General features: G+C 39.4%; 10 protein-coding genes and 2 long non-coding RNA genes across 12 annotated transcripts; 8 read left to right on the forward strand and 4 right to left on the reverse strand.

Annotated features, from left to right (window-relative positions):
• The first annotated feature begins 6,808 nt into the window (after nt 1-6,808).
• Nucleotides 6,809-9,036, forward strand: LOC135937011 (protein yellow-like). The gene is made up of 4 exons (XM_065480066.1): nt 6,809-7,430; nt 7,614-8,189; nt 8,407-8,560; nt 8,730-9,036. Exons 1-4 carry the CDS (start codon nt 7,104-7,106, stop codon nt 8,936-8,938), a joined length of 1,266 nt encoding a protein of 421 aa, XP_065336138.1. The 5' UTR covers nt 6,809-7,103; the 3' UTR covers nt 8,939-9,036.
• Nucleotides 9,037-21,050: 12,014 nt separating this feature from the next.
• Nucleotides 21,051-22,470, forward strand: LOC135938077 (uncharacterized). The gene is made up of 3 exons (XM_065481586.1): nt 21,051-21,612; nt 21,829-21,982; nt 22,153-22,470. Exons 1-3 carry the CDS (start codon nt 21,211-21,213, stop codon nt 22,359-22,361), a joined length of 765 nt encoding a protein of 254 aa, XP_065337658.1. The 5' UTR covers nt 21,051-21,210; the 3' UTR covers nt 22,362-22,470.
• Nucleotides 22,471-41,683: 19,213 nt separating this feature from the next.
• On the reverse strand, nt 41,684-42,861 carry LOC135935611 (uncharacterized). Its single transcript, XR_010574239.1, has 3 exons — nt 42,704-42,861; nt 41,937-42,066; nt 41,684-41,796 (listed from the first exon to the last, which is right to left on the reverse strand). It is a non-coding gene; the product is annotated as an uncharacterized LOC135935611 (long non-coding RNA).
• A 2,121-nt stretch (nt 42,862-44,982) lies between these two features.
• Nucleotides 44,983-46,848, forward strand: LOC135935990 (major royal jelly protein 1-like). The gene is made up of 4 exons (XM_065478646.1): nt 44,983-45,297; nt 45,382-45,972; nt 46,203-46,359; nt 46,610-46,848. The coding sequence occupies exons 1-4, from the start codon at nt 44,983-44,985 to the stop codon at nt 46,846-46,848; spliced, it is 1,302 nt and encodes a 433-aa protein (XP_065334718.1).
• Nucleotides 46,849-49,360: 2,512 nt separating this feature from the next.
• On the reverse strand, nt 49,361-49,874 carry LOC135935362 (uncharacterized). Its single transcript, XR_010574208.1, has 3 exons — nt 49,671-49,874; nt 49,538-49,616; nt 49,361-49,483 (listed from the first exon to the last, which is right to left on the reverse strand). It is a non-coding gene; the product is annotated as an uncharacterized LOC135935362 (long non-coding RNA).
• Nucleotides 49,875-51,628: 1,754 nt separating this feature from the next.
• On the forward strand, nt 51,629-53,627 carry LOC135935913 (protein yellow-like). Its single transcript, XM_065478542.1, has 5 exons — nt 51,629-51,677; nt 51,961-52,288; nt 52,404-52,979; nt 53,118-53,238; nt 53,437-53,627. The coding sequence occupies exons 2-5, from the start codon at nt 51,968-51,970 to the stop codon at nt 53,460-53,462; spliced, it is 1,044 nt and encodes a 347-aa protein (XP_065334614.1). The 5' UTR covers nt 51,629-51,677; nt 51,961-51,967; the 3' UTR covers nt 53,463-53,627.
• Nucleotides 53,628-53,843: 216 nt separating this feature from the next.
• LOC135937289 (protein yellow-like) lies at nt 53,844-56,372 on the reverse strand. The gene is made up of 4 exons (XM_065480435.1): nt 56,041-56,372; nt 55,364-55,939; nt 54,734-54,881; nt 53,844-54,465 (listed from the first exon to the last, which is right to left on the reverse strand). The coding sequence occupies exons 1-4, from the start codon at nt 56,362-56,364 to the stop codon at nt 53,945-53,947; spliced, it is 1,569 nt and encodes a 522-aa protein (XP_065336507.1). The 5' UTR covers nt 56,365-56,372; the 3' UTR covers nt 53,844-53,944.
• Nucleotides 56,373-61,044: 4,672 nt separating this feature from the next.
• On the forward strand, nt 61,045-62,239 carry LOC135935998 (uncharacterized). The gene is made up of 8 exons (XM_065478661.1): nt 61,045-61,117; nt 61,172-61,335; nt 61,391-61,418; nt 61,476-61,496; nt 61,550-61,650; nt 61,715-61,835; nt 61,888-62,120; nt 62,174-62,239. The coding sequence occupies exons 1-8, from the start codon at nt 61,051-61,053 to the stop codon at nt 62,237-62,239; spliced, it is 801 nt and encodes a 266-aa protein (XP_065334733.1). The 5' UTR covers nt 61,045-61,050.
• Nucleotides 62,240-62,285: 46 nt separating this feature from the next.
• LOC135936452 (uncharacterized) lies at nt 62,286-66,547 on the forward strand. Its single transcript, XM_065479261.1, has 19 exons — nt 62,286-62,325; nt 62,374-62,438; nt 62,488-62,587; nt 63,594-63,850; nt 63,901-63,963; nt 64,017-64,056; nt 64,107-64,174; nt 64,225-64,324; nt 64,375-64,637; nt 64,693-64,765; nt 64,823-64,881; nt 64,940-64,975; nt 65,032-65,099; nt 65,150-65,343; nt 65,504-65,603; nt 65,670-65,760; nt 65,807-65,874; nt 65,929-66,028; nt 66,076-66,547. The coding sequence occupies exons 3-16, from the start codon at nt 62,509-62,511 to the stop codon at nt 65,680-65,682; spliced, it is 1,413 nt and encodes a 470-aa protein (XP_065335333.1). The 5' UTR covers nt 62,286-62,325; nt 62,374-62,438; nt 62,488-62,508; the 3' UTR covers nt 65,683-65,760; nt 65,807-65,874; nt 65,929-66,028; nt 66,076-66,547.
• A 1,826-nt stretch (nt 66,548-68,373) lies between these two features.
• LOC135936618 (prolyl endopeptidase-like) lies at nt 68,374-73,354 on the forward strand. The gene is made up of 11 exons (XM_065479498.1): nt 68,374-68,669; nt 68,818-69,005; nt 69,060-69,142; nt 70,484-70,626; nt 70,680-70,842; nt 71,076-71,276; nt 71,331-71,516; nt 71,569-71,831; nt 72,189-72,669; nt 72,961-73,029; nt 73,289-73,354. Exons 1-11 carry the CDS (start codon nt 68,380-68,382, stop codon nt 73,352-73,354), a joined length of 2,133 nt encoding a protein of 710 aa, XP_065335570.1. The 5' UTR covers nt 68,374-68,379.
• An 18,682-nt stretch (nt 73,355-92,036) lies between these two features.
• On the forward strand, nt 92,037-94,228 carry LOC135936005 (uncharacterized). The gene is made up of 6 exons (XM_065478669.1): nt 92,037-92,144; nt 92,464-92,620; nt 92,682-92,878; nt 92,932-93,432; nt 93,487-93,800; nt 93,854-94,228. The coding sequence occupies exons 1-6, from the start codon at nt 92,037-92,039 to the stop codon at nt 94,167-94,169; spliced, it is 1,593 nt and encodes a 530-aa protein (XP_065334741.1). The 3' UTR covers nt 94,170-94,228.
• A 1,468-nt stretch (nt 94,229-95,696) lies between these two features.
• LOC135937288 (uncharacterized) lies at nt 95,697-97,087 on the reverse strand. Its single transcript, XM_065480434.1, has 4 exons — nt 96,723-97,087; nt 96,526-96,665; nt 96,256-96,466; nt 95,697-96,191 (listed from the first exon to the last, which is right to left on the reverse strand). The coding sequence occupies exons 1-4, from the start codon at nt 96,831-96,833 to the stop codon at nt 96,168-96,170; spliced, it is 486 nt and encodes a 161-aa protein (XP_065336506.1). The 5' UTR covers nt 96,834-97,087; the 3' UTR covers nt 95,697-96,167.
• Nucleotides 97,088-115,584: the final 18,497 nt, after the last annotated feature.

Raw genomic sequence — 115,584 nt, forward strand, 5'->3', positions numbered from 1 at the left:
ATATATTTCCCAGCGACCAAGGCCAAACGAGACCAGAAAGGAACAACATTCGCCTTGCTTACGTGCAAGGTCTTAGATTCGCTTGAGAAGGACGAGAGTCTCATAAATGTCCTGACAACTATTCAATATGAAAGCCACGAAATTGCGGGCAAAGAGAAAAGTGGACAAACTCCCGAAGTAAAGATATTTTCTCAGGACAGAAGTTTTGTCTTCTCAAAGTGAGTTTTCATGATTGAACAGGCATGGCCTGGGTTTGAATAAAAATATGTGATGAATAATTGAATGTTTCAGAATTTCTACCAATGATTCATCTTCATCGACAATTGAAGCAATGAGTATTAAAAATAAAAGGGAACGCGAGTTTTACTCGTGGAAGTCAAGTTCAGGGGAAAACTTGCGCCACCGCCTTGCGTTCCTAATTTCCGCAAAGCCTAATGATCAGTTGAAAGAAATGAAATGGGCTTTGTCGCAAAACCTAGATTTTGAGACCCACGAAAGGATGCTGAGAGGAAATCCATGGGTGTCCATAAATGAAGGTTTAACGACTATTTGGAATCGATAAGCTGGAAATTATCAATTCATATTTTAGCCTCAAGGATCGACTCAGACATTGGCTGCATTTTCCTGATATTTTTTGGGCAAGTGAGTGAAAACAAGGTCACGAATGAGGTTTGCGTAGAAGTGGACAGTAAAGAAATTGCAGTATCTGAAATACTGCTCAAGTTTATTGGACCAAAAAACGAACAGTGGATTGGAAAACCCAAAATATTATTCCTTGTGAATCAGGAAATGAGCTCAACTGACGCCGTAAGTGCATTTTTTGTTATTTATTCGATCTCAAAAAATTTCAAATTGGTTAAGATATCGAAATAGAATCATATAAAATTATAAAACTCACTGTACTTTGTTTCTAAAGATGGGATCAACACAGACCAAGATGAAAATATCAGCAACAAACCACAGTGGCTGGTTAGTCCTAATTTTGCACAACAAAGGTAGATTTTGTAGATTTTCAAATAAACTGTGAATAAATAAAAAAACTTCCATTTATGTAGAAGAACTTCAAAAGCTGATCGAAATCTTCAAAGGGCAAGAGTTGAAAAAGGAGAAAAGTCTTCAAGAAGTGCTCGCAACTCTGCTCATTTCCGACTCAATCGTAAATAGGGATATGCTTAACTCGACGCTCCAATATCTTCTCAATTTTCCCGACTGGCCAAGGTCTTTTGTTGAATTTGACTTTTCAGTTACTAGGCCTGAAAAATCTCGACTAGAGCGAGTCAGCTTTAAAAGCCTGGTGGAGGAATTAGCAACAGAAAAACAAATCTGGCTCTTGAGTTCCGTCGCAGGATCAGGAAAAACGACAATTCTCAGGGAAATGGCTTTTCAACTCGGGAAACTAAATCCAGAATTAAGAATTTTACGTATATCACTCCCGAGAGTTTCGCTCACCTCTCTAAAGAAGAACGTGACTGAGATTGAATTTCTCGAGAATGTCACGCACAATTCACACGAGGAAATCATAAAAAGCATAGCAAGTAAGCAATGTGTTGTGCTTCTTGATGGGTTTGATGAAATCCTACGTCCTGTAAACCAAGAAAAAATTCTGAATGTTCTCGAAGCTCTACAAAAGAAGCAGATATCAGTTTGGATCGGAACGAGACCTCACGCAGCAGAAGCAATCCAAAAGCGGATTTCAAAAGCGGTTTCAGTAGAGATTAATCCCTTGAATAAAAAGCAACGAATCGAGTTAATGAAGCTAGAGACTGGAAAAAGTCAAGACGAATGTGAATTGTTCATTGAGAACTTTACATCAAATGACATCTTACAAAATCCTTTGCACCTTTCTCTGGTTGCAAAGTACGAGGTCGAAGGAAACTTGTACCAAATCTACGACCAGGTTGTGCGACGGAAAGTGGAAGACTCTCTGATCAATAAAGGATTTGATAAAAACAATGAAAACGTATTTCCCGGAAAACTAAACGAAGGTTTGGAACGTCTTCAAGAGGTAGCAAGTTGCCACATCAGAGGAGTTGAACTAATTGGTGGAAGTAGAAAAGAACTAGAAAAAATTAACTACTATGGCATTGCCACGTTTGAAAACAATGAAGTTATTTTCGTTCACCAGACTTTCACAGAATTTCTTGCAGCCCAGCATTTCCTATGTGAAATCGACGATGTTTGCGATTACGAATCACAGACCAGCATCGAAGATAGTGCAAGCTTATTTTACGAGAAATCGTCAATGTGGTGCCTAACGTTTGTCGATTTATTCTATTGCACTAACGAGGAAAAGATTGAAGAGCACAAAGCATCCTATATTCCAGTCATGAAGTTGAACCCAGATAGATTTTTGGAATCGACTGTTACCGCTGGTTGTATTAATATCTTCAAAATGATTTACCAAAATATCACCTTCAGTAAAAACCAAGAGGGTAATTGTATTTCCGTTGAAAAGGATAAGATTCTTTTGTTCAAAGCAATAAATCATGCGGAAGATATTGCAATCATGATGCTCGACACAGATTTGATCAACAGTGATGAAGATGAAGAGTTGCTAAGTATTTTACCCTCCCTGTTGGAGGCAGTAGCTAAATCAAACGCAACTCATTTGTTTGAGAAGCTGAGGGAAAAATTTCCTAGATTGGCAGAGATGATCCACTCGAGAAAATTGTTAATAGATGCTGGAGTGATTGCTGCAAGAAAGAATTGTGGAGAAATCCTTGAACTACTTCTTCAACTTGACATAGATTTTATGGAAAGTTGCGGACGACTTGGTAAACAATTCGAAATGGATAAAGAATATGGACACGCTCTTCATTGTGCTATTAGTTTTAAAGCTAGAAAATGCGTGGAAATTTTGCTTAAGCATGGCGCGAAGACGGCCATAGATAGTGATGGTTTCATATTGGACCCTTTGATGCTGGCTGTAAGAGAAAATAACCTAGACCTGGTCAAATTCGTTACGGAGGAAAATATCAGTGGATTGCAACGCAACAAAGATGCTTTCGAAATCAATGTGAAATCAGATTTGAATTCTTTGCATTTTGCTATTCAAGAGAGGGGCAAAAAAATTGCAAAATTTTTAGTAGATTCACGTATGGGAAACGTGGAAAATGACAATGAAGAAAATCCTCTAGAATTTTCCGCTACAAATAGATATTTTGAAATGTGTCAATGGCTTGTTGACGAAGCAGGGGTTGACGTGAACACTTTACGACCAAGTGGAGATCCAAGAGATTGGTCCTTGGATGACAAAGTATGCATGGACCATTTCTTAATTCTGCAGAAGAGTGACATTGACATGAAGGACGCAAGAGGGAAAACTGCTCTTCATTGTGCTGCGGAACATGGACATCTTGAACGTGTCCAAGAATTGATCAATGCTAAAGCAAATGTCCGAGCTGTAGACGAAGATGGATGGAACGCTTTTCATTTTGCTTGCAAAAGTAACAGTGGCCACAAAGAAAAGGTGATTCGACTGTTGCACGGCACTGACAGTCAGCTAGCCAAGGAGAAAACCGGAAATGGTCAAACAGGGCTGCATATTCATGTGGGATTCCACTACTGCCCCGTTGTCTCAGTTGACGTAGCGCGTTTTCTGGTCGAAGAGATTGGAGTTGACGCAAGAGCAGAGGACAACAAAGGTTGCACTGCGTTGCATATTGCATTTTACAAAGGATATGATGACTTGGTTGACTATTTGATGACAAAAGATATCAACCTGGAAGTTAAAATACGACGGGGCCAAACGTGCATTCATATCGCCGCTGAATTAGGTGATTTAAATGCTCTGCAAACTTGGATAGAACTTGGAGGAAACTTGGATGTGGCAGATGAAGATGGATCGACTGCGTTGCATTATGCCGCTAAAAAAGGACACCTGCAATTTGTGAAAATGCTTTTAGCCCACATGACCGAGGAAGCAAAAAATCCAGATATTGGTGAGGGCAGATTTATGAGATTGTTATTCTCACTTATAGGAGGTTCCTCACTGAGAGATAACCTGAAATTGAACAGGCGTGACAATAAAGGAAGGACAGCTCTGCACCTTGCTGCTAGCTCAGAAAACGTTGATTTGGTGAAATTAATGCTTGAAAACAACGCAGATTTAACTCAAACGGACCTGGAAGGAAAGAATGCATTGCATTACGCTATCAACGACAAAAAAATGTTACGATTCCTCAATGAGAAGAACGGAGATCTTGTGAAGCAGCGTACAAAAGATGGAAACACAGCTCTACATCTGTCAGTGAAAAATTATCATTATGATGATAATGGCTTTGCAGATTGGGGTACGCAAGAGGACGAACAAATCGCTCTGTGGATTATAGAACAAGTTGACGACAACGTTTTAAACGCGAAAAATGATATCGGCGATTCACCACTCTTAATGGCTTGCCGAAGAGGTTTCTTGGAGGTCGCCGAATTGCTGCTGACCAGAAATGTTGAGGTCAATGTCTCAGATTGGACGGGTAGAACTGCAATGCACTACGCCGCAGAAGAAGGAAACTTATGTTTAGTGAAGCTGATGCTTGAGAAAGGTGCGGATTTGACTCTAACAGATCGCGAGGGAAAGAATACTTTGCACAGCGCAATGCGTTGCTATGAGATATTTTTATTTATTCACGAGAAAAACCATGATTTGTTTAAGCAGCGCTTGAAAAACGGAGACACAACCCTCCATTTGGCCACAAGATCTTCCATTGAAGATGACATATTTCTTTGGTTCGTTGAGCAATTCAAAAATGATTTGAATGTATTAAACAACGCGGGTGAGACACCGCTTCTGCTGGCTTGCAAGGAAAAACAATGGACCACTGCTAAAATTTTGCTGGCGAAAACCGTTGATATAGACGTGAAAGATGGAAATGGAAGAACAGCCCTGCACTACGCCGTAGAATTGTATAAATTCAATTCGCTAAGTGATATATTTGCTTTTGAATTGGTGCAAGAGCTGTGCAATAGAGGCGCAGATTTGGCTTTGACTGACAACGACGGCATGAATGCTTTTCACCATGCGATAACAAACTATGACATGGCTTTACGCATTCATAAGTTAAATGGTGATTTGGTTCAACAGCGATTGAACAATGGAGATACAACTCTACATCTGGCAATCAAATCAGACGAACGCAAAAGGAATGATGAAATTCTTATTTGGCTTGTGGAGCAAGACGTCGTTGATTTAAACGCAAGAAATGATTTGAACGAAACCCCGCTGATTCTGGCTTGCAAGGAGAAGCTCTGGGATAAGAAATTTTTTGGAATACTATTGTCTAAAAATGTGAATGTAAACATAAGAGACATTGAGGGGAAATCTGCTCGTGACTACATTGACGAATCACGAATCTTGTCCAACTCATCTATTAAAAAGGTTTGATATGAAGTCGAAGTAATGCGTCACCCGACAAAAAGTGCGAACAAATTTAATTAGTAAATTTTGGTCACGCCCTTTTTGGTCCAAATTCAGGACATTTTTGCTTTTCTTGCTCCAACGCTTGATGAATTCAAGCATTGCCACCAACGCAGATGACGAGATGACTCTTAATTTAATTTTGAAAGTACCAGATGAGCTAATATCATTGATTTCCTGGCGTTTTCTGAGATAGTGACATGCTTGTAAAATTTAATTAAACATAAAATTGCTTTGTGTTTGTAACCATTTGATCAATTTCAAAGAATAACATTTTCGCATGGATTTGTCTATTATATAAGTAATTTGGGTATAATAAGTGTGAAATAGGCATAGTATCGATTTGTGAGTTAATTATTACAAACAATATGTTTAGTTTCTGTTCTTTAATCGCGGAAAGGAATATGCTGAAAGCGTTATACAATAAAATTTTTAACACAATTAAATGATTAATAGGTTTTATTTAAAAAAAGAAGAAGATTATATGTGTGATACGGATACTTGTGAATTATATAATCTGGCACTTGAAACTGGAATCCGGAAGGTGCAGAGATTAATTTCTGCGTCAATTTATGCTCACTTTACCACCTCTAAGAGCAATAGAAATAATTTAAAACACAAGTATTTGTTTTAAAATTTTTTTAACTTTTTATGCATAGAAGTCAAAATAAAAAATACGGGTTGTTTTTAAGAGGTGAACAATTGAATGAAAATTGGTATTAATTACGTGCTTCTTTCTGTTGCATTTTTTAGTCATCATCTTGTTTTATTTTACTTTCGCTTATTTAATAGTTAACAAATTAATGCAAGTACTGTCTTTTATTTAAAGGCTTCTACTGATTTTCAATTAATTTCGAGAAAATTTAAATCATTTTTTCAGGTTGACAAATTATTTTAAGGCAGTTCAAATCTCATTGCATATTTTCGTATAAAAACTCATCCAAAATGTGCTATTTTATGAGGTTTTTCAATCAAACCGTTCTCCTATTTTTGTAATGATTAAATTTATTTTTATTTCAACATAATATTAAGACTTTTTCCTTGTTATTAAGGCAATAAAATTATTGAAGTTATTTTTTTTAACAAATTTTGCACTTAAATGCAACCGAGCAATTTTAACAGTATCCAGGCTCCAACAGGATTTTAAGTGGGTCTTGGACAATGGGAACGACGTTTGTTTATAAAAAAAATGCACGATGTTTATCGTAATAATATTTGTTTATTCATTGTACATATTGTGCTCTTTGGAATGTAAATATTTTCTATCAGGCGACTAATATTACTATATAAGTATGAAATGAAAGCCCTCTGGAGTCAATTGAGAGTTCTCCTTTCACGCGTTAACATCGAGAACTCTACAGGACATCTTCACAATTTTGGCAGATCAATTGAGTGGTGAGAAACAACATTTCACTTATCTTATTTCTTTTCTTCTCTTATAAGTATTAATTTTAAAGAATGTGAAGAAGCAGCTTCGCTTCAAATTCATATATTTTATTATAACGACGGAATTTGAAACTCATCTTAATAAAAGCAAATTAAATATTAATAATAAATCTAATTTAAATAGCTTCTTTTGAATTTTTGGTTAAGCGTTTCTTTTGTCTATTCGTACAGAGTTTTCTCAAAATATCTGTTGCCTCTTTTTTATTCTTGAGCTTTTTGTCAACAGTTCAAAGTTGCCACAAGCATGTCTCCATTCTTAGTTGCCATTTTCTTGCTTGGCCTTTCATCGCTGGCCACCGCCGCCAACTTCACTCAGGTTTACGAATGGACTGAGGAATTTGACTACGAGTGGCCGTCGGAGGAAAGCAGGACGGAAGCCTTGGAAGATGGAACTTATGATCCAAAGGCGAGAATCAAACCTCTTTACATGGCTGCGTACGGAACAAGACTCTTCCTCGGCCTGTTAAATGGTGACGGCATTCCAGTGACTCTGGGGTGTTTACCGACGAGCAGCGCGTCCTCCGCACCTCCGAAGCTCACTCCATTTCCTTCGTGGGACATGCATCATCGTGTAAGTATCATAAAAGTATAATTATATGCAATCTGCTCTAGTACATTTTAATACATAGAGAAAATTGTTCTGAATCTTCAAAAAGAAGCATTTTTAACATTTCGCAGCTTATCAAGGTTTTGTAGTTTTGCTAAAAGCCACTGTTTGTCCACGTCGAAATTCAAAACAGTTCGTCTTTTTCAGAGAGAGGGAGACTGCAACAAAATTAAAGAAGTAAATGGGCTGGAAGTGGATTCCGCTGGAAGGCTGTGGGTGCTCGACAGAGGAAACTACTTTTGCAAATCAAAAATTTGGATAATCGATTTGAACAACAACAATTCCATCGAACTGATTCATCAGTTTTCTTTTCACGACTGGATGCACGACTTGGTACTCGACGAAACAAATGATGGAACCTATGCCTACATCTCGCGGTGGAAAGAACGAAACATTGTCGTGTTTAGTTTGGAAAGAAATGAATCTTGGATTGTGAAAACGCCAGGAATTGAGGTTTTCTCCATTGCCCTGTCCCCTAAGGATCACGAGCCGAGACAGCTCTACTTCGGCCACTACTACTCCTTTGATCTGTATTCAATTTCCGTCGCCGCACTTCGCAGTGGGACTGGAACTGCAAATCCGAAACTAATCGGAAAATGGACTGCGAAACCTTACAGGTTGATGATAGACAACCACGGGACCATGTATGCCGCATTTTTGTGGGAAAACTACATTCTCTCTTGGAACACTTCCGAGCCATTTCAGGAGAAGCGTTTTGATAAGGTAGGCCACCAATTTAAAATATCATTTGAGTCCAACGAGTTTGCAGATCCTCTCGTTGAATATATTTGCACACTTTACAATCTTTTGCGATCTGGCCGTTCAAGTGATTGTCTAAAATTGTCCTAGCACTAGCGAAATTAAAATATTCAACACCTCTTCCTAAAACTCTAGGAAATTCTTAATCATCGAGTCGGTGCTTTGCTTTGCTTGGTTTCAGGTCACAGGAATCTTTGCTAATAGACAATTTGCTTTTTCCTTGGATCAAAATGGAACTTTTTGGATGACGGAGACAGATGCAAAAAAAGAGCCAAGATACATGCTACGGCTTTTGAAGACTGCAGTTGGAGAAAAATCCTTCGAGGCTTTGCCAGGTAAGGTTCATTTATTTAATTTTATTCTATATTAGGAAGGGTAAAACCAAACTTTTAATTAGCCCTATTAATATTTAACTCTTTGTTTATTTATAATTCCTAAAATTTGTGGTTTAATCTCTTTTTATGCTAGAATACACGACATCATGTTGATTTATTCGTGTTTCAGTTGCGCAGGCCACCTCCCAGTTGCACAAGAGAAGCATCCAGACTGAAAAATCGCCTTTCAAAGTCATTCTTATCTGCTCCGTCGTATTTAACCTGATCCTATTGGGTTTGATCATCCTGAGAAAGAAGAGGATCACCTGCGAGAGCGATGAAATGACCGTTTTGTATGAAAACCACGGATACGTCAATTTGAGGCCCCGTTTCCCCTGATCTTCAAGCAGCCGAAAATTCCCAGGCAGCGACCGGCGAAGAAAAAGATAGCGATGCCTGCTAGAGCTGTGGAGCTTTGGAAAATTTTGACTGGCCTGTCTTGGTCTAAATCCAATATCCAATAATGTTGAATGATTTTAACATTCTTATATGTTTTTCATTGGCATTCGAAATAAATAGAGTATTTCATCCGAGTTATTCTATTTTAATCTAAACAATTTCACCTACTTTTCTCGTAAAAAAAGAAAGAAAAGCAGTATGTTGTATTATTCTGCATTTTGCAACAAATTTTTACAGAAAGTGATAAAAATAACAATCAGGAAAAAATAGGCAACAGCAGAATTGGAACTGCGGACACCGTTGGGTGGCTGAGTATCTTGGAAAATGCTAACGTTTTTTAATCCCTTTTATTGGAACTAACATCACCTCTTTGCTTCAGAATATTTTTCATTGCACAAGTAGTCTTTTTGGGTAACAATTCAATTTCTAAATTTAAAGCACTTACTTAATCCTTGACCAACTGGACTGCATTGTGAAAGGATGTTTTATTGTGAAAGTGTGGTGAAATATGGTTCACCCAATTACTCTGCAATGTATTCCATCCGGTGGAGCAATGCCCGCTTGAAGAAATAATCCACTTGTGAGTTCGTTTTCTACACGTTAACATCGGGCAAGTGTTGAGCTCCGCTGACTTATCTTAACAATTTTGGCAGAGTGCCTGGTGAGAATCTATAATATGTTTCACTTAGCTTATTTCTTCTCTTATAAGCTTTAGTTTTGATGAAGATGCAGTTACAACTCTTATGTACTCATTTTCTGACTCTTTTCAAAGTGTTTCAAAATTGTATTCATACAAAAATGTCTTTTCCCTTTCTGGTTGCACTTCTCTTTCGTCGCTCCGTTCAGAATTTTCTCAAAGTGACGTTTTTTTATTTTCGTGCCCTTTGAGAACAGTTGCAAGAGGCCAGAAGCATCTATGTCTCCGTTTTTGTGCGCCATTTTCTTGCTGGGCCTTTCATCCCAGGCAACCGTAGCCGACATCACTCAAGTCTTTCAGTGGGACGATGAACTGGATTACGAGTGGCCGTCGGAGGAAAGCAGGACACAGGCCTCGGAGGACGGAACTTTCATACCAAAGCGAATTTATCCTGATTACATGGCTGTCTACGGTTCAAGGCTCTTCCTCAGCCTTGCGGGTTTAGATGGCATTCCGGTTACTCTGGTGTCAATGCCGACGAGCAGCGAGTCCTTTACACTTCCAAAACTCACTCCGTTTCCTTCGTGGGAGATGAATGTAAGTATAAAAAATATATGTTCTTCTTTGTACATTTAATTGTTTGTTATTCATCTGCAAAGAGAAGAATTTATACGTATAATTATTGAAATTTCTTTAATATTCCTAATTAATTTTTTCTTCGTCCATTTTCCCATGCTTGACTCGCTTCTAAAGTTTTCAAAACAACCCATTTTTTCTGGAAATTATTGCCAGGGGTTGATTGCAATCGACTATCGATGAAAATATACTGAGAGCGTCATTCGTTAAACAGGACAAGAATAAAAATTTTTCATGCAGAAATTGGCAACATAAAAAATCTTCAGGTTGACTCTGTTTAAAAAAATCCAATCAATTAAACTTTTTGCAGGGAAAAAAAGCCTGCAAAAAAATTCAAGCAGCAGCAGGGCTCCAAGTGGATTCCGTTGGAAGACTCTGGGTGCTCGACAGCGGTAGCGACAAGTGCAAAGCAAAACTTTGGACGATCGACTTGGTCAACAACGATCAAACCAAACTTCTTCACCGGTTTTCATTTCACAAAGACATGCACGACTTGGTGCTCGACGAAACGGCCAACGGAACCTTTGCCTACATTTCACAATGGGGTAAACTACACCTTTTCGTGTTTAGTTTGGAAAGCAATGAATCTTGGAAGGTGAAAACGCTAAAAACACGTGTTGTTTCCATTGCCCTTTCCCCTAAGAAGGACCAGGAACCAAGACAGCTCTACCTTGGCAGATTGAACTCGACTGAACTGTATTCAATATCCGTTACCGATCTCCGCAATAGAACTCGAACTAAACAAAAACCAAAATTAATTGGAAAGTGGACTACACGTCGTTCATATAGAATGCTGATTGACAACTACGGGACTCTGTATTCCGCTTTTCTCTTCAATGACAACATACTATCTTGGAACACATCCCAGCAGCCATTTCAGGAGCAGAGTTTTCTTGAGGTAGGTCAACAATTTAAAATCACATTTCAGTAAAGACTTAATTGTTTTCGTTCCAATTTTCCTCGGGTCTTTTAAACGATTATTTGGCCTCCTCATTCCATTTTCTCACACTGCAATATATTCTGCGATTGACCAATCAAATGATTCGGTGATTTGCTTGGTTTTAGTTCGCATTTCTGGATTCAAGGTCTTTTTGGCCATTTACTTTTGCCTTGGACCAAAATGGAACTTTTTGGATGACAGTGTTTGATGACGCAAACATGCCAAGATTCAGGCTCTTGAAGGAAGCAGGCGGTGTGTAAAATCCTCCGAGGTCTCGCCAGGTAAGTTTCCTTTTGTATATTTTTTTTAATACGTATTAGGGAGGAAACAAATCAATAATCAGCCCTCTATTATTATTTACTTTGAAAGATATATATTTTTAACAAACTAGTCAGTACTTCTCTTTGGCTATGAGCTCACTCTATGGGTCCCAGAGGTGCCAATTGCGAGCATTAGGGGTCCTTCAACGAACAAACCTTGGCAGTTGGCAGCCAAGTATTAAATCCCAGAATTGCTAAAATCTCCGCACTCTTTTGGATTTATAATCAATACGGTGGTAGCAAAATATCGTGCAGCTCTCATTTTTTTTTAAGTTTGGCGACTTAACTTCGATTAAATGATAGTTGGAGTAGCTTTTGATGCAAGTAAAAGCAACATCATGTTGATTTATTTTGTTTCAGTTACGCCATATCTATTCGATCTCTAGGACTAGGATGACTACCATATCTCTAAAGACCAAACCAAATGCCTCTTCTAGCTCAGAGCGATCCATAGCATGACTTTATTTCGACGACAACAAAATAAATCTTCGGCATCTGCTTTCAGTTAACTGCCACAACGTTAACACAAATACAAACAAAAAACTTTAATAGCTCAAAAACGAAATTCCCAAAATTGAATCACACTACGCCTGTTAGCTCGTCCGTTTTCCATCTTGAACACAACCTTTGACGCCCGCCGCTGAAGAAATTTGCTCATTCTGAGAAAGAAGAGGAACAATTCCAATCCGCAAATCTGAACCCAACGAGTCCAAAAAATATCCGATTTACGTGACAACCACGATGACGTGAATGACGTCAGCCCCACGGATGAACTAAATATGACCAGGCCGCTGCCACGCCCCTTTCTCTAAATCACTCTGGGAGCAGCTGAAATGTCTCAGTCCGCGATCAGTGAAGAAAGTGAATTTTTCAATGCTGCAGTATACAAAAATTCTCTTTACTTGAAATCAATAATATTTATTTTAAAAATAATATCCAATCATTCTCAAATGTATTTCTTTGTGCTGGAAATAAATATGGTGTTTCGCCCTACTAATTCTATTTTCATTAAAACCATTTCACCTATTTTTCTTGTAAAACAGGGCATTTTGCAGAAAATATATTAATTAATCAGAAAAGTCTTCCCTTAAAGACATAGAGAGATAGAGGGACAGTTGTTCTAAAGTAAAAGAAAAGACGTAAGGACAAATTTTTCTATTATGTGCTGTAGCAAACGAGAAATTGTAGCAGCATCAGGATTGGTATCGGGTCTTGGAAAATGGGACAAAACTGTGCATACGATGGAACTTGTAAGAATATTTATTTATCCATTAAACATACGAGTATTAGTAACAACTTAAATATGCTCTCTGGAATGTAAATATTTTCTACCAGGCGATACTTTTCACTTTATCAGCATGAACTGAGAGCCCTGGAGTCAGTTGAGAGTTCTTCTTTCTCGCGTTAACAACGGCTAGTGTTGAACTCCGCAGGCCGCAGACTTATCTTCACAATTTTGGCAGATAGATTGAGTGGTGAGAAACATATTTTACTTAGCTTTTTTCTTTTCTTCTCTTATATAAGAACTAATTTTAAATAAAAGTCTATTTAAAATCTTGAACTCAGTTCCTATAGTTATTCTTTAATTAACTGAATAGCGTTCGCTTTCACGTGAGTCAATTCATTAGTTAAAATTAGTAACATAAAATACACATATTTTTTTTTAAATTTTGAATTTAAATTATATGTTAAAATCTAGTAGAAAAAACAAACTCTTTCATTCAACCTATTTAAGGTTGCGCTTCTCTTTCGTCGCTTCGTTAAGGATTTTCTCAAAATAACTGTAGTTTTTTCGGCCTTTTTTGAACAGTTGGAAGAGGTCAAAACCATGTCTCCATTCTCCGCTGCCATTCTCTTGCTCGGCCTCTCATCGCTGACCACCGCCGTAAACTTCACTCAGGTCTTCGACTGGAATGAATGGGACTACGAGTTGCTATCGTCGGGAAGCAGGATAATGGATTTATTTTTGGAACTAAAGGATATTCATTTTACCATTCATCGTTCCATGGCTGTCTATGGAGAAAGGATCTTCCTCAGCCTTTTTACACGTCATGGCCATTTTCAGGTTAGTCTGGTGTGTTTGCCGACGAGCAGCGCGTCCTCCTCACCCCCGAAGCTCAATCCATTCCCTTCGTGGGACATGCATGTAAGTTTTAAATAATGCTATTCGTTGTACATTTAAATAAGTAAAGTTGTTCTGAATCTGGAAAGAGAGTAAAACAGGACAAGAATTTATATTTTAGTTTCGAAAGAAGCCAATTTTTCACATCGTTAATCCAAGAACACGTCCTCTTATTTTTCAGAGATGGGGAGATTGCAACAAAATTGAAGAAGCAAATGGGCTGGATGTGGACTCCGTTGGCAGGCTGTGGGTTCTCGACATCGGTAGCTACATATGCAAGTCCAAAATATGGATTATCAATCTTACCAACAACGATCAAACCAGCCTAATTCATCGATTTTCTTTTCATGACTACATGAACGACTTGGTGCTCAACGAAACGCCAAACGGAACATTTGCTTATATCTCGCGACAGTTTGAAAAACAGATCGTCGTGTTTAATTTGGAAAAAAACCAAACATGGGTTGTGGAAACGCCAAGAATAGAGATTTATACCATAGCCCTGTCCCCCAAAGATCAGGAACCGAGACAGCTCTATCTCAGCAATATTCAAACCGACGAAATGTATCTGATCTCCGTTGCCGCTCTTCACAACAGTCAACGATCTGCAAATCTTAAACTAATCGGAAATTGGACTGCAAGCCCATATAGAATGCTGGTGGACTACCAAGGGACCATGTATGTCGCTTTAAGTCTTCAGAATGACATATTCTCCTGGAACACTTCTCTGGAATTTGAGGAGCAGCATTTTCAACGGGTAGGTCAACAATTTAAAATAAATTCTTCTTAGAATATCTTGACCATCGAGTCGATGCCTTGCTTGGTTTTAGGTCTCAGTAGGTCTGAATTCAAGTACTTTCTGCCCGTTTTCATTTGCCTTGGACCAAAATGGAATTTTTTGGATGACAGTGTTTGAAAGACTAAGAAAGCCAAGATACAAACTTTTCAAGGCTGCAGTAGGAGCGAAATCTTCCGAGCCCTTGCCAGGTAAGATTCCGTTGTTTAATTCTTTTTCAATATTAATAAGGAGGAAACTAAAATTGTAGTCAACCATTTTAATATTTACTTTAATAATATTATTAAATAAATAATATTATTTATAATTGCTAAAATTTGTTGATTTCTCTTTGATTAATACCTTTTGATGCTAGAATAAATGACACCATGTTGATTTCTTCTTGTTTCAGTTACGTCCGCAATTCCAACAACCAATAACATTTCCGAGTTGCAGGAGGGAAGCACCCAGACTGAAAAATCGCCTTTCAAACTCATTCTTATCTGCTCCGTCGTATTTATCCTGATCCTATTGGGTTTGGCCATTCTGAGAAAGAAGAGGATCAATTCCCTTTCGCAAAACACTGACGATTGTCATAAAATTACCTTTTTCCGTGATAACCACCATGACGACAATTCGAGGTACCCTTTCCCTGATCTCTTAGCAGCCGAAAATTCCCAACCAGCGACCGGCGAAGGAAATGAAAGTGATGCCTGTGAAGCTGCGGGGAGTTACCGAAAATTTTGACGGTCGCGTCTTGATCTAAATCTTCTATCAAATATTATGAAAATGATTTAATCATTCTTTTATGTATTTCATTGACAAAGGAAATACCCCATGTGCCATTCCACCGTTTTCGACAGTTGGTATTCCACTCTACAATTCGACAGAATTCGAGTTAGCTCCAAACGCCACTGATCCGCTTCTAAACTGTTGCAGATTGTTTAGTTAATACATAATTCCATAGTACTTACTCTAATTAACCTTTTTGCCAATGAGGGGCGCGAAAAAGTAGAGTGGAAAATTCTCCGATATTCGACTCTACGAGTAAACATATCGAATATTCCACCGTTTTCGACAGGCAGAGAACTCAGTGTAAATCTAAAGATATTGCAAAGATAGGGTCTATTATAAGTAAAATATGTGTTTTAGCCTTTAATTAGCATGCCTAATTGGTTCGGCGGCCGAAAAACTTCGGCTTATTAAATCGGTAATCTACGGCAGTGACGGTGGCAGCACCGGTAACCGGTATCGCACTTCACAGCTGGTGTGAGTGCGAACCGCGCCCACTCGAACAAAACACATCGTAGCCGGCTCGCGCATCGAGAATCGAGACAGCGGTAAAAGTTAAACGAGTCTCGAGCTGCTTTCACGCGCGATCGTGTGTCACTCTTTTAAACACAAACTCAAACTGAATCGAACATTTGGGTTAATTTGTATAAAAATAATAAGAAGCTACTAAGTGATTTATTATTTAACTATTTGGCTTGAAGATCATATTCTTGCACTGCGAGTGGCTATATTTCAATTCATGATGCACAAAGAGGGAATTTTCTGTTAAAAAGATTAAATTTTATGATTGAATAAAGGTAGGCAATCTGCACTGCAATCTAGTTTAGCCGGTAGCATAAATATATAGCTACCAGATTCAACATTTTACACGTTCTGATAATGATTTCTGATTAAGAATGATGAAAGCTTGGTCAAAAATTTGTTTAAACTGAATTTTAACAAAGAAACAGTTATTTCGCAACACTTTTTGCGTGGCCAGAGTAATTTTAAACAGAAAAGCGTTCAACCGGCCGGTTATGACTGCAGCGCAGGTTGCGTTTTCTTGTTGACAGGAGAAAATAGTTTCGTTTGAAAAGTGCCAAATGATTATGCAACCGGCGTCACTTTGTTTTAGCGCAGGTTGCATACATTTGCTCTTTAAATTCATGTTCCTGAAGGCTCTCTAACATACCGACTCCAGAAGCAACGACGTCCTGAGCTACACTGAAAAAATTTTATGTTCTATTACAAAACGCGGTTGTGTTTTTTGGGCGCCTGACGAGCTTAAACACAATCTTGTTGTGTTTTTTATTTGGGGTGAATTTTATTGTGTGATTTTACACAACGAATAGGACTTAAGAGCGGTTTTTTAATTCTCCCGCCCTGCTTGACTACTTTTTCTTCACCACCGCATCGAGGCGTCCAGCGTTTCCGCCCCCACAGCCCACATCATGGCATCATCCCCATGTACTGTGAAATATTTACGTCCTTAAATCCTCGTTTATCGATCGCATCAATGTCTCATAAGGTGAAATAATGTGAGAATTTGTTTCATTGACTATTAATAGTGCAGTGGTTAGTGAAAATTCCGAATGATCTATTTAGTTTTCCTCTTTAAGGTCAGTTAATGCGCGGTATGCTTGCTGTTAGATGGAAACCCTCTTCATCTCGGCACAAAGAAAGGATGTTGCTATGGGAATTGAGGTAGGAATATCTAAAATATGAATAGAGTGGACAGTGTGAAATTAAAAATTAATAACTCATTAATTAGGATTCTGAAGGAAATAAAACGGATCACAGCAAAATTTGCCCTAAAACTGCCATGGATGAACGTTTGAGAAGTACAGCTGAAATCGGTTCACCACGAGAACGGAAGCTCATATTATGAAGTCAGCCAAGCACCAGAAATACTCTACTGAGGAAGATGTGGATTGCGAGTCTTTGCTTAAAGATTTGTAAAAAATATTCCAGTTTGAATTTCCTCATAAAGGTAAATAAAAAATAAAATTCCAAAACATACGTCATATTTTAATATATTTTCTGAATTATAGAATGAAGATCAACTCTCCAAGCTAAATAAAATCGCAGAAAGGGAAAAAGGGGATGGTCAAAACGACGAAAAAGCCTCTGTAAGTCGCTCTCAATATTTTAATCCAAATTATCTAAAAGATATTTTTCCTTATATGTACTAGTTTGTTGTGGGAGGACAGAACATCAAACTGCGAAAAGGAGATGCTAATAACTGTTTGCTGCTTGCCCCTCACCATCGTCAGAAATCGAGCGTAGAGCTTGCGTATAGGAGAAATGCTTAGCTCAAATATATTGAACTTACAAAAGAGGTATGTGGGCTGCTTATCTGCCTCTTCACTTGTAAATTATTAATAAAATATTCTACAATTTAATTTGGCTGTGTAATTTTAAACATCACCCTGAATTGTAATTTTACACAACAAACGCGTGTTATTAGAAACACCCTATAGTGTGATTTTACACAACCAAAATGTGTTATTCTACAAAATGCAGTTATGCACCATAAACATAGATGGTTGTGTAAAATTACGCTATTGGTTGTGGCACCGAGATTTACACAACTACGTTTCGTAATAGAACACAAAATTTTTTTCAGTGTAGCAAAATTAAATGATTTATTCCCAACCACGTGCTGCATGATCAGCCACTGGAAACTGGAATCCGGAAGGTGCAGAGATTACTTTCTGTCTCAATTTATGCTCACTTTCCCATCTCTCTCAGAGATATAGATAAAATTTAAAACACCATTAATTGTTTTAAAATTTTAATGATGTTTTTGCGCATGAAAGTCCAAATAAAAAATATTTTTAAGAGGTGAAATTTGGTATTAATTGCGTGCCTCTTTTTAATTATTGCTACTCTTTGTTGCTTTTTTTATTCATCGTCTTGCTTTTTTAACTGTGTCATTTTTAAATATTTTTAAGTTAATGCAGGTAGAGTCTTTTATAGGGTTGGGAAACTTAGACGATCGACTATTTTTTTCTGTGCTCTATTTCTTTCCAAAAACATGAAATCTTCACGAATCATGAAAAATGATGACGATTGACACCCACTTAAGATCGTCTAAAACCGTCTAAATTGCCAAAAATCGTCTAAACCCGCCTGAAACAGTCTAAAACCGTCTAAAATCCCCCAAAATAGGCCGTTTGCTGGGAAAACTATCATATTTTATAACATAACAGAATACAACGTTGATTTGCTGCAATTATCTAGGCTCCCAGAGCCATCTCTGCACGGGTGGATTTTTTTCACCTGCACCCACCCACGAAATTTTAAATTTGAACCCGCACCCACAGTGACGTGTGTTCCAAAAACCCCGCAACCGCGGGTTTTTAAACCGGCAACTTCATATTATAAATTTTGCAATTCACCCTTAAGCGCTTAGTGTTCGAAGCCGCCAACCGTATCCTTTCGTAATAAATTTAATTTTAAGGCACTTCCGCTGCGATTCAGACTCAATCCTGCTGCTGTGAATTCTTCACTTAATTTGCTTTCTTTTGACGTGCTGAAAACCAAAATTAATCCAGCCATTTGCTGTAGAAACGTCGGAAAATATTTTAAATTTATAAAATTGATTTTCACGATTCTACGCCGATTAGCTTAACCGATGCAGGTTTTCAGCATGTTAAAAGAAAAAAATGTAAAGTGATGAATGCACGGTGGTAAGATTAAGTATGCAAGTGCCTTAAAATTGAAAGTTTACGGTGACGCCATCTGTTGGCAACGTCACAAAATATTTCGTGGTTTTAGTGCATAAACCCGAAACCGCCCCGCACCCACCAGAAATGACAAAAAATTAAACCAACCCGCCACGAGGTGCAGATAACCGCGGGTTTAAACCCGCACTCTTACACCCGTGCAGGGCTCTATTAGATATGTCGTCGGTGGTGTCATTTGTGTGACAAAAAAATAATAAAAATTAATCGTATAAGTACATTTTCCTGCTTTTTCCAAGAAACTTTAGTAATATTTAAGTGAATTATTTGGCCCATAATTTGAATAACTGAAAGAAAAACGGCAAAAATATTGAAAATGCATGAAATTGGCACCAGAAATCAGCCTTCTCAAAACAGTCTAAAACCGTCTAAATCGCCAAAAAACAGTCTAAAAAACAGTCTTTTTGAGGGCAAAAAGCGTCTAAAAATAGTCGACTATTTTGTACAAAAAAACAGTCTAAGTTTCCCAACCCTAGTCTTTTATTTAAAGGCGTCTACTGATTTTTCGTTAATTTCGCTGGAATCGAAATCAGTTTTTCATGTTGACAAAATATTTTAAGGCAGTTGCATATATTTTTGAATAGAAACTCATCCAAAATAATGCTATTTTATAAGGTTTTTCAATCCAATCATTCTCCTATTTGTTATGTTTCAATCTAATTTTCCTTACTTTATTTAAATACAATATTTGGTATTTTGTCCTTGTTGCCCAAACAATAAAATGATTGAAGATATATTTTTTAACAAATTTTCTAATTAAATGCAGCAGCAATCGAGCAATTTTAGCAGCATCCAGGCATCAACAGGATTTGAAGTGAGACTTGGACAATGAGAACGACGTTTGTTCGTAAAAACTGTGCACGATGTTTATTTATTCATTTACACACAAATATAGTGTTCACTCAAATGTGCTCTTTGGAATGTAAATATTTTCTATCAGGTGACTAATATTATTATATAAGAATGAACGGAAAGCCGTGGAGTCAGTTGAGAGTTCTCATCTTAATTCTTTCTCGCGTTAACACCGAGAGGAAGTGTTGAACTCCACAGACTTATCTTCACAATTTTGGCAGATCAATATTGAGTGGTGAGAAACAATATCTTTTACTTAGCTTATTTCTTTTCTTCTCTTATAAGAATAAATTTTAAAGAAAAGCCAACTTCAATTCTTGTACTCTGTTCTTCGCTACTCTATAATTAATTCGATAACGTTCGCTTTTACGTAAGTCAATGCATTAGTGAAAATGAGTAACATTATTTCGTATAATTTTGATATTAAATGTTAAGAGCAAGTGGAAAAAAACAATTTCTTTCATTCAGTCTATAGTTTTTATAGAATCAATGCAACTTGCGAAGAAGCAGCTCGCTAAATGTTCATATACAGTATATGTTGTATTAAAACGATAGAATTTGAAACTCATCTTAATAAGCAAATTAAATATTGAAAACAATTCTAATCAAAATAACTTCTTTCGACATTTTGGTTTAGCGTCTCTTTTGTCTCTCCGTACAGAGTTTTCTCAAAATATCTGTTGCCTCTTTTATATTCTTTTGCCTTTTGTGAACAGTTGGAAGTTGCCAGAAGCATGTCTCCATTCTTAGTCGCAATTTTCTTGCTTGGCCATTCATCGCTGGCCACCGCCGCCAACTTCACTCAGGTCTACGAATGGACTAAGGAATTTGACTACGAGTGGCCGTCGGAGGAAAGCAGGACGGAAGCCTTGGAAGATGGAACTTATGATCCCAAGGCGAGAATCAAACCTCTTTACATGGCAGCGTACGGAACAAGACTCTTCCTCGGCCTGTTAAATGGTGACGGCATTCCGGTGACTTTGGGGTCTTTACCGACAAACAGCGCGTCCTCCGCACCTCCGAAGCTCACTCCATTTCCTTCGTGGGACATGCATCATCGTGTAAGTATCATAAAAGTATAATTATGCAATCTGCTCTAGTACAATTTAATACATAGAGAAAATTGTTCTGAATCTTCAAAAAGAAGCATTTTTAACATTTCGCAGCTTATCAAGGTTTTATAGTTTTGCTAAATGCCACTGTTTGTCCACGTCGAAATTCAAAACAGTTCGTCTTTTTCAGAGAGAGGGAGATTGCAGCAAAATTAAAGAAGTAAATGGGCTGGAAAAGGATTCCGCTGGAAGGCTGTGGGTGCTGGACAGAGGAAACTACTTTTGCAAATCAAAAATTTGGATAATCGATTTGAACAACGATCGCATCGAACTGATTCATCAGTTTTCTTTTAACGACTGGATGCACGACTTGGTACTCGACGAAACAAAAGATGGAACCTTTGCCTACATCTCGCGGTGGGAGGAACGAAACATTGTCGTGTTTAGTTTGGCAAGAAATGAATCTTGGATTGTGAAAACGCCAGGAATTGAGGTTTTCTCCATTGCCCTGTCCCCTGAGGATCACGAGCCGAGACAGCTCTACTTCGGCCACTACTACTCCTTTGAACTGTTTTCAATTTCCGTCGCCGCACTTCGCAGTGGGACTGGAACTGCAAATCCGAAAATAATCGGAAAATGGACTGCGAAACCTTACAGGTTGATGATAGACAACCACGGGACCATGTATGCCGCATTTTTGTGGGAAAACTACATTCTCTCTTGGAACACTTCCGAGCCATTTCAGGAGAAGCGTTTTCATAAGGTAGGTCACCAATTTAAAATATCATTTGAGTCCAACGAGTTTGCAGATCCTCTCGTTGAATAAATATTTTTGCACACTTTACAATCTTTTGCGATCTATGGCCGTCCAAGTGATTGTCTAAAACGTTCCCTAGCTCTAGCGAAACTAAAATATTCAACACTTCTTCCTAAAATTCTATAAATATAATCATCGAGTTGGTGCTTTGCTTGGTTTCAGGTCACAGGAATCTTTGCTAATAGACAATTTGCTTTTTCCTTGGATCAAAATGGAACTTTTTGGATGACGGAGACAGATGCAAAAAAAGAGCCGAGATACATGCTAAGGCTTTTGAAGACTGCAGTCGGAGAAAAATCCTCCGAGGCTTTGCCAGGTAAGGTTCATTTATTTAATTTTATTCTATATTAGGGTGGGGTGAAACCAAACTTTTGATCAGCCCTATTAATATTTAACTCTTTGTTTATTTATAATTCCTAAAATTTGTGGATTCATCACTTTTTATACTAAAATACACGACATCATGTTGATTTATTCTTGTTTCAGTTGCGCAGGCCACCTCCCAGTTGCAGAAGAGAAGCATCCAGACTGAAAAATTGCCTTTCAAAGTCATTCTTATCTGCTCCGTCGTATTTAACCTGATCCTATTGGGTTTGATCATCCTGAGAAAGAAGAGGATCACCTGCGAGAGCGATGAAATGACCGTTTTGTATGAAAACCACGGATACGTCAATTTGAGGCCCCGTTTCCCCTGATCTTCAAGCAGCCGAAAATTCCCAGGCAGCGACCGGCGAAGAAAATGATAGTGATGCCTGCTAGAGCTGTGGAGCTTTGGAAAATTTTGACTGGCCTGTCTTGATCTAAATCCTGTATCAGATATTATAAATTGTATTTCATTGGCATTCGAAATAAATTGAGTATTTCTTCCGAGTTATTCTATTTTAATCTAAACCATTTCACCTACTTTCTCGTTAAGCTGCTTAACACTGCTGTAAAATAATTATAGAAATCCGGAAAGCTTGCCTAAAACAAGGAAGAGAAAGCGGTATGTTGTGTTATTCTGCATTTTGCAACAATTTTTTACAGAAAGTGATAAAAATAACAATCAGGAAAAAATAGGCAACAGCAGAATTGGAACTGCTGAGTGTCTTGGAAAATGGTAACGTTTTTTAATCCCGTTTATTGGAACTAACATCACCTCTTTGCTTCAGAATATTTTTCATTGCACAATTAGTCTTTTTGTGTAACAATTCAATTTCTAAATTTAAAGCACTTACTTAATCCTTGACCAACTGGACTGCATTGTGAAAGGATGTTTTATTGTGAAAGTGTGGTGAAATATGGTTCACCCAATTACTCTGCAATGTATTCCATCCGGTGAAGCAATGCCCGCTTGAAGAAATAATCCACTTGTGAGTTCGTTTTCTACACGTTAACATCGGGCAAGTGTTGAGCTCCGCTGACTTATCTTAAAAATTTTGGCAGAGTGCCTGGTGAGAATCTATAAGTTTCACTTATCTTATTTCTTCTCTTATAAACTTTAATTTTGATGAAGATGCAGTTACAATTCTTATGTACTCATTTTCTGACTCTTTTCAAAGTGTTTCAAAATTTTATTCATAAAAAAATGTCTTTTCCCTTTCTGGTTGCACGTCTTTTTTGCCGCCCCGTTCAGAATTTTCTCAAAGTAACGTTTTTATTTTCGTGCCTTTTGAGAACAGTTGCAAGAGGCCAGAAGCATCCATGTCTCCGTTTTTGTGCGCCATTTTCTTGCTCAGCATTTCATCCCAGGCAACCGTAGCCGACATCACTCAAGTCTTTCAGTGGAACGATGAACTGGATTACGAGTGGCCGTCGGAGGAAAGCAGGACAAAGGCCTTGAAGGACGGAACTTACATAGCAAAGCGAATTTATCCTGGTTACATGGCCGTCTACGGTTCAAGGTTCTTCCTCAGCCTTGCGGGTTTAGTTGGCATTCCGGTTACTCTGGTGTCAATGCCGACGAGCAGCGAGTCCTTTACACTTCCAAATCTCACTCCGTTTCCTTCGTGGGAGATGAATGTAAGTATAAAAAATATATGTTCTTCTTTGTACATTGAATTGTTTGTTATTCATCTGAATAGAGAAGAATTTATGCGTAATTATAGAAATTTCATTAATATTCCTTAATTACTTTTTTCTTCGTCCATTTTCCCATGCTTGACTCGTTTCTAAAGTTTTCGAATCATCCCATTTTTTCTGGAAATTATTTCCAGGGGTTGATTGCAATGAAAATGTACTGAGAGCGTCATTCGTTAAAGAGGAAAAAATAAAAATTTTTGTTGCAGTAAAGACGTTGGCAAAATTAAAAATCTTCAGGTTGACTCTGTTTAAAAATATCCAATCTATTAAAATTTTTGCAGGGAAAAAAAGCCTGCAAAAAAATTGAAGCAGCAGCAGGGCTCCAAGTGGATTCCGTTGGAAGACTCTGGGTGCTGGACAGCGGTAGCTCCAAATGCAAAGCAAAACTTTGGATGATCGACTTGATCAACAACGATCAAACCAAACTTCTTCACCGGTTTTCATTTCACAAAAACATGCACGACTTGGTGCTCGAAGAAACGGCCAGCGGAACCTTTGCCTACATTTCACAATGGGCAAAAAAACGCATTGTCGTGTATAGTTTGGAAAGCAATGAATCTTGGATTGTGAAAACAAAAAGAACAGAGGTCTTATCCATTGCCCTTTCCCCCAAGGACCAGGAACCAAGACAGCTCTACCTTGGCACATGGAACTCGACTGAACTATTTTCAATTTCCGTCACCGATCTCCGCAATAGAACTCGAACTAAACAAAATCCAAAATTAATTGGAAATTGGATTGCACGTTATTCATGTAGAATGCTGATTGACAACTACGGGACTCTGTATTCCGCTTTTCTCTACAGTAACAACATAAAATCTTGGAACACATCCCAGCAGCCATTTCAGGAGCAGAGTTTTCTTGAGGTAGGTCAACAATTTAAAATCAAATTTCAGTAAAGACTTAATTGTTTTCGTTCCAATTTTCCTCGGGTCTTTTAAACGATTATTTGGGCTCCTCATTCCATTTTTTCACACTGCAATATATTCTGCGATTGACCAATCAAATGATTCGGTGATTTGCTTGGTTTTAGTTCACATTTCTGGATTCAATGTCTTTTAGGCCATTTACTTTGGCCTTGGACCAAAATGGAACTTTTTGGATGACAGTGTTGAATGACGTAGACATGCCAAGATTCAGGCTCTTGAAGGAAGCAGTCGGTGTTTAAAATCCTCCGAGGTCTCGCCAGGTAAGTTTCCTTTTGTATATTTTATTTAATATTATAGGGAGGAAACAAATCAATAATCATCCCCATTATTATTTACTTTGAAAAATATGTATTTGCCAATCGCGAGCATTAGGGGTCCTTCAACGAACAAACCTTGGCAGTTGGCAGCCAAGTATTAAATCCCAGAATTGCTAAAATCTCTACCACCGCACTCTTTTAGATTTAATCAATACGGTGGTGGCAATATATCTTGCAGCTCTCAATTTTTTTAATTTTGGCGATTTAACTTCGATTAAATGATAGTTGGAGTAGCTTTTGATGCAAGTAAAAGCCAAATCATATGTTGATTTATTTTGTTTCAGTTACGCCATATCTATTCGATCTAGGACTACCATATCTCTAAAGACCAAACCAATTCCTCTACACTAGCTCAGGAGCGATCCATAGCATGACTTTATTTCGACGACAACAAAATAAATCTTCGGCATCTGCTTTCAGTTAACTGCCACAACGTTAACACAAATACAAACAAAAAACTTTAATAGCTCAAAAACGAAATTCCCAAAATTGAATCACACTACGCCTGTTAGCTCGTTAGTTTTACATCTTGAACACAATCTTTGACGCCTGCTGAAGATATTTGCTCATTCTGAGAATGAAGAGGAATAATTCCAATCCGCAAATCTCCCAACGAGTCCAAAAAATATCCGATTTACGTGACAACCACGATGACGTCAGCCCCACGGATGCACTAAATATGACCAGGCTACTGCCACGCCCCTTTCTCTAAATTTAGGAGCAGCTGAAATGTCTCAGTCCGCGATCAGTGAAGAAAGTGAATTTTTCAATGCAGCAGTGTATAAACAAATTCATATCTTCACTTGAAATCAATAATATGTATTTTAAAAATAATATCCAATCATTCTCAATTGTATTTCTTTTTACTGGAAATAAATATGGTGTTTCGCCCTACTAATTCTATTTTCATTAAAATCATTTCACCTATTTTTCTTGTAAAACTGGGCATTTTGCAGCAAAATATATTAAATAATCAGAAAAGTCTTCCCTAAAAGACATAGAGATATGTTCTCTATGTCTTTTCTTCTCTCTTAGAGAGAGGGAGAGTAGTTCTAAAGTAAAACGAGTAAAACATTATATTCAGGAGCCGACATGATCGAGTTTTTCAAGTTGACAATTTATTTTAAGGTAGTTCCAAATACTTGCTATGAAAATTCATCTTTATTTTTATGAGGATTTTTAATCAAATCGTTTTTTGTATTGTTATAATTCAATTTTTTAATTTAAATATAATTTTTGGACATTTCTTTGTTATTTATATGCCATATAATTATTAAAAAGACGTAAAGACAAATCTTCCTATTATGTGCTGTAGCAAGCGAGAAATTGTAGCAGCATCAGGATTGGTATCGGGTCTTGGAAAAAATTGTGCAAGGGTGGTACTTGTAAGAATATTTATTTATTCATTAAACATATAAGCATTAACTTAAATATGCTCTCTGGAATGTAAATATTTTCTATCAGGCGATACTTGTCACTTTATCAGGATGAACTGAGAGCCCTGGAGTCAGTTGAGAGTTCTTCTTTCTCGCGTTAACAACGGCTAGTGTTGAACTCCGCAGGCCGCAGACTTATCTTCACAATTTTGGGCAGATAGATTGAGTGGTGAGAAACATATTTCACTTAGCTTATTTCTTTTCTTCTCTTAAAAGAATTAATTTTATCGTAAAGTCAATTTAAAATCTTGAATTCAGTTTCTATAGTTATTCTTTAATTAACTCAATAGCGTTCGCTTTTCACGTGAGTCAATTCATTAGTTAAAATTAGTAACATAAAATACACATATATTTTTTTTAAATTTTGAATTTAAATTATATGTTAAAATCTAGTAGAAAAAAACTCTCTCATTCAACCTATTCTTGGTTGCGCTTCTCTTTCGTTGCTTCGTTAAGGATTTTCTCAAAATAACTGTAGTTTTTTTGGCCTTTTTTGAACAGTTGGAAGAGGTCAAAACCATGTCTCCATTCTCCGCTGCCATTCTCTTGCTCGGCCTCTCATCGCTGACCACCGCCGTAAACTTCACTCAGGTCTTCGAATGGAATGAATGGGACTACGAGTTGCCGTCGGAGGAAAGCAGGACGAAAGATGAAACTTTCAAACTGAAGGATATTGATTTTTCCACTCGTCATTCCATGGCTGTCTACGGAGAAAGGATCTTCCTCAGCCTTTTTACACGTCATGGCCATATTCCGGTTAGTCTGGTGTCTTTGCCGACGAGCAGCGCGTCCTCCTCACCCCCGAAGCTCAATCCATTCCCTTCGTGGGACATGCATGTAAGTTTTAAATAATGCTATTCGTTGTACATTTAAATAAGTAAAGTTGTTCTGAATCTGCAAAGAGAGAGTAAAACGGAACAAGAACTTAAATTTTAGTTTTGAAAAAAGCCAACTGTTTCACGTCGTAATCCAAGAACACGTCCTCTTATTTTTCAGAGATGGGGAGATTGCAACAAACTTGAAAGTGCAAGTGGTCTGGATGTGGACTCCGTTGGCAGGCTGTGGGTGCTCGACATCGGTAGCTACGGATGCGGGTCCAAAATAATGATTATCAATCTTACCAGCAACGATCAAACCAGCGAAATTCATCGATTAACCCATTTTCATGACTACATGCACGACTTGGTGCTCGACGAAACGGCAAACGGAACATTTGCTTATATCCCGAGACATTATGAAAAACTCATTTTCGTGTTTAGTTTGGAAAGAAACGAAACCTGGGATGTGTTTATAACGCCAAGAATAGGGGTTTATTCCATGGCCCTGTCCCCCAAAGATCAGGAACCGAGACAGCTCTATCTCTGCAATTTTGATACCGACGAAATGTACATGATTTCCGTTGCCGCTCTTCACAGCAGCAGACAACGATCTGCAAATCTTCAACTAATCGGAAATTGGACTACAAATCCATATAAAATGCTGGTGGACTACCAAGGGACCATGTTTGTCGCTTTAAGTTTTCAGAATTACATATTCTCCTGGAACACTTCTCTGAAATTTGAGGAGCAGCATATTCATCGGGTAGGTCAACAATTTAAAATAAATTCTTCTCAGAATATCTTGACCATTGAGTCGATGCCTTGCTTGATTTTTTAGGTCGCAGTAGGTCAGCATTCATTAACGTTTTGGCCGTTTTCTTTTGTCTTGGACCAAAATGGAATTTTTTGGATGACAGTGTTTGAAAGAGAAGGAAAGCCAAGATACAGGCTTCTCAAGGCTGCAGTCGGAGCAAAATCTTCCGAGCCCTTGCCAGGTAAGATTCCGTTGTTTAATTCTTTTTCAATATTAATAAGGGGGAAACCAAAATTGTAGTCAACCATTTTAATAATATAGAATTATTTATAATTGCTAAAATTTGTTGATTTCTCTTTGATTAATACTGTTTGATGTTAGAATAGATGACACCATGTTGATTTCTTCTTGTTTCAGTTACGCCCGCAATTCCAACAACCAATAACATTTCCCCAAAGAGCAAACCAACGTCTGTCACCAGCAAAGAATCCATTCTGACAACAACGAAATCTTTGACGCCTGCTGAGAAAACAACTGCCCCATCCGAGTTGCAGGAGGGAAGCATCCAGACTGAAAAATCGCCTTTCAAACTCATTCTTATCTGCTCCGCCGTATTTATCCTGATCCTATTCGGTGTCGGTGTGATCATATTCCTCAAAAAGAAGAGGAACCATTCCCTTTCGCAAAACACTGACGATAGTCATGAAATTACCTTTTTCCGTGATAACCACCATGACGAAAATTCGAGGTCCCCTTCCCCTGATCTCTTAGCAGCCGAAAATTCCCAGAGAGCGACCGGCGAAGGAAATGATAGCGATGCCTGCGAAGCTGTGGGGAGTTACCGAAAATTTTGACGGTCGCGTCTTGATCTAAATCTTCTATCAAATATTATAAAAATGATTTAATCATTCCAATATGTATTTCATTGGCAAAGGAAATAAATACAGTTTCACCTGACCTAATATATTTTATTAATCTAAACCCTTTCACCTATTTTTTTCATGTAAAGAAATCGCATAACAGATTTCCTAAAAAAGAGAGAAAGCTTTTTGTTGTGTAGTTCTGCAACAAATGTTCACCAAAAGCGAGATATATATATTACAATCAGGAGCCGACGTGAGTTTTTTATGAGGATTTTTCTATCAAATCGTTCTCCTATTTGTAAGAATACAAAATTTTTAATTCAAATTTCTGACTTTGTCCCTTTTGATTATTAATTTAAATTATTCAAAAGATTTTACGGCAATTTTCTTCCGATGATGCGCTCAGTCTCGAAAAATTTAATAATATTCGAATGACTCTGGTGTCTTTGTCGACGTGGAAACATATCCCTTGGCTCTTGTTCCCGCTGGTTATCACTACATTCCCTTCGCTGAAGAAGCATGTTGGTAGGATATATAAATGCCATTCGTTGTACATAAGTGGCAGGATTGGTTTTGGCGATTTGTGCACCAGGTGTCAAAGGTCGATTCGTTCGCAGGTGGGGACTCAACTCGTTCAGGTTCAGGTGCACAGGTCACCGAAACCAAGCCTGCCGAAGGTTCACAGCACTTAACTCCTCTGTCGCACTCGCCTCACAAAGGGGGCGTGCCGTTTGTGACGTCATTCACAACTGGGGGGCGTGCCCGACTTTCGGCGGCCGATTTAGGCCACTTCGGCTCCGAACATTTGGGTTTCATTAGTGCCAAAAAATCGGCAAAAAAATCTAGTTTATTTTGGTTTATTTATCTTGCTACCGATTTCGGCAAAAAACAAGTCCATATGCAAAAAGAAGCATGAATATTAGTGTTAGAATAAAACGAAACTCTTTCTACGTGTATGGAATCGGGATTTTTATTGAAAAATACATAAAAAATAAACTCGGGGATACATATAATCATGCAAGATTTGTTTTTGTTTTTTTAATTTTTTTCCTGCAATCAAGGAGAGAGGCAGCAAGAAGCCCATAATGCCATTTTATACGAGCAGTAGTAAAGGGCGATGATAAATGCGAAAATCAGGAACATGCCTAAAGCGGCTTCTGGCGTCAGGCTAGTCCAGCGGGAAGTTGAGGGGATTTTTGCGTCTTTTTCGTAGTTGGGCAGCGAGCATGTAGCGTTCGTCTGAACGGAGTTGCCCTGCTCGTCTTGCAGCCTGAAGACGAATTCACGGCCGTGTTCGCACGGAGAAAGGTCCCACCTGAGCGTCGGTTCAAACACCCTGATGTTTATAAGGGTCTTTTCACCCGTGGTCACCGTTATCCTCTCCCAGTGGCACAACTCCTCCAACTGATCCAGAGCATTTGGCCGCCAATTCGCCACTGCGGTTAATGGCGCCTCGAATTTCACCTCCACCGTGTTTTCATCTGTGAAAAAAGGATTTTTTACTGTTTTAAAGAATGATATTTGTTTATTAAGGTTTGGCTGGTTTAATACAGAATGGTTTCTGTATTTTTACGTGGTAAAAATTGGACACAAGTGCAAATTTAAAAACAATCAAAATATTTTTACCTATTGCGATGCAGAGGCTCGTCTGCTTCTCTATGGCTTCTCCCTGGATTGAGGGGTGGTTCGGCGAACTCCACTCAAAACGGATTAGGTAAGACGTTGCAGGCTTGAGCGAATTCACAGTGAGATATCTGCCCATAGATTTCTCGTAGGTCACGCTCTTCCACTTGCCAATGTTTTCCTAAAATATTGTTCTCAACCTACTCGTTCTATTTGCGAAATAAAATAAAATACCTTCTCAAGGAAATTGACTTGGATTTCTTCGTAACGGACGATTCCACTGAGACTCTGCTCCATATCCAGCTCGATTTTCCTGGCTCCAACTTTCCCAATGATCGGGAAAACTTGTCGAAAAGCTAAATTGAAAGATTAAGTTAATTAACTCCAAAACACTTATCTGAAAACTCACCCCTGTGCTCGAGTGTCCAGCACGCGTGTTTGACCGTTAACTTGTTTCCTTCCTGGTCAACCAGCGTGACGTCATAGGTGGAGCCAATGTTGCAATCTCCGAAATCTACTTCGGACCCGAAAGCGTCCACTTGCTTTGTGATATGGATTTTTCTAGACGCGACGCGTGAAATTCTCATTAATTTGGGCGCGCATACTTTTATTCTGTCCGTGTCGCTAGTGTTAGTGTCGATGAACACTTTAAATGGATCCTTGATGGTGATGTTAACCAACGACTCATCTAACCAAATTCTTTAAAATAAATAACACATTTTAAACGTTCAACTTACTGATCGGTCTGCATCGGTTAGGAACAAGGATATCTGCAAAAATAAAATAACAAAAAGATGTTTATTGTAAATTACTAACTCTGAGATTACTTGTGGGCGGTGATGAAACTTCTAAATGGTCTTCAGACGTGCAGTTGAGTCTGGCATTGACTTGGTTTTGGTTTACATCCAAGAGCGTCACGTCGTAGTAGGATCCGGATACGCAAGAATTCAATTTATGCTTGTAGTGCGTTTTGTTCACGATGGGTAACGTTTCCAGGAACTGTTCCCTTCTTATTTCAATATCAGTTTTAAGAAATATGTTTAAAGTGTCCAGCTGGCAGTAATCCTCTTCAATTGCAGCAGAAATCAGAGCTGCACCCGAGTCGTCAATTTGGATCTCGAGATTAGAGCCATCTAGGGAAATCCAATTAATATCAGAATCAACGCCATGTTTTGAAATTTGCAACTCACCAATCGGCCTGCAAGTTCTAACTGCGACAAATTCGCTAGGTATCAAATTTTGCAGGTACATTTCCCAATTATATTCATGCACAACACAAACGATCTCGTAGTCCGTGTTGGGTGTAAGATTATCAAGCGTAACAAATTCACCGTCCGTCTCTTTATAAACCTTGGTGTGCCAAAATAGTCCTCCATTAATCTACAAGAAGAGGTTTTATAAATATTCGAGCAATAGTTCCAAAAGGTTTTACTTCTTTGTACTGCACGGCGATGTGGTCATAACCAGTGAGCTGGCTACTGTCCGGCATCCTCAATTTAATGGCTGTTCTTGAAACGCTCGCAACAACAGGGGCAGCCTTTCTAATTGCTGCATTAAGGAAGAGTTTATTACTAAGAAGAAATAAGCTAAATTATAGAAATTCTCCTACGATTGGTGCAAAGAGGAAAGATAAACATCCCAGGTCCACAAGCAACATTGCACGATCCATCTTTTCCACTGAATTCGTCGTTGAAACATCGGCCAGCTGGGTAATTTTCAGCACAGTCCATTCCAAAACTATTTCCGGAACAGCCTGGCGAGGTAAATTGATAAAATATTGTTTTAAAAGGCGTTCATAATATTACGTCTCTCGCATTTTTCTCCTGTATAGCCTGCAAAGCAATGCCGTCCCGCTCTCAACTCTGAACAGTCTTTTTTGCCCAATCGTTCGCAAATTTTCCAACTTAGAGCAACTATAATTCAAAAATTATTTATTAGATGTAATTTGGTCCACTGACAATTTCTGAATCCATGCAACATTACAAAAAGTGAAGTTATGCATTTGGATAGAATTAATCTCCGGGATGTTTTCTTATTATGAACAAAATATTTTGTTAATACCTTTTTTAATGTCTTATCCATTCGTTTTTGGGGGTTGATCAGACAGTATCTGACAGTTAAATTGATCACTGATGTCCTTTGGAACAACCATCAAGTCTCCTGAATATAGAGAAAAATTAAAATATCGTGAGAAAAATATTAAAACAAACCTCCTGTGCAGAATTTTACTCCGCCAATTTCCAGGTCTTTCGATCCAACGCTCAACCTGATCGTCACCTTTCCCTTGAATCGGCGTTGCGGATTTTCAAACCTAGCGACTTGCCAGGTGGCAGCACCTTTCTCTGAAGCTTCGTTATGAGTGAAGTGCTCCGTTAGGCCGTTCTGCATCGTCAAAGTGACGTTCAAAGGGCTTTCCGGAGTGTTCAGTTGGTTTTTCATAAGGTATACAACATCAACGCAGAATGGACTTGCTTCCTTGATGTCTATTTCTCGCTCCATCCAAGTATTGGCAATTTCAGGCACGAGCACATTGTCTGGAATTAATGTTAATAAATTAATGCGAGGAACTTTATTTTTTGACAGGGTGGAAGACAATATTCCAAAGTGCCAATTCAATATGACGCGAAAAAAATTGTGGAAACGCAATTAATCGTTTTTTTAGCTGCCATGATCAGAACTTAGCAAGTATAGCGACAAGAATGCCGAGGACCAATCAGATGAAGGGAGCAGTTCTTTGATTGGCTCATTATGTTCTTTACAAATAGCGAAAATTGGGCAGTTGGACATTTGAAAATCTTACAAGCATGATGCTTCACTCGACCAGGTCTTGACAGCAAGATGGTTGGGATGAAAACATCCACCCACCTAAAGGAATATTTCATGTTCGATGAAATTACAAGTACATTGAAATCTTATTACTTACTGTGATGTACCAGCAATTGAATATCTTTTTAAGCCTTCCTCCTGAACGATTAATTCAAATTTTGCAGTGTCTGCCGAGTAATTAAGAGTCATGCTGTGCCACAGATATTGCTTGGGGGATTCCACAGATGTAAGAAACATTTTTACTGCGTAAATTATTCATACCTTTACGCGATAAAGATATTCGTGGAAAAATAAGTCTTGATATTTCGGAAAATCCCGAACGCTCCGAATATGAATTTCATTGGCCTCATCCTCGGGGATATTTTTTGTTAGGTTTGACAAACTCCAATTGCCAAACATCACTCGGTAGTCAAGACTAGTTAGAATTGAGTAATGAGAGCTGGTTGATATGTTCTGCCTTATTTCCTCCGTCAGCAGCAAAGTATTTTCATGTCCGGAATATACTGGTAGGTCTGTAAAATCCCTAATTATTTCCAATTATTTGGAAAAACTCATCAAAACGAACCGTGCCAACGAAAGTCAGTAACAGCCGGATAATTTCCATATTTGTTCGATTTCATTGAGAAATTTTGTGTCCGCCACTTGTCGCAGCCGCCTTTCTTCACCAAATTGCAGTCGAATTTTCCCAGTTCGTTGGAAGTTCCGTCCAGGCCAAAGATTTCCACATCGGTGTTGTTAACTTTTTATACATACAGGATTGTTGTTAAACAGAATAAAATGCCGAAATGTTATGTTGGACAAAAAAGCAGGAGGAAGCTTCGATTATGAAACAGCAATCTTACAGAATTAACGGTGAGGAAATATAATTTGTAAAACCAACTAAAAAGCAAATGTGCAACTGTACAACTACTAATTATGTCAAGCTTTTATGAAAATATGACGAAATAGCCTTTCATAATTTTCCCCATCATCTAAAAAGCAATAATTATTATGTCTAAATAATCGTCAAACATATGAAATATATATACCACGTTGGCTCCACAAATCGACGAAAGCTACCGCATGTTGGTGGTCATCAGTGATGCAGGCCTTGATTCTGCTGTTAGATTCAACTTTGACCAAGTATCCAAGAGCATACTCGAAGCCTGCTTCATGTTTGAATGGTTCAAAATTATTATTTTCTGTCGGAGTGATAATTACTCACCGAGAAGGAACAGGAAAAACGTCACGCACGTTGGGATTTTCAACAGCATGGCGATTTCTTAGAATAAAGAATCCTTCCTCTTGAGATGAAAAAATACAGTAGAGTTTTAATCGAGTAATTACGGGAATTATTAAAAAATCCAGAACGTAACAATGATACTGCGTGTGGCGCTAATATTTCAACAGTTTTTGCTCAAAAGAAATTAGACGCATCACTATGGAAAGCTAATTTATTTTGCACGGAAATCACATGCACAACATGAGCAGAGTGGCAAATCAAATTCCGCCGTAAATCACGAAAATAGAAAAATAAATCAAGAGTGCGAGCGACACGTCCGGTTTGCTCACTGTGCGAGGATTTCAACAGAGAACAGAATTTCGTAATGTTTTCGTTTTTGTTTCATTTGATCGAGGGAGAGTGTAGATTTTGAATGCAACCAAATTCATGCAAGTTCAGTCAGTAGCTGACCAATAATAAAGGATTTGATTGGCTCGCACGGAAAAGGGACAAAAGCGGGTCACACATTTCACCGTCTCTGGCTCACCGTGGAAAAAGCTAATAAATAATAAAAAAATAGGTATTTTCCATTTAAATATGAGCATGTTTGTACACGCAGTTGAAAATATAAATAAAAAATCGACTAAATTGATCCATAAGCCCGTTTAAATATAGTCTAATATTTTCCTGTATAAAACTCACGGCCTTAATTATAAAAGCAAATTGTACCTTTTTGTCGCTGATTATTAGAAGCTTCAATGATCGATCAACCTTCTTTATCCACGCACAGCAAAAGCACTACTATTTGCTCACTGAATAAAGTAATTAATTTCTTCTCCTCCTCACTTCCTGGCATGTGCTAACGATCGCGTTTGTTAACACTTGAGAAATAATCAGCTAGCAAATGATTGAAAGTAAATTTCATTAAGCAAAGAAAGGAATTACAAATTCGGAGGTAATTGTGAAATTATCATCGAACAAATTACTTCCTGGTTTGAATGTGTTTTTACGTAATCTTTAGCGGTAGAGGAAATTTGAATTTAATTCAAAATAAATTTATTTAATGCACGCGGACTGTAATTTACATGTGTTTCTTTGTAGTAATCTTTTCAAAATAAGACACTTGGTACCAGGATGGCATGCGATGCAAGGAGGAACTTTTGATACCTTCTATTTTCCCCTTCACGGATGCCAATGGCTTGATGAAGTAGGGTTTTAAAGGAGGATGGAAACCGGCAACGCATCCTTGAATCATATCGGTCGATACTGGGCGATATATATATATATATATATATATATATATATATATATATATATATATATATATATTTCCCTATCCTTTTACTTGGTACGGTATCGATGTATCACCCCCAGTATCGACCGATACTTTATTAAAAAATCGTACTGCAATGCGCCCCCTCCCCCTCAATCCCATTCAACATGGTGCGATTTCGATACATCGCCCAGGTATGAATGGCAACCAAAGTACCTCCTTGTATCGCGTGCCCTCCTGGTACAAAGTGCCTATATTGAAGAGAAAAAGCGCGCATGGCGCTGCATATAGCGTTAAAATGCCCCACTATCTTATCAGGTTAGCAGGCTAGAAGAGGAGGTGCGCAAAATACTCCTTTTGATACCTCCTACCGTCTCATGCTGACCGCGTACGAAAGCTCGATTATAGCAGTTTTAGCTTAGGGATTAGGGATGCAATTCAATTAAAAATCGAGCATGATGCATCCAGCCAGCAGGAGATCGTAGAAGGTGTTTTCACCTGCTTTTGCTGCATGCGTACCTCATAGAAAAAACAAGATTTTAATATAATATAGCCGTAAATTCTGATGCGAAAACCGCTGGTACCGCCACTGCTAGTTGGAGAGCTCTCTTTTCGAACAAATAAATCATTTTTGCATAATTGTATTTGTTTATTCATGAAAACGCTTAACAAAGTGAATTATTATTCAGTGATATTGCCAAAGTCAATTCAATACCATTTTCTGTCATTAAATGTGAATAATTCGCGATACAAAATTTATGTAATTGACCAGTTGCATAAACCCTTAGTTATCAAAGCCGCCAACAGATGGCGCAACCACAGAATTTCTTAAAAAATTTAGTTTTAAGCGGTTTTAAGGCATTTCCGCTGCGATTTCAGACTCAATCCAGCTATTTTGCTTTTTTTAATTAATTTGCTTTTTTTTGACGTGCTGAAAACCAAAATCGGTTCAGCCATTCGCCGTAGAAACGTTGGAAAAGATTTTTTTATTTCAAAAAAACGTTTTTCACGATTCTACGGCGATTGGCTGAACCGATTTTGGTTTTCAGCACGTCAAAAAATAGCAAATTAATTGAAGAATGCACATTAGCTACATTGAGTCTGAAATCGCAGCGGAAGTGCCTTAAAATCGAAAGTCTACGGTGGCGCCATCTGTTGGCGGCTTCGAACACCAACACTGTAACTAAATAATCTCAATTTGACATGGATAAAGCATGTCAACGACATTTGACAAGGTTTATCCTTGTCACGACAAGGATTAAACTAGTCAACGACCTGATGACAAGTTTTACCCTTGTCATGACAAGGATAAAACTAGTCAAAGTTCTGTGACATGTTTAAAACGTGTTGCGATGAGAGGTTTTAACCATGTCAAAGTTTCCTGGTCAAATTGACATGGTTAAAACGTGTCAAAAACGTGATGACAAGTTTAAAACGTGTTGCAATGAGAGGTTTTATCCATGTCAAGATTTCTTGCTCAAAATGACATGCATAAAACTTGTCAAAGGTCGTTGACATGTTTAAACAGTGTTGCGATGAGAGGTTTTAACCATGTCAAAATTTCCTGGTCAAATTGACAAGGTTAAAACTTGTCAAAAACACGATGACATGTTTGAAACGTGTTGCAACGAGAGGTTTTATCCATGTCAAATTATCCTACTCAAAATGACAAGTTTAAAACTTGTCAAAACGCGATGACATGGATAAGACTTGTTTCAACGACACGTTTTATCCATGTCAAAATTTCCTGCTCAAAATGACATGTATAAAACTTGTCAATGATATGACGCGGTTTAAACTTGTCAAAATGACATGTTCTCTATCCTGCTTCTAAAGCTTTTCTTTAATTAAAAATGATTAATTTAATTGATTGGATTGCTCAGAACTAATGAAGAAATTGGGGAAAGGAAATCAACTCTGTAACTACACATGACTCAACTTGTGGCACTATAGGGTTAGCGGGCTAGCAATCCAATTTAGAAAAGCATAGGATGAAAAGGAGGCAAAAGCATCAGTGGCGCTAGTATCGATATAGTAGGCGTAACATTGGAAGGGACAAAGTGAGGAAAACGGCAACCTCGCGTGAACTTCAAATCTCAGATGAAAGAGAAGCCCAACGGTCGACAGCGGAAAACCATGAAGAATTTGGCTGCGCGAGAATGTGCGGTGCTCGTTGTGAAAGCCGCGCGATGCTTGATTAAGATATAAGAGGTAGGACGTCAATGTTTCATAAATATGATTTATTTTGTAATTCGATATAATGCAAATAAATGTAATATTGTAATGTGGCTGCCAGCATGCACCATGGGCGATGGGTGGCGGGGCGGCCGCAGCGGTGTCGGCCACTAGCGGGGGCGGTGGGCCAGCGTTGGCGGCCAGCACTGGGTCGGGGGCTGCGAGCATTGGGGTGGCCGCAGCAGTGGCGGCCAGCGTGCGGCGGCCAGTACCGGGAGCGGTGGGGCAGCAGGCCGGCAAATGACGCTTCTCAATTTGACAAGTTTGTTCCTTGTCAAATTGACAAGTTTGTTCCTTGTCAAATTGACAATTTAAGTACAGGGAAGGCGGCCGCATTGGCAGCGGCCAGCGTGCAGCGGCGGCGGGTTGGCAGGCCAGTATGTATGTCGCGGAGGCCAGCGTGCGGCGGCCAGCGGCCAGCGTGCGGCGGCGAGCGACCAGCGCGCAGCGGCGGCGGGGCGGCTAGCAAGCAGTGACTAGGATAAAGCTTGTCAATTTGACAAGCTTTTTCCTAGAGTCTAATTTACCCATTTTAAATAGGGTTAATGCGGGCGCTATGGAAGCGTAGGTCGCAGCGGCCAGCGTGCGGTGGGGCGGCAGGTCAGCGTGCGGCGGCCAGCGTAGCAGTGACAAGGATAAAGCGTGTCAAATTGACAAGCCTAAGGCTGGTCAGCGACCATCTTTGACAAGGATAAAGCATGTCAAATTGACATTTACCGCTTGACATGCTTAAGGCATGTCAGCGACATGATGCTTTGACAAGCCTTAAGCTAGTCAAGAACTGTCGTTGACAAGTCTTAAGCTAGTCAAAAGCACAATGTCGCTGACAAGCCTTAAGCATGTCAAGCGGTAAATGTCAATTTGACATGCTTTATCCTTGTCAAATTGAGATTATTTAGTTACAGTGAAGGGTTTATGCAACTGGCGCCAGATTAAAATTGACGTTCAGAATAAAAATGAAAAATTCTTGAGCTCAAATATGTACTAAATGTAAACAATCAAACAACTTTGTATAAAATTTATTGTTGTGATTCTTAACGCTGATTTGTTGTAATTTTTCCAGTTCTAGTGTACGGAGTGAATTAACACCCTCTACTCAAACACGAGACGAACGTTTTTTGGACTCATTTACCTCCGCAAACCTTCAACACTGACCTTGGTCTAGGTGTCAACTCTATCAGTCGCCTGCGTGTAATTTGTCGTCGGCTCATTTCTTTTGATGACCTCGTGCCCTTGGAGGGCGTCTGCATCAGGGTAAGCGGCCATTCCCTCTATACAAACTGCGAACCGACTGCCTGCAGCGTCAGTCAGCGCACCCACTCGTCTTCTCATTCGCAGTTTTTTATGATAAATAAATTTCTTAATTTAACTGACCGACAAGAGGCTCCAATAATTGTTTTACACAAAAGAAAAAAAGGCTTTGAGTTGCTTAAAATTGTTTTTTTTTACAATCAATAAATTATCTCGGATGCTGGACTTTGTAAAGTGTAAAAATTTGCTCTTTTCTTTTAATGTAATCCAATTTCAGAACCTAGAGTGGAAATTTGAAGGATTAAGAACTCCTATTTTATGCCATCTTAAAAAAATATACAATTTATGAAATATTTTTCTTAAATTTCTCTACTTAATCTTTAATCTTAATCTTTTAAATTTAAATCCAGTAAAACGCACAATTTGCAAATCTAAGCAAAAAAAAAAAAAATGGCAACTTGCATATATTATGGTCCGATGTACCGACGGAAAGCTGACAATGAGATGACTCAAAAAGGGGCGGATAACGGCAACACAACCTTGGGAGAAAATGAAAACGCTGGGCATAGGGCAAGCATTAATAAAAGCAATTTTTATTTTCTTATTTTTTATTGAATAAGACAAAAACCATATACAAATAACATAGCATAATGGAAAAAAATAAAAATAAAATCGGAAAAGGCAAATTCCCGCTGCTGGAAAGTTACCAAGGAAATGAATTTAGGGAAAATTAAAAAAAAACCAGCAGGGTTTTTCAAGCGTACGCCACGGGCGCAGGCGAATTCCCGCTGCTGGAAAGTTACTGGGAAATGAATTTAGGAAAAATTAAAAAAAACAGCAGGGTTTTTCAAGCGTACGCCACAGGCGCAGGCGAATTCCCTCTGCTGGAAAGTTACTTGGAAATGAATTTAGGGAAAATTAAAAAAAGCAATAAGTACCCATTACTGGAAAGTTACTAGGAATTGAATTAAGGGAAAATTAAAAAAACAGCAGGGTTTTTCAAGCGTACGCCACAGGCGCAGGCGAATTCCCGCTGCTGGAAAGTTACTGGGAAATGAATATAGGGAAAATTAAAAAAAGCAATAAGTACCCATTACTGGAAAGTTACTAGGAATTGAATTAAGGGAAAATTAAAAAAACAGCAGGGTTTTTCAAGCGTACGCCACGGGCGCAGGCGAATTCCCTCTGCTGGAAAGTTACTTGGAAATGAATTTAGGGAAAATTAAAAAAAGCAACAAGTACCCATTACTGGAAAGTTACTAGGAATTGAATTAAGGGAAAATTAAAAAAAGCAATAAGTACCCATTACTGGAAAGTTACTAGGAAATGAATATAGGGAAAATTAAAAAAAGCAATAAGTACCCATTACTGGAAAGTTACTAGGAAATGAATTTAGGGAAAATTAAAAAAAGCAATAAGTACCCATTACTGGAAAGTTACTAGGAAATGAATTTAAGGAAAATTAAAAAAAAAACAGCAGGGGCTTTCAAGCGTACGCCACAGGCGCAGGCGAATTCCCGCTGCTGGAAAGTTACTTGGAAATGAATTAAGGGAAAATTAAAAAAAACAGCAGGGGCTTTCAAGCGTACGCCACAGGCGCAGGCGAATTCCCTCTGCTGGAAAGTTACTGGGAAATGAATTTAGGGAAAATTAAAAAAAGCAATAAGTACCCATTACTGGAAAGTTACTAGGAATTGAATTAAGGGAAAATTAAAAAAAACCAGCAGGGTTTTTCAAGCGTACGCCACAGGCGCAGGCGAATTCCCGCTGCTGGAAAGTTACTGGGAAATGAATATAGGGAAAATTAAAAAAAGCAATAAGTACCCATTACTGGAAAGTTACTAGGAAATGAATTTAGGGAAAAATAAAAAAAGCAATAAATACCCATTACTGGAAAGTTACTAGGAAATGAATATAGGGAAAATTAAAAAAAGCAATAAGTACCCATTACTGGAAAGTTACTAGGAAATGAATTTAGGGAAAATTAAAAAAAGCAATAAGTACCCATTACTGGAAAGTTACTAGGAATTGAATTAAGGGAAAATTAAAAAAAACCAGCAGGGTTTTTCAAGCGTACGCCACAGGCGCAGGCGAATTCCCGCTGCTGGAAAGTTACTTGGAAATGAATTTAGGGAAAATAAATAAAATACCAGCAGGGGTTTACCACCTGCGCAAGAGGCGCAGGCAGGATCTCACTGCTGGGAATTAAATGGAAAAAGCAACAAAAGGGAAAGGTAAAAAGGGAAAATAGAAAAAGCTGACATTAGAAATTCCCCACCACTTCCAGTGACATAGCATAATGCAAAGAGCAGGAATTTACAATTTACAATCCTATTTTACATTCATTTCTGAATTACTTTACAGGGTTTATCTTTATTTTTCCAATTACATATTTAAAATAACAATTTAAATAAAGATACATAAAGTTTGAAGAAGAGCATAATTGGGACTGGTTGGAGGGATGAAGGTTCCAAACGTAGTATCGTTGGTCGTTTCCAGGAAGCGAGGAACTGGTTGTCCGGATGGTACTCGAGGTCGCAAACCTGTGAATCAGAACATCTAGTTCAGAGAATGAGAGGAAAGAAGAACAAAAATAAAACAGGTTTAACTCTTGGCGCGCGAATTACCCTTTGATTTTAAGAGACGCCCCCAAAATATGAAATAATGTAATAATTGTACTCACCCGAAAATGTGAACGTCGGCCGCGGGTCAGCCGAGGTCCACGCTGTCCACGGTGGCCGTCTGGTGGTCGCTGGCCCCTCAGTCATCAAGCGCGGCTGCAGACCAGCACCACGCACGTCATCCTTCGCTGGCTGCCAGTTAAAGACTAATTTTAGGAGAGTAGGAGAAGCGATGCAGCAGTCAGAGTCAGCAAAAGAGGGGAAGCAGTGGGTCATTCACCCAGCAGCCAAGCGTCGTTTGTCCCCCCTCCTTCCCCTCTTTTGGCACTCTGGCTGCTTCTCCTTAAGTGCCACCGCTAGCTGCCAACCGCGCATGCGCACTTGTGCCATCTGGCCCCGCCCAATACTTTACAAGCATGCACGTCAGGTGTTTGGCCCGCAAAAATCAGCTTGCTTAAGGACGGTACAACTAGGACTGGCGGAAACCACCATTTTCCCGTCTGTAAGAGTGGTGGTGTCCGCCAGTCCTAGTTGTACCGTCCTTAAGCTTGCCTACATTCGCGATTCCAAGTCAAAATAATTGAAATTTAAAGTTGTTTTTTTTAAACAAAAATTTGGTTAAATTTTTTCGATTTCTGTTAAACTTTTATTTTCCTCTTTTACAAATTCTAATTATTAATATTTTTTAAATTTAAAGATTATTTACTGGCATGCGTAATTTTTATTAATATCAAGATTTATGCCGTCAAGTGGCTCGCGATAACATAACGAAAACGCGAAGTTTCTTAGCCCCCAAAATAGGAAATAATGTAATAATAATTGCACTCACCCGAAAATGTGGACGTCGGCCGCGGGTCAGCCGAGGTCCACGGAGGCCGTCTGGTGGTCGCTGGCCTCTCAGTCATCAAGCGCGGCTGCAGACCGGCACCGCGCACGTCCTCCTCCCGTCACTGCCAGTTAAAGACTGACGTCACTGACGAGAGTAGGAGAAGCGAAGCAGCAGACAGACATAAAAAGAGGGGAAGGAGTGGGGGCAATGATCGCTTGTTCGCTCCCCACTCCTTCCCCTCTTTTGCTGACTCTGGCTGCTTCTCCTTAAGTGCCACCACTAGCTGCCAACCGCGCATGCGCATTTGTGCCGTCTGGCTCCGCCTCCTTCTTCACACGCAGCACTAAGGACGATAATATGTAACTAGGACTGGTGGACACCGCCATTTTTACAATTATATTTCAAGTCCATTATTTCAATATAATTTTACAAGTTTTTAGGAGTGTCTGGGAGGTTTTATTCAGGATTAATGATTTTTCGCGCCTCGGCCACCCTTGACACACTTTGCGGGCGGCGGGGGTGGTTTTTTGGGGTGACAACCGTCGATAAAATTTAGGCGCAATAGCGAGTATATGGGAGGAGGGTTTTAATTGGGTTGTAACCGTTTTAAAGTGATCAATCTTGAAATTATGAATATGCTAGAAATAGAGAAGCAATTAATTTCCTTGTAAATGACCGGAAATAATTTTGAGCTGATTGTATTTTGGAAAATTTATTAAATTCTAATTTCAATTCGTAATTATTTCGATAAAGACTAAAAGAAAATTTTTTCTAGTCGAGAAATCCTGGAACTTTCCTTTTGAGTAATTATTTGAACTTATAAAATAATAGTATTCACAAAAATCGTATTTTTCGGGGCATGAATTTTGAGTTTTTTGTCATTTTAGCACAATGCACAAATCGATTATTTTCGTTTCTCTGTCGCATTAATGCGGGATCTGGGATGCTGTGTAGCGCGCGATCACACACTTTTTGCGAGCGCTTCAATCTCTCGTGATTCTCCCAGCAGCCACCTGATATTGCAGCGGCCAGCGCCAACACTTGCTGGCCCAAGTATTCCATGTAATGACGTCATTTTCACTACTGGCAGGTAGATGGCGCCAAATTCAGAAACGATTCGAAGATGCGATCAACGCTTAATTAATAAAATTCTTTCCAGCAAGTCCGTTTTATTGCAAGTTCAAATCTAGTTCTCTAGAGTGTTGAACCAATTTAGATTGTACGTGAACACCAGAGCAAATAAGCAGGTTGCGTTTTTTATTGTTTAGGCTTCACCGAGCGTTGAAATTCGGGATCTCTGCGGCATTACAGTGGGACGTAGAAAGGAAATTCTTTTACTTAAAGGCATCTACTAACTTTATATCTGCTATAAATAACTTTCTAAACACTAGATTTTTAGGAATACAAATTATTTTAAGGCAGTTCAATTGTCATTGCATATTTTTTTCGTTTAAAAAGGCTGAAATAGGATGCATGTGGGTCTTTTGGCCAATAGGAACGACGTTTGTCTTTGTAGTTTATTTGTTTTTTTTTTTTTTTTTTTAGAATTTTATTTATTTGAAAAAACATTACAAGTCCAGCCAATTCAAGACGAATTGACGGCTGGTGCTCGTTCAGCTGCTGCATCGCAGCAGCTATTTAACAAAAATAAGAGTGCAACAACATTTTTGTATTTACAAAGTAGTGTGCGAAAAGAAGAACAAAAAAAAAATTAGCCACACGATGACAACCAATCCTTCACTTTTTTTGTTCATTTTGTACGTTGTTCACTAAAATGACCTTTGAAATGTATGTTTTTTTGTCAGGCGACCACTACACTGGATTTATTTACTAAATATAAATATTTGAACTGATAGCCACCGGAGAAGCTTGACAGTCATTCTTGCTCAGGCAACTCAGGCTTCACTACTACACAATTTTGGCAGAGTAAAATGGTGAGAATCAACTAATTCACTGTACAATCTATTAAGAATTAACTTGGAAGAAGAGTTCTTGTACTTCATTCCTATAAATATATCTTAAAATTAGATTAAAAATACACTTTTTTCGATTGCCGCCGTTTCAGATACTTGATCACTATTTGTACATTTACCTATTCACTTTTTGTATATAGAATCTTAATAAGCAAATGAAATATTAGTTATAAATCGTGTGAGTTCGATCCTACGCTATTCCACTCATCTTCTCTCTTGCATTTTCGTAGATCCTTTATAGCATTTTCCCAAAATGACGGTTGTGTTTTTTGTGCCTTTTGTCAACAGTTGAAAAACGCTGGAGGAATGACGCCATTCTTCGTCGCCATTTTGTTGCTCGGCCTTTCGTCCATGGCCACCGCCACGAACTTATTCTCTCAGGTCTTCGAATGGCCCGATGGATTGGACTACGAGTGGCCCTCTGAGGCAAACAGGACACAGGAAGATGAAACTTTGGAACCAGATGATATTGTGCCTCTTTACATGGCAGCATACGGACCAAAGATCTTCCTCAGTCTTAAGAAATATGGTAATATCCCGATGAGTCTGGTGTCTCTGCCGACGAGAAGTGCGTCCTCCGCACCTCCGAAACTCACTCCATTCCCTTCGTGGGACATGCATGTAAGTAGAAGAAAAATTCTTCAGCTATATTCCTGATGTTTCTATAAATTTAAAATAAGATTTTTGAGATTCCTCTTTTTGCAGGAAAATGAAAACTGGGAAAAGTGCAACAAAATTGAAGAAGCCAAAGGGCTGGAAGTGGACTCCATTGGCAGGCTGTGGGTGCTCGATGAGGCCAGCTCCAAATCCAATTGCAGAGCCAAACTATGGATTTTTGATTTAAACTCCAATAAAACCGAACTCGTTCATCATTTCTATTTTCACGACCCGATACACGACTTGGTGCTGGACGAAACGCCAAACGGAACCTTCGCCTACATCTCGCGTCAGAGTAAACAACACATTGTCGTGTTTAGTTTGGAGCAAAATGAATCTTGGAAGGTGAACACGTCAGGACTCGCGGTTTCGTCCATTGCCCTATCCCCTAAGAATCAGGAACCGAGAACGCTCTACCTCAGCGAATACGAATCCAGTGAACTGTATTCAATTTCCGTCGCCGCTCTCCGCAACGGAACTCGAACTGCAAATCCGGAACTAATCGGAAACTGGACTGCAAAGCAATCGTATAGAATGCTATTGGACAACCACGGGACAATGTATGCCGCCTTTCAGTGGGAAAACTACACATCTTCTTGGAACTCTTCCCAGCCATTTCAGGAGCAGCGTTTTTATGAGGTAATTTAAGTCACCTGATCGGGAAAGTAAAATAATCTTACACCAAATTTTTAATTGAAAAGAACCTATCTAATTTATTTAAATACAGTGATGGAAAAAATGTTTAAATTCTACTAAGTCGGGGGTGATAATTATTTCTTTAAAAGAATGTAGCTAGAAAGTATATATTTGTTGGAGGGAATAAAACTTGTTTTAATTTAACATGATCTAAAACTTTTGCTTGGTTTTAGGCCGCTGATCTTCTTCCATTTTATTGGCAATTCACTTTTTCCTTGGGCCAAAGTGGATCTCTCTGGATGATGGTGTTTGATGAATATAGTAATCCAAGATACGCGCTCTTGAAGGCTGAAATAGGAGCAAAGTCATACATCTTCGAGGATCTGCCTGGTAAGGTTTATTTATTTGATTTTTTAATATTCGGGTGAAGCCAACCCAATAATCTACCCTCTTTATATTAATTTAAAAAAAGAATTATTTTAATCGAATTTTTCCCAAGCACATTTTTGCTTATGTTTGTAGATTTAACTTTGATTATAAATTATGGTTGGAGTATCTATTGATGCTTGAAAAAACATACGCCATAGGCCATCCATTTCAAGCCAACTGCTCAAAATCCATTTTGCTGTTGTCATTCCAGAAGAATCCATTTTGTGGCACCTGTTTGGCATCATTCTGTCCGGCTCCATCGTATTTAGTGTGGTCATTTTTTGGCGCAACCTGAGACAGAAGAGGATCAATTCCCTTTCCCGAATCATCACTAAAGAGCTCACCAAATACCGCACCACGAGTCCCACAATGACGTTTATTCCACGCCCACTCTCTCCTGATCTCAATATAAGAGCAGCCGAAAAATCCAAGCTTGGAACCGACGATTAGAGTCCGCGATTAATTTGGAGAAGCGTCTCGTGCTCCATGTCCAATAATTTTAAGACATTCCTAATCGTGTTTCATTTGTATTGGAAATAAATTATGTGTTTAACCCTTTATTTAATGCTATTTTTGTTCAATTCATTTCACCTATTTTTCTTGTAAAACTTAGCACTTTTCAATAAGGTTAATTTCGTAATCAGAAAAGGCTTCCCTGCATTGTGTATTATGTTGTGTTAGTCACAGAAAGCGATAAAAAAATAATCAGGAACTGTGAAATGCATGTACCTGCGATTTCCATCTAGGGACACGAATGAAAGAGCCTCTCTCGATCAGTCTTTCAGGTTGACATATAATTTTAAGGAAGTCCATTTATTCCTCGACCTATCGTTGTGCAGAGGAAATGAAAAAAAGTAAGTTGAAACCAGTCAAAATATGCCGTCTTTTGCGCCTGTATTTTCGAAACAATTCGAGTGCAACCTGCGATACTCTATTGTCCAGCAGGTTGCATTATATTCTCCTACATTCGAGCAATAGAACATTAAAAAGGAGCGAACAGTTTTTATTTTAATTAACCGGACAAGAAATAAACTTCCAAAACATTGTTGTGCATAATCCTACATACGTACTTTGTAGAAAACGAAACATTATTAAAATATTTTTATCTAGATTTTATTGAAGCAACTGCTATAAATTATTTCAATTATTTTTGCATCATCTGGATTGTTCTGTTGTTGGATAGAGGAACGCATTTTCTGCACCTTTATTTTTTGCAGATAAACCATAAGAGGGCGCAGAATGCTCCCACATATCCACCTAAAAACAAATTGTTGGTGTTATCGTTAGAGCAGATACTAATTGCTGGAAAAACGCTTACTGTAAAAAACACAATTAAAAAATAAGGAATAGTCTTCCTCGGACAAGATGCTACTTGCAATTGGATACACAAGTAAACCAGAAATCATTAAGCCAAAAATTGCAGCCCAATGGTTCCAAACGGATTTGCTGATGAGCACGGTGATCAGACACCCAAAAATGTGGTAAACAGAGCAACCTAAAACTACAATTAAATTACAATTAAGAAAGTATAAGATATTTTCAAATGAACTTATCAAAAAGAAGATTTTTGTAAACACTGAATCGCTCTCTGCATTGTGTGATTTATCCTGAGATATTTAAAGACAATTTATTAGCAAACACCGCAATATTTAATAAAAGAATTTACCTCAACAACGAGTGGATCGAATTTAAGTGGTATTTTCGTGGCCAATTCCAAAGTTTCAGGGTTTGGCTTCATTCCTGGAGTGTTTGAAGCCTCGGACTCCTGTTGAAATTTAGAAAAATAAATGTTAAGGATATTTTGGCCCTGAATACAAACCATTATTGGAATAACGTAAAGTGCAGTGTTCGTTCGAGGTTGCTCCATACTTTGCCAGATAAAAAAGCGATTCAATGGAGCAGGAACGAAATAGCTATGACTTAAATGTTTTCGGTATTTTACGCTACTGCTATAGATTTTAAAAAGAGTGGGGAAAAAATTCCAATATTTTAGAGTTCCTCTGTTTTCTGAAGTCAGAAAAATAGAGCTTCAAATTATGAGAAACATGTTATCGTCTAAATGCCATGAAAATTGCGTTTTGATTTTTTTTAGTTGATTATACAAACTTTCTGTGTGCTGCCACTTAGGCCAAAGAAGGATATGTCTTGAATTGAGAATTGCTCCAGAACTCCTGTAATCTCCCAGGAATTCCCAGTGCAAGGAGCAAAATCTTTTCGAGGCAGCCACGGTCCGGAGGGAAGCAGGAATTACCGGGAGAAGATTTTAAAACGAAAAAATTGGAAATGAGGTAAAAACTCCGTCAGCTTGAAGGAGAGGCACCTTATCCTTTCACTAGGTCTGTTATTTATCATATTCAGGCCAAATTAAACAGTCGAAATTATTTAGACGGCATATTTCGTATCAATTCATAGTCGTTTTTTGTTCGTAAACTGCTTAAAAATATTGTGTTTCATTTTTATTAAGTTTGCGTGTTTACAGATGTACCAGAGCGCGCGGACACCACGAATAGCGTAGGGAATATCCTTTTAAAAGAAAAAAAAAATCAGAAAGAATCCGGAAAATACACCAAAAATTAACTTAGTAATCTGATTTGTCCACGAAAATCAATTCCATTTTTTTTCATATGGTATTTTCGTTTTCTGCGTGTAGTGTCCTATAATCCTACATATTTTATTGAAAATGGAAAATAATAATTTGTAAATTGTGATCCAGAGTTTATTCAAGCAAATGTTACAAATTATTTCCGTTATTTGCATCGTTTGGATTGTTCTGTTGTTGGATAGGATCTTCTGCACTTTTAGTTTTGTAGATATACCAGGAGATTGCGCAAAGCATTCCCAAAAATCCACCTAAAAACAAATTATTTTATTTGTTAGAACAGATTCTAATTATTGGAAAAGCACTTACTGTATAAAACACAATTAAAAATTAAAGAAAGGTCTTCCTCGGACAATTTGCTACTTGCAATCGGCCACAGAAGAAAATCAGAAATCAATACGCCAAAAAACGCCGCCAAATGGTTCAGCGGGGAATTGCTGCTGAACACGATGACTATTAACCCTAAAACGTTGTAAATAGAGCAGGCTAAAACAACAATTAAATTACATTCAAGAAGGTTTAAGATATTTTCAAATTTACTTATCAACACGAAGATGAAAACACAGATTTTTTTACACATCGATGAATCGCGTTCGAAAGCGGCATGCTGCGAGTTATCCTAAAAATTATTGTTTAGCAAACACCGCTATTTATTGAGAAATTAAGAACTCACCGCAGCAACCAGTGGATCGAATTTAAGTGGCATTTTCGTGGCAAATTCCAAAGATTCAGGGTTTGGCTTCGATTCCGGAGAGTGTGGAATAACCTCGGACTCCTGTTTAAAATATAAGATTAATATACGTTAAAGATATTTTGGCTCTGAATACAAACTATTGGAATGACGCAAGTTTGAGGTTGCTCCATGTTTCGCCTTTATCAAATATAAAAACGATTCAACGAAGGAACGAAATAGTTGTGACTATAAAATAATGTTATCAATTTATTATTACGCTAGTGCTGTAGATTTTAAAAAATAGTGGGGGCTCTTTATTTTTATTTCGCTTGAATTTTTAATATTAGAGTAGTTCCTCTATTTTCTGAAGTCATTTTATGCAATCTTAAAAATATGCTTTTGTTATTCCGGTAAGCGTTGGGAAAACATATTACAATGAGGCATTGCGTTATAAAAGTGAGCGTCAGTCTATCATTTGATTGAACGCATCTCAACATTAATTTTGAAAGATGAATGCTACAAAGAGAGTACTCCAAATGGACGAAGTAAGATTCAAAAAAATTGAACGTCAAGCGGTGGATTAATTCTCATCACTATATTTTTCACTCTCTCGAAAAGACGACGCTCTCGTGATCGTGACCTTTGCCATTTTCTTGTTCGGCCCCAACGCTAAACGCATATCAATTCCATCCAAGCACTCAACGAGAGGTTGTGAAATAATAAATTAAAAAATAACAATGTAACGACAAAGGAAAAAATCACGCGTGTCTGCCATAATTAATGTGAAATTGGTCTGATATTTCGAAGTCAACAAAATGTATTACAACATGTTAGGTAAAATATGCCCCTTGAGTTAATTTACTGCAAATACACCAAATTATATTTTTTTATTGGGTTACGTGTTCTTCTGCTTTGAACTATTTATCTCTCATCAAGTCAATCAACTAACTGAGCAGCTTTTTTATAAATAAATACACTCTCTTCCTGCGTCAAGGTTGTTCCAGGAAGAGCACACTAATCCGTAAATTAAAGGCATTCACATAAATTTACCTAATAAGCCTCAGACACGAGCAGAGTTTGCTTTAAAATACCATGTCAGTGCCGGCCGAGAGTGAGTGAAATCGCGCGTGTTTGCATTTTTAAAAGACGCCGGCTGCCAGCGCGAACGAGACTCTTATTCCCCTGCGACACAGAACTGAGAAAAAAACGTAAAAATCCCCAGAAGTGATAGCTCACTGCTATTTTAGACTATTCACTATCAGGATTTTTAAATTTGATTAAAAAGTTTTCTTTAAATTTGGTTTTGGAGCGTGTGTAGTGGATTCTTATCAATATATCTTTCACTCTCTCTCGTGACCGTGACCTTTGCCATTTTCCCTCACTCAGCGACGTAAAATTTAAAAAAAAAACACGTGAGCAAGATAATGTGTGGCAGTCAGGGGGTTCATCAGAGTTATTTAATGGATTATTTTTCGCGTTGTTATTTTAACCAGTTAAAATCAAATTAGTCCTTTTTTTAATTAATTTACTACATACACTCGCTCTCCACATTTTTATTTTTGGGTTCAATTTTTTCTCTCTTGTATAATTGTTTATCGCAGATAGAGATGGAGAGAGGTCAAGATCAAAGTGACAAAGTAGCCTTTTTGACCTCTTATTGTGCGATGCTTATAAATTTCTTGCGGCACGTAACTCAATTATTTTAATAATTACAATTATATAGAGTAAATTCATAAAAATAATCAATACTATTATTGGACAGTCTATGAGTTTAAAACTCACATAATCATTGACCTCGCTCCCATATCAGCATAGAAATTATCCAAAACCCCGAATTAGGCCATGTAGCTGCTTGGCAACAGCAACCGAGCATCTATTATCTTCGCAGTTTACTCGTTGCCCTTGAAACAAAATCGTTTGCCCTTTCCTTTGCGGATCTTGTCTGATATAAAAAGGCGCTCGTGAATAATGCGATCAGTCTAAAACAGCAGCGGACCATCTCTTCTGGTAAGAAATCACTTTTTCTTGTTCTATTTAGCTCCGTGACAATTGTTGCAACCAATTGTCACATGACTGTTCATCTGCGGTGGAAATTTTTATAAAATCATTAACCTGAGACAACCAAATCACAGTTCTATTTGAAAATTTTAAATTTAGTATTTTTTTTATTATTTGTGAGTGTATTCATCGCGTTTTATGCATGTTTCCCCTTTTAAAATTTTGTTTGCTCTACATTATTTCTATATCGCGGCTGCATATTTTATAAGGGTTTCGTTCCTTTTGTCTACAGTTTAAACATGACTCCATTTTCCGTCGCCATATTCTTGCTGGGCCTTTCATCGCTGGCCGCCGCCACCAACTTCACCCAAGTCTTCGAATGGAAAGAATTGGACTTCGAGTGGCCGTCAGAGGCGAGCAGGGCAAAGGCCTTAGAGGACGGAACTTACGACCCGGCGAAAATTTATCCTCGTTACATTGCTGTCCACGGTTCAAGAATCTTCCTCAGCCTTAAGGAATCGATTAGCATTCCGGCGACTCTGGTGTCTCTGCCGACGAGCAGCGCCTCCTCCGCACCTCCGAAGCTCACCCCTTTCCCTTCGTTGGACTTGCATCTGAATGTAAGTAGCAAATAAAAATTATATTTCAGAGTACAAAGTAAAGGGGAATATCTGCCATTTGCGCAATTCATGATTATTTTCGGAAAAGCCAACAACTCGATATATCGTTTTGCAGGAATCGGGAAACTGCGAAAAGATCAACCGGGCAGAAGGGCTGCAAGTGGACTCCGTTGGCAGGTTGTGGGTGCTCGATCAGGGACTCTCTGCTTCCAATTGCAGTGCCAAACTATGGATTTTCAACTTAAACAACAACGAAACCGAACTGATTCATCGATTTTCCTTCACTGACCAGATGCACGACTTGGTGATCGACGAAACACCCAACGGAACCTTCGCCTACATCGCGCGGTGGAGTGAACCACACATCGTCGTGTTTAATTTGGAGAGGAATGAATCTTGGATCGTGGACACGCCAGGAGTCGAGGTTGTGTCCATCGCCATGTCCCCTAAGGAGGAACGGAGACAGCTCTACCTCGAAGAGCTGTACAAGGATGAATTGTTTTCAATTAGTGTCGCCGCACTCCGCAACGGAACTCGAACAGCAGAACCGGAACTAATCGGAAAGTGGAAAGGAACACCATATAGAATGCTGGTGGACAACCACGGGACCTTGCATGCCGCCATTTTGTCGGAGGATTACGCTTCATCTTGGAACACATCCCAGCCTTTTAAGGAGCAACGTTTTTATGAGGTACGAAATAAATCAATTTAAATAATTTCTTATTTGTGATCAGAATATAATTATCTGCCCTGCATCTCACTGTTTTAAATAATTCCGCTTAATTTCAATGAATTTCGATTGCTAAGTTGGTTCATTGCTTTGTTTTAGGTCGCTGATCTGGATTATATTTGGCCGTTTACTTTTACCTTGGACCAAATTGGAACTCTTTGGATGACAGTGTTTGATAACACAAAAACGCCAAGATTCAGGATTTTAAAGGCCTCGCCAGGTAAATTTCCTTGGCGCTAGTAATTCGGAAATTCGTTACTTAAATACTCCTTCTTTCTCCCTTATTGAATTGCCGCTTGAATTAGTTAAAGAGTTATCTTGCTCACCCTGAAATTTTCTCGAAAATTAGTCAATAATAGAACCCTCGATTTAAAAAAATATCACGTTATTTGTATTAATCAATGTTCTTTAATTTTAGAATGGCCCAAGAGTAATACTGCCTAAGGTCTGGAGAGTCCCTTTGCAAGGTTGGATGGAAAACTGCGACCCACCCTGGCTATGCGTCCACGGCACCTTCGACCATCCCTGCCCACCCGACCTCATGCAAAGAACGATTGTAGCCTCGAGTAGTGATTTTAGTTGGGATATTAAATGTTTACTGGGAAGTTATTTGCGAGTTTTTCTTTACACCAAAAACCTGAACAGCATTAGTTTTTTAATACTCTGAGTGCGAATTTTAAGTCGATCAACTCTTTTAGCAGCTCTATTAAAACGCCAAAAAAGAAAAAAAAATTGTTGCACATTTTGGAATTTTTAAGGTCGAAACTACCCTCCGTCCGGCTCATAGGGGAATGGAGAGGAAATCACGGATGGCTTAGCACATCAAATAATTATATTTAAAACAAGTTTTTCCCCTAAAATAATTACAAAACACATGTTGAAGAGGATATTATATCTTATCTTATAAAAATGCCATCAGTTGGTGCTCATGGCAGGATTTTCAGGTACTGCGCCGATTCAGAAGAAGTGTCATCGAAACGTGGTGTGGAGTAATCCGGTGCAACTTCATCGTAGAGAGGTTCCGGTTCAGGAGGGCCGACGTCGTCGTTTTCGACTGGAGCAAGAGGCGCCTCTCCAAAATTCTCGAAAGTCCGCGGCCTCTCAGGCATCGCTTTCACTCTTCTCGCCGATCGCGGGCTGAGACATATCGGCTGCTCGTAGAGACCAGGAGAAGGGGGCGTGGCACCAACCTGGTCGTATTTGACTTCATCGTACAGTCCTTCCTCGGCGCCGACGTTTTCGTACTCGGCGGCGCCTCCCGAATCTCCATATTGGACTTCGTGGTACTCGGGTGGCTCGTTGGGAAAGACGGACATTTCCTGGGTCTCGTTGGTGTTTGATGGAAGGGAATTATTGTTCCTCCTGTGTCTCAGGATGAGCCAAAGAATGACCAGACTCGGCAGGATTACGCAGAACACGATGGAGCAGATCAGAATGACGGATAGTTCTGTAATAGCGGTAAACAGAAGGCATTTAATTGGGTTTTTGGAAGATCGGAATGATAATGTCGTTTTTTTCTAGCATGAGAATATGTCTGTCATCACAATCAAAAAATTTAGTCGAAAGTATATTGAAAATTGGTTCTCTAACGGTTTCTGCAATGCATTGAATGGAATTTTGAAATTATTAATTATTTAAATAATCTCAAAAGCACTGGAAACCTTTTTTCATTATTTTTTGCATTAAAAAGTTGTCTCTGTTCAGATGAAACTCACCTGGCGAGGCTTTGAGAGATTTGGCTCCGACTGCAGCCTTCAAAAGCCTGTATCTTGGCTTTCCTTTGTAGTTTAACGAAATCATCCAAAGGGTTCCATTTTGGTCCAGGGCAAAAGTAAAGGGGCAAGAGGATTCCAGACCAGTGTCCTATAATAAGCAATTGCACCGGCTCAACGATAGTGAAAACTACGAAAAGTGATTGGTAGTTGAATGAAAAATATATTATTGAAATGCAACAGTTAGATTTTGATCCTGTTAAAAAATAAATCATTTCGCGTATGTGAGCTAGGACAAGTTTTAGATTAAATTAAAGTTGAGACCAACGATAGTTTATTTTTCCTGCCACAAAACACTGCACGATTTTTTTTATTAAATTTTAACTTCCTGCGACTATAAAAGCACAAGAAAATATGTATGTAGAATAATTTCCGTCTCTGACTAACGAACCCGTTTTAGTACAAATTAATCCAAACTAATATTTGAATGTAATTGGCTGATTCATTAGGAGATATTTAATATCCAGATTTCAAAAATCATAATTTTGAATTACTGAACTTGACTTTCGCCAAACTAGATCAAAATTGTGTATTCTGTACTGAAACGTTATTTTAAAATGGTGACCTCTCTACCTCATAAAAAGGCTGCTCCTCAAATGGCTGGGATGTGTTCCAGTAGTGTACGTAATTCGCCCTAAAAAAGGCAGCTAACATATTCCCGTTGTTGTCCACCAGAATTCTGCATGGCAGTGCAGTCCATTTTCCGATTAGTTCCGGATTAGCAGTTCTAGTTCCGTTGCGGAGTGTGGCAGTGGAACGAATTGAATACAGCTCTTTCGAGCGCCAATCGCCAAGGTAAAGATGTCTTGGTTCCTCCTTAGGGGACAGTGCAATGGAATAAAACACGATTCCTGGCGTGTCCACTGTCCAAGACTGGTTTCTTTCCAGACTAAACACGACAATGTTGACATCACGCTTATGCAAGATGTAGGCGAAGGTTCCGTGTGGCGTTTCATCCAGCACCAAGTCGTGCATAAAATAGCGAAAAGAAAATCGATGAATTAGTTTGGTTTGATCGTTGTTGATTAAATCGATGGTCCATATTTTGTCATTGCATTTGTCGCTACCACTGTCCAACACCCACAGTCTTCCAACGGAATCCACTTGCAGCCCTTTTGCAACTTCAATTTTGTTGCAGTCTCCATTCCCCTGCAAACAGAGGAAATGATTTTTGACGCAGACGAGCGCATTGTTGCTTTTTGCAACTAAAATTTAAATTGGTGACCTGGCATTGTATTTTTGCAACTTACATTCATGTCCCACGAAGGGAATGGAGTGAGCTTCGGGGCTGCAGAGGACGCGCTGCTCGTCGGCAAGACAACCAGAGTGACAGGAATGTTATTATATTTAAATAGGCTGAGGAAGATCCTTGTTCCGTAGACAGCCATGTATCGAGGTTCAACATTGTCTGGTATGAAAGTTCTATTTTGCAAGACTTCTGTCCTGTTTGCCTCGGAGGGCCACACGTAATCCAATTCATTCCACTCGAAGATTTGACTGAAGTTATCGGCTCCGGTGCATATGGCCAGCGATGAGAGGTCGAGCAAGAAAATGGCGCAAAAGAACGGAGACATTCTTCCAGCTTCTTATTCCAACTGTTCACAAAAGGCACGAAATCAAAAAATAAAACCGTACGTTATTATAACGGGAAATTTTTGAAAGGAACGACGAACGAGCCCATCAAATGTGCAATTTTAAGCCATGCAAACAAAGCTAGAAATAATCTGCAGCCATCTGTAAAAACTCAAACAATTTTAAAATCGCACCAATATGAAAATTTGAGAGAAATTGAAGTAAATTTAAAAACGAAATAAATCCCACGGGTAAAATTATCTTTTCTCGACGGAAACATGAAGCAAACACAACGTGCACATGCCAAAAGTAAAGCAGCTGAACTCAATTTCCAGGATCATAATTACTAAATAGCAATATTTAAATTAAATGGGTGAGGGAAAGCATTAAAAGCGGGGCAAAAAACTGTTTCCTTTGGCGGAGGAAGGCTTGATTTCTTGCTCGAAATTCTTATCGCTCTTTTCGTTCGCGTGGATGCGACAGTCGCGAGAGAATTTGTAAGTAACGAGCATAGCATTGATCCTAGAATTCATTGCTTTTTCAATTTATTTTAATGCTGTTTTTTTATTAATTAAATCAGAATTAAAAACAACAGGCTGCACGGAAGACGGAAGTGGTAATAGACGTACACTCGCTGCCTTTTCTTGATAAGAATTTGAGCAAAGCTGCAAGCAGTTAAAATCTTTTTATTTGTTATTAATAACAATTTAAAAATAAATCGACAGGAATTAGAGGAAAATTTAAAAGAGACTTTTTCCATGCGTCGACCGAAGGAGGTTTGCCAGAGAACGTGCGTCGTCCCTGACTTTCTCTTGAGGCTCAAAAAGAATGGAAATTGCCAAAAAATGTATTTTACGGCTTTATTTTCCCCTTGATCGTAATTAATTTCAAGCAAAAATGTTTTTTGATACAGTAGATAATTTATTATACAAAAAATTAAATAAATAATGCAAAAAACTATATATTTTAAAGATAAAAAAGTAGCCTGTGTCGACAATAAGTTAAGGCAAACATAACTTACCCCGGTGAAAGGGCGCCGCAGGCGGCTGTGCGGCACTTCTTTTGCGCTCGTCAGATCGGTGATTGCCGCTCCGCATCCGCACACTCGCCTCTGCTCGCGTTTTTGATAAGAGTGTTGTGTGGTTTTCCATTTCCATGTCCTCCGCAAACACGTAATTATGCCAAGTAAGGGGGATTTCTAGCAGTGATAAAGAGACCATATAGGTGGTTTTTTGTATTTCCGACAATTCAAACAGTGGGAAGTCCATTTTTCACTCGTCAAAAAGGAAAAAATAAGCGGCGGAAGAGTGCGGTCAATCTCCAAGGCGTGAACACAAATCAGAATCGTGGTATGCTTTCTTTCTATTCTACTTGATTAGCTCTCAAATTTGAAAAGTGCAACACGCTTTTTCTCTTAACTATTCTGAATTTCCTATTAACCAGAAAAAATATATCAGAGTAAAGTGAATGCGCGCGCTCCCCATCATAGCAGAAGATAACGAGCTCTGAACTGACAATGAGTTGCCCTAGTGATGAGTTTTAAGGTCGCAACCGGAAGATGGCGCTACAAATACTGTTTCCAGTCGGGACTAAATCAGAGAGTAAGAACTTGACCGCTTCACCACCATGTGTCCTTTTTCCCACCGCTTTCCTAAAATAATGCAGAGCACCAGGATATTCGAGCGTTGATAAAGTGCCGCTGAAAGGAAATAATTTAACCTCAGCCGCAGAAACATGCGAGTGAAATGAATGCTGTGAACTGGAAAGGAAACAAACCGATGAACACTATACATGGGTTTTTATCGCCAAAGTGAGAGAGCCGGAGCCGGAGCAGGGCGCCCTTGCGTCCTTTTTACAAGTCGACCTGGGACGGTGGTTTCCCTTTGCAGGGGTCGTTTGATGTGCCAGGCTACCGAGAGCCTGAGGTGTCTAATGGGCCAATTTTAAGTTCAAAGGAAATTAATAATTAATTGCCTTGCAAATTATTGAGACCAAGATCAAGTGCTTTCAGATAATATGTTAAGTTCGGTGCTTGGCAAACAAAGGAGGATTTTTAATCAATATAGTTTTGTAATTATTGTTTTAATTTACAATTTTTTGTTAGAAAAATATTATTTAATCGGGTAGAGAAAGAGAAAACCGAATAAAATTTTTGAACAGAAGAAGTTGCAGCTGTCAAATAGGATTTAAGGAATTTTGTCTTCTTGAAATAGCAGAGATTTCTCTCTTTGAATAAAAAATACAATGGACTGATCCCTCCCAGGTAGAGTTTACGCAATCTCATCCCCGTTTCCCCTCTTTTCAATTGTTGCTCAGCATTGAGCAGGGCCGGACGTTTTTGTCGACCGCTGCGATTCCGATTTTTTTCCGGAATTTCCTGCAACTGTAACATTTCATTTTTAAGGTAAAGTATTGCATAATATACGAGATATGATTTTAAAACTTTCGCCTTTCTAATAGCCATCAGCCCTAAATTAAGGCATGCAGAAAAACTTTCGTAATTTCATATATTGATTTATTTTATCACGCGTGTATTTTGTTCATTTTTTAATGTAAAACAAGAATATTTGTCTGCCAATCAACCAAAATCGATTTCATATAGTAAGCGAAAAAATCTCTGAAATCCGACGGAAACGTAAAAAACCGTTACTTTGGTCGTTTTTGAGTAAACCAATCCAAAAGTGCCACAAGAATGCAACTGACCAATCAGAGGAAGGATGAGCGGCTCCCTGATTGGCTGATTATGACGATGCGTTCGCCTAAAAGATCGAGACGGCAGCGCCACAGTATTAATGATTGGTCGCCGGCGTTTTCGTGGAATCTTTTGATTGGCCAACACAAAAAAAAACCGCCAAAATAAACGGTTTTACGTTATCACCGCGATTAACGACAAGGTTGTTCCGAATTTGAAAAGCAGAATAATACAACTAAACTCGTTTGTAGGGATTGAGAACGTGTATAAAAAGCGAAGAAATGGAGAGCCCTGTACCAACGTGTACCAAAATCGCTACCCCGACCGAGAAGCAGCAGGAAAGGAGCTTCCAATTCGACGACCTCCATTGGCTTTTGATCTGCATCGTGCTCTTGTTGGGTTCCATCATTATTTGGCTCTTTCTCAAACCGAAGAAGTACACCTCGATTGCGAACCGGAACCAGGAAGAGGAAATATCGTTCGCCAGCACCGAATCGTCAGACGTGTACCAAGAAATCCCAGACGTACCCGCAAATGACGACGACGGCGCCAACCTTGCATTGCAACCCGCCGAAACGAACGACGTTCACTACCTTCCAATGCGCCCCATTTTACCAGGCAAAAGGAACAACAACGTGTACGTGGAAATGCGCCCTGCACCTCTACCAGCCATGCACGCGGAAACAAACTACATCAATGTTGCCCCTCTGCCGAAAATTGGCAGCCTTCCGAGGGCTAACCTGGCACAGGCGGACTCTGCTCCAGAGAGACAGCCCAGCCAGGAGGAATTGATAAATGAGAAAGAGCGACGAACTTGGTTTTAAATCCTAGCAAAGAAGCGATGGACAATGCGAATGTTTCGCATTTGAAACATTCTATTTGAATTTCCATGTCTAAATTCTTTTTGATTGCATCCAATTTCTTTAGAAATCTAAGCAGAAATATATCGATAAATTTTGCAATCATCCACTTGAATTCTTATTGAAAAATATACCTAATAAAAAAGTAAATACATATATAGGTGACCGGCAGGACTTCAAAGAGAAACAGGTTGCGTATATTCGCAATTTAAATTTTATTTTTCGTACTGGAGTCCAGCAGGTTATGATCTGCATTAGTTGTGACCGGTCAGTAGTCAATATGGCGTCGAATTTTATAATTGTTTGAATATTCGACCATTTTTAAGCTGCGCAGTAAACGTTTGCGCATCTTAAGCATGCGCAGTACGTCCAGATCGCTTCTCCATCTCACAGGGAGGCTGAAACTCATCATTTCTGTATAAGAGGAAATAACTATATTAGTGATTAAATCACGATGACTGTCTGCTCATGATAATGCAAAGTTTGGTTATTAAATTATTGTGAAAACATTTTCATCGCTATGCAAAATTTAAAATCTACAATCGCGCGGTGCTTTTGCGTTCTCCATGTTTTTGCTCTCTTTTAACAGAAAGCCTGTTTGTGGTGGACGTGAGTCCGGATGTGCATGCGGTGTGCGCGCATGACGGAATTGAAGCGTAACTATAGAACTAGAGCACTTCCATAAGAACTGCTCTCGCCAAATTATTTCAGCAAAAGAAAACAATCTGTCAGGTTTTTTCATTTCTCTTCCAAGTCAATGGGGCAACCTGCCCTTTCTGAAAGAATCCTGACCGGCCTTCAACCTTCTGGGCAACAGTAAAGTCAATTTATTATACAATAACTTTCTGCAGTCTTTTTGCAAATTTTGAAACTTAAAATGTGCTGTGCTTGAGCTCTCTTGAGTATAGTTTTGCTCTATTTAGATAGGAAGTCTGTTTGAAACCATTTTGTGGTGGACGTGACTTTACGTGAGTCTGCATGTGCCTGGTGTGCGCGCATCAAGGCAACGAAGCCGGACAAGCACTTCCGTGAAAACTGCTCTTGCAACATTATTTCAGCAAAAGCACAAGCTGACAGGAAACAGTCTGTCTGGTCGCTGGTGTTGAACATCACTTTTAACAGAGTGAAAACGCAACATGGTTGTGGTGAAAAGGCTCCTTTTTCGAGTCCTGCTTCTGCTCTCCCTCCTTGTAATCGTTGCAGGTTTGTTTAGAATGTGTAATATGCAGGACTGGACTTACGTTATATTTTCTTTAGAGGTTTGGGGTGCAACCACTCGCAGGAAGAAATCAACCACCACAACCCCGAAAAAAAGGATCAGGAAATCAACAACTAGAACAACAGTCAAGTCAACGACCACCAGTCCGAAAACCGAGAGTCCGATTTATCAATTTTGCAGAAACTACAATCGAATAAAAAAGGTTTGGTTCGTAATTTAACTGCAATTATTTTTATAATGTTTTTTTAATAAATCAGAAAGTGCACGACACGGCACAAAGTGAAGGTTAACCATCATTTTTCTTTTATTTTACATATTTAAATTTGTATACCTTATTCAAAGATTTCATCATAGGAACACGTGGTAAATAATATCTTGGGTCAAAAGAAAAAAAATTCAATTAATTTGCGTCAAAGATTTCATAACCGAAATATTTGACGATCGAGACAGGCAGCACGGATCATTCTATCAAAGGGGCAGAAAACAGTTGAAATTTCATTTTGAAAGCTTTTACAAAGTAAACAGTACAGTATATTATATTCCGAAACTTAGAATTAACTCGATATTTTCCCTTCAAATAGGTTGAGTACGACAGAGCAGTGGAGGCGTGTTTGTACCGGAAACTGCACCTGCTGGCGCTCGACACGGCCGACGAAATCGATGATTTTTATTTTTACTGGAGGGGAGAAATAGTTGGATATGGTAATTACTCCGGTCTAAATTAATAATTTTAAAATATAACCTTTTGTTTCAGAGGACAGAGAGTTTTTGTGGACGAGTGCAGCGCCGTGTTCGAAAAGCGATCCGCTGAACAAAGCCACGAATTCATGCTCCAGCGTCACCTGGTGTCCAAACAACGTGGAAACTCGACTTAACTACACGTTGAATTTAAGCAACTTTACTCGGCCCTACTGCATTATTTTTAGAACCACGGGGAAAAAATTCGAACCGATGGATTGCTCCTTTAAATCTATTTTTTCGTGCGAGGTGATTCAAGTCGTTAGCTTCTTTAATAAATATATTTGCATTCTTGGATTTAGTCAGCGTGCTCGAGGCCCATTTTACCGCCAAAGAATGAGTGCCAGAAAGATGTAAATGGAAATTAATGAGATGTGAATAATTAAGGAAACAATGAAATTTTGGCAGGAGTCCTTATTTGAAGTAATTGGCGGGAAAACCTACCTTGGAAAAGGTTCCTTTTGAATTTTCCATTTAGAAACATTTAAGAATTTTAAAACAGAACATAACATCCGTGGCACGTGGGAGCAAACCAAATTTGGCTTTTATTTCCTTGGAGAGAAATTGGTATTTTTCATAAAAGTTTCCCAAACAAATTAAAAATATATTCTCGAAGGTGAACTGGAAGGAGAATTGGATGACATGCTGCAGTCTGGGCCTCAAACCTTTAGCTGTGACGAACGATCTTTGGGACCATTTCAAGAAAGCGAATAACTGTAAATATCTTTACAAATCGTTCCCAAATATGGTTTTTGGACGTAGCCCCCATCCTTTTCGCCACAACCATGTTGGGTTTTCGCTCTGTTCAAAGTGACTTTCAACGCCAGCGACCAGACAGACTGTTTCCTGTCAGCTTGTGCTTTTGCTGAAATAATGTTGCAAGAGCAGTTTTCACGGAAGTGCTTGTTCCACTTCGTTGCCTTTATGTGCGCACACCAGGCACATGCACACTTCATATAAAGTCACGTCCACCACAAAATGGTTTCAAACAGACTTCCTGTCTAAGCAGAGCAAAACTACACTCAGGAGAGCCCAAGCACAGCACATTTTAAGTTTCAAAATTTGCAAAAAGACTGCAGAAAGTTATTGCATGGTAAATTGACTTATTTACTGTTTGCCAGAAGATTGAAGGGCGGTTAGGATTCTTTTGGAAAGGGCAGGTTGCCCCATTGAATTGGAAGAGAAATGAAAAAACCTGTTGAAAGATTGTTTTCTTTTAATGAAATAATTTAGCGAGAGCAGTTCTTATGGAAGTGCTCAAGTTCTAGTTACTCTTCAATTCCGTCATGCGCGCACACCGCATGCACATCCGGACTCACGTCCACCACAAACAGGCTTTCAAGAGAACAAAAATATGGAGAGTGCATGGACAGATGGTCAATTTTCGTTTTTAAAACGAAAATCAGTGAAAACGTAGAAATCGTTAATTAGGCGGATATTTTCCGTCACTAGCGCCACAAGAACGTCGGCGACCAATGAGAGAAGCGAGTGAAACAGCTGTAGCTTTGGTTTACTGTCGCTGCTGTCTCGATTAGGCCAATCAGAGACGGAGAGAGCACCCGATGGGTCGTCGGCGTTCTGTGTAACGGTTTGTGATCGGTCCAGACCCTAAATACCTCCAAAGTTTTACGTTTCCGCCGATTTTTGGCACGTTGAGTGGGAAAAACCTGATTCGAAGATCCAGTGATCGATTGGCCCAGTCTAAAAACCACTTTTTTGCAGCCGTGCAGAATTTGGTTTACTGGTCGGCAATGAATCGAAATGGATGTCCTCTTCACTTCGAAAACTTCCTCCACAACTTATCAGCAACGTCCCTAAATAGTATACATGGAATCAGGAAAGGAGGGTCTTGCGTGGCCGTTTCGTTTCGAGAAAAAGTCAACATTGAGATTGACCCTGCTATAGTATTTAAGACCACCGCCTGCGCATCCAAACTGCTGTTGGGCTGCGAAGAAACGGAAAAGACCTTCGAAATCAGGGTTAAAAATGTTTAAAACTTTTTTTGTATCTCAAATTTATCTGGTTCAAGGAGGACACAATAAGCAACTGCGACCTTCCAGAGTGCACAGGGCTACCCGATTGCGTAATGGAAGTACGATTGCGAATCCTAGGAACTTTTGACAAAATTATTGAGATTTTTTGCAGCATGATTTTTTCCTAAAGCGACCCTTTCGAGTCTTGCTTGGTGAGTTAGGAATTAAAACATTCAAACGAAACTTTAAATTCAATTGAAAGCACCCTGGCGTTTCGGCAATTGGCATTCATGTTGCGACAACAGCATCCTTGAGTTGCATGATGAATATGTAATGAATTTACAATATTAACTATTGGATTTACAAAATTCTTAAATCAGGGCACTTGGGACGAGGCTTACAAACGGTGCTGCTCCCTTGGAATGGACCTCCTCTCAGTCCACAATTCAGCCAAGCAATACTGCTTGGGCAATCCTTACAGTTGAGCTTTTATACAAGTAATTTTCAGCAATTAATAGAGAAAATAATAGAAAATAGCAATTCGAATGAGAAAGGGTATCTGCCATTCCGAACAGAAGCCTGGACGGCGGGGCGGGACATCGATTCTTGTCGCGGACAATTGCGATGGTGCACCAGCTACCTGAACGACTACCTGAAAAATGACCTGACGTGGAAAAAGGGCCATGATCCGAGATTTGCGAACAACTCGTGCGTCTACATCGATTTTGGGGATCCAGTTGAGCCTAGTCTGGCGTTGGCCGACTGCTCGGAAAAGAAACAGATCATCTGCGAGGTTTGTTTTGTCAGAATAATGGGATTAGGGTTTAATTAACTTTTTTGCATAAAAGGCGCCCATGGGAGTTGGATTCAAATCGCAGATGCACTATCACTCTTGCAGGAGAAATTTCAGAGTTAAAGAAAGTATTTCTTTATTTTCTTTCTTTGCTGTTCAAATTCTTTTTATGTTAACTATAAAAGGCGATGCTGTGAAAATGTGGAACACTGGCGATTTGAGCAGAACCAGTTACGCAGCTAAAGTGAAACCAAAAAATAAATGAAAATTCTATGTATGTAATTGTTTAATCCGTCTTTCAGAAAATGATTCAATGCCTAGCAGAGCACATAGGACTGGTTAAGTCGAGGAAAAGTTATTGAGATTAATTAATAATTTAATAATTAAAACCCAGGTGTACAACTCAACCAAAATCAACTTGCACGTTTACCTGAAATTGTTGTCAAGAATGATGCATCCCATGTAAATATAAATCAAGCAGTTTTAAATGAGAAATCCATTTTTTTCTAAAGTAACGCTGAATTGGAGAAAAAAATGGACACCAACCGAATAAAGTGGAACAGGTTTTCCAAACATCTTAACGGTGAGAAGAACAGAATCTTAGACGATGCGTTTGGTGATGAATCAAGGGACGGCCAATACTCGGTCCACTTTGATTTTGCTACTGAAATGATGAACAAACTCTACGAATGCAGAGAAATCAATAGTATGTATAGTCTTGCTGAAGTCAATGGGAAAAACGGTAGCGGATTGCACCATTTAAAATTTCGTGATTTAACAAAATTATCACGAAAAGTCAGAAATTGTAAATGAACGGGGGTGCCATCTGCTGTTGCTCTGCGAACTTTTAATCATTCTTTTTAAAGTAACGAATGAGGAAACGTTTGCGTTTGACTTCCTGGTGTGTCTCCTTCAGACCAAAACGTTGGACGCAGCTACTGGAAAATCTACAGTTTTAACTTTGAAGTATTTCTCTTTACCCTATATTTGCTTACAGGACCTTAAAATTTGTTTTTTCCACCGATATCTTAGCGAGTCAGTGTGATTCCCGCGGAAAACGATCCTAACTCACCGTGCATGACGTTTGCCAATATTTTGAAATATGATACTTCTTGCATTCCACGTACGGTTTTCTCTTTTATTTTTCTTTTTTAATTTTCTTTTAAAAGTGGATGGCTTTCTTCCGCTGAATGAATCAAGATCTTTTCTTACCCTGACACCGTTCAACAAAACAATGGTTCTATATTTTGCACAAATTTTTCATTTAAATTTTTCATATTATTTACTCTAGTTCAACTCGTCATCTTTCACCGCGTGTTTGGAAAGGAATGGCTCGCTGCCTTACGCGGAAACCAAACAGGAGTTTGAAGTGATCTACAATTATATCAGAAGTGAGAAATTCAAAGAAATAAAACCCATTGCTAACATTAAATCAAAGGCGTGGCTCCGACGCTGACTATAATCTGGGACCAAGGATTCTACGACAAGCTGAACGATAAATTTATGTGGTGCAGCAGCGACTTCATCCCCTTCGGACCAAAGGCAAATATTCCGATCCCTGTCGCCGTGAACGCGACGACCAAAGAGGACTTCGTGATGCTGGTCTCGCTGCCGGGTGCGACGCCAAATCTGCACGCCGTCCCCGCCACCGAGCAGCTCATGTACCAAACCCTAGTCTTTTGCCGCTTACCAGATTACGTGGTGTACGAGTGCTTGACAAGAATGGAAGCCGAGTGGGATGAGTTCTTAAAGCTTTACGATTATTAGAATTGGGAATTAATTTTTCAACATTACATTTATTTTGGCCTAGAAATTCCAAAACATGTAGCCTGGTTTGTGACATATTCTGTAATTGTTTTTATCTGACTGCATTATTGTTCCGAATTGTAAAAAGCAAAGTAAATAATTAAAAATTGATTTAAAAAAAAAATATTTTTCTTTGTTTTCCGAGTTTTTTTAAGCTAGTTAAATATGAAAATTTCTTATCGGCAGATTCCTAATATGACGTTTTAGAACCTTCCGAATCGAGATGACTAAATTTAAATAATTGCTGAATTAGACCAATTTTTTTAATCATTTTCATTGTGTACTTGTTTGAACTGCGGAAAGAGTCGTGCGTTTGCTAAGGTAGGCCTCTAAACTGGTCTGCGTCTGCATTGACGCGAGAAGAGTCGCGGCAAAACAGTGGTCAGTCTGGAAAATGAGGTTGGCACATGAGTGTGGTCAATCTTTAAGGCGAGAACACAAATCCGAATCGGGGTGCTTGATAGATCAAATTTGGAAAACACAACGAGAAAACTATATGAATTTCTTTGGTGAAGTAGGAAGGCCATTTTCGCTTTAAATGACAGTTATTTTATAACTTTAAAATTAAATTTAAATATTCTTGACGGCCTATGATGAGGGAGGAAAAAATGTGTGTTGAGATGCACTCTTTACTTTATTTCCATGCCTTAAAACATTCAGAGTATTTGGTAGATTAAGAAAAATACAAAACAGGATCCTTTTGCACTTGCGACAATTTATTAACTGTTACAAATAAGCCTCTTGAATCGAAAAGAGATAAACCAGAAGGATTTTGAATTTTTTGAAGCTGAGGAACGGTTCCTTGACGATCTCTACGATATGAAATTTACAGTTGAAATGCCGGAGGGATGAATTTTAGATCATTATGTGCGCGTCGGAATAACAATCAAGTTGGGCTGTAGGCAATCTTACTAAATAATATTCTATTCATTATATAGTGCAAGCCGTTTTGATATTTCATCTCGTTAATGATATCTTTCATTCTTGCTTCGTCAGTTTTTCTTTTGTTTTTACTGAATTATTTAAATTAAATTTCAATTACAACAATGCTTGACTTAAGTTGAGCCATAAATTAAATTATTTTTATTTGCTAAGGTTGCAAATAAAAAGGAAATGTAATTAGAACCGTTCCTTTTAAAGCTATAAGACCTCTACTGTACTTTAAGAATAAAAATCTACCTGTAGAAGCAAAATACTGCTAGAGAGCGAACTCACCCCTGACGTGTGTTTCTCGCGCAGCCCCTCTCTTCTCGTTGCAGCTGCAGCTCATTGTCAGTCAGAACGTCGAGCAGTGCACACGTCGGCCCTCTGCTGTTGTTATCACCACATTTTCTCGATTCTTGCAGCCTCGGTTCTCCGTAAGTCTCTTAATAAATCTCATTTTAAATAATTATGTTAAATAATTATTCTGATGTCTCAACCCTCTTTCGTCCCATTCTCTCTCTAAAATCCGAATTGCTTCTATAAAAACTAGACCTTTATTGTTACACTGACGCTTAAATAATAATTGTTTTCTCTGAGATCCATTGTTCATACAAATTTTAAATTGACTGTAATTTGATATGTGTATGAACGATAAACAACTATACAGATCGCAACGCAGTACTAAAAATCTGAATTATTTCTCAAACATTTGTATTTTCTGCCTTCCTTCCATGCGCGCAGCCGGCGTACCTGTCAGTTCATTTTTTCTCTCCCCCATCGGCTTCGCTGCTTGGCATGCGAGCGTCTCAGGCACGGACTGTACCAAAAAATTAAAACAGGCACGGACTGGCCAGTTTATATTGTATCATTAATAAGTGCTTTTTTAATTCCCATTAAAAATATTGGTTTCTTCAAAATTAAACAGTTTATTTGATTCATTTTTTATTCCAAATTTCTTGATACACCTTTTTCCCCGCAGCAGGTGGACAACGTGAAGGATCGTGTTGCGAGTATGGCCTTCAAATACCCGGTTGCCAGGAGGAACGAGAGCGTCGTGGACGATTTCCACGGCACCAAGATCTTGGACCCCTACCGTTGGCTCGAGGATCCCGACTCGCCCGAGTGCAAGAAGTTCGTGGAAAAGCAGAATGCCATTACCCAGCCGTACCTGGAAAACTTCTATTACAGGGAGGAAATCAAGAACCGCCTCACGCAGCTCATGAATTTTCCAAGATACTCGTGTCCCTCGCGGCATGGCGACCGCTACTACTTCTACAAAAACTCCGGCTTCCAGAATCAGGGGTGATATTTCTTTTGACAAATGGAAGAGCAGTTTTATATTTTGCGCATCAAAATGGCGGCCGTAAGGGTCTGGCCAGTCACGATGAATTATTAAATAAGATTCGGACATATCTTTTTAATCAATTTTAATCCTCTATAATTTTTTCAGCGTGCTGTACGTGCAGGATGATTTACACGACGAGGCCTCCGTGTTTTTCGACCCTAACGAGCTGTCCGAGGATGGCACAGTGGCGCTGAATCGAACCAAGTTTTCCGAGGACGGCAAAACCATGTGCTACTGCCTGAGCAAAAGCGGCTCAGACTGGATCACCATCCACTTTAGAGACACCGAAACAGGCAACAAACAAAATACTGGTTAAATAATTAAATTTATTAATCTTTGAAATTCAGGGTGGGATTATCCGGAGGTGCTGGAAAAGGTCAAATCTTCCCCGTTGGCGTGGTCGCATGACAACAAAGGAATTTTCTATGCCGTAATGTTTTTTCTATTTAAGATTCAAATTTGGTTTATTACTGATCAGCAGGGCAACTGTGCCCCATACATCCACATCCAGAACACAACAAAAATGTAACAAAGCATTTTTTGTATTTGATAACAGAGGGAATAGTAAAATCAGTCTATCATATCAGTATTTGGCAAGAAATGTTTGGCTCAATTTTTGTTCCCATTCATACACAAATTCGGCGACAGGTTGTTCCACAGGCGATAACAAATGACTTGGAAGCACTGCTCAGGCACTGTTACACTGACAAAGGGGGCCCGAAGTCGCATTCGATGCACCCGTGACCTACCCAAAAAATCGACATCATGCATTGTTGTTACAAGATTGCGCAAATATTGGGGACTATTATTATACAAAATTTTGTGAGCCTGCGGACTAGAACATGCAGTTTACGTCTATCAGTGACATTTTTTATACAACGGGGAAAGTCGCTGACCACGTTTCACTCCGAAAATATACCTTATGAGATGATTTTGAAATACTTGCAGCCTCTATTGATCTGCGCCGCGCTCAAGTTACAAAACACAACATCAGAGTAGTCGAAATGGGGTAGTATCAACGCTTTGACTAGTTTAATTCTGATTTTTTTCTGGAGTCACTATCCTAAACTTCTCCAAAGGGCCACTTTTTCATTTGTTAGTTCTTCGATTTTGTCCGACATTGTTGTCAATCGAGTACCGAAACCCTCCACGACGTTCTTCAGGCCATCGATCGCGTTGTTATTTAGTAACCTTTAGTTTTTCATCGAGCAGCCTGCTGAGCGCCTCCATGCTAATGGGCTCGTCAGCAGGGCGGGATTGGTCTCGATGTCCATCATGGAAATTAGGATGATGATGAAATACGCTCCACTTCCGACGAAACAGAAATAAGCGGTTGTCATACAATGAGAATTTACGCTACCGAGAAGAAAGTAAACTGGGCGGCGCGCCGAGGGCATTCCTGGCATGAAAAGCAGGTGCCGAGCAGCACGCTGCAGCAGCACATTGCTCTCACGCCGCCGTCGTTGTCTGCATACCGCACGACTCTCGGCCACTTCAATGCTTCCATAGTGCACTAGCAGCATCCAAACAGGTACACTCACCCTGTGGACAACATGGGTGCGAACCGCACCATCCGGTGGTCGAAACTTTGTCCACAGATGTTCATGGGTGTTCTTGCTTCGTTGAAAGACTCTGATGGGCCGAAAAACCGCTGATATCGCAAGGCAAAGTAGGAGCCGCTTTACCAAGCGACCTGAGCCAGCCATTACTTTCTCCCCTCTCCCTATTTAAGAAGACCAGTCCTTATTCTCACATTATCTTTTTAAATCAGATGTATCCGGAACAGCAGGGAAAAGCAGACGGCTCCGAGACAGATTCGACGTTGAACCAAAAGCTGTGCTACCACAGGCTCAACACCCCACAGTCGGAGGACGTTTTGGTCGCCGAGTTCCCCGACGAGCCGCGTTTCAGAATGTACGATTAACCGTTTTATTAATTCAAGTAATTAATTCTTTTAAATCAAACAGAGGTGCTTGTGTGAGCCACTGCGGCAATTTCCTGATCGTCTTGCCAGCGAAGGAATGCAAGGATAATTTGGTGTTTTTTGCCGAGATCGGCTCTCTGCCTGATGGACCTCAAGGACTGCTGCCTCTAACCCAAATCGTGCACAAATTGGACTCGGACTATTGGGTAAGTTATCTTTAAAGGATAAATGGCCTCCAGAGGGGTGCAAGCGTCCGTAGAGGAGGAGAAATTGACCAAAAGAAACAAAACCATCAGTCCGCGTAACTTGAGAAAAGTTTGATGATAGGCTAGCGTGAAAAATTGCCAAATGTGCTCCAAAAAAGCAAAAAATATCGGTCAAGCATATCTCAGGGCGGGGTACCCTGGAACAGGTCGTTAGGGTTGATTGATTTTTCAAGTACGTGACAAACGTGGGGTCCAAGTTCATCTTCTGGACAAACAAGGACGCGCCCAACTACCGTTTGGTCAGCATCGACCTGGAAAATCCAAGCATGGACCAGTGGAGGACCCTGGTGGCTGAGCACCCAAAGGACGTGCTTGACTGGGCCGTCCTCTCGAACAAAGACAAACTCGTCGTTCACTACATCCACGACGTCACGGTTCGACCCATGATTGTTTGATTCTTAAACGAATATTAATGCTTTTTAATGCAGAGTGTGCTGCAAATCCGAGATTTAGCCACCGGAAATCTGATCAAGAAGCTTTCCTTGGACCTCGGCAAGGTGTCCAGCGTGTCGGAAAATAGAAAGTACCCTGAGTTATTTTTCAGCTTCTCCTCGTTCCTCACGCCGGGGGAGTTTTACATGTGTGACATGTCAAAGCCTGTCATTAGGCCTGAGGTACGGAGTTATTTTGAGAAAAATGCTTTAAATAAATATTTTGCAATTTCAGCTGTACAGAAAAACCAAGCTGAAGGACTTCAACGCCTCGTCCTACATGAAGGAGCAGGTGTTCTTCTCGAGCAAGGACGGCACCAAGGTGCCCATGTTCATCGTGCGCAAGAAGGGCTTGAAGAAGGACGGCAGCAGTCCATGCTTGATGTATGGATACGGCGGCTTCAACGTCAGCCTGCTGCCCTGCTTCAGCGTCATGAGACTGGTCTTCTTGCAGCATTTCGACGGAGTCATCGTCTATGCCAACATCAGAGGCGGAGGGTGAGTAATTTTTTGCTCTTTTTATCCCTATCCGAGGACCAGAAAGGGCACGTATGCTGAAACCCAGGTGCGAATGGATAACATGGGCGCACCAGATCGCACAGGGACCCAGCCCACTGAAGGGCTAATTGCCTCCGCACCAAGGACTTTTTGAAACGCTAGACATTCGTCCCGTGAAGCCAAATCACGCATGCTGGAAAGGTGGAAACCAGCAATTAGCGAGTCGGTGTAGAGTAATGCAGCACTCAATGTCGCTTAACTTTGGTGATCCAACGAGAACCGTTGTGTCCAACATACACCCTAGACAGATGGATTCGAACAATATTTAATCTAAAACCAACAACTGTTTGTTTCCAGAGAGTACGGTGAGTCGTGGCACAACGCTGGCCGACTGTTGAACAAGCAGAACGGTCTGGACGACTTCCAGGCCGCGGCCGAGTACCTGATCTGGGAGGGCTACACGAGCAGCCCCCGTCTGACGATCCAGGGCCGCACAAACGGCGGCCTGCTGGTGGCGGCGTGCATCAACCAGAGGCCGGAGCTCTTCGGCGCCGCCATCGCAGAGGTCGGCGTCCTCGACTTGCTTCGCTTCCACAAGTTCACAATGGGCCACGCGTGGGTGTCCGACTACGGCAGCCCTGACGACCCTTATCATTTCCCCAACCTGCTGGCCATCTCGCCACTGCACAACATCAAGGTGCCGCCGAAAGAAGTCGTTCCGAGGCAGTATCCGGCCACGCTGCTTCTCACCGCAAACCATGATGACCGCGTCGTGCCCCTCCACTCTCTCAAGTTCATCGCCCAGCTGCAGCACACCCTGCGCAACCACCCTGCCCAGGTGAGTGTTGTTCGGGAGAGATCCTGAGCAGAAATATTAGTGGTTATATGAGAATCAGGTATTTTTCGGGACAGGAATGTCGATGAGCAGTTCCAGGTGATTTATCAGTTGTGTAAACCCTCAGACAGATGGCGCCACCGTATATTTCTTTAATAAATTTAAATTTAAGGCCCTTCCGCTGCGATTTCAGACTCAGTCCTACCACTTTACTAAATCTTTTTGCTTTTGACGTGTTGAAAACCAAAACCTACAGCTTTGAAATCGGATATTTTTCTTTTGTATCTGTTTCAGACGAATCCGCTGCTCATCAGGGTAGACACCAAGGCTGGACATGGCGGCGGCAAATCCATTGCTAAACGGGTGAGACCCAAATCTTCTTTTTAGTTTAAAACTAAGCCGATTCGTGTTTGAAGATGAAAACAGGTGGTGCCGTGGTTGATTTACTATTTGAACTGTGATTTTAGATTAATTGCTTAAAAATATTTCAATTGAGGTGCTAAAATTCAAAAATTATTACGCCAATAACAGATTAAAACTTGAGAAATTTCTCAAATAAAGATTTCTATGATTTTTTGATCGGAATCCATCCAATTTTTTAAATTTAAAAATCCTATTTCAGATTGCAGAGCACACGGACATTCTCTCATTCATCGGGCGTTCTCTGAACATCCAGTGCGTCTTCTAAGTTACAATTAGCTCTCCTCTTCTTGTTAATTGTGTAACATAAAACATGAAAGAAAGAAAATAAAAATGAATTGAGCTCAACTAAAACTGCTATGCTGATTTAGCGATCGGCTGCTTCCTTAAAAAAATGATAACGATGAAAGTTAACGAGGGTATCAATGTGTCGTATAAATGAACTATTAAATTACTCCAGCGCAAGTTCAGGAATCTAAAGGATCGCAAAAAACCTTCCCATACCTTTTGATATAAACTTCGGAAACGCTTGCATACAAAATCGGCGACAATGTGAGATAACTTTCTTACTAAAAGGCCTTTCAAAAGGAATATTTGCAAGGCTGGACGGATGAGGAATACTATGTTTATAAAAGGACACTCTACCAACTTGAATGTTTTAGTGTTTTCAAGTTTTGCCACTTTAACAACGCCTGACGGAAGCAATAAATAATTTTGATTTGCAAGACCATTTGAACAGCTTTACCTTTGCAAAAAAGGAAGATTTTTAATCGATATTTTTGTTTACATTTTTTTGTAAAAATATATTTTTCAATCGTGTGGAGAAAGAGAAAATATTTCAGGCAGCTGAGGAATTTTCCTAAAATTCCTTTTTGAGCAGCAGCAGTTGCAGCGGCCAGAAAGGTTTTATGGAATTTTTCCTTCTTGAAATAGCAGAGATTTCTCACTTTGAATAAATACAATGGATTGATCCCTCCCAGGTAGAGTTTGCGCTATTTCAGCCCCGTTTCCCCTCTTTTCAATTGTTGCTCAGCATTGAGTAGGGCCGGACGCTTCCGTCGACCGCTGATTCCGATTTTTCTGGAATTTCTTTCAGCTATAACATTTTATTTGAAGGTAAATTATTGCATTTCCTAAAGTCTTTCATATCAAAATTTCACTTTTATAATAGCCATTGGCCCTGAATTAAGTGTGCAGATTAATTTCAGTAATTTAAAATATTAATTTATTTTCACACGTGTGAATTTTCCGTCCTTGAATGTAAAACCGGGACTTTTCTTTGCCAATATGCCAAAATCAGTTTCAAAGTAAGCGCAATATTTAATAAAACGTGCTGAAATTCGACGGAAACGTAAAAACCGTTACTTTGGCGGTGTTTGAGTAAACCAATCAAACTGTGCCACAAGAATGCAACCGACCAATCAGAGGAAGGATGAGCGGCTCCCTGATTGGCTGATGATGACGATGCGTTCGCCTAAAAGATCGAGACGGCAGCGCCACAGTATTAGTGATTAGTCGGCGGCGTTTTCGTGGAATATTTTGATTGGCCGACACCAAAAAAACCGCCAAAATAAACGGTTTTACATTTTCACCGCGATTAACGACAAGGTTGTGTAAAATTCTAAAAGCAGAATAATACAATTAAACTCGTTTGTAGGCATTAAGAACGTGTATTAAAACCGAAGAAATGGAGAGCCACCATGTACCAACACCAAGCAGTACCTCTACCGAAATCGCAACCACGACCGAGGTGCAGCAGGAAAGGAACTTCCAATTCGACGTACTCATCTTTCGACTTTTGTTCTGCATCATGCTCTGGTTGAGCTCCATCATTATTAGACTCATTCCCGAACCGAAGGAACGGGAAATGACCGCCGTCAACAACGAGTTATCATGCGTGTACCAAGAAATCCCAGCTGCGCCCGCAGAGCCGACAAATGACGACGGCGACGGCACCAACCTTCCAATGCGCCTCATTTTACCAGCCGAAGAGAACGACAACGGGTACGAGGAAATGCGCCCAGCGAGGGCTAACAGTGTCGAGCACCTGAAACAGGTGGCCGCTGCTCCAGTCGCTGAGCCGGAACCTCACTACGTAAACTTGTGGGATCACCAAAGTCAAGATGGTTTGGTAAAGGATCAGGTAGACGAACAAACTTAGCTTTAAAACCTGGACAACGTGAATGTTTCGCATTTGAAACATTCTATTTTAATTTCCACGCATAAATAATTTTTAATTGCATCCAATTTCTTTAGAAATCTAAGCAGAAATATATCAATAAATTTTGCAATCATCCATTTGAATTTTTATTGAAAGATATACCAAATAAAAAAAGTAAATACATAGGTAACCGGCAAGACTTCAAAGAGAAACAGGTTGCATATATTCGCAATTTAAATTTTATTTTTCTCACTTGAGTGCAGAGGTTATGAGTTATGATCTGCGTTAGTTCTGGCATTGAATTTCATTAATTTTATAATATTCGCCCATTTTGAAGCTGCGCAGTAAACTTGTGCGCATCTTAAGCATGCGCAGTATGTCCAGATCGCTTCTCCATCTCAAAGGAAGGCTGAAACTCATCACTGCGCATGCGTGACCCAAATCAAAACCTTCTGCGCAGTCGTAATTCCCACCGGGATCCGGGTTGTTATCTTTTTTTGGTTTCCCGCTGTCAGAAGTCAATATGGCATCGAAATAATGGAGGCCAATCAGGAGACAGACCATTGGCCAATCAGGAGCATCGAAAAAGAGGCGTGCCAACCCGATAGTTTTATTTCCACGTATTTTGTTACTTTCCCATCAGCCAGACGTGCCATCTAACAGTCAACTCACCAATTACCGGGCTAATCATTTGTTAAATAAATATTCAAATTTCCCGCCGCACTCTTCCAGATGCCATTTGCGCGTCGCGTGAATCCGGCTCCCGGTGTTGTTTTCAGCATCAATCCTCTTTTAAAGAATAAGGGAAAGTCGAAAATTGACAACAATGCATTTGTGTGCAGGAAAGAAATACTGTGAATGCGGTCAGTAAGCAGTTTTCTTTTCATTCTATCGCAGGATCGATTCAGGAGGCGAAAGGTTGTTCCGATAAATTAAAGCTTCAGGATCTCTTTCATATGTATCGGCGCTATTTATTAAAATTTAACCGGAGAAATCAAAAAAAAATATAACTGCGGGGTTGTCACTTGTTTGACTTGTACGAACACCTCACCCTTCTTCTCTTATCGGAAAGCAATTCTTCTTCGATAGTCTGACAGCATCTGGTGCGTGCGACAATTTCGCCCTCAACTATTTGCTCGTTAGAGATTTGCAGCACGAAATTCGTGACTTTTTTCAGGATAGCACGCTTTGTGACCAAAAGCATCGTTTCCCATAATTCATCAAGAGTGGTAGGAACTCTGATCAGACTCACTTTCTCCAGATTCGGCACCGACAGGATTTTGGAGAGATGAACATACGTTTGATTAGAGCTGTGTAATATTCGTTTTAGTATAATTATGCAGTGAGTCAACAAAATTTACTCACGACTGCTCGGAAACGAACTCCAACTTGATCTCTTTCAGTGAATCACAAGAGAATTCTCTAAAATGTTGATGCACCACGCAGTCCAGCTGGCAATTCCCGCGCTTTCCTTCCTTCGTCACCGTAAAGGGTTCGACGTCTAAGTTTGTCATAGCTAGCAGTTTCAGATTGTCAAAAGAGCTGCTGCAAATTATGTTAAAAAGCCAGACGAAATCTATCGGATGCGATTTAAATGCGAGAGTCAGGCGTGTCAGGCGCTCTCCGTAGGCATTAAGGAATCGCTTAATGTAGACGGAATACTTTGTGGCCAAGCCACTCATGGTGAGGATAGTTAGATGCTCAAATTCCAACAGTTCGGGCACATCAAATCCTAAATGTGGTTGATTTTGGTTCACCCAGTTGATCTGCAATAAAACAATTACTTTTCTATATTCAAGTAACAGCCAAAATACTTTAACGCACATGCAAATATTCGACGTCAGGGAATTTAGAGAGCGCATTCTTTAGGATTTTTCTGTCCACGCGGAGCACCAAGTATTTCAGTTTGCTTTGGTCTGTTGTTGCCAAGGATTCGTAGTACAAGCAAGTTGGCAACATGTCCACAAAATATTTGGGATCTCCCAAAACCTTTAAATTGGGCAGGTAGCGGATGCATTCGAGCGTTAATGACTTCCGGAATTCTTCGTCCCATTCACTTTCGTTCGAAACTGGGGAAAACTGGAAAATTTCCAAATGCTTAAAATTCTTCTCAAAGACGTCTAGGTTGCTGATTTCAAAATTGGGCTCAGCTTCGATTTTGAAGTAGAGTTGCTTCAGCGAGGGTAGCTTTCCACTCAGTTCCATGAGAGAGGAGAAGGAAATCGAGAAGTGTCGGACCTTGAGGACTTTCAATTTGCTCATTTTAGCAAAGGCACTGACCATTTTCTCGCTCATGCTCCACAAAGTAAATTGTTGTTTTCGAGCAGATCCATCCATGATTTGGAAGTCGGACATGTTTGTAGCGTTGGATGCAATCGTTATCAGAATCTACAGTCAAGTAAAACGTAAAAAACGAACCAAGAAATGTCAAAATTATGCTCACATTTGCTATTATCAAACGATCATCTTCAGGAATTAAATCCATGACTTTAGCGAAGTTAATTTTGGTTAACTTTGGACATCTATATGCCAGAATTCGCTTTTTGATCGCAATTGTTATAGGCAGTCTACGTTTTTTCATCACATCCTTGACTAAATTGTAAAATTCCTCTTCTGGTGAAAGGGCTGCTGCAAATTTAGTAGCTCGATTTAGACAAATAAAAAATAAATCTTCAACATAAGTATATAATGAAATAAAGAAACTTCTTTAAATACTTACGCTGCAAGTTCAATCCATTTTCTGGATTATTTGAGGTCGAGTCAATTTGTTCCATTTTTATCCACAGCTTTTAGACTTCTGCTGGAAATTATAATGCACCTTTAGAAATTATCTGGAATTTCAGGAATGCATTGAAAAAGATATCCATCATTCCTAAATCGGACTATAAATTAATTTTCACGATAAAAATGAATATGCAATTTGAAATTATCTTTTGTATTATCAATTTAGTAAAATACCAGGTTAACTTACATGCTTGAGAAATTCGATTCGATAGCGCGCACGGATCGACACACTTCTACCCTCGGAGGTGATGAGATAAGAATGGGAGTGGAAAGCCTTGCTTGGGCCTTAAACGCAGTGGAGGAGAGGAAAAGTTCCCCGCCTCACCAATCTCAGGTAGTTAAGGGATGTTGACAAGCCTGGAATACTAGAAATTACTTTCCTTTAGCAATTGCAACCTTCTTCTCTGTTCCGCATATCAATATAGATGTGGAATGATAGGAATTATAAAATTCTGAAAATCTGACAGCACCAAATAAAGCAAGCCTTGCATTTCTCAAGATAAAATATTAAATGATTTACCTGGTCATCACGTTCAGACTGCAATATTATAAATTAAATGGCTGATATTCCTCTGCGTAGAGTAATTTTAGTATCCTATAAAACCTGGCAAATTTTAATCAATTTTCTCTGCGAAAGTAAATCTCCGAATTCACTTTTCTCGGACGATTTTACAAATTTTCCCTGCATAACCATCTAATCAGTGGGGCTTATTTCTCCAGTCAACCTCTCGTTTTCTTTATAAATAGCAATTTCAAGCATAAGCTCCAAGCCTAAAATAATTTAAAACAGAAAATTGATTGAACTTAGCTAAGTTTATTTTTTAGGACACTTTAATTACTCTGCGCGGAGATATTTCGCAGCTATTATAATTAAAACAAATAGTTGAGATTTAGAGACAAAAATTCAAGGTTTATTCGCTGTTAAGATTTTCTGAATTATTTTGGCTGCACATAATTCCTGGCATTCCGTCTTTTTACAATTAGCTATGCATGAAATAATGTTGAATTTGCTTCAATAGAATAATTTCTAGAATTCTAGGCTTGTCGATCATGCACCCCTTCCCTGCGATTGATGAGGAGGGGATATTTCTTTCCTCCACTGCACCTACGGCAGGGATAAGTAAGGTTTTCCCCACGCCAATTATCATCTAACCACCTCCGAGAGTGGTTTATAGCGTCGTTCGTGCGCACAGTCTCAATCAAATTTCTCCAGCATGTAAGTTAACCTAGTATTTTACTAAATTAATAATACAAAAGATAATTTCACATTGCACAATCTTCTTTATCATGAAAATTTATAAGTTACAGTTAGATTTAGGAATGATGGATATCTTTTTCAATGCATTCCTGAAATTCCAGATAAATTCTAAAGGTGCATTGTAATTTCCAGCAGTTGTCTAAAAAGCTGTGGATAAAAATGGAACAAATTGACTCGTGCTCAAATAATCCAGAAAATGGATTGAACTCGCAGCGTCGTAAGTATTTAAAGAGAAATTCGAAATTCCTTTTTTGATTCTGCTGAGGATTTGTAATAATAAGCTACTGAATTTGCAGCTACCCTGTCACCCCATGAGGAATTTCTCAATTTGATCAAGATTTGGTTAGATTCTACGAATGATACAACAAACGAACGAAAAAAGAAAATTCTAGCAAAAAGATGCCGAATGTTCAGGAAAATCAACTTCGCGAAATTCATGAATTTATTTCCTGAAGACGATCCTTTGATTTTAACAGATGTGAGCAAAACTTTGACATTTCTTGGTTCATTTTTAACGTTTTATTTGACCGTATATAGGTGCTGGTGGCGATTACATCTCACGCAACAAACTTGTCAAACTTCCAAATCATGGATAGATCTGCAAAAAATATTACTTTGAGGAGCATGAGCGAGAAAATGGTCCGCGCTTTTGCTAAAATGACCAAGTTGGAGGTCCTCAAGGTTGAGCACTTCTCCATTTCTTTCTCTTCACTCATGAAGCTGTGTAGAAAGCTACCCTTGCTCAAGATTCTCTTCTTCAAAATCGAAGCTGAGCCCAATTTCAAAATCGACGACATAGAAGTCTTTCAGAAGAGTTTCGGGCATTTGGAAAAGTTCCAGTTTTCTCCAGTTTCGAACGAAAGTAGATGGGAGATGAATATGCGGTTGACATTAACGGAACAATGCATCCTCTACCTGCCCAATTTAAGAGTTGTGGGAGAACCCGGCTATTGGGTGGACATGTTGCCAACTTACTTATACTACGAATCTGTGGCTAAATTCAAACAGAGTAAACTGGGTCACTTGGCGATCTACATGAACAGAAATATCAAAGAGAAAGCACTCTCAAAGTTCCCTGAGGTCGGATACATGCATGTGCGTTTAATTTTATTCGGGGTATTGCTTTAATTGAAAAGTATAATTGTTTGATTGCAGATCTATGGGGAAAATAATCGAAAGAATAAAGAATATCAGGTGCCTGGACTTTTGGAATTTGAGCATCTAACTTTCCTCCTCATGAGTGACTTGGGCACTAATCATTCTGTCTACATTAACCGATTCCTCGAGGTCTACGGAAAGCGCCTGACACACCTGATGCTCGAATTTCAATCGCATCCGATCGATTTCGTTTGGCTTTTCAATTCGATTTGCTGCAACTCATATGACAATCTTAGCGGATTAGTTATGTATAACTTATTCGTCCAACCCAGTACGGTCAAATTGTCTGAGAGGAAAAGCGTTGTTTGCAAGCTGGACTGCGAGAAGCATCAACATTTTGACGAATTCTCTTGCGAATCGCTGAAAGAGCTGGAATTGGAATTCGCTTCCAAGCAGACGTGAGTAATTTTGCTGACCCACTGCTTTATTTTTTGACTTAAATGAATATTTTACAGCTTTCGTCAAGCGTATGTTCATCTCTCCAAAATCCTGTCGGTGCCGAATCTGGAGAACGTGAGGCTGTCCAGAGTTCCTACCACTCTTGATGAATTACGGAAAACGATGGATTTGGTCACAAAGCGTTCTATCCTGAAAAAAGTCACTAATTTCGTGCTGGAACTCTCTAATAACGAGCAAATGACCAAGAGGGAAATTGTCGCACGCACCATATGCTGTAAGACTATCAAAAAAGAATTGCTCTCTGGTAAGAAAGAGGGTGCGGTATTCGTAGAGGTCACTCAATTGACGCTCCCGCATGAACCTCAGCAATAAAATGTCTTGGATTTTCTCAATAAAATTTCATAAAGTGACACTTTAGTTTTTAATTTATCCGAAAAACATTCCTGGTAACAAGTTAAAAATATATAGAACGTTGGTGCCTCCGCAGCTGCAAGAAAAAATGTCTGGTTTTTTGATAAATTAATTAAATTTAAATTTATTTTCCTTAATAATTACGCGGCATACGCACATGTCTGACATCTGGTTTTGACGCTAGTCTGATTCCGACAGGAAATTAGATTAAAATTCAAAAGGCCTGAAAGGAAGCGCGTTTAATTAGCTATAACTGAAAGAAAAATATGTTTAAATATTTAACTGTTTTATTCCATATGACATCTAGAAAACTAGATGACCCGTATGTTTTTTCAAATAATTAATTAATAGTAAATTCAGAAGGTCTGATATTTATTAAATATTAATTTTAACTTTTGTGCTGGGGATTGAAGGGCATACTTTTGTCTCTCTTGCATTGCAATGACGATTCTAAATACATCGTATTGAAATTAGTCAGAGTACCCGTCACTTCTGTTTGCTCTAGAGAGACTGAATCATTATATATTTATTCTTTTTAATTGGTTTAGAGAGTGCGTCATTTTAGCATCTGGAAAATGCAGACCAGTCAAATCCGGCAGTTATTTTTGGTTCTTTTCGTGGTTTACAAAAACTTCCTTGTGCAGACTGCTTAAAAAGGCAAAGCTAATTGGCTTGAAAATCATTTCTTCTCAGTATTGAACGCGACAACACTTGATCTGTATTCGCAGTCAACCAAAGGTTAGTTTTTGTCCGAAGTTTTCATAATTAATTCTAATCAATTAGCCGAACATACGGGGTTTATATTTTTGAAATGATCAGAACTAAAGCAATTAGCAGTTACATGCTTTGAAAAAATAATTTTTATAATTTTTTTGACTCACAGTTCTTGAACGATGAGTTGGTTCCTCATCCTGGCTTTGCTGCTCGGTCTGTCCGCGGCCTCCATCAACTTCACCGCCGTTTTTGAGTGGGGGAACTTTGACTTTTCGTGGCCTTCAGAAGATTTTAGAAAAGAAGCTTTTAAAAAGAAAGGGTATTTTCGTATTATCCCAGAGGATCATGTCGTTTACGGGGAAAGAGTATTTATCAGCATTCATAAATCGAAAGATTACCCAATTCCATTTACCCTAAACTGGCTGTCGACCACTGCGTCTTCAAGGTCTCCGAAACTGAATCCTTTTCCCACATGGAGAATGCACGTAAGTATCTATGTGATCTTGGGCAACCGCATACATTAAATGTCATATCTTTTTAACGATTTTTCGGGGTCTTATTAATTTCCTTTGGGATTAAATAAAAAAGTGGTGAAAAACCAAAGGTTAAGAAATTTAATGAAAGGTCAAAATCCGGTTGAGAGTTAATTTTTCGATCATACGAATACTGAAAAATATAGTTTTTTCATTAATTCTTTATAGGAAACAGGAAACTGCATGACTATGCAGCGCATCAATGGCATGGTGGTTGACGTTTGTGGTCGCCTTTGGGCCGTTGACAACGGAAATGAGAATTGTCCAGCCAAGATCTGGATTTTTGACCTAACTGAAAACGATTCAGTCATTCTGGTCCACCAATTCGGCAATGATGTCATCAAGCATACCTTTGGAAACAGGAATCTGACTTCCCTAGTCCTTGATAAGAGACCGAACGACACTTTGGCGTATATTCCTGACTTTATGTCGAAAAACTTGATCGTTTTTAGCTTCAAGGAGAACGTTTCATGGGCTATCAAAGTTAAGAACATCCCCATTCATTCTATTGCCCTTTCGCCAACAAAGGGCAAAGAATTGGTCTACCTGGGATCATCGGTACAAACGGAACTATATTCAGTTCCCCTTTCGGAATTAAGGATGAGGGGAAGAAAAACTGCTTTGACCCCTACTCTGGTTGGCAACAAGAAAGCCGGCTCCTTTAGAATGCTCATGGACAACAAAGGGAAACTATATTTCGACCTCAGACTATTGAGCTACATCGGCACGTGGGACACCACTACTTCTCCCTTACAGGAAGAACAACTCTACAAGGTATTTACCTTGTTGAAAATTTTAACTCATTTAAATACCCTAGTTTAAACCTGTTTAAATATTCATTTGCCAAAGATGCATATTTAAAATATTTAAAACATCCTAGAAAATTATCATGAACATATAGTTCCAGGCGAACTTTTGTTCATCAGTTTGAAAAGATAATTTTTTCATTTTTTTGCTGCTAAAATATTGACGTGTTGCAGAATTACCGTTAGTATTATACTTGCTTAGAGACGAAAATCCCCAAAAATTAATAGTTTTGTGTTTCCGTAAAATGGTCTCTAAGAGAAATGCAATGTGCTTCTTTTCCTAGAAGGTTCTTAATTAGAAATTTATTAATTTAAGAATGTTTTGACTCATATAATTCGTATTTCGCTTTGTTTTAGGATGAGCGACTGACATTTTTTGACTACAAGTTCAGTTTTGCCTTTGACACGTGTAGTAATCTTTGGATACTGTCTAAAGGTAGAGATAAAACGACAAATTTTCGGCTTCTTCGCGCCGCAGTCGCTGCGAAGTCGTACCTGTATAACGACATCTTCACTCCAAAAGGTAAAGCTAAAAAAATACCAACACAAGGTGGCTTTAGAGGATACTGCTAGAGGAAAATATAAATGCAAAAGAATATATTTTAACTCATTCTTAAAAGTTATCGAATTTGTCATATAGATTTTCAGAGTGTATTTATCTGTGTTGGCAGGTTGCGGAAGGAATCACTTGAGGTTCCTAACAAAAATAAAAGAACCGACCACTGTCAAACCTACCGAATTGCCACAAACTTCGAAAACTGTGCCTTTCCAAGTATCAAAAGCCAACACTCAGACAACCGTTCAAGTTTTTTTGACTGAAAAGCCGCAACCTAAGAAAGAAGTAATAAAATTTCAAATTGATTGCTGAATATGTAAACTTTATTCTTCCCTTACAGGCACCTTTCTTTTTGTGGAGCCTCATTGACGAAGATTCCATCGAAAAATCCCACTTGATCATCGCTTTGATCTGCTTGGTCCTTTTCAATGTGATTTCCTACTGCAATATTTTGTGGTTGGCTCTATGGGTGAAAGGATTGAAGAGAACCATTAACCTGAGGAAGAAGGAAAACCAGGAAATGTCTGTTTTGCCTTCTGATTACGAAGTCATCCCACGCGAGCAGTTTGACGAGGATATTTACGATGAAGTCGGTGCTCCTGTCACCTATGGCTAAAAGTTTTAAGTTCGGAAGCCTTCTGGCTCAAACCTATATATTTCAATATCTAATGGAAAAACCCACCCATCTTAGTTAAAAATATATAATCTCATATTTAATAGCATATTAGACTTATAGTTACTTAGAATAAAATGTACGCATTTACTCTGATAAATTAAAATAGATTTAATTTCGTGAGCAAACCGAGTGAAGTGTTCTCAGGGTGTACCGAGAAGCTCGAGGTTCTCATTTGAGACAAAAAACCTGACTCACCTGGACGTGAGCACGGTAGGGAACCCTCAGGACCTCCTCCTTTTTACTTCAGAGGATCGAAGAAAAGAATGCAGTCAACCTGAAGGAGACAAGTTGTCACTGTCACACAACGCCGGAAGCCTTGAAGAGAAAGCTGTAAGCAAATAGCACGAAAAATTAAATCACAGAGTATATTATAGTTAATTTTCTCAAATGTTTAAACTTTTTTTATTTTTAACCCAGAGGAATTTTCCGGGCATTAAAATTCTCTTTACTTTTATAGAATCTTATATTAATAAAACTTTTGAGTGCAGAATGTGAGTTTTAATTTAAGAAACCCTACTCCCATCGGTTAAATCTCGGTCGAAATAATACTCTCCTGCGATATAAGATCAAATTAAAATAAAACCGTCATGTAACTTGCTTCTTGTATTTGCATGATTGCAAGCAAATTGCTCAGGACAGTTTTCATCGCCAAATCCTTCAACGTCTTTGATCTGTTCAACCACCATATTTAGTTTTCTCTAGAAGAGTAACACCCTCCATCCTGTGTCCTGTGTCTGAGGGGAGCGATTCTATTTTTCAGAGTAAAAAGCACGCGTCATGAACTGATCCTGTCGACTACCAGCTGGTTTCTGAGTAAACTTATAGAAATTTCGACACTTCTTTCTCATTATGAAGTAAAGGACGAGCTCTTTTGTCGCCATGTTTCTTTGAGGAATGTTTGGCCATGCATAAACTGGCCATTGAAAATCGTATAGGGTACAAGTTACCCCCTTTTTTGAATAAAAATGGCTACCTTGCATATCCTTTCACCTTTCAGTATATCAGCGCCGCTTCATGGATGGTGTTCACTGCAGAAATTACTCAACCCTGAGCGAGTGCGGGAATTGGACAGAAGATGGCGAGACTTTTAAAATAAGAACCGCGAGAAAACATTTATTTGGCCAAAGAAGCTGTCGTCGAACGAGAGAAGGGGGTCGAGGGGACACCCGGGGGCCGCACAGAGCCCACGCGAGAGCAGCGAGCAGCGCACCAGCCAGCCGAGCCGACGTCATTTTCCAGACTGAAAATTTCTTTTTTCCGCCGCAACTCTCATCTCGCGTCAATGCAGATTGGATATTTATCTTAAAACGATCAAATTATCTCCCTGCTGCAGTTCCTCATTGATGTTAACACAACAAATTGTATTTGTTCCAACTGCCACTCTAAAAGGCTTTGTCGGCAAATAAAGCAATTGAGCAATTAATCATTTAATATATAGACTGCAAACAACCTCTATAGTCAAAAGATCTTAATTTATAATATTAGAAAAAATTTATACAATTTTAAAATCTCCATTCATGGTTCCCTCAAAATACAGAACGATATTATTTGAATTAAACCATCAATTTATTCATACAAATTTAGAATCTCGAAGAGATCTGTGTCAGCATATATGGCTTTATTTAAGCCATCGTAATTTGGCCAAGTGTAGCGCTTGAAGCGAATATTATCGATATTGGGTCTGATACGGTTGATTGTGAACTTCATTTCCCTTAAATCTGGGAGATTTGCGGACGCATTCTTCATAATTGCTGCAATTTCTTTGTAAACAAGTCCTGATGTAATGCCTGGTATACTCCATTCGAGAGACTGCAACGAACCCAGGATCTTCTTTTCCATGATCAACTTTTTGACTTGCTGCAGATCATCTAGGCAGCATCTATGTACTTCTAGTTTGCACTTTCGCAGGTTCGGATAAGAGGACAAAAGAGCAGTTAAGCTTCAATTCACCCTGCAGATAAATTTGCGATTAAAAATTAGAAAATCAAAACCATGCAAAAATACTCACATTGCATACGCAAGTTTCATATCTAATTCTTTGAGATGGCTAAAGTTGGCCTGTTTGGTGGCATTTTCAATGACCTGGACTCTTGACAAACTGAGAAATTCCAAATTGGGGCAGAGTTCAGAAATGAGGTTCAGATCGAGTCTCTGGTCATCAATTCCTGTTAAGGAAAGCCAGCGAAGGTTTGATCCAGATTTGAGCAGGACGGCTTCAATTGTCTCTTGACAACTCAACACGGAGATGTCCAGACCATCAAGTGTCGTTGGCAGATTCAGTAGATTCTTCTCTAACTCATGTGATGTGGATTTAAGGGGCATAGTTGTACTGCTGATCTGCAATAAATAAATTTTGAATCTAATTAATCAAACCTTCTCTCAAATCTATAAAACTGAAATTCATATAAGATGATATCCAAAACCATGGAAATGATTAAAGTTATATCATACCTGCAAGTATCTGATGCTGGAGAAATCTCCACCGACATTCGATTCCCATTGGTATTCATTAAAATATTGATATTTTCGCTCTCTTGGGATATTTTCGTCTTCAAGGAAATCTTCCAAAGTGAGACCACTTGGTAAGACGTCGCAGATGATGTCCAAATTTGGCAACACCAACCAAATCCTCTTCTTTTCCTCCAACGTCAAACAACGTACATGAAGCAATCTTAGATGCCCAAATGATAATCTGATTTCCTCCTCAGACATGTTGGTGAACTCAATCATAGTGCCAGGTGCGCTAAGTACTCGCAAATTGGGAAGTTCTCTTCCCAAAGGCGCCAGTAAGTAAATTATATCGTAAAAGAGTCCAACAATCTCCAAGATTCTCAGTTCCTTCATGGAGCTTAGAAATTCTAAGCACGAAATTCGGAATTCACCGAATGCAAAGCAGAATTTAATCTGACGTGTATTCATTTTTAAATGCCGCACGTTTGGAGCAGCAATCGACACCATCCTCAGTACCTTTAAAGAAAAATATTATTTTGTTTACCCGCACAGAAAAATATGTTCCAAAGTTAACCCTGGGCTATACCATCTTCACCAAAGATTAACCGCCAGGAATGACTTTTTTATGTCCGAAAGTTAACTAATGTCACGCTTTTTCTTGTTCAAGGTTAACCTTTTTGGTTAATCAGAAAAAATATTCCTGGAATAACCCAGGAATATCCTTGGAGAAGAATTATTTTCTGCCTCTTGGATTAACCCTGGGTTATTCTTGGAACAATATTTTGGTTAACCTTTCGATTATTCTTTAAGCGTGACATAAGTTATCCCTGGATTATTTTTTTAAGTTAACCCTAGATTGTTCCTAGAGAATAACCCTGGAATATTATTTATTTTATTTTTATTTTTTTGCTTTTATTTAGGATTGTTGATTTAAATAGCAAAAACTTTATTCTTTATTACTTAAAATATAGCATAATTTATTTTTATCCAAACAATTACATACATATTACGAAAAATTATGGAAAAATTACAGTTTCCGCCGGGCTACACAACTCGCCAGTTCCTGTGAGACTCCCATATTACTTTTATGTTGGATTCTCATAAGAACTGGCGAGATGTGACAATGAAGTCCGGCAGAAACTGAAATTTTTCCATGTACAAAATTTTCTAACACGCCGGTATCGTTTATCTTGAGGCCTAACTCAAAACTGAGGATCGCGGCAGCCGTTGGCAAATAAGCGTCCGACGCGTCCTTGTCTAGCCGATCCAGGCAATCCGTCCGAACCGCCGGCTGTCCGATTGTCCTTCACTATCACTTTTGGCGTCTAGCGATGTCCGATGTCCGTTAAAACCGTTAATACACTTTGAACTTAAACTTTGAACGGCCGTTGACGACTCGCTTGCGCTTGACTCTTTCGTTAGACTAGGGAAGAGAGCGAAGCAGGAATTATGGAAGTGGAAGTTAGGGATGGGAATATCAAAGTTGATATATCAAAAAATTTTGATATTTCAAATATCATATCAATATCAAGCCTGATATTTGATATATCATATCAGGCTGATATTGATATCAAAGTCAGATATCAAGGTTGATATCAGTTGAAATTTTTGACCGACAGATGGCATTTTTCATTCCGGTTTTCGTAAATTTTTTTTGACCGAACTGTACATTCCGTCACTAAAAGTGGGCGTTACCAATATTGAAGTTGTCGCAATGCACAAATGGCGCGAAAAATGACTGAGCAGATCGATCACAGATGGATCTGCTGTCAGCTGTGATCAGCTGGCAGTAATTGCTTGATTGAAAATTAATCTAAATTGTTTGTAAACAATGAATATGGATCTAAATGGTGATAATTAAGATAATTAATTTTAACTGAACCAATTAAAAATTGCATTTGCATATGATTTTTGCGAACATTGCTCTTTAAAAGGCATAACCTAAATTAAAAATTTAAACACTTAAAACCAAACAGCTGCAGTTAAGTGTAATTTCATTCTGATTTCTCACAATTACGTGTATATCAATTAAACTTAACTATTTATCACTAGATAAAGGTTAGAGGGCACATTTGAGACGGAGAAACACCAATACTTTGATTTTAAGATAAATTGACGCTATTCACAGCAGCTGATATTGTCTAGTTATAAAGACTAACAAATGTAATTAACTCATCTTAAATGGCACAAATAAATTATAATATTTTATTAATTACTAACCAACTATATTTAACTAAAACTAATTAAAAACCCCTGTGGAGTAAGGGGGAAGGGAAAGCAGCTAGATGTAACTTGTGGCGCCATATGGCGGGAGCTGCCACACCCCTTTTCCATCATCCGAAGTTAAAAAGGCGCGCAAAATTTAAATTATATATAAACTCATGCCCAGACTGCAGAAAACCGCGAAATTTTCAAAATTTGTCTCAAAAAACCGATATTTATAAAAAATCGGTCAAAAATACTAAAATAATCGGGTTTTAAGCCTTAAAAATGGCCATAACCGGTTTCGGTTCCTCCGGCGGCCATTTTTTGCTCATCTGGAAATATCAACGTTGATATATCAGAAGTTGATATTTTTTCGGTGATATATCAAAATTTTGATATCTGAAATATCATATCAATATCAATTATCGATATTGACTTTTTTCAAAAGTGCACATCCCTAGTGGAAGTCGCCTGCTTGTTCTTGCCTGTCTGTCCTGCTGCCCGTCGCCCCCTCCCCCGCTCCATAACACAGGCAGGCAGAAGGCATTCCATGCAAGCGCGTGCATGTTTGTGCAGCCGCCGCTACCGCGCGCAGAATAAAATCGTCCTTTTAACCCTTTTTTGTCCTTCGTCATGACCAGATCTGTATTTAAAGATTTGCCCGTTTGTCGTTATATTTAATTAGGAAAATTTATTTGGCTTTAGTGATAGTAAATAAGTTTATTTAAATGAATTTAAAGCAAAGTTTCAACTTTTGACTCTGGGGCTTCATAAATTTTAGTTAAATAATCAAAAAATTGTTTGGTCGTAATATTTTAATTAAATACAACATCAAAAAATTATAAATAAATATTTGCGAGAGTATTTTTTGCGCGTACAAGTTTGATAAATCTATAAAAACGTGGAATGCGTGTATTTAATTTTTAATAATTAAGAACCGCTCGAAAAATCTGGGGAAGTAGTTAATTATTCTAGTGGGCATCTTGAAGAAATATTCCTGGAATATTCATTTGGTTAATTTTTTAGGTTAACCCTTGAATGATCCAAAAGAATATTTCTGGAACATTTAATAAGATTAATTTTTTGGGTTAACCCTGGAATGATCCAAAAGAATATTCCTGGAATATTTATGCATGGTTAATACAATTTTCACCGCCAGGAATATTCTAGGGATATTCCTGATGATTAATTTTTAGGGTGAACTTTAAATAATCTGTGGCTAACCTGGAATAATCGTGGAATAATCTTGGATTAATTTTTCGGATTAATCTTTTCGGATAAAAATCGAATAGCCCAAGATTATTCCGGATATTTTTGGAATATAATTTTCTGTGCGGGTATGTTGTCTTCTGTTTGTTTTTGCTTTTTTACCTCAATGAAGGCCTTTATGGGATTCAAATGGCTTGGGCAAAATGACAAAAGGACGTCCAAATCGAGTTTGTATGTCCTGGTGTTCATCAAAACAAACACCAACCGCTTCAGGCTGGTGAAATCCTCCATGGTATTGCATTCTTTTGTTTCTCTCTTTAGCAGCTCCTGCAGAACGTTGTCCCTCAACTCATAGGGGCTGAAATCGAAAACAATTGCTCTTTTATCTGTTGCTTTTATTTGGTGGTTTTTATGATACATACACAATTTAGTTTTGATCTCATTTGCTTTCCCTTCTTGCGTGTAGACGTCCAAGTTACTCAGGACAGATTCAATCGCCCAATCCTTCAGCTTCTTTAATCCGTTCAACCGGAATTGGGTGTTCCTTAAAAGAGCAGCGTCCTCCTTCCTCTTTTCCATCTGTGGGAAGTGATATTTACCAAAAATTAACATTTATGTAAAGAGCGCATTGGGTTTAGAGGGCACTGCCACATGCATAATTTACAAAAAATCCACAATTAATTTTTTACAAAAAAAGAAGCTTAAAATAAATCGCAAATTCGATTGTTGACAGAATCAGTCTTCGATTAAAACAACTATTGAAATTCAACTCTTTGGGGTGGACTGCGGCAACGCAACCTTGAAAGAAAATGGCAACGCTGGGCATAAGGCTTGTATTGTTCTGTGTTTCAATGTCGAGCTAAAAAAACGGTGCCGCCGTAATCCACCCCATTGGTCCGACGTTACTAAAAATCGCCGTAGATTAGAAGAATTCCTACTAAATCTTGCCTGCAGTAGCGATTTCTTGGCATTTCAACCAACCGGAACACTAAATAATTCCTAATATACGATAAAGGCAGCTTTACTCGCCTTGATTTTGAAGATTTTGCTGATCGATACACTTGTGTTTTTTTTCGCTTCACTCGGCTGCCATGTGGTTAGATGTAAACACAACACATGTGTTTTGGAATGCTTCATAAAATTCGATATCAAATATTCCTAAACATATTTGTTATTTTAGAGTTGAACGAAATAAAAATAAATTATGGTGCCAAACAAAAGATAGTCTTGACCCAATTTGAATTTCCCGCGAATCCTATTGTCATCAGCTGCTCATGCCGACAATCAAGTAGTTTCTAATACCAACACAGCCCATGAAGTGGCGCTTATCTCACTGCTTTGAAAGGTAGTAAACAAAGTGTTGGTAGTTTCCTAACCTATCACCATTCACGGAGTGGCGCTCTTCTCACTGCGCTGTTATGGTCCAATGCATGGGAATATCGATACTTATCGAGTATATCATTTCAAAAATATTGCTACTTTTTTGGCTACGCTGTACAATGCCCAGCGTTGCCATTTTCTTTCATGTGTGCTGCCATGATTCGCCACAAGTAACAGCGTTGCATGCAATTTTTGTAAATATATCGAAAATATTGTGAGTAATATCATCGATATTTTATATCGACTTCTATGAGGCATTATTTCAAAACACATGTGTTTGTCTACCTCGAACCGCATGGCAACCGAGTGAAGCAAAGAAATAACAGTGCTTGTCTCATCAAAATCTTCACAATCAAGGTGAGTAAAGCTGCCTGTAACGTAAATTAGGAATTATTTAGTGTTCCGTATGTTGGAAATACCGAGAAATGGCTACTGCAGGCAAGATTTAGTAGGAATTCTTCTAATCTACCACGATTTGAGAATATCTTACGGCACGGCACACACGCATACGAGCAGTGTCTGTTGTATGCATTTCCAAAACACGCAATTTCTTCAGCTCTAGCATTTTACATTCCAGGCTAAGATATTGTCCTGCATCTCACAACGTGTGAAAATAATTAACCCTTTTGATAATATTTCTTGTAGTGACGATGAGAAATAAAATTAATCTCTACAGGTTGGACACAAGATGGAGTTCGCTGCACTGCAAAAGAAATCCAAGTGCCTGTGGCGAAAATCAAAGAAAATGAAGGATTTGGCGAGGAGAACTGTCATAAGGAACTTGTCTCGATACATTAAAATAGAGGGAGTTAACTACATCCAATCCATATTTTGTAAGCATACGGCATTTCGCAATATTAAGAGCAAAGGCATGATGAGAGTTTTCTGTTTCAGCCCCAGAGATGAGGGACGTCGTGCTGCAGGAGCTGCTCAGGACAAGGCATCCTGGACTAATCAAAAAAATTGAAGAGTTCATGAGCATCAAGCGGTCTGTGTTGGCTTTGATGAACACCAGGACAAAGAAACTTGATTTGGATGTCCTCATGTCTTTTTATCCTCGTGATCAAAAAACCGTGTACGAATTCAACGAGGTAAAAAAGGAATAACACCCTGATTTCGTTTCTTGTATATCATTTTTTTATAGGTCCTGATGATGGTCTCTATTTCTGCTCCCAACATCAGGCATTTGAAAATGAACATTATGGAGATCGAGAGATTTATCGCAAATGATGCTTATAAAAACGCGATTATGAGTCATCTAAAATCTCTGAATGAATTGAGAATCGTAGAGATATACGGACACCCTTCTCGTCTGGAGGAATTGTCCCTGTTTTGCAGAGATCTGTACAATTTGCGGGCTCTTAGCGTGTACCGCTTAGCCGATGATGACATGATTGAGGATGAAATCGTACAAACTTTTGGACATCTTCGTCTTCTCGAATGCTCTACATCGTGGAACACGAAAAACCAAATTTGGAAAGTTCTACCGCATCTGGACATCGTCGATGACGTCAAGAATCACGGTCTCACGTTGGAAGACTTTCTTGAGGACGACCAAGCTCCAAGAACGCGAAAATTTTTTTCCTATGACGGGAACTTGGACAAATCTACAAATATTGATCTCTCCAGCATCCGGCATGTAGAGGTATTTTCCACTTCATTTAACTTCGTAAAGTTTGCTAATATTTCCATATTCTAGTTAATCAGTTTATCCGGTTCGTGGATCAAAGATATGGAAACACTGAATGCTAGCACACTCGAGGGTCTGACCATCAAGTTGAGGTCGTCGGAAGATTCAATTGACCCTTTTTTGCTCAAGTATGGGCCAAACTTGCGAAAGCTCTTTTTGATTGGGAATTCAAATACATCTCCGAGTGTTCAACTGAACCGAATCTCAGAGCTGTGTCCCAGGTTGGAAGCACTGCATATGAAGTCTGTTCAGGTCGATGGAACGAACTGCAAACAAACCATCTTCAGCCGATTGACGGAATTAAATTTGAAATGCGTTAAAGGGTAAGTAAAGATTTGGTATAATTTGAAAAATTTTATAATCTGTTTCATTACAGCTTGAATGATGAAGCCTTTCTCTCTACCCTCCTTCAATCCGCACCAAATCTTACAAAGTTGTATATATTTGTCCAAAAATTCAACCTTGAGGATATGCGGGAGGTGAAGAGTTTGATGATCGAAAAGAAAATCCTGAGATCTTTGAAGTCTCTTCACTGGAAGTTGATATTTCCATGCTTCCCAGAAGGCGTTTGTCACGAAATTTCAGACACTTTGATGAATATATCTACAGTTCTTCCCGATTTGGACCTTTCTCTTAATTTTAGTAATTGTCCTCTAAATGATGACGATGACGAAGACTTTGACTCCGACTGATCTGTCTCACACGGCATTTTGAACCTTATGTAGTTTTGAAGGATAACCTACACTTGCATGCATGATGATATTATTAGTAGATTGCAAAAATCTCGTCTGTATTGAATATTCTTTAAAATAAAAATTGATTTTTTACTTTTAAAAATTGTTTACTTTTAAAAATAGCTCTAGAGGTGATTTTGACTAGCGCCACTCGCCGCACAAGCCATTCTCCGTCTCCGTCCAGATAATTGAATAACGGGAACACGCAAAAATAAGTTTTTTCCACAGTTGCGCGCTGGGAAATTTTGTACGTTTATTCAATTTATATTATTCCTTTTTCGCTGTTTTGATCTTATATTTTCATTCAGGAAGGATGGCCACACGAGGAAAATGGTCTCTTCTACGACAAATGGGTCAAAAACGATCTTCTGGTCAGGTCCATTTCGTCAAGAATGGACGAGGAGGTGGAGGAATATTGGAAACTTCATGAAAAGTCGCTTGCCCGTTCAACAAAGAATTAAGAAGGCACGCGGCGAATTCCCTAATGTTACGTGGGATGGACACAATCTACGCTTCTTTCGCAGGTAAAATTATAAATCACTAATTTTGGAGACAATTTCACGTTGAATTTTTTGTACAGCTGGAGAAAAGATTTTGGACTTTCAGCAAATGAGCCAGACGATGAGAAAGCACGGCTACACCACGCGAGTGAATTCAATCGACAACGACGCTTTCATCGTCGGCTTCCGAGATCAGTAATAAGAATTAAAAATTTATTTTCCTTCTAACTTGTATGGTTTTTAATATTATAGGATTGGCGCAGAGAAGGCTTTGACGAATCAGGGTGGAAACATAATCACGAGGCCAATATTTAAGAGTGCCCCGAAAGCGGCGAACAAGCCTGTGCCGAGACTGGACGCGAGCGACCCTTGGGAGGCGCAGGCCAAGCAGCTGGCCGTCGCCTTCAAGTTGGCTGTGGCGCCGGAGGTCGAGGAGCAGCACCGCAAGCAGCAAGACCACCTTTTGACCGACATTGTGACAACCTTCCAGCCTCTGTGTCTACGGCTCCAGGGCCACCGGCCTGGCCAACATCGATGTCCATATTAAATTAGGTACACGTGGGCCAGCAGCCAGGCGACTTCTGGTGGCACGGCGGCGACGTTTTTCCTCGGCTCAACCATTTGTGGTTCTACAGCCGCTACGTCCGCGAGCTGGACGTCCACGGTCGATTCACCAAGGCTTGCATCCACGCCCAACCCTCCGCAAAACTATGACGACCCCTGTGGCGCCTCCAACTTGGTACTCTGCCAGAAGGCGATGGATGCGTCTTTGGTTGATTCCAGATTTAAAAAGAAAATGTGTTCCTTCGTAGTATAAATTAATTGAACTATTTTGAACGGGCTCATGTGATTTATAATAAAACTTTTAGCGTTCAGTGGTTTATCAAATTCATTTGTTGGCTTGTTTCATAATTAGGTATATTTCTGATTGAATAGAAAATTTAAATTTCATTGCTGACGCTGCTAAAATCATAAAAAAGTACTTAAGAAAAATTTGTATTACTAATTTCTCAATTATTTATAACCCTCACTGTTTTCGAATGCATTTTTAAAATTTATTAACAAAAGAAAAAGTTATATTTGTATCAGTACATATGAGGTTAAATAAACAAATGGCACCACGACAGGTATATGTAAACAATATATCAAAAATAAATGCGCTTAGTTCAGATCCGAAAGACGAGCAGGAAACCAGAATCAAGTTCAAACAGCCTTCGGTCTGACGGCACCTGACACTAACTTAATCCATAGCGTTAAATGTTGCAAGATTATGTCTTAAATAATCGAGCTTATGGTGCTATTTCAAAGGGGTTTAACAAATTTCCTCTGCCTCTCTTTGATCATGGTGTATCTAAGACAAGCTAGCAGTAGTTCCGACTCAGATTTGATGTTCATCTTATCCCACTCGCAGAAGCGCTTCACTGCTTCTTCACTGGCCTCGAGAAAACTCGGATGCTTAAAACAGTCGGTCGGCTTTGACCTTAGAATCAATTCAGAAACATATATACACATCAGAACCAAACACGTTTTCAATTTATTTGTACCTTGAAACAAGCCGAGACCACGGCTTGCACCGTGATATACTCGAGCAGCACTGTCCACACGTTGTCCACGGTGAGGAACCTGTCCTCGAGCAGCTTTGAGCACACACATCCCAGTTCATCAATCATGTATTCATCTGCTGCCGCTGCCAACTTCAGACAGGTGTCCAAACTGTCCACTTCCGACACCAGCTGACCACTCAAATGAGTAAACCTTTGTAATTGAAGGAAATAAATTAGCCACTCCAAGTTATTTAATGACGCATCACTTACTCGATGACCAGACCAAAGATCTTTGGCTCAACGTTCTTGATCCTGATTTTCCCGTCGTATTTCACGGTCAAAGGGCTGTTCAGCAGGTTCACGAAGAACTCGCTGCTCACCACGAGGTCTGACAGAATGGCTCGAATCTCCTAGAAATATTAATGAGTGTTTAGATAAAAAAAAATACCCCGTGAAACGTTAAATACCTGCGCGGTGGCATCATTCGCACCGACGAGGAAGACCACGTCTGTCACCAGGCCTTCTTTCAGGGCCTTCAGCTTCTTCCTGGCCAGTGTCACCTGCCTCTCATCAGCCATGGTGCGTGCTCTCTGAGAAGTAACGAAGCAACACGGTTCTAGTTTTCAACAGAAGCAGCTCTCACCCTTTTTCAGTTGATGGTCGCAAAAAGTAGCTCTGGTTCCGTACCAATTTCTCCGAGTTTTGTAGAAAGAAAATGAAAAGCGGCAGGAAGCAGGAATTGGCGGGACAAACACGGCGACAGGTGACTGGCGACGAGCGACTAGTGGCGTCGGCGGAAAACCAAGGAACCAAATCGCCTATTCAATACCGGTACCGGCGGTGAAAATATTGAAATCTTTGAGATATTTTTCATTTCTTTTGTATACAACTATCAAATCTCATTTAAACGTCTAATTTTTAACATAATTCTAACGAACTTAAATGATTTGACGCGGTTTATTTTCGGAAATTCTTGTAAGAAACTTCTATAGTACCGGTTATGGAGTACAAGAACAGAAAAAACAAATATCGGAGTTAAGGGGAATAGTAGCGGAGTGCAAACTTCAGCTTTTATTCTTTATTTTTAGCTCTTATTTTCAGATTTATTTTAATGCATTTAAATATTTGAATGTTTTTGAACAGCATTTCAACTCAATTTAGTCTGTGTTAATGTTCGCAAATAGCCACATAGTTAAACTCGTCTTATCTCCTTAACATACCTACCCCTCACAATTACATCCCACTGGCATCACTCGTCAGCTGGGCTGGGATGGGATGGGCCACTCGCGCTCTGCTCTGGCTCTGCTCATGTGAGTTTATTTTTCTTGTTGTGAAGCCATCCGCCATCTCGTGTCACTTTGGTCAACTATGTGAACGAGAAGTTGCCAGTTGCCACGATTTCCAAACAGGTGTGGGTGAGACATGGGCGTGGCAAAGAACATCTGACAGCTGGCCGCAAGAATAATTATTCTAATTCTAAATGAACTAGATTTAATATTTTAACCTAGATTTCAGGAATCATACTCTGCGCCGATCAGCGGCGAGAAGCACACGTCTCACCTCCTCACCTGGGCGCCTTCAGCAGCTGAGCCGAGCGATGGTGAAGTACACAATTTCCTAGCTACCTGTTGGTTCAGGCCGGCAAATAACTGACCGTACCTTCTGGACCTTCTGGACTCTCTGTACCACTCTCGGTTATTATTGTTTTTCACCTCTCTTTTTGTCAAGTATTTTTTTCCAGCAAATTTTGCGAGTTGCACGACTCTGGGCTGTTTTTCTCCATGTACATACGTCTCTTTGTGCTTGAAGGGTGCGAGTCTAGTACAATGTACAACACATGTGAGTTTGCGAATCCATGACTAGATCCAGATCCTCACTCATCCATTAGGATCAAGAGCTGTGCATTGCCTCCGGACAAGACGCTGCGAGAAGACGACGTGACGTCATATTCACGTTCGTTTCGTTACTCCAAAGCTCGCCTCAAGGTTGCGTTGTACTCCTTTATCTCTATCTGAAATTATTATATTGTGTGGAATTTATTTCAGATTATGAACCATTCAGTTGCCGTGCCGACTACTGTACCTTGCCTTATTCTCGGACTTTCGAGATTCACCCGCCCAGCGATGGAAATTAAAGTAACGATCACCGTCCGCCGTGGCCATCTTGCTTTGCTTTCCGGCTCCCGAGGCACTGTCACGAGTCGCGACCGGCTGGTGTTTATCTTATAAATTCGCAAATATTTTTCCTATGCCAAAATTTAAAAATATCTTTCCAATTTACAAGCAAAAAAATAATAGCTTGAACTAAATTCGATTTCGGGGTTGAAAACGTGAGAGTGGCCCGCTTGAAATTTTTTCCTCTTCATTAACTCCACTCTGAGTCATTTCGCCAATACGCGGCTGCACCTTGAAATGATGCATAATTTTTCGAGAGGGTTTATAGAGCAGATGCGAGCGGCACGCAGCCACATGTTTAACACTCGTTCGCAACACGGGCCACTTTCTTGTTTAATTTTATTTTCACCACCGGTTTTACTGCTGACCCCCGGTCCGAGAAGCGACATGCGTGCCTCTGATCGCCAGAGAAATTTTTGTACTAGAGATTAACTCGTCCATTACGCTTTCTGGGCATTTCAGCTTTACCCTTTGGCAAACGTGTACTTTCCCTGCAGCCACATTCATCTTTCGTTTCTTCGAGCGCTCGAGTGTGATTGATGGGTTCGATTCTAGTTTCATGTGTGTTTCGTTTCAATCCATGACTAGAACCAAACTCATCCATGACGCTTTAGAGCCTGTCATCGATTCTACTTCCGAAATAACGAAATAATTTACGCTTCGTAATGTGAAGCTCATTTTCTTGCATTGTTTGACGTGTTTCCTTTTGTGTTAAACTTCTTGCAAACGAGATTTATTGAAATTGCGATGATGAAATAAGTTTGAATGTTCTGCAGACTACGATATTTTTTTTATTTTATGTTAAATGTATTAGAGTATTATTTCCCTTATAAACAAATCCACTTTGGAGAATAAGCTTTTACTACACATTAAAAATGATATTTACAATTTTATCATATTAAAACGGTTCAAAGTTCACCTGCGTTTTATTCCAAACCTAATACCCTTTGGCTGGGTTTCCGGTCCTTGAGATTTGGCCTATAATGTGTCTAATGCCCTCAGAAGGTCGCCGGCATTAAGACTAATCAGGTAATAATAAAAATTGACAACGACTGAATTAGATGAATATATTTTTATTATTTTTTTCTCATGTGGTTGATAGTGATATCAATGAGTTATTATATATAAAGCTTCGGTCTAGCGTTGGTTAAAAATTTTAAAACACATCTTTTTGCATTAACTCGCAATGAAGAATGCGTTTTCATAGTTAATACAATATTTTTTGATAGTGCCTTATTTGAATGAAAAATTTTTATTGTAATTCGAATTGATTGCTGAAAGGTTTAACGACCTGGCAAAAGCGGGCGTTTGCCGCGAGAGGGAAAATACGTCATCTTCACGTCTTCGGCACGTCCTCCGTTTCGAGTGCTTCCGAAACCTTTTCGTCACTCAAATCCTTCTCGGGAGAGGCCAACGCGGCGCCTCTTTTTCCACCAAAGGCATCTCTTTTGGTTTTCAGACACAGCCACATGCTCTTCTTGCTTCTCAGCTTCCTCCACAGGTTCAGCTGGCGGCGTTTCAGACTCCTTTGCAATTTCCTGCTCTTCCGCAGCGTCCTTTGGAGGTTATTGTTTTGAAGTATAATCTTTTAATTTGAAAGCTACTTATTTATATATTAAAAGTTAATTATTTGTTTAAACATTTTTAATCAAGTGCGTCTCGCCCTTGCCAATGGTTTGAAAAAATTAATACTTGTAAAATTAAATTGAAAAATTGTTGGAATCACGGCGAGCGTGAGTGTGTGGTATGTGCGCCCTGATTTCGCGGGCCAAACGCCAAGCGTCGTGCTTAAGGAAGGACGGTTTAACTAGGACTGGTGGACACCGCCATTTTTACAGACGTGATTTTTCCCCTCTCTCGTCTATACGGCGCTCACATTGAAACGCCCTATAGACGAGAGAGGGGAAAAATCTCGTCTGTAAAAATGGCGGTGTCCACCAGTCCTAGTTATGCCGTCCTGAGGCAAGCTGACTTCGCGGGCTAAACGCCACACGTGGTGCGTTTAAAGAAGGAGGCGGAGCCAGACGGCACATGCGCGCATGCGCGGTTGGCAGCTAGCGGTGGCACTTAAGGAGAAGCAGCCAGAGTCACCAAGAGAGGGGAAGGAGTGGGGACGAACGACGCTTGACTGCTGGGTGAATGACCCACTGCTTCCCCTCTTTTGCTGACTCTGTCTGCTGCATCGCTTCTCCTACTCTCCTTTCATTAGTCTCTGACAGTGCCTGGAGGTTGACGTGCGCGGTGCTGGTCTGCAGCAACGCTTGATGACTGCGAGGGGCCAGCAACCAACAGACGGCCACCTTGGACCACGACTGACCCGCGGCCGACGTCCACATTTTAGGCTGAGTACAATAACACTACTGACTACACATAATTTCCTATTTTGAGGTTTTGAACTTTTTCGCATTTCATTACGTAATCGCGAGCTAATATAGCGGAAAAATTGTGCGTACAAGTCACCAATCTTTAAATTTAAAAACAAGTTATTAATTCATTACAAATTGTTAACAATAAAAAGATGACTGTATTATAAACTGTAAATAATTGTAAAATTTGAAACTTTTTTCTCTTTCCAATAGTTTTAAATATACTAAACATGAATAATTTCACATAATTGACTTGGGATCGCGGAGAGCGCAAGTAAAGGCTAACTGGTTTCGCGGGCTAAACGTCAATCGTGGTGCATGTAAAGATGGAGTGCGCATGCGTGGGCGGCAACTGGCCTTGGAACTGGAAGTAGGAGAAGCGAAGCAGAAGTCAGAGTCAGCAAAAGAGGGGAAGGAGTGGGGAGCGAACAAGCGACGCTTGCCCCCACTCCTTCTCCTCTCTGCTGCTGCTTCGCTTCTCCTACTCCCCTACGATTAGTCTCTAACTGGCAGCGACCGGAGGATGACGTGCGCGGTGCTGGTCTGCAGCCGCGCATGATGACTGAGGGGCCAGCGACCACCAGACGGCCACCGTGGACAGCGTGGACCTCGGCTGACCCGCGACTGACGGCCACACCTACTGGTGAGTACAATCATTTCGTAATTTATTTCTTCGTTTGGGGGCTAATAATATTTTCGCGTTTTGGTTACATAATCGCGACTAACTGTGAACTAAAATACTAAGAGCGTATCTTGATAACAAAAATTGCGCATTCTGGTCAATAATCTTTTAATTTAAAAACAAGTCAATAATTTATTTGATCTTGTAAAGTATACAGCAAGTTAAATTTCAAACAAGAATCGAAAAATTGACTAAAGTAATGTATTTGTTTAAACAACTTAACTTGTAAAACTTAAATTAAGAGACTTAAAAAAACGTGGTAAGAATCGCGTAGAGCGCGTGTGCAGGCAAGCCGAATTCGCGGTTATATTGCTAATGACGGTTTAACTAGGACTCACGGACCTTGCCATATTTACATATGGGACCATCTTCCCCTCTCTCAGCTTCACGTTAGCGCATTATAGCTGAGAGTGGGGAAGAAATAAATATTTCCGTTTGTAAATATGGCAACGTCTGTCATTCATAGTTATACCAAAACGCCAAACATGGTGCGTGTGAAAAAGGGGGCGCAGCCAGACGGCATAAGTGCGCATGCGCGGTCGGAAACGAGCGTTGGCTCTGGCAGTGGGACGAGAGAAGAGTCACCAAAAGAGAAGAAGGAGTGCGGGCGACCAAGCAACGATTGCCCTCACTCCTTCCCCTCGTTTCAGTCTGGCTGCTGCTTCGCTTCTCCTCATAGTCCTCTTTAGTCTTCAACAGGCAGCGAGCGAAGGATGACGTGCGCGGTGCTGGTCTGCAGCCGCGCTAGATGACTGAGGGGCCAGCGACGGCAGCGACCACCAGATGACCTTCGAGGACCACGCCCAAACTTCTGGTGAGTCGAATTCCTTTTTTTCTTCTCAGCAGGGTTGTACGCCCCCCGAAGTCCTTGACACAGGCGGGCGTTAACTCTGCTGTCCTTTCTTTAAACTTATCCTTTTTTATTAAATTCTCAGCAGAGTTGAACGCGTAAACTCTGCTGTTTTTTCTTTTAACTTTCCCTTTTTTTATTAAATTCTCAGCAGAGTGGAGCGCCTCCCGACGTCTTTGGCGTAGGCGGGTGAAAACTCTGCTGATTTTCTTTTAACTTTCCCTTTTTTATTAAATTCTCAGCAGAGTGGAGCGCCTCCCGACGTCTTTGGCGTAGGCGGGTGAAAACTCTGCTGATTTTCTTTTAACTTTCCCTTTTTTATTAAATTCTCAGCAGAGTGGAGCGCCTCCCGACGTCTTTGGCGTAGGCGGGTGAAAACTCTGCTGATTTTCTTTTAACTTTCCCATTTTTATTAAATTCTCAGCAGAGTTGAACGCGTAAACTCTGCTATTTTCCCTTTTAACTTTCCCTTTTTTTATTAAATTCTCAGCAGAGTGGAGCGCCTCCCGACGTCTTTGGCGTAGGCGGGTGAAAACTCTGCTGATTTTCTTTTAACTTTCCCATTTTTATTAAATTCTCAGCAGAGTTGAACGCGTAAACTCTGCTATTTTCCCTTTTAACTTTCCCTTTTTTTATTAAATTCTCAGCAGAGTGGAGCGCCTCCCGACGTCTTTGGCGTAGGCGGGTGAAAACTCTGCTGATTTTCTTTTAACTTTCCCATTTTTATTAAATTCTCAGCAGAGTTGAACGCGTAAACTCTGCTATTTTCCCTTTTAACTTTCCCTTTTTTTATTAAATTCTCAGCAGAGTGGAGCGCCCCCCGACGTCTTTGGCGTAGGCGGGTGAAAACTCTGCTGATTTTCTTTTAACTTTCCCATTTTTATTAAATTCTCAGCAGAGTTGAACGCGTAAACTCTGCTATTTTCCCTTTTAACTTTCCCTTTTTTATTAAATTCTCAGCAGAGTTGAACGCGTAAACTCTGCTGTTTTTTCTTTTAACTTTCCCTTTTTTTATTAAATTCTCAGCAGAGTGGAGCGCCTCCCGACGTCTTTGGCGTAGGCGGGTGAAAACTCTGCTGATTTTCTTTTAACTTTCCCTTTTTTATTAAATTCTCAGCAGAGTGGAGCGCCTCCCGACGTCTTTGGCGTAGGCGGGTGAAAACTCTGCTGATTTTCTTTTAACTTTCCCTTTTTTATTAAATTCTCAGCAGAGTGGAGCGCCTCCCGACGTCTTTGGCGTAGGCGGGTGAAAACTCTGCTGATTTTCTTTTAACTTTCCCATTTTTATTAAATTCTCAGCAGAGTGGAGCGCCTCCCGACGTCTTTGGCGTAGGCGGGTGAAAACTCTGCTGATTTTCTTTTAACTTTCCCATTTTTATTAAATTCTCAGCAGAGTTGAACGCGTAAACTCTGCTATTTTCCCTTTTAACTTTCCCTTTTTTTATTAAATTCTCAGCAGAGTGGAGCGCCCCCCGACGTCTTTGGCGTAGGCGGGTTAAAACTCTGCTGATTTTCTTTTAACTTTCCCATTTTTATTAAATTCTCAGCAGAGTTGAACGCGTTAACTCTGCTATTTTCCCTTTTAATTTTCCCTTTTTTATTAAATTCTCAGCAGAGTTGAAAGCGTAAACTCTGCCCTTTTCCCTTTTAAATGTCCCTTTTTATTAAATTCTCAGCAGAGTGGAGCGCCCCCCGACGTCTTTGGCGTAGGCGGGTGAAAACTCTGCTGATTTTCTTTTAACTTTCCCTTTTTTTATTAAATTCACAGCAGAGTTGAACGCGTAAACTCTGCTCTTTTCCCTTTTAAATTTCCCTTTTTTATTTAAATTCTCAGCAGAGTGGAGCGCCCCCCGACGTCTTTGGCGTAGGCGGGTTAAAACTCTGCTGATTTTCTTTTATATTTCCCTTTTTTATTGAATTCACAGCAGAGTTGAACGCGTAAACTCTGCTCTTTTCCCTTTTAAATTTCCCTTTTTTATTAAATTCTCAGCAGAGTGGAGCGCCCCCCGACGTCTTTGGCGTAGGCGGGTGAAAACTCTGCTGATTTTCTTTTAACTTTCCCTTTTTAATTAAATTCTCAGCAGAGTTGAACGCGTAAACTCTGCTTTTTCCCTTTTAAATTTCCCTTTTTTATTAAATTCTCAGCAGAGTGGAGCGCCCCCCGACGTCTTTGGCGTAGGCGGGTGAAAACTCTGCTGATTTTCTTTTAACTTTCCCTTTTTTATTAAATTCATTGCAGAGTTAAACACGTAAACTCTGCTCTTTTCCCTTTCAACTTTTCCTTTTTTATTAAATTCTCAGCAGAGTGGAACGCCCCCCGACGTCTTTGGCGTAGACGGGTGAAAACTCTGCTGATTTTCTTTTAACTTTCCCTTTTTTTATTTAAATTCTCAGCAGAGTTAAACACGTAAACTCTGCTCTTTTCCCTTTCAACTTTTCCTTTTTTATTAAATTTTCAGCAGAGTGGAGCGCCCCCCGACGTCTTTGGCGTAGGCGGGTGAAAACTCTGCTGATTTTCTTTTAACTTTCCCTTTTTTATTAAATTCATTGCAGAGTTGAACGCGTAAACTCTGCTCTTTTCCCTTTTAACTTTCCCTTTTCATTTAAATTCTCAGCAGAGTGGAGCGCCCCCCGACGTCTTTGGCGTAGGCGGGTGAAAACTCTGCTGATTTTCTTTTAACTTTCCCTTTTTTATTAAATTCCTAGCAGAGTTGAACGCGTAAACTCTGCTCTTTTCCGTTTTAAATTTCCCTTTTTATTTAAATTCTCAGTAGAGTTCAATGCCCCCGGTGTCCTTGGCGCAGGCGGGCGTAAAACTCTGCTGTTTCCTAATTTTCACACTGCAAGTCAGGGTTGAGAAAATGTCACTGCACTGCATTGAGAAAATCTCCCCTCACCGCATGTCACTATTCCTGGGGTGTCGAAGGGGAGTTTTTCGCACCACAGAGCAGTGACATGCGGCGGGGTGAGATTTGCTCACTGCAGCGCAGTGACATTTTCTCACCCCTGACTTGCAGTGCATTGCATCACAGGCCCGTCATGTGAGACCTCCAAGTTGAGCGAGATGATGCTCAGTTTTTCCCTGGGCTCGCGGGACTCTACGTTCACGACCTACCTGGAAGCTTGGAGGTGGGCCAAGGACTGTTTGATTCCTTTTCCGACCTGCCAGATGATCGCCTCGGGAGGCTGTTCCTTGAAGGGCCACTCGCCACACAGCAGCCCATACCACACGGTTCTGCAGGTAATCAGAATTTTAAAAAAGAAAATTTTTAAATTTTAAGCTGGGACGTAGCCGAAGGCGTTAATTTCGGAGGCCTTGTTGAAGGGCAGGTCGTCGTTGTCCGAGGAGCGGAGGCTCCTGATGATTTCTGGTGATAGGTATAGCACAGCTAGCCAGGTGGAATGATCAATCCGGAACATATCCTGCTCGACAAAGAGGAATAATAAAATCAAGAGAAAAAGGCAAAGGATATTTTTGAGTAAAAGAACTCCATTTTTTAAAAAAATTAAGTCAGTCTAACAATAATTTCGACCCAAAATTTGAATTTTTCATGGTCAGAAACATATAAAACGACACAAAGATCACATATCTTGAACGGTATCATAATTTTAAAACCTTCAGGGTCACGTCAGGGTCAGAATTGCAACTCAGGGTTGAAAACGGGATTTTTGAAGGGAAAGGGATCTTTTACCTGCCATTTGTTAAACGTTCAAAACGCACTTAAATATTGCAGGAATTTAAAAAGGAGGCGTGTGATCAGGCGCAGTTCGCCAAAATCTTTAATAGGGGGCGTGGCTGGTCAAAAACCCGCGAATATTTGAAATTTTCCTTCCTTACCCGAGATTTTATCGGTGAAACCATGACAAATTTCCCGATTAATCAGTTTAAAAGCAAATAATTGTCATATACTAGCAAATTTATTACCTTTACTCTCCTTAGGACAGGTGACTGCGACTGGCGACGAGTAGCACCGGCGGTAAACCAAATCGTCTATTCGATACCGGTACCGGCGGTGAAAATTTTGAAACCATCGAGATATTTTTTCATTTCTTTTGTATAAAACTCTCAAATCTCATTTAAACGTCAAATTTTTAACATAATTCTAACAAACTTAAATGATTTGACGCGTTTTATTTTCGGAAATTCTTGTAAGAAACTTCTATGGTACCGGTTATAGAACCGGTACAAGAACAGAAAAAACGAATATCGGAATTAATGGGAATAGTAGCGGAGTGTAAACTTCAGCTTTTCTTCTTTCTTTTGAGCTGTTATTTTCAGATTTTAATGCATTTAAATATTTGTAAATTTTAAACAGCATTTCAGACCAATTTAGTCTGTATTTTATTGTTCGCAAATAGCTAAATTGTTAAAAAAAATCTTATCTCCTTAATATACCTACCCCCCACAGTTAGATCCCTCTGGCGCCACTCGTCAGCTGGGCTAGTATAGGTCACTCGCGCTCTGCTCCATTAGTCCATTGCTCGTGTGAGATTCTTTTTCTGGTTGTGAGCCATCCGTCAGTGCCTATCTCATCAAAATCTTCACAATCAAGGTGAGTAAAGCTGCCTGTAACGTAAATTAGGAATTATTTATTGCTCTGTTTGTTGGAAATTCCGAGAAATGGCTACTGCAGGCAAGATTTAGTAGGAATTCTTCTAATCTACCACGATTTGAGAATATCTTACTGCACACACGCATACGAGCAGTGTCTGTTGTCTGCATTTCCATAACACGCAATTTCTTCAGCTCAAGCATTTTTCATTCCAGGCTTAGATATTGTCCTGCAACTCACAACGTGTGAAAATAATGAACCCTTTTGATAAATGATTCCTTTAGTGACAATGACAAATGAAATTAATCTCCACAGGTTGGACACAAGATGGAGTTCGCTGCACTGCAAAAGAGATCCAAGTGCCTGATGCAAAAATCAAAGAAAATGAAGGATTTGGCGATGGAGACTGTCATAACGAACTTGTCTCGATACATTGAATTAAAGGGAGTTAACTCCATCCAATCCAAATTGTGTAAGCACACGGCATTTCGCAATATTAAGAACAAAGGAATAAAAAGAGTTTTCTGTTTCAGCCCCAGAGATGAGCGACGTCGTGCTGCAGGAGCTGCTCAGGACAAGGCGTCCTGGACAAATAGAAACAATTGAAGAGTTCATGAGCATCAAGCGGTCTGTGTTGGCTTTGATGAACACCGGGACAAAGAAACTTGATTTGGATGTCCTCATGTCTTTTTATCCTCGTGATCAAAATTCCGCGTACGAATTAAACGAGGTAAAAAAGGTAAAACACCCAAATTTCGTTTCTTGAAAAGGATTTCTTTTATAGGTCTTGATGATGGTCTCTATTGCTGCTCTCAACATCTGGCATTTGAAAATAAACATTACGGAGATCAAGCAATGTTTCGCCAATGATGCTTATAAAAAGTCGATTATGAGTCATCTAAAATCTCTGAATGAATTGAGAATCGTAGAGATAGAGGGACGCACTTATGATAAGAAGGATTTGTCCCTGTTTTGCAGAGAACTGTCCAATTTACAGGCTCTTAGCGCGAAATCCTTTGCCGATGATAACATGACTAAGGTTGAAATCGTACAAACGTTTGGACATCTTCGTCTTCTCGAATGCTCTGCTGCATCGTGGTACGCGAAAAACAAAATTTGGAAAGTTCTACCTCATCTGGACATCGTCAATGACGTCAAGAAATACGGTCTCACGTTGGAAGACTTTCTTGACGACGACCAATCTCCAAGAACGCGAAAAATTTTTTCCCGTGACGGGAACTTGGACAAATCTACAAATATTGATCTCTCCAGCATCCGGCATCTAGAGGTATTTTCCACTTCATTTAACTTCGTCAAGTTTGCTAATATTTCCATCTTCTAGATAATCGATTTCTCCGGTTCGTGGATCAAAGATATGGAAACACTGAATGCTAGCACACTCGAGGGTCTGACCCTCAATTTGAGGTCGTCGGAAGATTCAATTGACCCTTTTTTGCTCAAGTTTGGGTCAAACTTGCGAAAGCTCTTTTTGATTGAAAAAACAAATCAATCTCCGAGTATTCAACTGAACCGAATCTCAGAGCTGTGTCCCAGGTTGGAAGCACTGCATCTGAAGTTTGTTAAGGTCGATGGAAAGAACTGCAAACAAACCATCTTCAGCCGATTGACGGAATTAAATTTGAGTTGCGTTAAAGCGTGAGTATAGATTTTTCTGGTGTAGTCTGAAAATTGTATAATTTTTTTCAGCTTGAATGTTGATAAATTTCTTTCCACCATCCTACAATCCACACCAAATCTTACAAAGTTGTATTTATTTGGCCAAAATATCAACCTTGAGGATATGCGGGAGGTGAAGAGTTTGATGATCGAAAAGAAAATCCTGAGATCTTTGAAGTCTCTTCACTGGGAGTTGATATATTCATGCATTCCAGAAGGCATAGCTCACGAAATTTCAAACATTTTGATGAATATAACAACAGTTATTCCCAATTTGGACCTTTCTTTTGAATGAAGTTCTCTTTTTGAAGATGATTACACGAAGACTTTGACTCTGACTTTGTCTCACATGGCATTTCAAACTTTATGGAGTTCTGAAGGATACCTACACTTGCATGTATGATGAAATTAGTAGATTCCAATATTAGTAGATTTCCAAAATCTCGTCTGTATCGAATATTCTTTAGAATAAACATAGATTTCAAACTTTAAAAAATTGTGTCACATGTTTTGAGATTGTCCAATAAGTATCGTGATGCGTGCTTGTATTGTTCCACAAAACCTAAAAACTTTTGATATACCAATATTCATCGGCTAAAGCTTTTAATTTTTAAAACGTATTTCTCTGATCTTTGTGCTATGCAAATTGTTCATTATATTTTATTTACAAGAAAAATTGGTCGTCAAAGGATTTTATAACGGAACCGAATTTTCAAATTTTGATTTTTTTCTCGCAGATCCGATACGGGCGCTCAAGCGTGAAGCACTTGATCTGTTTATTACAGGATATGGTTTCCAAGGCTGCCACAGCCCACAAACTGGAGCTGATATCTGTGCACTGATAAAGGCCACAAGGGTGACGGCCTAGACGATTCTTTTTATTCAAATGCGAGGCACGTGATTGAGATTGTTTTTCTTTTGAGAGGGTAATAAAGGCGGGGTCGTTTGTACAAGGAAATTTAATATCATGTTAAAAAATCCAGTTTTTAAGAATTCTAAATTAATCACATCACAGATCACACCGCACATTTCCCAAACTGGACAGCTCAATAGAAAGTATAAGAAATGCAAGAGTAGCGTTCAATACTTCGCATCGACTTGGTCCGTCAGTTATGTCTGTTCAACCCTTTAGTATGTCCAATACGCAACAGCAATAAATAGAGGATATTCTACATGGGACAAACAGCCAAATTAAAACTTCTTGCTTCTGGTTCATTCGTAAATATTTCTTTTTTTTTGTTGGTAAAAAATTATTTAGAGAAAAATTACATTGTCATTGGAGATTTTTGATATAAATTACGGTTCTCAGACAAGGCGAAGTCTGGAATCAATGGGTAATAACCTGAAGAGATAGAATTTGAATTTTCGGGATTATATGCCATTTTGCGGCAGTCAATTCAAGTGTGTATAGAGTTATCTTATAGGTTCGTTTTTCGTTTTAGGACTTCCAACTTAAAATATATTTAAATTTCTTATGTAACTGCACATAAGGTATTCACAAAAACGAACGCTATTATTCGATTTGAATTGTCCATTTATTTATACAAATTAAGAATCTCGAAGAGATTTCTGTCAGCAGCCATTGTGTTATGTAAAGTACTGAAATTTGGCCGAAATGACCAAGTTTCGACACTGATGCCGATGTCGTCGACAGAAAACTTCATTTTTCTTAATTCTGAGAGATTTGCGGACGCGTTCTTCAAAATTGTTGATACGTCCTTGAACACAAATCCTGGTACGTAATTAGATATTCCCCAGTGGAGAGACTGCAACGAACTCAGGATCTTCTTTTCCATGATCAATTTCTTGACTTGCTGCACGTCATTCATGTAGCAGGTCCTAACTTTCAGTTCAAGCTTTCGCAGATTCGGAAGCAAGGAAAATACAGCAGTTAAGCTTCCATTTATCCTGCGTAATGTCATTTGAAATTAAAAATAAGAAAATCTCTACCATGCTAAAATGCTCACATATCAACATCCTCCGTAAATAATTCTTTGAGTTGGCTGAAGTCGGCGTGTTCGGTGGCACTTCCAGTGACCTGTACTGATGTCAAACTGAGAACTTCCAACATGGGGCATAGTTCGGAAATGCGGTTCAGTTCGACGCTTTGCCATTCCTGTCCTCTTATGGTAAGCCATCGAAGGTTTGCTCCAAATCGGAGCAAGATGGCTTCAAATGTGTCTTGACTTTTCAACATGATGAGGATCAGGCCCTCAAGTGTCGTCGGCAGCTTTGGAGTCTTCTTCAATTCATCCCACTTTCTTTCATCACAAAGGAACTAAAAGTTTATCTGGAGTGATAAAAAATATACACAGAGAATAATTATTCAATACCTGGATGTATTTGATGCTGGAAAAATCTGCAGAGACATTCGATCCGGAAATGATTGTCTCATAATTGAGATATTTACGCCCTCTTGGTAAATTTTCCTCTTCAAGGAAATCTTCCAAAGTAAGGCCGTTTGGTAAGTTGAATTCGAGGATATCCAGATTAGGCAGCACCTCCGAAATCTTTTCCCTTTCCTTCCCCGACAAAGAAAGAATATGAAGCAGTCTTAGATTCCCAAATGATAATCTGACATCCTCCTGAGACATATTGGTTTCTTCAAATGTAGTACCTGGAGCGCTAAGAACCCGTAAATTGGGAAGTTCTCTGCACAATAGCGCAAAGCCCATTTCATAGCCAAGGTATCCGACAAGCTCTAAGATTGTAAGTTCCTTCATAGAGCTTAGAAATCCTAAGCATGCACTCTGGAATTCGGTGCTGTCCAAGCACACTGTAGTGTGGTAAGTGTTCATTTTTAACTGCCATACGTCTGGGGCGGCAATCGAAGCCCTCTTCAGAACCTAAAGTTATAATCCAGTTTGCATAATGAAATCAACCTTAGATTTTATGCGATTTACCTCTAAGAACTCTTGCACGGCATTGTAATTTCTCGGGTAATTTGACATGAGGACATCCAAATCAAGTTTTTCGGTCCTCGTGTTGATCAGTGCAAACACGGCCTGCACAATTATGGGGAAATCCACCATGGTATGGATTCTTTTAGGACGCATGTTCTTCAGCAACTCTTCCAGCACGTAGTTTCTCATCTCTGGTGCTGAAAGAGAAAAGGAAAGCATTCGAATTTTGTGTTTTTAATGATTTCAAATTCCTTGTTCATACACAACTCAGATTTGATGTAATCTATTTGTGCTTCATCTTGTATGTATGCATCTAAGTTTTTCAGGATGGTGTTCATCGTCCAATCCTTAAACTTATTTAATCTATTCAACCGCCACTTGGTTTTCTCTAGATGAGTAGCGTCTTCCATCCTGCATTCGACCTGTTTGGCGCGAATTTTTTAAATTTGTAATGAAATGAATTTATATCGTGAGGTTCGATTATTTTAATGTAATGAACAAGATGCAATTATGTGATGCTGGACAACAGCACAGGCATCAAAATCTCTTTGTACAGCCATCTTCCTCGCAAAGGTTCTCATATAACCAGCATGCACGAACCAATTTCGGATTTACTCACCTTGTTTCGAGGATTTTGTCTTGCTGAGAGATACACTTGTGTTTCTTTGCTTCACTCCGCTATCATATGGTTATGGTTAGATATAAACACGTGTTTTGATATCGATTATCGATGATATTATATACTGACAATTATATCGACAATATTTAAATGTGAAATTGCTTACAACGCTGTTACTTGTGGTGGATTACGGCAACGCAACCTTGAGAGAAAATTGCAACTCTAGACATATTTTTAACTTTGTACAATGTAGCATGTTCGAGTCGAAAAACAATGCCGTAACACGCTTCATTACCTGGCAATATTTTGAAAAGATTTACTCGAAAAGTATCGATATTTCAAAACATTGTTGCATAACAGAGCAGTGAGAAGAGCGCCACTCCGTGACTAGTGTTAGAATAAGAAACTACGAGCAACGACCTTTCAAAGCAGTGAGGCCAGCGCCACTTCATGGATTGTGTTCGGAGAAAAAACTACTAAATTGGCGTCATGAGCAGCTATGATGACAATAAATAAATTCAGCATAAATTGAAAGAACGGAAAAGAAATCTGAACTGTTCACCTCATTGCGGAGCAGATTTTTCCACTTTAAAGATCATTATTTTATGATATTTAAAGAGATAACCACGACATATCCAGCAATAATAATTCTACTCGGTTTGCGGAATCTCAAGTGGCTCTCGACGATGAATTATTGAGAATGGTCCAGGACTTATTAATTGTCTACAAGAAACTTTGTTCAAATGATCTTGCCTGGGCCATTCATGCCGTTGGAGAAAATAAAGAGAAAAAAATCGTATCGGTCAGAGCGGCAACGAGTCCTCTTTGGGACCCGTCAGGAGCAGCATCAGATCTGCAAGCCATGGGTTAAAGGATTGCAGAGCGCTAATTAAATTTTCTGGTTACACTGTGCTCTATAAATTTGGAATTAAATGTCAAAACCATGATTCCCAACGCCCAACAAATATTCCTAAACATATTTGTTATTTTAGAATTGAACGAAATAAAAATAAATTTTGGTGCCAAACAAAAGATAGTCTCGACCCAAATTGAATTTCCCGCTAATATTAATGTCATCAGCTGCTCATGACGACAATCAAGTAGTTTCTAATACGAACACAAACCCATGAAGTGGCGCTGATCTCACTGCTTTGAAAGGTAGTAGAGCAAGTGTTGCACTGTTGGTATTTTCCAATCCTATCACCATTCACGGAGTGGCGCTCTTCTCACTGCTCTGTTCTGGGAGCGGATCACGGCAACGCAACCTTGAGAAAAAATGGCAACGCTGGGCATAAGGCAAGCATTGCACAGCGTTTCAAGGTCGAGCTAAAAAACGGTGCCGTGATCCGCCCCCTGGTCCGATGCATGGGATTATCGATACTTATCGAGTATATCATTTAATAATATTGCTAGATTATGGGGCAGACTATGGCACTGTTTTTGGCTAGGCTGTAAAATGCCCAATTGCCCAGCGTTGCCATTTTCTTTCATGTGTGTGTTACCGTAATTCACCTCAAGTAACAGCGTTGCATGCAATTTTTGTAGATATATCGAAAATATTGTGAGTAATATCATCGATATTTAATATCGACTTCTATGAGGCATTATTTCAAAACACATGTGTTTACCTCGAACCGCAAGGCAGCCGAGAGAAGCAAAGAAATAATTACTGTGCATCTCTCATCAAAATCTTCACAATCAAGGTGAGTAAAGCTGCCTGTAACGTATATTAGGAATTATTTAGTGTTCCGTATGTTGGAAATGCCGAGAAATGGCTACTGCAGGCAAGATTTAGTATTAATTCTTCTAATCTACCCCGATTTGAGAATATCTTATGGCACACGCATACGAGCAGTGTCTGTTGTCTGCATTTCCATATCAAGCAATTTCTTAAGCTCAAGCATTTTTCATTCCAGGCTAAGATATTGTCCTGCATCTCACAACGTGTGAAAATAACTAACCCTTTTGATAATATTTCTTTTAGTGACGATGAGAAATAAAATTAATCTCCACAGGTTGGACACAAGATGGAGTTCGCTGCACTGCAAAAGATATCCAAATGCCTGTTGCAAAAATCAAAGAAAATGAAGGATTTGGCAATGGAGACTTTCATAAGGAACTTGTCTCGATACATTAAAGTAGAGGGAGTTAACGACATCCAATCCAAATTGTGTAAGCATACGGCATTTCGCAATATTAAGAACAAAGGAATAAAAAGAGTTTTCTGTTTCAGCCCCAGAGATGAGGGACGTCGTGCTGCAGGAGCTGCTCAGGACAAAGCGTCCTCGAAATATCAAAACAATTGAAGAGTTCATGAGCATCAAGCGGTCTGTGTTGGCTTTGATGAACACCATGACAAAGAAACTAGATTTGGATGTCCTCATGTCTTTTTATCCTCGTGATCCTCGTGATCAAAATTCCGTGTACGAATTCAACGAGGTAAAAAAGGAATAACAACCCGATTTCGTTTCTTGAAAAGGATTTCTTATAGGTCCTGATGATGGTCTCTATTAAAGCTCCAAGCATTCAGCAGTTGAAAATCAACTCAAATGAGATCGACACATGTTTCGCCAATGATGTGTTCCGAAAGACGATAATGAGGCATCTAAAATCTCTGGAGGAATTGATAATCGTAGAGATAGACGGACACGCTTTTCGTTTGGAGGACCTTTCCCTGTTTTGCAGAGAACTGTACAATTTGCGGGCTCTTAGCGTGTACCGCTTAGCCGATGTTGACATGACTGAAGATGAAATCGTACAAACTTTTGGACATCTTCATCTTCTCCAATATTGCATGTCGCAGACCACTAAACAAAAGATTTGGAAAGTTCTGCCGCATCTGGACATCGTCGATGACGTCAAGAATTACGGTCTCACGTTGGAAGACCTTGACTACGACCAAGCTACAAGAACGCGAAAACTTTTTTCCTATGACGGGAACTTGGACAAATCCACAAATAATATTGATCTCTCTAGCATCCGGCATGTAGAGGTATTTTCCACTTCATTTAACTTCGTCAAGTTTGCTAATATTTCCATCTTCTAGATAATCAGTTTCTCCGGTTCGTGCATCAAAGATATGGAAACACTGAATGCTACCACACTCGAGAGTCTGACCCTCAACTTGAGGTCGTCGGATGATTCAATTGACCCTTTTTTGCTCAAGTTTGGGTCAAACTTGCGAAAGCTCTTTTTGATTGGGAGTTCAAATCCATTTCCGAGTATTCAACTGAACATGATCTCAGAGGTGTGTCCCAGGTTGGAAGCACTGCATCTGAAGTCTTTTCAGGTCGATGGAAAGAACTGCAAAAAAATCACCCTCAGCCGATTAACGGAATTAAATTTGAATTGCGTTAGTGGGTAAGTAAAGATTTGATAAAATTTGAAAAATTTTATAATCTGTTTCATTACAGCTTGAATGATGAAGCCTTTCTCTCTACCCTCCTTCAATCCGCACCAAATCTTACAAAGTTGTATATATTTGTCCAAAATTTCAACCTTGCGG

Source organism: Cloeon dipterum, chromosome 2 (genome assembly GCF_949628265.1).
Source record: "Cloeon dipterum chromosome 2, ieCloDipt1.1, whole genome shotgun sequence".
In the NCBI taxonomy this organism is placed as follows: domain Eukaryota; kingdom Metazoa; phylum Arthropoda; class Insecta; order Ephemeroptera; family Baetidae; genus Cloeon; species Cloeon dipterum.

Coding starts and splice junctions, on each gene's coding strand:
- LOC135936005 (XM_065478669.1), top strand. CDS start 92,037: ATGAGGCATTATTTCAAAACACATGTGTTTGTCTACCTCGAACCGCAT. Junction 92,621..92,681: donor CTACATCCAATCCATATTTT/GTAAGCATACGG, acceptor TTTCTGTTTCAG/CCCCAGAGATGAGGGACGTC. Junction 92,879..92,931: donor CCGTGTACGAATTCAACGAG/GTAAAAAAGGAA, acceptor ATTTTTTTATAG/GTCCTGATGATGGTCTCTAT.
- LOC135937289 (XM_065480435.1), bottom strand. CDS start 56,364: ATGTCTCCGTTCTTTTGCGCCATTTTCTTGCTCGACCTCTCATCGCTG. Junction 54,882..55,363: donor AGGAGCAGCCTTTTTATGAG/GTAGAGAGGTCA, acceptor TGCTTATTATAG/GACACTGGTCTGGAATCCTC. Junction 54,466..54,733: donor ATCTCTCAAAGCCTCGCCAG/GTGAGTTTCATC, acceptor CCGCTATTACAG/AACTATCCGTCATTCTGATC.
- LOC135937288 (XM_065480434.1), bottom strand. CDS start 96,833: ATGGCTGATGAGAGGCAGGTGACACTGGCCAGGAAGAAGCTGAAGGCC. Junction 96,666..96,722: donor CGAATGATGCCACCGCGCAG/GTATTTAACGTT, acceptor TAATATTTCTAG/GAGATTCGAGCCATTCTGTC. Junction 96,192..96,255: donor TGGTCTCGGCTTGTTTCAAG/GTACAAATAAAT, acceptor ATTGATTCTAAG/GTCAAAGCCGACCGACTGTT.
- LOC135935998 (XM_065478661.1), top strand. CDS start 61,051: ATGGTTGTGGTGAAAAGGCTCCTTTTTCGAGTCCTGCTTCTGCTCTCC. Junction 61,651..61,714: donor ATTTTGAAAGCTTTTACAAA/GTAAACAGTACA, acceptor CCCTTCAAATAG/GTTGAGTACGACAGAGCAGT. Junction 61,836..61,887: donor GGGAGAAATAGTTGGATATG/GTAATTACTCCG, acceptor CTTTTGTTTCAG/AGGACAGAGAGTTTTTGTGG.
- LOC135938077 (XM_065481586.1), top strand. CDS start 21,211: ATGCACGACTTGGTACTCGACGAAACAAAAGATGGAACCTTTGCCTAC. Junction 21,613..21,828: donor AGGAGAAGCGTTTTCATAAG/GTAGGTCACCAA, acceptor GCTTGGTTTCAG/GTCACAGGAATCTTTGCTAA. Junction 21,983..22,152: donor ATCCTCCGAGGCTTTGCCAG/GTAAGGTTCATT, acceptor TTCTTGTTTCAG/TTGCGCAGGCCACCTCCCAG.
- LOC135935913 (XM_065478542.1), top strand. CDS start 51,968: ATGACTCCATTTTCCGTCGCCATATTCTTGCTGGGCCTTTCATCGCTG. Junction 52,289..52,403: donor CGTTGGACTTGCATCTGAAT/GTAAGTAGCAAA, acceptor ATCGTTTTGCAG/GAATCGGGAAACTGCGAAAA. Junction 53,239..53,436: donor GATTTTAAAGGCCTCGCCAG/GTAAATTTCCTT, acceptor CTTTAATTTTAG/AATGGCCCAAGAGTAATACT.
- LOC135936618 (XM_065479498.1), top strand. CDS start 68,380: ATGGCCTTCAAATACCCGGTTGCCAGGAGGAACGAGAGCGTCGTGGAC. Junction 68,670..68,817: donor TCCGGCTTCCAGAATCAGGG/GTGATATTTCTT, acceptor TAATTTTTTCAG/CGTGCTGTACGTGCAGGATG. Junction 70,843..71,075: donor AATTGGACTCGGACTATTGG/GTAAGTTATCTT, acceptor TGATTTTTCAAG/TACGTGACAAACGTGGGGTC.
- LOC135935990 (XM_065478646.1), top strand. CDS start 44,983: ATGACGCCATTCTTCGTCGCCATTTTGTTGCTCGGCCTTTCGTCCATG. Junction 45,973..46,202: donor AGGAGCAGCGTTTTTATGAG/GTAATTTAAGTC, acceptor GCTTGGTTTTAG/GCCGCTGATCTTCTTCCATT. Junction 46,360..46,609: donor CATCTTCGAGGATCTGCCTG/GTAAGGTTTATT, acceptor TTGTCATTCCAG/AAGAATCCATTTTGTGGCAC.
- LOC135937011 (XM_065480066.1), top strand. CDS start 7,104: ATGTCTCCATTCTTAGTTGCCATTTTCTTGCTTGGCCTTTCATCGCTG. Junction 7,431..7,613: donor CGTGGGACATGCATCATCGT/GTAAGTATCATA, acceptor CGTCTTTTTCAG/AGAGAGGGAGACTGCAACAA. Junction 8,561..8,729: donor ATCCTTCGAGGCTTTGCCAG/GTAAGGTTCATT, acceptor TTCGTGTTTCAG/TTGCGCAGGCCACCTCCCAG.
- LOC135936452 (XM_065479261.1), top strand. CDS start 62,509: ATGACATGCTGCAGTCTGGGCCTCAAACCTTTAGCTGTGACGAACGAT. Junction 62,588..63,593: donor TTTCAAGAAAGCGAATAACT/GTAAATATCTTT, acceptor ACTTTTTTGCAG/CCGTGCAGAATTTGGTTTAC. Junction 64,766..64,822: donor AAATTTCAGAGTTAAAGAAA/GTATTTCTTTAT, acceptor TAACTATAAAAG/GCGATGCTGTGAAAATGTGG.